The following is a 138,851-nucleotide window of genomic DNA, read 5'->3' as shown; positions in this document are numbered from 1 at the left end:
ATTTTAAAGTTGCTGTACACAGGGACCCTAACATTTTTAAGGGTTGAACAAAATGTCTGAGACAGCTAATTTGGACTCAAAAAATACATCTATTAAGTTTCAAAAATTTGCATCATATTTTACTCTTGGAAACATTCAGATTTTTGCGTAATGAGTGTCTTTTGTAGAGTGCTATATGGATTATAACCTCCTCCCTTGACTCATACCCCATACGTACACCAGCTGAGAATTCAAGCTGCTTGGAACTAGTTCTAGAGCCGTTTTGAAAGACTGGTGACTAATCTGTACAGTTCAACAATCTACCCTGTGTGCACAAAGGTGACTAAAAATATGACATTTTCCACAGTGTTCTGCATTTATGCTGAGCCTGAAAGCACCACAGACCAGCTGCGCATCACCTCTGAAACTCTCTCCCACAAAGAGTTTTGGAAAAGGTTTAGAGTGGATAATCTTTGCTGATTCTGTCCATTTCACACTAAGGATGGGACCCTTTTAAGAAGATTACACGTGACTAAAGAAACGGACTGTGCTTGGTGTAAATAGAATGTTAGACTACAAGTTCAAGTTGCTGTTGTCTTCTAGCCGCTAATGTTTTTGCTGCTATGTTTTGTTTTTGTTTGTTCAGATATGTTTTATGTGTTTGTTATTTATTGCCAACACCTTGTGCAATTAATCTAATCATTGGACAGTTACTTGGAATCTGGCATTGTGCACCTTTCATCATGAGGTATTGAAATGATTCTTGCCAACTTTTCCGGTCAGACCATTGGTCTCTCTATATATCTAGGACAAGTTTAAAGCACAAGACTGTATTGTAACGTTGTGGAGCTAATTTTTTGGCCACACCACTAATATCTTGCATATTTTTAGCTTTAACTGGCCAGTTGCAAAGTAGTGCCACTTTGGATCCTGTTAAGAAGGTCATCGTTCAGCCAATCACTGCGATGTGCAGCTATCTTCAAATCAAGGAAGGATTGTACTGAATAGGAACTTAAAGCTTAAACATAATACTCAGCAGGACTCAAAATTAATTTTCCACCATTTGAAATTTGCTTGCAATATACACATATGGGTTAGCTCAGCCAAGAAATTAGTCTGGCTAGGGCAATTTGCCAGAATATTGAATTGCTTTATAGTGGTTTTGGATCAAAAGTGTGAAATAATAAAAGTGGTTATACCGACTTTTATTCCTGCATGCAATTCATGCTGCATGCAGTTCACTCTCACGTGTGATGGACCACTATTGTAATCAAAAGGAATGTAAATGAATGTAAAACTTCACCTGGCAACCATGATTGGGTAAGCTCTGAGACTGTAGTACATCCAGCACACCTTTTTGGCTAATATTTCATCATTACCCAACTGTAATCGTGTTATCTCGGCATTCGTTTTCACATTTCTTATACGTATTAAAGTGTACACATTAGAGCTAAATTGAACAGTTTGGCAGGGCACGTGAGAATTATGTTTTCACTTTAAACAAATGTTTCAAAAGTCATATATTTGTTTGTTCAATCTCTACAAGACAGTAGACCTCCTTTGGACTAGAACCAACCTCTCCACACAATGTTATTGATACAGACAGCACGTGATGATGAGACCATTGACTATGCCAAAGTTCACGTCATTGTTTGTCATAGTAGAAATGTGGACATATTCACCCAATAATCCTTCGTATTTTCTGATTGCTGAAGACATTTCCTGCCTTGCACATTTCTTGAGATGAATGTTATGCTTTTATTATGCCATTATTGACCTTTGAGTGCAAATGATTATGTTATGTTTTCTGTATGCTCTTGGTGGTCCTTTCCTTTAATAGCAACATTGTGCTACTGCTGAATATCTCTTTGGATGATGGGTGGCTTAAAGGGACTGTACAGTAGTGGTTGAGGTGGGGATTCATGTTTTTAACATTCCTAAGTGAGATGATGAGAAACCTCTTATGAAATATGAAAGAGCATGTGATTTTAAGAAGGATTCAACGTTTATTTGATGAAAATTGGTTTTCATATGGCTGAGATATCCCCAAAAGTGATGATAATAAAAGGCGACATGCCCCACCTTTATCATGATTTCTTTGTTTCACCTTGTTTTTGGATATCTCAGACATTTCAAAACCGATTTTCATCAAATAAACTTTTGATACCCTTAGAATTGCATGCTCTTTGACATCTCATAGAGTGGTTTCTGAATATCTCGCAAAATGTTAAAAGCTAAATCCTCACCCCGACCAGAACTGTACACACCCTTTAAGGCTAAAGGTTATGAAAAGAGTTATATCTATAAACATGCTTTGGAAAACATGCCAATTATGAATCCATATCTTGAAGCCACATAGTATCACTGCACAATGCTGGTTGATCCAGTTTCTGTGCAACAGACTTTTCTCAGTGACAGGCAGTAAGACAGTAAGCCAATCTGTTACACCCACTGTAGGCTGTGTGACCACCCTGCTCAAAACCTGCAAAAACTTTATAGCCAAGATACATGTCCACTTTTCTAAATAGTTTAAAAGAGTAAGCTCTAAGCTTTCAAAGGATGCATATCTTGAAAAAAATTGGACCATCATAACCTGTTCAAAGTGGTTGAACTAAGAGAGAGCTTAGGAGGTGCAGTTTCATAGAAAAAGGAGAAAAGAGGATTTAAAGATTATAGTGACTCAGGTGTGCTGTACAGAAGTATCAAAGAGATTATATCCTATTTCTCAGTGAAAGCAGCACCTGTAAAAAACAAAAGAAAAACAAAAACCTGCTAATTATCTCAATTTTTGTTTTGTTTTGAGCTGCCAAATTTTGACAGCAGGTAGAAAAGTAAAATACTCTCCCTGGCAAGACAAACTTCAAAAATCAAATTGTTCAGCCAAATGACATATATTGCTTCTTTACAGAGAATCTTGAACTTAATTTTGATTTTTAGTGGGTTTTAAGCTGGGAGTTACATGGTTTGAGTAAAATTCAGCCCTAAGCACTGTCTCCAGCATATGAAAAAGCTGCGGGATAAAATGTTTCCAAACAGAGTAGAGATGTAAGTAGGTATTTGTAGATTGTGCATTTGGTTTCTCCAGGAAAATTATTAACAGTACAAGGGAGGAGTCGAGTCCAAATTTCCTGCAGTTTCTGTTGTTTTACTGTTGGAGATGTTTTAAGCTTCCAATATTGTGAAGCAGTCCTTATCATAACTCTTGATGGGACCGAAAACTCACAGTTTTGAGAGAAGATATCATGATACTTCACATTGATATGATACTCATATACTTTACACTCTAGAAACTAAACAAAGAGTATTAAAACTTGAGCCTGTGCCAGTAAGCACCAACCTGTTGTTGTGTCTCAGGAAGACATGTATCAGCAAGATCGGCAAGAGGCTCTTTGACAAAATTTTTGATAATTGCCGCAAACCGAAACTGATGAAGCACCAGGTAGATGTGTTTATTTCTTTAATAAGACATTTGGGAAGACCGCCAGGATAAAGCTTTTTGACATGATACTGGATGCAAACTAATAAAAACTGCATCTGATTGGGCATCCTTCCAAAGACCTGTATGGAGACTGGCCGACTCATTTTGACTTGAAAAGGTGAGTGCAGCTGCAAAAGTAAAACCTTTTGTCGCTCTCTCTCTGGTAGTTGCCTAGAACAGAAATTAGTCCTATCTTGCCCAATGCTTATGATGTTTTATTTTCCCCGCATATTATTCTACAGAAGAATCTGTGTTTGGTATAGTAGTTGTTGCATTCAATGTACACACTCATTTGAGAAGCCTTAAATGCAAAATTACTGGGGTTGAGGAAGATGGGTGAAATTTCTTCAACCAGTGATATTCACTTATCCTTGCATTGATACCAGTCATTTGTACACATGCTATATTTGATGGTCATGAGACTTGTGGCTTACTTCACAAAATGTGATGCTCACACAAAACTATGTAAATTCTATATGTTTTTGGCCCCATGAAAGTACACCGTCACTAGTGAAATGCTGATAGTCAGTGAAACTTTAAGAATGTGCACATTTCATCTTAATACTCAACCAAGCACAAATGTTAAATGGAAAACTCATCACTTTAAGAATAGTGCACTGGAGATGAGATTTGCAGACATTACACATATGCATGTCATTCCATTTTATCATTGTTGGACTTGTTGCTGATATAGTAGCAGTAATGATGGCTACTTGTATTGCCCACAGGTCAACCTCTTGACACTAATGACACTTTTAAGTACATTATAGTCATTCAGAGTCATATTTCCTGTTGCATAGATATTTTTAAAAGATGGTGTTGTCAAAATGTCATGCTCTTTGATATACCATTGTTGTGATTGCCATGTCCCATTGATCTACTTTGCAAAATCTCCAGAAAAAAAAACAACAACAACAATCTTCAATAACAAATGCATAGCTTCTGGTGCATTGCAACATAGAAGAATTTGAATGGATTCGTTAAGCCTCAATATGCATGTTGAAGATATTTATTAATAAACATCTGTAATTCTTTGAAATGTGTCATAACCTTCTAAATTTATATATTGAACGAATCACACTAACATTTATTTGTTCATATGAATGTAAAAAGTTACAGTAACAGCTCTTTTTATAAAACAGTTTTGTTGAAGAAAATGGGATGGATGTAATATGCATGTATTGATACATTTCATATAGATGCTGTGTACTTAAAATGGTGATTGTACAAATTATGCGTATTTTGTTTTACATACATTTTTGGGGTCTTATGCAGACCTGTGTCATGTATCCATGGATTTCTTCATGCATTTTGTGTGGGGAGAGGGTGTGAAGATGCAGAACTATGCAAAAGTAGAAACTCCCTGTAGCAACTTAGATTGCGTGAGTGCGATATTGTGCATGAATGTGCGTGACAGTGATATGTTCCGTGTGCCTTTTTCATGCGGTTTTGGCTGTTTACCCAGTCTATTTATTCCTATCCAAGTCACTTTTTTTTTCTTTTTTTGGTTGGTTGGCTTGGTGTGTTTGTTTGTTTGTTTGTTTTTTATTGTATGCAAGTTAATTGGTATACATTCTTACAAGTAGCTTCATGGTGCAAGCAATGTGCATAGGGCATTGTCTATGTTACTTTTCCAGGGAAAATAATGTGAATTACAATGCATTGAATGTTGTAAGAAGGAAATAGATATGGTAGATGCTTTGGTAGATATTTGTGCTAATTTATCCAGCACTGACATGGTTTCCATATTTGTCATCACAGTGAGGTTTTCATAAGCTTGTTGTCATGATAATGTGTTTGTCAACTTAGTGAATATTGCATTTTTGTTACCTCTTTTGTTTTCATGATTATCATTAAATACTATTCTTTTTGGAGAGCTTCTCGTGTGTTGAGGATGCGGTGTGAATAAAACTGTTTCTTCCAATAACACTTTGTAATTTTGCACTGTGAATGAAAGAAATTAAAAGACAGAATACAAGAAATTGTTTACAAAAGTTAACAGTTTAGCAGTGAAATGTAATTAGAACCATACTAGCAAGAATAGTTTACAACCTGTCAAATGGTTGTGCCTCTTCATTTTCTATGTTGATATAAATCATGTCATACCTAGTACGTAGATGGTACATGTACTGCTTGATGCAATAGTGTATTACTTTCTTTTGGAGCAGAAATTCTACTGACACAGAAACTTGTGTTTGCACTATAGGGATATGCTATTATCATTCTGCGAGGGTTTCTGACTTGATTAATGACCTTTGCTGGATTGTAAGTAGAGTCATTTAGACCATATTTGTTTCAATAAGATTGGAAATCAGTTACAGTTTAGGTACAAATTATAGAGTGAATGAATTCTAATATATAATGTCATGTCTTCTGACCAATGAATAAAACAGACCCATGTGTATTCTTCAAGCTGAACAGTCTACAGTACACTCAGTTTCAATTCACGTTTGAAGGAGTTCACACCATAGGATTTATGATGAGGTAACCAAAGTGCTTTTGATGAGTTATTTCTAGATTAAACTTGGAAGAATATGCTGCAAAAAAATATTCTGTATAAATAATAATTAACCTAAAGATGACATTTATATTCAATATAGGGGTGTGTATCAAAGACTATATTCTATGCAGGTTTTTTTTTTTTTTCTTATGGATGGTATGATTTCTTTTTTCCTTGTATACCAGCATTCAGTGTATCTGCAAAATCACATAACACTTGTTGGGACGGTGGGTACTTCCATGTAATATCAACATTGCATTCTTGTTTTTGTTCATGCAAATGACTGTATTTATCATAATAACCATTTCCCCTTTTCTCCATCCCCATAACAAAAGAAAAAGTTAATTAATCTATACACTTGCATGTTAATGTCTTCTTCATTCCCGAGATTGTGAAAATGCACCCAGATTTTTTGTTTCAATCAGAATTCAGGCAAGACTTTTCAAAGTTAGTCTCATGCTGCTGTAGAGCAAATTCTTTCAAGGTGTGCACAATTACTATGTGCCTGACAGCCAGTGGTTTCAATGAAAAACTTTTAGAAATTGCTGTACATAGGAATGCATTCCAAGCATTTGAAGCTTTTTCTTTCTTTCTTTCTTTCTTTTTTTGTGTTCAGAGATAAGTGTAATATCGTTTTCTGTAATGGACCTCATGTATTTATGACTTCAGATATGTATTTATTTGAGAATAAAGTGATATACAGTAGTGGTGTGATATCCGCAATGCAATCTGCTTTAGAAATTTGCTAATAACTGGGCATGAAAATGAGCACATGCAGAAAAGTCAGAAATGTTTGATACTGATAATTCTCCTTTCTTTTATGTGTCTTTGCCAAGTGATGTTCCAAAGGCTAACAATCTGTAATGACTTACAGTTATGACACGATCACAAGATTGTTGTGAGGGCAGTATGTCAAGTTGATGTCTGTAACACATTGGAATGACATAACAGAGATGCCAAATTTCCCTGATTTGGCAGGACGCTTCCTGAAAATTGGTTATGTCTTTTCATGGCCTGACAAGATCTTCAAAAAATCCCTCTGATTTTGGAATTATTTTGCCCAATTTTAAGATATAGCTGCAAAGCAATTAACTTCTTGATTACCTCTTTGGAATTTTTCCAATTCAATATGGGGTTGTTTGCAGCTCTTACCTGATACGATGATAAAATTATAAAACTGATTTGATCCTAGACTCATAAACTCTTTTGTGAAAGTTGACAGACTTGCAGACAAGATCATGTGCTGTATTATATTGCAATTGATTATTTGAGTACTGTGGCATAAATTACAATCCACTCTGTCACTCGTCAACAGCTAAGAAGAGGCAATTTCCTCGATGAGTTCCTCATTTTCCAGAAGGTTAGACCTGAATTCAAGTGATATCAGTAATGCCAAAGTTTTTTGTTCCAATCTGATATTTATTTGACCAAAAAGCTCTCCCCCCCCCCCCCCCCCAATATCTAAAGTGATCTTAGTTCAGTGGTAAATCATGCGCGTCAAGTTGCTCTTTCGGCTTTTGGTCAGTGTCTGATTCTGACATTCCACGAGCAAGTTTGTGATCAATGAAATGTGTTCACCAAGGTTTAGCCACCACTTGGTGCAGGAACACAACATGGTTGCCATGGCAGCTCAGAGCAGTTGTGAATTATGTTTTCAGCTTCATATAGCTGGAGTCAAATATGGGACGCTGATGTTTTTTAGGTTATTACAGAATCATTAGCAAAACACAGAATTTATGTGACTAGACCAGACAAACTACTTGTGGACAAATTTTGCCCACTGTTTTTAAAGATAGCATCAGCAAATGCATTGTAAATACAAGTGAACTATCTATTTCCAGTTTTACAGTGTAACACTAATTGGGCTGGTATTGCCTTCCAGAAGGGGTGGTTCTCTACAAGTAATAACCCATTCCAAGCACTATCACAGCTGCTACTATGTATTGTGTAAAATATATCGGATATGTCCATAAAATCTAAAAAAGAAAAACAAATGTCCCAAAAGATGTTTAAGTTTGGTTTCAGTACAGTATACCTTTTGTGCAATAGGGCCGAAGTAATTATCATATTTAAACCCGATCAGTTTTTTGTTTACTTTTTGTATGAAAAAAAAAGAAAAGTGGCATATGAGGCTCTGATCCAGAGTGGATTTCATATCAACATTGTTCTGAAGAAAATCAGACATGATTGTGCAAACTTATTCAGAATATTGCATATGCATTACTCTTGGAATTTACATACAGTTATTTCTTGCACAAGTGAAACAAGAAACATTGTAGAAATCATTGTTGCTGAAGTCTTTGAAGATGACTGTGTTACTGAATAACAGGTTTTTTTTTCATAACAATATAAGTAAGATTGTAGATATTTAGAGAGTAGATATGTATGAGGAATCATGTTCAGGTTGTAATTGCTTTCATTTAAGGAACAGTTTAGTACATATGAGTATGTGTTAGGCCTTTGTCATGTATTTGTCACAATCATGTTCTAATTCTTTTTGCATTATACGTGCAATTTCATGAGAAACAACTCGTTCAGATGTAATAAACAAATCCATGCATTCATTTGAAAATAAGTGTATATTAAAGGAAATAGCCACTAACCACTCTGGTTTTCAAAAATCTTTGTAATAAAGTCATTTCTGATCTAAACATTTACTTTGGTAAAGATTGTATTATTGTCGTCCTTGGCAGAAACGGTTTCACTTTATGGGTGCATTTTGTATGTTGTTTGTGTGTTGCATTTGATATATATACAATATATATATAATTGTATGTATATGTGTATATATATATATATATATATATATATATACATATATATAATAGACAGTGTATTAATGTTTTTATGTGTTTATATACAGATGACGTTTGTCTTCCTTCAGACTATTTGTCGTATGGGTCATGACAGCAGCATCGTCTGTAAACCGCAGCAAGTCTCTTCAGAACTTGTCATACTCTTGTTTTGGCTGTGAGGCAAGCAAGGTTGAACAGCCTGCAGTCTGATGTGGTGTTTAAGAGAGATCTCCTCTGCTGCTGAGTCAAATGCATTCATCAAAAGGGTTCCATGACGTCTGCTCCTGCGACAATTGCTCCCATGAAATATCTGCACACTATTTAAAGCCAAACAGATTCTAACGACACACATAGCCCTAACTCTAATCCTGATTCTAACATTAAACTAAACCTAAAACCCTATCACAACCCTAACCCTAAGTCCTTGGTGAAAATAAGGCCGAAGCATTTGTCGCAGGAGCTGTGTCACCCATCAAAAGTAACTTAGAAAGACAAAGGACATCCAAATTAAATAGTTAAATCAAGGACGCAGCCTTGTTTGACGCCGCTGCGTATGTTGAATAGGGTGCTGTCGTGGAACTTCACTGTTCCTTTCTTGCTTCCATGGAAGTACTTTATGAAGCTCTGCAGCTTTGCGGGCATCCTATCTTTATGGAAGGGTCTGGAATCTGGAATAGGCTTCTCTGGTGGTAACCAAATCGATTGAACAGGAATAGATTGATTTAAGCGAGGTGCAGGGGGACGTTCTGCGCTATGCATTTCTCCTGAAACAGGCGAAGGGTAAATCATAACTACCGTTGATCTTTGGTACCCAACCTAGAGGAAGCCACATTTAGACTCGGGATTGCTGCACCCAGATCAACAAGTTTCTGTAGGCCAACTGGGACGTAACATGCATATAGACTTTGCCAACTATATTAGGAGAGAGATACCGTGTAGTTTTTGCAGTCGCTTCGCTGGTTATTTTTCTCATAGAGAGTAATGATCTGGATATCCCTCATGTCTTCTTGAACGATACGTTTTTGTTTGTTTGTTTGTTTGCTAGCACTGACAGAAAACTTCGCGCAATAGATTGGAGCTAAAGGGCAGACATGCAGTAGGCCTATTTGATCAGGATGGGGGGGGGGGGGGGGGGTGGAGAGAGGAGGGAGGCAGACTCGATCGTTTTTATCCGCCTTTCTTCCAGACTGCAAAACCGGACCATCATTCAGGTCATGCTTGCTCTCGAACAACACGTCATGATTCGGATGAAGGGCTGCGCACAAACCCCATGTGTGTGGTTGTTCAGTCACTGATGTTTTTGTTACCAAAGAAGGGCAATCTGAAGCAGCATAAAAAAATACAGACTATCGGACGTACTGGTCACTTCTGCGCAGACATGTCCATGAACTGATTTGAACTCCAGACAGGCGATTTGCGTAAACTTTGATACTCAAAAAGAGTTTCTTTGGGCACTCGTCCAGACACAGTCCGAACCAGCAGAGAGAAGCTCAGAATGAGACAAAGGGAAAAAAAGAAGAGCAGAGAAATTGATAAGGAAAACAGCTTTAATAAGGAAAGAGAGCAAGATGTAACGCTAGAAATGTACAACGAAGAAGTACACTTCCAGTACAGATACGTAAAGAGCAGAATGATAATGTAAAGTGACGAATACGTAAGTAAAAATGAAGAGATGTAAGAAACAAAAAAAAAAAGAAATAGAAAAATGACCGAGACAAAGACAAAAAGAAAAGAGAAGAAGATGTACAGATGAACTACAACTCGTAAGGAAGGACACAATTAAATACTCGAAATAGGAGCGTCAACGAAATTCATAAGGACATGTTTTAAAAAGAAAGACAGAGACTCAAATTTGAAGAGAACTCATTGGCAGAATTTAGAAATGAAAAAATAGTACTAATAAAGGGGAAAAGATTATTGTAAACAACCCCATGGAAAAGAGAAGTAGAGGGATTTCAAGAACGAATGAGCAGTATTTAAGCTGGATGTTGGAGCCAAGGTATAATGAGGGAATCTTCCAATTCTGTCATTGCTGGAGTGTGGTATGATAAAGAATGATGTACCAACTATACTCGAAACTGCATCATGATGTAAACAAAAAGAAAGCGAAGAAACCTTGATTGAAGCATTCATCAAAGATTGCATAATTTTTTTGTTTTTCTTAGAATTTGATATAATTCTGAAAAGGGGGTTAAATAGTACCAAACATAATATATGATGGATATGCTAGACGCCACTTACAAAACGAATCGTTCTAGGATGTATACTTGTGACAATTCTGGCAATGTTGTCTTACAGTATACTGTATAGGGCAAGGTGAAGTTGGACAGTTGCGCAGGTACTCTGCGTATAGCATGGTTGTACAGTTTATTGAGTAGATACAATGATCCCAATGAACAATACGTAATATGGGAGTGTAACAGATGTTCATTACAACATTCATTGAACTTAACTCGAAATTGTCCCAGACAGCAATTTGTTAGATAAGTCTGCAAACTCTGGTGAAAAGAGAGATTCATCCCTAAGGTATGAACATTTACTTTCTGAGAAGAGAATTAAGTTTGTTCATTTCATTTGAAAATATTTAGCCTTGTGAAATATTATGAGGAAATCAAACAAATCATGACTGAGAATGAAATACAGATGTACATGTATTTGCCCTGAATGAAACTAGACTTGACTGTTCTATTTCAGACTGTACTTGCTACCGTCACGGACGACTGGCACTGCTCTATTGATAAAGGTGAATACGTTGGCGCCATCTTTGTTGATCTGCAAAAAGCTTTCGACATGGTTGACCACCTGATCCTTCTATCTAAACTTGAAAATATGGGGGTTATTGGCACAGAATTGGAGTGGTTCGAGAGTTATCTCTTGAACCGGAGAATAAAGACCTCAATCAATAATACCCTTTCGGATGAAAGATTATAAATCAGAGGAGTGCCACAAGGATCCTTGTTAGGACCGTTGTTATTTAGTATATTTATCAATCATATCAATTCGGGTTTTTTTTTTTTCTGACTGCAGGGCCCATTTATACGCCGATTACACGGTCATCTATTACTCACATGAAAACCCGAAAGTTGTGGAAAATGTTTTGCAAAAAGAGTTCATTTATGTATGGAAACATGGATGGCTGACAACAATTTAAAAATCTAGTTTGAGAAAACTCTTTGTATGTTATTTGGTACAAATAATATGTTTTTAAGAAAAACCAAGGGTATTTGAATGTTAGATATAGAGGTAAACAATTACTTCAGGTGAATAGTTTTAAATATCTGGGAATTATTGCAGATGATAAGTTACTGTGGGATAATCACATCGAACAACTATGTAACAAGTTAAGAAAATGATTAGTTATATGGGTCGTTTGAGACAATTTTGTTAATATTACTGAATTGATTTTGATTTATAATTCTGTTGTGTTACCTCATTTTGATTACGATGATGTAGTATGGCAATCTGCCAACGGTAACTCTCTTTCTCAACTTCGGAAGATGCAAAAAAGAACCGGGAGATTAATTTTGAAAGTTAACCCGTATTCCCATATTACTACCAGTGATGTTCCTTATAGCTTATGGTGGCATACAGTAACCAAAAGACAAAAAAAAAATCATCTGCTACTAGTATCATTCATGTATAAGATTATGAATGACATGGCCCCGAATATATGAAAGATATGTTTAAGTACAACACATCACCATACTCTCTCCGTAATCAAAACGATTCACAGTCACCACAGCCTAAAACTAATATGACAATATTGTAAGAGATCATTCTCATACAGAGCTGCAGCAGCGTATAATGACATACCTGATGATTTACGTCAACTTTCCTCTTTACCCGTTTTTAAGTTCAATTTAGACAGATTTAACCGAAATCCTTTCCACCTAATTGATTTTTTATATACTCCAAACCTATGAACAATATGTAATAATATGGCATATAATATTGTAGTCACAATGTAGTAATGTATGTACCGTTCTATTTGTGTTTGTGTTATACTTTATTCTATTATCAGTCCCTGATTGTGTGAATTTTTTGTGAACAGCAACAGGGCCCCATGGAAGACCAGGAGTGACCATCATTGTCACTACTGAAAATGGGCTGCCCTAAGTATGTTTTTCTTTTCTTGACCTTTATGTATGAAATATGTTGATTTTATAGTACGGAAATAAAACAAACAAACAAACAAGTGCGTTCTGATTGGTTAATCCATGCATCCATTTGATGGCTGTATGGCTGCATTTATTGTACACTGTACATATTTATGGCTTCAGCGGCCCGCCATAAGCTGAGTGAAAGAGTAAAGTCGACCTATAACTTATATTGAGAGACAAAAAGTCACTGGCTGGTATTCTGTATATGCATGAGTAATATGCAATGCTGAGATAATGTAAGAAAAAAAAGACGGACGTGAACGTGAAGCTCTGCACCTAGAATTGATTATTATTACAGACCTGCGCTTGAATGATCTATCCATTAGGTTAAAGTCCATGTAATGTAGCTGTGGTTCATTCACTGGTTCGATTGTATTGGAGGAGCTGTTATCAAGTTGTAGATTGATTTCTCCTACAGTTATTTTTCTGTTTTAGTCACAGGCCATTGCAAGCATCATGGCTTGGGCAAGACTCACTCCTTGCCAACGAGTATGCTTCAGGTGGACACCTCTTGGATCATTTTCCCCTCTTGTCGCTTTGCTTAGATCTAGACAGATTGTTTCAAACCGGGGCATGTTTCACCATTTGGCGGCGAAGAAAACTTGCGGAGTCAGCAAAAATGCTCGAGCCATTCTTCACACGGACAGCAGATTATACTCTGATTGGTCCCAGTCAAGGTACGCTGATCATAATAATGATATTATTTACATCATGCATCACGCCTTATCATGCGTTTATGATTTCACATCACATTACGCTTCGATACGTTTTCTTCGGTAGGGTTCCTATATAGCATTTTTTGTTCATGCATAGAGGTAATATCACCGCATAGTAAACTCTCAAATGAAGGCTTTGTATGAGTAAAAACATACAGGTATTGGCCTAGACTACATCCATAAAGGACTGCCATCCATTGATAAAGCGTGACTTAAATGTGGGTTTTGTTTTGTTTTGTTTTGTTTTGTTTTGTGTGTGGGTTTTTTTTTTTAACGCACAGTTGACATTTACCTGATTGCTAAGAAAGATACTAAAACCATTCTAATTCTAAAGCCCAATTGAATGGAAAAGTAGGAAATTATACGAATTATAAATAGCTGTCACTTATGGTCGAGGACGTAGTAAAAATACTTTCAGAGAAAAAAAAATACTCTGCCAAGGCCCTACATAGTTACATCAGAGACGGGAATATTACTGATAGAAAAAGAAATGATGTGAATTTGACATTCCTTGAGGTAGTAATAATTTCTGCATATTCCACGTGTAACAGTCATGTGATTCTTCATTAGGCATTTGGTGTTGACATGATGCATAATAGGACACTCGCCTTTAGAAAAGAAAATAATATGGGAACTTTGTTTACTTTTAGAGCATTCGGTCAAGCTACCAACGTCTTGTTTAAAAAAGGGGGGAAGACTTAGCATGGTCTATTTTTAGAGAGATTTCAGAGATGTACATGTAAACGACGTTCCTTTTGCGTTGTTTGCAACAGAGTGAAAACCTCAGATCAGTATACAGTTTATTGCTGTTTGCGCATATATATTACAGTATTCATCGCATAATCGGGACAGGTTGGGAGTAGCAAACATGGCCCCTTTAAAGCGGGGTGCCCAATTTCGCGATGAGCACTCACTATACACTAACGGCATATGACATGTACATGTAGTGCACACACACACACACACATGCATACTGACGTACTGTACATGTACATGAATACACAACCACGCTACCCCTCGGTGCGACCCTCTAGCTCTCCCTGCATTCTCGCAATGATGTAGAGTAATCGCAACCAGGTTCTTCTTCTGTCACCTCTCTTCGAACACAAAATATGTGGATTAAAAGCAAGCACTTTCTTAAACATTCGTAGAATTCTTGGACACGTAGGGCGTTCCATATAAATACATATCCACAACCATGGGAAATGATTACCCAGAACTGATGTGGGAACGTCAATGAAAAGTCCTTCAATCATTCAATCATCACGGCTTGATCACTGCACTGTACATATTGTGTTGTCAATATGTAGCGATCTAGCTTGCCATATATACACATGTACAGAAAAGCGAAGGCGGGCAACGAGCTGAAATGTACGTGTACTGGATAGACGGAGGTCAAAACACACCAGTCCGAAGCTTGCTTTGTAAGTTCAATGTAAACGACAACTGATAGGGAATCTTTTAAATATTGTTGTGGTATTTTGGTAGATTTTTTTGTGTAAGATATCAACAAAATCAAAGATCGCTTGAAGAAAAATTGTCCCGTTTATCAGAGGTCCCCGCCCGATTATCCAGTGAAAATAACGTGCATTGGAAATGTTTCTGGGAAGCATATGTCATTTAAGCGTGGTTCCCGTTTATCAGATGCCCGATTATGCGATGAATACTGTACTAGTAAACCATAGTATATAAACCTCCATGATCACGAGTTTCCCCGACTTTTGCAATATTATGATTATACCACGCTGTCCATATCAGGCTGTCTTTATCATTTCGCATGGTTGCATGCGCAATCATAGTCGGGGCTTGAGCACAGATCAAACTATTCGCCGGCTGCCCTTTTCAACACTCTCAGAGATTGGTGTAGTATGCCCCACAGGATCCACGGAGAGATTAAAGTCGTGTATCATCATACCCATTTTGTATCAGTCTTCATACTCCCATTCAAACTTTGAATGCTTGGCACAGAGCACACATTGGTAGTACGATACTTGTGTGTGTGTGTGTGTGTGTGTGTGTGTGTGTGTGTGTGTGTGTGTGTGTGCCTATATTCTATAAACTATGGGATAAACTAAGTTTATCAAAAAAAAAAAAAAATCACCAGAAAATTTCACCCATGGTATAAAACCTGTAAATATCGTTCACTTTATTCAGCCTATATGCAGAGCATTTATATAGGACAATATTGATACGATACGTCGCAGGACGGAACGTTCTTTTAGCGTGGGGCTGCGGGTTGAGAGTTGACCCCCTTCTCCCCCCCCCCCCCCCCATCCCCCGTGTGTCGAGTTGCACATGTTTATCAGCTTTTGTTATTGTTGTTGTTGTTGTTGTGTTTAAAAAAAAAGGAAATAGGACCCTATTGAAATAATTTATCCCAAACAGTACTGACATCAAATCCGATGGTAATTAATCTTAAACAAACCAAGCATTGCAACTGGTTGACAAATTGCCCTACATCGACGTAAATAAGCACTGAATTGATTAGTGTTTTAGTAGTAGCCATGATAAAAAAATCATGGGCGTGCGTACTCGAGCAGGATTCGAACCTTCGGACCTCCTGATCTCCGAACAGGCGTCATCTCCACTATAGACCACCGGGCTTTCGCCCGACAGCAAGTGTTGGTTCTAATCCTTATAACATGCAGCGGGTACTGCGTAATTATTCAAATTCATGAAATTCTTCCGTCACTATTTGCATTGTTATGAAATATAATGTCTCCACAAGGGAGCTCATAATATCAGCTATTCAATGAGAGGTGATGATCATTAGGTCAAGAGCTGACTACAGAACTACGTACAAACTTGATGTATACAATATAAACTATTATATCCTCTTACACATACAATGTACTAGTTATACATTGATGGATATTTTACAGATCCAAACATATACAAATTTTAGCTACCCATGGTGAATCTTCCCTTGCTGCCATAAAGCATTTCTCCGAAAATACAAGAAGAAATATTGATGGTATTGTAGCGTGTCAAAATTAATGTCGTAAACTTAAATGTACTCAACCCTGTAACTGAAGTCTATTTGAAGAAGGGAGATAACTTGATATAGGGAGAACTTAGGAAAGACGCAAATAAAGGTGAACTGATCAGGAAGAAGTCTGGTAGTGATCTGATTTTATTCTGATGCTACCTACCCTTACCGAAACTTCCAGTGAACATGATTTAAATATACAATATATACATACATTAAAGAATCTACAAGAATCAATATGAATACAGGGAATTGAGGACTCTAATAAAGTGGAGCATGCAGTCTCGTTCAGTAAATTTAACCAATAAAATAGGTAAAGGAGAACATGAGATGATATTGTTAGGGGTGAATTAACATATTAAAGAATGTGAGCTATCTGGGCTCAACTAAAGAATCGGTATGAGATGGAATGAGTGAACACACCTGAATAAAGAAAGGGTGAAAGTGACAAAACTGAACAAGAGGAAAGTATCTGGGGCAATGGTGATGGAGGTGACGACTGATATCACGAACTTAACTCAATGTAATTGTCCGACTGCCAGACAATATTCTGAAAAGAAATTTGTTGCAAATTAATACAATGTCTAGACAGATAACAAACGGAGAGCAGACAAACAAGATATACAGCAAAGTAAATGGCGACAAAACAAGAGTCTTACGGTATAACTGTGGTTGAACTTTGATACACTGCAGGTTACGAGAGTTGACATGCGAATTTAAGTCATAGGTACACGTAAGAACCACAGAACTCAGTGTGTAGAGTTCTGTGGTACGAACCCTGGATTCAAGAGGGCGCTGTTTATTGGCGTAATGATCGCCGCCGTCTTCATGACAAAGATTGATGATGTAAAGCTAATCAACTGTCGAGCAAAATACAGTCTGAGAGAATAGGTTCAAGTTTGCACCTTTATCAGTGTCACACTGCATGTGAACACCTTTACGGGTGCAACTTTGCATCTTTCAGACCAGTGTGTCACAATGGGATGGTGCAATATTCACCTGTCTGGTCTGATAGGTGAAAAGTTGCACCCATAAAGTTGCTCCGAGTGTTGTGACAATAATGGATAAAGGTGAAAAGTTGAACCTATATTCTTGGAATGTATAAAATGTATGTAAAGGCATGTTTCCACGTTAGCTAGGAAGCAATCTTTATCTTTGAATGACTTGAACCTATATTCTTAGAATGTACATAATGTATGTAGATGTATGTTTCCACGTTAACTAGCAAGCAATCTTAATATTTGAATGATTAGAATAGGGTCAGCGGAACCGGCCAGAAACAACGGCCGAATCAAGAGATCTATGCTTTGTCGAGGTTCTTTTTGCAAGTGACTTCTAATTCCGACTACAAAGAGGGAGGTGGTTGCACGTAGCGGAGTGAACAGTTACACTCTGCAAAATATTTCATGCAGATGGACTCATTCTTTGTACCAACTGACTTTGCCCCAGTCTGACCAGGGCTACAACGGACGATCTGAAAAGAAGATGGAACGACAAAGCAGAGACTGTGATTATTGGAGGTGGGGCTGTCGGGGCGTCCGTGGCGTACAACCTGGCCAAGGCTGGTATGAAGGACGTGGTGCTGCTGGAAAAGACAGAACTTACTGCGGGAGCAACCTGGCACGCTGTAAGTTCGCCATACATTAAGATAGTATCATTGGTTAACTCATGTCATCTTACTCTTTCCATATCTAGGAATATCAAAAAGTTGTAACAATACAAACCATTAACAGTCTCAAGTGGGAAAATCAACGACCATCGCCTGTATATACGTATTCAATTCAATTCATTTTCTTACTATATTTTGAGAATTACAAATACTTTTGAGTATACATTGCTTGAGTGCGAGATGAAAATTAGAGGTAATTAACGGATTGGAAGCATGGTGTGTACGTAGTTTTTAAACAAACGGTTTGCATTTTCCATGTTCTAAGAAAACGAAAAATTATCAAACAAACAAACTGAGGTGTCCACCGAAAAGCAATGCTTGCATACTGTGGACAACTCATGCAATTGACGTGGAAACTAAACGTGTCTCGGAATATCCGGTGATTCAGTGCAGCGGTAAAGCTGTACTGAAAAATATTTAGTAACATAATATTCCATTATTTGGGGATGATGCTATCTGACTTTGTTATGACTTGAATGGGATTACCCAATACATCTGTGTATTACAATTAATCATTGTAATAAAGATATAATATTAAGGTATGAAATAATAAAAACAACGATGATGATGATAATAATAATAATAATAATAATAATAATAATAATGATAATAATAATAATAATAATAATAATAATGAGAGAGAGAGAGAGGAAATTCATTTGTACATTTTCATATACAACTTGTACCATTATGTATGAACTTAATGCATGTGAGAGGTAGGCGTTTAACGTGTTAAAAGGCCATTTTCATTTTAGTCATTTTACTACTCCCCCCCCCCCCCCCCTCTCTCTCTCTCTTTCTGTTCTTCCCACCTTACCCACTTGCCTTAATGTTCTCTCTTTCCGTCTACTATCTAACTGCATTACAGCCCGGCATGGTCAGTCTATACCACCCGGGGATTAACGTCAAGAAAATCCATTACAACAGCATGAAGATTTATGATCAGCTGGAGGAAGAGACAGGACAGGTATACATACCACACCAAACGTTTTGACTGTAATAATTGTCAATTTGATATACAGTCCGACCTCTCCTAACCGGCCTCCCTTTATCCGGATCTCTCTATTATCCGGATGCGATATCGGCGTTCTTGTTTTTGGGTTTTTTTTTTTTTTCTTCTTTTTGTTTTTTTTTCAAGCTAATAATTAGGGGGGAAGGGGGAATTTCAAATTCAACCAAAATTCCTACACAAACTCACATGAATTACATTATTATTTCCAACATGATTAAATTTCATCTAAATGACATGAATTCAGACATTCACTACCCCCAAATCACGGCAAGAACATGGACAGACATAATTTCATTGAATCAGGGTACGGTACAGGCGATCGTTCTTCGGCAGCTGCGTGTGTCTCTTATATCTGGCTAAATCCCTCCATCCGGATGAGCATCGGTCCGGACATGTCCGGATAGGAGAGGTCGGACTATAGCTGAGATTGTGTTGGTGTTTATGCAAACCAAGAGTATGTTATGAAAGTTATTGGAAAGCATGACGCTGTTGTTTCGAAGAATTCCTCCTCTTTTTTTTCTGAGTTTGATCAAGAGGGCGTTTATGCAGGGCTCCACAGCAACTTTTTTAATAACACAATAATATTGCATATTATCGATAATGTTAGGCAGATCTACAGCTGCGAGCATTAGTAATAACGTGTATGTCAAACGAAACTTCTTGTTTCTATGTTGCATGAAACAGAAGGCAGTTGCTTGTGTGTGTGCATGTTGTGTGTGTATTTGTGTGTACTAGATAAGTAAAATTTTTGAGCACTTTTGACAGACAATATGATAACCTCATTATATTTTACTCGCATCTACTGCAAGAATCAGGTCGGAAGATCACGACTGAATCTGGTGGATGTGGTTCAGTTCAGTTCCGAAATATAACTCGCGTGCTCTAAAACGTTTGTGCATACATTACATGCTCCTCCTGACCCATAAGTGCTGTTCGACGTCATCAGTGGTACGATGGGGACTCTCATTATCTGTTTTTTTTTAATCATTATTACTGTTATTATTATTATTATAATTGTTATCATTCTTGTCTCCATCTTCACAAGATATCTCTTGGAGATCAATATCACGTCAAGTTCCATCCTGGAACCTTAGACTTCTAGTACTTTTCTCGGGATAATAATGATAATAATAATGATAATAATAATAATAATAATAATAATAATAATAATAATAATAATGATAATAATAATAATAATAATAATAATAATATATAATAATAATAATAATTATTATTATTATTATTATTATTATTATTATTATTATTATTATTATTATTATTATTATTATTGTTATTATTATCATTATTATTATTATTATTATCATTATCATCATTCCTTGTAGGCCATCGGGTTCCACAAGCCAGGCAGCATCCGTCTTCTGCAGACGCCGACCCGGATGGATGAGGCGCGGTACCAGCTGGGGAGACAGCGATGGAACGATGCCTACATGGCGATCTTGACCCCAGAAGAGGTCCTAGACTTGTGTCCCATCGTCAATATTGACAGAGTAAGTAGAAACCTGTATATCTGGCTGTATGACATTACAATTGTATTCTTTTGGAAATAGAAACTGTGGTAACTTGAGGAAAATGAGTGGCCCACGATTATAACTGCAATTGTAATGCTTCATTAGTTCTCTAGAAAAGTAACATTATATCCAGTGCCTGGAGTTTGTTTCACTTCACAGTTGTGAATAAAGTAATAAACTGTAAAACTATGCTATAGGACAATGCTTGTTTGCCTCGAAATAAAATGAAATGAAACGTTTCAGTAATTATTTCATTTTGGATCAAAATCTTTACTCCATGTGGTTGGTTGAAAGAGCTTCACGTGATAGATATTTTCAGCTACGTCAGAATGCTGGCATATTTGACATTCCATAAATGCTGTTTGTAATGATATGACGTCAGTTCTGTGACGACATTTTGCAAATAGTATACTACATGCAAAATGATGTCATAAAGCAATTTCGTCACTGCGCAGTGCTTCGTATCATCGCTCTGTGAAATGCAAAAATTTCTAACAAAACTATTGTGACGTCACAAAGCAATTCTGACATCTCGCGCTGGTTCGTACCGTCACTCTGTGAAGTGTAACTTTTAGAACAAAACAACTCTATTCTTTATTGTAGCATCACGAATCAGTTCCGACATCGTGCCCTGCTTCTTAGGGTCAGCGTAGGATCCTTTCACAACATCGCATCCACCACACAACTTCTCGCCTCACACTTTTCATTTTCCCCTTCTCTTGTTTAAATTTTGATCCAAAATATAAAACAAAATAAGACTTTGCCTAATTTCGAGTTTCTGTTTAAAACTATAGGCCTCAGTGCCTCCAAAAGTGTACTATTCACTCAGGAGCGCAGCGCCTGAATGACAATGTTTTCTTTTTCATTAACTAATATAAATTTAGAACAAATATTTCAGCTTTGTGTAAAAGTACACAAATTACTTTTGCCTTGAGAGTTTCTGGTTTAAAAGTATGGGCAGAGGTGCCTGCATGCACCGAGCCCTATAGTTTAACCAGAAACTGGAAATTAGGCAAAGTACATTTGTGGGTTTTTTTTATATTCTGAAAGAAAAGAAGGGGGAAATTATGAGGCGAGAAGTCGTGTGGGGATGCGGCGTTGTCGAGTGATCCTATGTTACACTGACCGACATTTCTTAGGGTGACGATACGAAGCAGTGCTCAAGGTCAGAATTGCTTTGTGATGTCACAATTGTTTTGTCGGAAACAGTCACAGTTCACAGAGTGACGGTACGAAGCATTGCGCGATGTCAAAATTGCTTTGTGACATCATATTGCAAATAGTATACTATTTGCAAAGTGTCGTCATAAGAGTGACTTCATTTTGCAAGTTGTACGACATGGAGTGTCAAACATACCAACATGCTGACAAAACTGAAAATACCTAAAATCAAGTGAAGCTCTTTCAGCAAATGACTAAAGGATGTTTTTCAATCAAAAATATACATCAAATATCATCAAGATGTCACTACTAACTGGGCTGAGTGTGAGTGTTGCTAACTTCAACCCCCTTATACTACTGATTTCTACAGACTTGCATATATCATGATACATTTTACTAGTTTTTACGAGCTAACACATCAAAGTAAGCCTGCACTTGCCGCGTCACGAAAATTGACACACGATGCATTCAGGGAGAGATCCTATTCGCGGCGGATTCGAATGATAACTGTTACCTTTAATATTTTACTCTAAAAGTCATAGTAATCGATTCTGATGTCTGTGTGATTTTCTTTTTCATCAGAACAAAGGTAATAGATACCTAAAATCATGAACTGTTACTGATAACAGTACTGTTTAAAATCGCCACCCTCCTCTAAATGACAGCGAGGGATAGATGTTGCAGTAAAGTCAACCTCCGCGCTAAACCGTTTGCTATATCGTGTATATAATTATGAAGAGTTTGTTTGCAAAAACCGATAAGTCCATATTTGCCAAATGGAGATATTTGCGATTACAGGTCGAGAAAAATAAAGAGAATAATAAGAAAATTTTTGCTTCTTTTGACCATAACTTCAAAAATGTACCTTTATATGTAGTGACCAATATATCATTTAAAAGGTATTATTTTGTACTTTATGACAGAGACCGTACTTCAAAATCTTCAAAAATGGACTTATCGGTTTTTGCGAACAAACTCTTCATATGTAGTTTTTCTTACGTTTACAATAATTATAATTTATTTCTATCAATGCGACTTATACATTCCATGGAATACCCAGCCTTTTAAGACTCAATCTAGACCCATTGAGTATGCCTATTTCTTCAACTTTTATCCGGTGAACCGGTGAGATAGGCAAACTTATGGAAGGTACTTTGAAAAAAAAAAAAACATTTCTTTGTTTTTTTATTAAGTCTTGAAAGGCTGGGTATTCCATGGAATGTAAGTCGCTTTGATATAAATAGTAATTATTGTAAACGTAAGTAAAACGGGTCTAGGGCAATTACCCCCCTGGGCAATTACCCCGGACCCTTCCCGTGGCCCTAATCCTAATCCTAATCCTGAACCTAATCCTAACCCTAACCCTAATCGTTACTCTAACCTTACCACTTAGCAGTATTAAGCCGGAGGGGGGGGGGGGGGGGAGGGGGTAATTGCCCTGATACGATACTGAATACATAATCTGACAGTGGCTTTCTTCAGGTCCTCGGAGGGCTTCACACCATCAATGATGGTCATCTTGACCCGTACTCAATGACGCAAGCCCTGGCCATGGGAGCGCGGAGGTACGGTGCCAAGATCTACACACAGGCCGAGGTTACTGGCCTGGATGCAAGAGAAGACGGGACATGGGACGTAGCGACCAGAGAGGGGACAATTCGAGCTCAGAGAGTGGTCAATGTTTCAGGTATTGAGAAGAAAAATAGCATTCTGTGATTGTACCCACTTAGATGTTTTGTTGCTGGCTCAAGATCAGGTACAGTTTTAGTCCTAATGAATGAAAAAAACTATTCTTTATCATGATATTTTTTTTTTTGTTAAATAGCCTATGAATCGATTTCAGATGATATGTTCCTGTATGTTATTATTATGTCTCAAGTGACCCACGTCTTACAAGCTCTGCTTTTCAGTGGGCAACTTTTTTTTTTTGAATTCTAATATCTATTTTTTCAATCTTTCAAGTGTACTTTGATATTTTGATTATTAATTGAAATTGCATGTATAGGTTATCATACTTCATGATACTTTTATTGTGTATTTTCTAAAAAATGATAAAATAATGATTGTACAATGTGTACGTTGATTTTTGTAAAGATTTTTTGTGAACGATTGGAAGTAAATCTGAAGTGAACTGTACTGAAAATGAAGTACATATTGGCAAAATTGAAGTTCGTTATATACTCTAGAAAAACACGCGGATTCAGTGAATGCAAAAACGTAAGAACACATCGTAAAAGTTAAAGGAAGAGACGATTCAATCAAAACATTGCGATATGATCCGCAGTCGGTGATGTCATAGCAGTATAACGCTATATTTTGTGTGCGTATCTTGTATAGGATTGTGGGCTAAAGAGGTGTCTCAAATGGTGGGCGTGGACCTCCCCATGATTTCGGTGAACCACCAGTACTTGGTTTCCTCCCCCATGCCCGAGGTTGCAGCCTTAAAGAGTGAGTTTCCGGTCATCAGGGATCTGGAGTCATCGGGCTACTGTCGCATGGAAGGCAACGGTGTCGTCTTCGGTGTTTATGAAAGCCAGGAGAAGATGAAGCTCATATACGACTGGGCTGTTCATGGTGTTCCAAAAGGTATCGGCCATTCAAGAATCTCCTGTTCTTAAAGATACATAACAACGTTTGTATATGAACAGCGAAAATAGTTATAATGATATGATAACAACTACAACAACGGTGATGATAATAATTGCTGTTTAAAAAAAAAACATAATTATCTTCATTTTAACAAAAACTGAATATTGCTAACAACCGCGAAAGTTTTGATGATTAGGTTTGCCTTAATAATGCTTAAGGAGCCTTTACCCAATCTCCCACACACCCACACACAAAATAGTTATAAATAAACATCTTTTACCAACGCGTCATGTCATAAAGATTATACCTACGTTCATTACAATTAAGATCAGTGTATCTGATTCCTACAGATTTGTTTTCATACCTAAGAATTCTGATAACTCTTTGTCCATGAAATCGTAATTGTTTTCATTTCTCTTAAGACAGACCTGGATTACATTTATATTGCACGAGTATTGTCATGTGACGTAAGGCATGACTTCACAATGATCGAGGAACTATCGTGGCTCAGTGGTTAAACCCACGAACTCTCAATCGTGAGGTCTGTGGGTCAAGTCCCGGAGTCAACTTCCAAGTAGAGTTGGGCCTACACCACAAGACATTTTATTTACTCATTGTATAGGTCTTATAGGAGAGAACAGTCTAGTATGAGTATCTAATATCTTTTATAATGGCCATGATGTAAAATCAATTTAAACCTTTAAACTATTGAACAAAAATTAAACCCCAAATTTTGGGCTTTTCATTTCTCCGCCTTCCAGGCTTCGGCCGTGAGCTCTTCGAGAACGACTTCGACCGCGTCCAGGAGCATTTGGAGCTCCTGATGAAGACATTTCCCCTACTGGCCTCGGCTGAGATCCAGAGTGCTGTTTCCGGCCCGCTCACGATGTCGCCAGATGGCCTGCCCCTCGTGGGGCCGTCATTAGGTCTTAGGAATTACTGGAGTGCGACACCCTTTGGGTAAGGAGGACAAGGGAACAGAGCTAGAGGGTGGTAACTTATCGTGCTAATTTCTTTGCTATGTTTATTTTTTTTTCATTCGTCGAAATGTCGGAATTCCGTCAGCGACAGAGATAATGGAGGAAGAGCAACCCGCGCATTACACACACACACACACACACACACACACGCACAAACGAACTATATGGGCGAATAGATTTACATTTACATTTACATAATAACAGTGAGTCACTTTATAAGTTATTCCCTTGGAACCTTGAATTACAGGCAAAAATGATCTATTTCTTGATTTTAATCCTGGACCCAAGGACGTGCATCTTCCGTTGTTATGGTAGATGTGTGATAACTTTGATAATATCCATACAATAGCTTCAGAGTGAAGAAAGAAAAGGTATATGTAAGCCTATGATAATAGAAGGAATGTGAAAGTTGTGACATTTCACGCACAATATAAATTAGAGCCATGAACATGGTACTTTTGTGACGATTTCCCGTTTTGAACAGTCACAACGTTCTTGCTCTAACTGTTCACTCGTCTTTTTGTCTTTGATTCACAAGTGTGCATGAATTCTTCTGAATCTTTGGAAGGTATGGCATAACTCATGCTGGTGGTATCGGCCACTATCTTAAGGACTGGATCAAAAATGGGGAGCCGCCCTTTGACTTGATAGAAACCGACAGCGATCGCTACGGCAAGTGGTGTACCCTAGATTACCAGCGCGTCAAAATCCCGGAGACGTATGGCATGAACAACGCGGTGTTATATCCGAAGGAGGAGCGTTTTGGTGGTCGACCAACGGCCCGGATTTCTGGTGCCCACAAGCTGATGAAAGAGAGGGGAGCGCAGTATGGTTTTTGTGCAGGTAATTTCCAAAAAGGCACACCACAGATAAAAAGGTCCTTTCTCATTCATCACCTGTTTGATTACTTTGTATCAAGTGAAAAAGCTTCATCGTCTGGTGATGACCATATCGTGGGTGGGTAGAATAAGAGCTTAACTTTACTCACAAGATAAAATAACAGACGTTCTTGTTCATTTACGAATGTAGATATGCATTTTGTGTAGTATGCATCACTTCAAAAACTGCACTCTTGTAACAAGGAGGCCTTTGGACTCCTTGTTAGGTCTAAGGAGCAGGAGTCCTACTGAAAGGATGATTAAGTTTCCAATTCAAAGGCGACGGGCATTCGCGCTTCTTCTTGTTTTTTTTTTCTTCTTTTCTTGTCCGTCTCCACCTCATATTCATCCTTTTGTTCCTTTTACTCCTTTTGCTTCTCCTCTTCATATTCCTCCACCTCTTCTTCATCATTATCCTCCTCGTCTTCCCTCTCCTTTCCTGCATCCTCCTTCTCCAGGATGGGAGCAACCACAGTGGTTTGCTCTTGAGGGAGATGATGCCAGCTACAGACCCAGCTTCTACCGGACAAACTGGCATGATCCCGTTGGCAGAGAGTACGAAACTGTTACGAAGAGAGCAGGCATTATCGACTTGACTCCGTACGCCAAATTTGAGGTTAGGGGTCGAGATGCGCACAAACTCTTGGATCTGATCATGGCCAACGACGTTCCAACAAAAGTGAGTTCGAGGTGTTGTTCACATGTTGTGGATAACATGCCGACCTCTCATCATCCAATTTACTGCATGTATTTACTGCACGTAATGCATGTATTCTAAACTCATACTATGTGACTCAATTCTATTCAATTCAAATTCAAATTCACTTTCGATAACGCATGTTATCGATGCAGATTGAAAGAAACAAAGAAAAATCAGTGTTTTAGGACAAAAATATATGCATATATACTAATGGAATTAATTGTTCAAAATAACTGTGTTAATGCATATATCCATGTCGAACTTCTCAATACATATTTCTTGCGAAGAAACATGGCGAATTATCGGTGCACTGGAGGACTTAAAGAATTATTGTTTTGTTGAAATGTGCTCTTTAGGTATATATTTTTGGTTCAGTTGTTTGCTTTTATCTAATTGTTCATTATTTTAGTTGCTATTTTTGAAAGATAAGAGAATGAGCGATGGGAGGTTGTGACACAATCTTTATTATTATTTTTTTGTACATATGATTCCGATGCGTTAGATTTTGCCGTCATCCATTTAATATACTGAATGTAATAATACATAATAATTTCGATTTTTCTTGAGTGAATAATATACTTTCTCACGTTCATGCACAGGTTGGAGACTGTTCCACGGGTCACATGTTGACCCCAAATGGGAGGGTGTATGGAGAAATTACAGTTATGAAGGTGGCGGAGGCTGACTTTTTCTGCATTACTGGAGCAGTATCAGAACTACACGACCTCAGGTACTACCCTTCTTCCCTCCGAAAAGGGAAAGAATGTCAACCTTCTCATTCAAATTTGGTTTTCTCAAAACATCCGCCAAAGTCAGTTTCATTTGTTATCTACTGTAAGGTTGGTATATTATGTTAACCCTTTGTGTGCTATAACGGTGCTGATTGACACAGGAAACCCCATAATATTGTACACATTTTCCAAAGTCCATGGCACTGAAAGGGTTGATTAATAAAAGAAACAATTTTCCTGAGACAACAGTTCGGAAATCAGCTTGATATGACCCGATGAATGAATATAAAATCTGCGTTGTAACACACATTGTAAATATTAAGATCCCTGGCCAGCACGTTCTGATCCAGTTTGGTGAGATAAGAAGGTACACAATTCGTGCAGCCTTTCATTTATTTTCTTGAAACAGATGAAAACTATACAGGCCAATTTACGCCGTACTTTGAAGATTGTAGACATCTAGATCCATGATTTTAGAAACTTTTATGTTGTAAGCGAAGTGGAGATCTGAAGCGGGACAGCTGTGTTTGACCAGGGAGGTGTGTCTTCCCACCTCCCTGGTTAGACACTATTATGAAACATGTGAAATGATGCTGGCAAATGAACATTTTACCAAAATTTGGACAAGGTGGACAAACAAGATATGACGATATCAAGTTTGTCTATATATTATGGTTACTCTAAAGGCAATATCAGTCAGAAATTGGCAAAACAAGTGATAATGTGATTGTGGAACAATTTCTCGTGTTCTCCCATGGGAAAATATTTTATGAGACTATGACAACCGTTATCAAACGATGAAACGGCTGTATGCATTTTCAAACGAAAGGTACAATTTTCATCACAATGCAATAAAAAATGCCAACAACGACAACAACAACTGACAAATCGCTGACATCGCATGCTAACATTTCAAGACTTAGGAGTGCTGGAGAGCAATCTGCAACCCACCAATGGGGTATGCGGCAGATTATGCTGAAAGAAATATAATCATACAAATGTTCTGACACTATGTTTTGGGAGTGTTTAGGTCCCTAACCGAGCATTTCAAACTCTTGAATGAAGTATTTTGTATATTCCCTTCTCCGCCAGTCATCATTTAGCATATAAATATGATTATCATGATCCATTTTAATAACTTTTCGTCTAATGAAGATAGTAACCTATTTGTAATTATAGCTTACTCTGAATACTTTAGAATGGATTTCGTTTCCTAAATTTAGACAAATTTAGAGAATATAGATATACAGGAAATCAATGCTCATAAACAATCTCCCATGTTGGACGAAAATGAAAATGTATGTAAGATAATAATGTTTTACATAATACATTTTGAAAACTGACACTCTTTTTTGAGAATGAAAATGAAATGAATAAACCAATTAATCAAACAAATGAATAAATAAATAAACGAAAAATTGCATATAACCAATATATATATATATATATATATATATATATATATATATATATATGTATATAAACATGTATAATGATTATATATTATGCTGGACGTTCCATAAATGTCAACGTAAATGCGAGCACACTTCATACGTTTTTCACTGCCATGGTTACAGCAGTTATCTCAGCTGGTTCAAGAAAAATAAATGAAAACTGTCCCTATCTCAGATCTGGTTAGAGCACTGTGTGCCTGACAAAGATTTTCTTTTCAAAAAGAATCTAACATTAACTAGTCAGCTCAACTTTCTGTTTGTGAAAATTGGTCAGGTAAAGCTGAGAAACGCATTCGACATGAGACAAAAAAATGGAGGTTATTACATGGAGTGTTTCAGAAAATGGCCAAAAGATGAGGCATCTAGGCCCAACATACGAGTTTCTATCTCCCGAAGAAACCCATAAGAGTATGACGTGTTTTTTTATGTTGTTGTTGCTGTTGTTTTTATGTCCCTATTAGGTGGATGGACCAGAAGGCATGGGAAAACCAACTTGACGTTCAGTTCGTTAATTTGACTGACGAGCTGGGGTGCCTTGGTATCGCCGGGCCTAGCTCCCGGGACATCCTTGCCTCCATTACGGAGACAGACGTAAGCGAGGAGGCATTCCCGTTCATGACAGTCCAGAATGTCACAGTCGGCGGAGTCAAAACGAGAGCTTTGAGGGCGTCCTATACAGGTGACTTAAATTACACACATTCAGACTCTCTTTCAGCCAATGTTTGTTTGTGTGTGTGTGTTTTTTTTTCTGTCTGTCTGTGTATTTGTGTGCGTCATATCGTTTTCATAAAGTTGACAAGCATGGTATGGGACGTGTGAGGAACTTGAAAATGTACTCATTAGATGTATTTGCAATATGAATATACACTCGAAAGATAGTACCTTCCAAATATGGTGATAGAGATTTACGAATGATTGTACCACTATATTGTCAGCTGTTCCAGTTGGCCCAAATCTTTGATCGAAGTTCATGGAGAGCGCTATCATAAAAATACTGAAAGCTACATGATAAATGATCATGTAAGAGAAAGAGAGGATCATTATCTTACCCGCAGTTTAGATGTACAACTTCACAAGTACTATGTAGTAATGATGTTGACACATTGTGCACTTTTGTAACGTGATATAGGGAAAAAATGTCAACTTAACCCAAAATTCTATTGGTGAAACAACCATCAAGTATCGCATGCATAATAAAATTGCATTCTGAATTCGTAAAAATCTGGCCGTTTGTTCTTTGTCGTACTTAGACATCAATCGTGTCAATATGGAACATAATGACAATGCCCTGCAACTATCAAGAGATTTTCAATCTCTTAATGGAAGAAGAAGGCAATTCATTGTCCCAAAAGTCGTGTTAAACTCACCATACTTTCGAGAATGGTTGTCTCCACCTGTAGACAAAATATTTACATTGGTTCCTTGAGAAGATTCGAGATCCCAATCTCTGGTAGATCCATTACATGAAGAACGGACTAATTAGGTACGAAACGACGCCTATACCAATTACAATCATGAATAAATTGTATTGTATGTAATGAGGCAGTTGGTGCCTATATTATTTTAGAGTAGGCGCCTATACACCGGATGTATGTAAGGGGAATGAGGGGATCTGTGCAAATGTTAGCCCTATATTATTTTTTTTGTATGATACTATCTTTGCATGGTATTTGAGCAGTGCTTTTACTTTCTTTTGGTAATATTATATAATATACGCACTTTCCAGTTTGGATAAGCATGAGGAAGTATATTGTGGGGTATGATACTTAATAAACGGAATCATTCCCAGCAATACCACTGAACTATTTTTTCCATCAGTTACGTTAATGTATAGGCCTATTGATTTATACCGGTACTTCACTTCTCTCTGTCTGCATAGTGATATTCTCACTTCTGACTAACTTATTTGCAGGTCAGTTATATTCATGGTATGCCTAGCAATGCCTACAGACTTGAGCTACTGTATATTTTCAGTACATCATCATGTACGTACCTACTTAACTTGTGATTTTGCTCTTTTTATATTTTCTATTTCTTCTATGCATCATAAGATATCCTATAGTGATTATCATATTTTATGTTATTGATCAGTGTATAGCAAAGCAATGCCTGCAATTTAGCCTCTATCAGTAAAGATCCTATGCACTGTAATAATCGATTGTTTGTACATATTTGATGAACATGTATTATGTTTTGAAATTTATGACATTTATGAAATTTATCAATAATGTTAATACTTCACTATGTCTGCACTCTGCTACACAAAGAGTAGGTCTACAGAGGGTTGTTCTATGGCTCGGCTAGCTATATATACGACACTCATGCATTCTTATCATACTTAATTTGAGTCAGGATCACAATGTGCTGGTCTTTAAACATAAAGCCTGTCTGTGACGAAAGGGAATCAGTGGGAACGGAAGGAGCCATCGCACAGAGAGGTAACCCAATTCGCGAGATCTGTACTTTGATCGCGAAGCTGGCAATCTCTTTAAAGTTGAAGCAGATCTTTTTTACACGTGAACGAAATGACCTCAGCGCTTCCTTCTCCTTCCAATCTCAAACTTCCGGGCGTTTTTTGTTGTCGTTCTTGTTGTAGCTTATTGTTTCTGGTGATAGGATTATTATTCATTTGACTCATTCTTCTTCGTTTTGGTTTTTATGCTACTTAGAAGGGACTGAAACATGTTCGAAAAATAGCCACAGTGAAGGCAATTTAAATGGTCACATTATGATTTAAAATGTCAAAATATAATCTGATGTCTGAATACGCAAGTCTGTTCTTCTTTCTGCCTATTACAGGCGAGCTTGGGTGGGAGCTCTACCACTCCCGCTCCGAAACGGGGGCGCTCTACAAGGCTCTTCTGGGAGCGGGAGAGAAGTACGGCGTTGGGGATTTCGGAACGTTCGCCTTGAATGTGCTCAGAATGGAGAAGGGTTTTCGTGCTTGGGGGTCAGAGGTCAGGAGAGTGCCAATACATTTTGTCAGTTCATAATGTCAAGAGTTAAAAGTTAGCTCAAGGCTAATCACTCCTGGTCCCTGTTTCATAAAGCTGTTTGTAAATTAGTTACGCACGACTTTACGAACGACTTAAATATGGCAAGCCAAGTGAGTTTCCTGATCATTGTAAATTTCAACAGCTAAAAGTTGAAATTTGCAGATGATAATGATTATTCTTACATGTTTTTAGTTGAAAATATGGTTTTTTTTGTGTGTGTGTGGATGAATGTGGATGAAATATTGACTTACAGTCATACTTTGTTAAAACGTGAAAAAAAATGGGCACACATATTGGCACTTCATATTCCAGTCGTTTGTAAAGTCATGCATAACGTTATGAACAGCTTTATGAAACAGGGCCCCGATTCATCAGTGACCATATCCGACATATCCAGCTATATTTTCTTTATGAATTTTTACTGGCGGAAAACTTAAGTGACACAAGTTTAAAAGTTGTAAATATTCTGTTCTACTGTGTCAACGGGATCCGGAGAATTTCCCTTACATCTTTCCACAAAAATGTACATAAGTCAATCGTTGGTCTAATTTCTTTAGAGAGTGAATGAAAATCCACGATACGATGGTGATTACTTAAACCTGGATTCAGGTATTCACCATTATTTTGATTTGCTTGGTTGGTTAAGATTCATGTCGAGAGGGGATGTACAGAGCAATATACTGAAATATAACAAGAAAAGCGATACATGGCATGATTTCTTTCACGAATTTTCATATACATGTATGAAATTCTATAGATGATCTAACCCAGACATGCAATCTATCTAAGCTGGATGCTATGGTACGTTTTTAAATCCTGCTGGGCGTATATACGTTTGGCAGTAAAATATCTTCAGTTGCACACAAACTCTGTTTATGCTTGAATAGATGACGACTGATCACAACCCCATAGAGGCTGGTCTGTCCAGTTACATCAAACTGGAAAAGCCTTTCATAGGGAGAGACGCAGTTGAGAAGATAATCCAACGAGGTCCTGAGAGGCACTGTGTGCTCCTCAAGGTGGATGCCGATGGCATGGACACCACTGGCTACGAGAGTGTGTGGCACGAAGGGAAGGTGAGGCAAATGGCGCAGGTGTCTGTTTTACTCTTTTTGTTCCAGTGAGTCAAATGTGCTCAAATTTTCCACAGAAACCTACGAAGAGGTAAATAATGTGGCATGCATAATCCACAGAATATACAGGTGTACCTTCGTTAAGAACCGACAACGCGTGTAGTCCTTTAACAGTACGGCGAGAACAACAAATTTTATTTTGTTTGATATTACGCTCTCAGGTAGGCCTACAATCTCAGCATCAAAGCGCGCGCATGATCAGATCATTGTGTTGTCAATGAAAGTCGTGACACTTGATGATTCTTTTAATTGTGTAAGGACTGTTCGTCATTATTGTCACACATGAACAAACGACCGTAATTGATGTTTTAACTGAAAGCGAATATGTAGCATGTCGCATGAAGGGCTTCTACACTTGTTATTCTCACGTGTTTTTTGGTTGTTTCTGTTCGTTTTTCATGATTCATACTATCACGTTTTTCATGGTTTAATTCATGGATTCATATCAGAATGGGGTAACAGTATGCTTCAAAGGACATTTCAAAAATAGTAATTATGAATGCAAATACAATCGTGATTTAAGATATAATTAGAATTTCAAAGTTGGGAATTTTGAATAATGGTTGTGCTACGACTGCAGTTTTTTTTTTTCATAACATATTAAATTGAATAAAAGACAACGTTCGTAATGTAGAAGCTTGGTTTTCTTCCCAGGCAACAAAAGTTTTTCCCTGTAAACCAGAAAGCTTTGAATATTTGAAGTGATGATAGTGCCCAAGACAGATAAATTAATTGCAGGGTGGGGCAGGGGAATGATTAAATCAATAAATCTTAATGAGGGATATGGAAACGGGTCTAAAGTCGTAGCAAAAGTATGATCACGGTAAATAGAATTAAACGGTAACGAGTGGATATTTTACTTTCACACTAAAAACATTAAAAGTACAGGTGTAACACCTACAGCTGGTATGTCATTGACAAAAAGCAAAGATGATACATTATATTACAGGACTCGACATTAGGGGTGGCCCAGTGGCCCAGGCAAAAAAAAAAAAAAAAAAAAAAAAATTAATGTCGGGCCACCAAACTTCCATAAAGGCTATAATTTTGTGGCCCGATCGGGCACCTCATATTAAAAAATTGATTTATAATGTTGCGTTGCATATCGAAGCCACCATAGTTCTTCTTTGGGCCACCAAAATTTAGAATCCAAAGATCTTTAGTGGTCCAATTGGGCCACCAAAAGAAAAAAAAAAAAACTGTCGATTGAGCGCTGCATATGGGCAGAGTATACAAATTTAAAATCCGCAGTCATGAGGAAAGAGAATCGTAACTCTTCGCTCTTTTATTTACACACCTGTTTATAGGTGGTGGGACACACCACATCCGGTTGCTTCAGCTACCAACTATCCCGACCCATCGCCTTTGCCTATCTCCCTCTGGGTCTACAAGAGGTTGGGTCAAAGGTGACAGTTGAGATTCTTGGCAATCGATGGCCGGCGGAAGTCATCCCTGACCCCCTGATGCGCGTCTTAGCAGATTCCGGGTGAAAACCGGGTGAAGACAGGTGGTGACGCACTTCGGAATGTTAGAACTTGATCAAATGAAAGATGACTACAATACGAAAACACACATGGAGAAAGTGACTTACTTGAACTGGCCCACACAAGGACAACATTTGAAGATTGTGTTAGAGGGCAAAAGCAGAATTTTTTTCTTCTCGATGTTTACACCCACGAATATAATAACTGTTCTTTGTTTCAATATCGTTTTGACCAAAAAAAAAAAAAAAACCCAAACAAACAGATGAAAGATACAATTCATATAATTTGCAATATTTTCAAGACGAAAGGTCTTACCTCAGGTAATAGTGCTATGCTAGAAGGGGATTCGACTAATGAAATACATAATTTTGTACAATGAAAACTATATACATTATATATATATATATATATATATGTATATATATATATATATATCACATATTGTAGATCGTCAAAAATAAAAATATCGGAAATGATTTTCTAGCACTGCGGACAGGAAATATGGAAGTAAAATTCGATGTCACTAGATTTTTCTGAATTTTGTCACAGTGCGTAAGTCCACAAAGTGTAAATGTTTAATATGTTTGTAAGCACATCTCTCGCAAGAAGCATGATTTATGTTTTGTATACTATACTTGCCTTATTTTTTTCAACCACATCAAGCAAATTTAATAATGTAAAGAGAGTGCTTTTACTTACTCGGTGTCAGTTACTACTTTATATTTAAATTCACTCCAAGTTCAATCTATCAATGATCAAGGTATGATCGAGCTTAAATGGAGCTTGGAAAGTTTTGCCGAGGTTAAACAAAAATTGATAAAATACTGAAGTTAATATTTTAGTGATTCTGGGTATGGCGAGTGTACAGATTAAATTTTGTATCGTTACAGTCTAGAATGCTTTATTGGTAGGTTGTCCAGTAATCGACCATATTATCATTTTTTGAGGAGTTATTTGGTAAAATGTTGAAACAGCCTTGCAAACATTTATACACAAAACAAGAATGTCAACTCTCAATGTGCTCCCACACAGAGGCTCTATGCATGGATGAAACACGGTCGCCATTACTGAGATATACAGGTAGACCCCGATTACTGCCCAGATGCCCAATTTACGACACTTCGATAGCCAATGCATTGACAGAATTATTTATCTGTCTTGCATTTATGACGAGGACATGAAAGTGCAACGGGACGTAAGTGTAATTCAAAACTTTACAGTTTCCTTCGTGATACCAATTGATATGAGTAAAAATTCAATATCATTTTGAAGCATGATGTTTCAATAATTGTTTTTTTTTTTTTTTTCATGATATGATTTAAGAACGCGCTCTACCAGTACCTGCCTACCATAGGAACCAACTGGTGTTTGCAAGCCATACTTGTAGTTATATTTTTAGTGCCCATCAAAATTGTTTCACAACTTCTCTCGTTACGGGCTCAAAAGCTTTCGTTCCGTCATTCGGGTGAAGATAAAATCTTGTGTTATTTACATGTCAGCGTATTGTTGCATCTAATGATAAAATTTTGTGCAGAACGGTGTTGTTGTTGATGTTGTTTTTGATCAACCCATAATTCTTTCCTGATCAGTATTTTAATCGTTTTCTTCCCTTCAATTGTCTTCATTGTTGACAGACCCTTCCCACCTTCTTTTTGTTAAATAGTATCTACATTTTTTTTTTATCACTATTGTCCAGTCTTCTATAACATTCTAGCTCCCTGCATACATTGTATCTTAATGATAAATGTTATACTAATTATGGCATTCACATTCATATTCACCATCTGCCTCATATATGGCACCGATGTTGGAATCTTGCTGAAAATCATCTACATGTATATCAATAACTGTTTTTATCCGTTCTAGGCAGTCACCATTTTCTTTCTCCTTCCTATATATTAACTTAGAAGAACATGTTATCATGGTTATGATGTGTGCTGTCATATGTCTGGACTTTCTAAAAGTCAGTTGTTGATTAACAAGTTGTTCATCCAGGTACAGTAATAAAATTTGTATTTACTTTTAAATCACTCTCCTGATCAGTCATACAATTGTTCCAAACATACTGTAGGCATCTATACTTGAGTGATCATTTGTGAATGTTTGAACATTGTGAGTTGGTGTAGGAATATATACACTGCACATGTACATAAAATAATTTGCCATTTTAAAGGGGAAATCCAGTCCAAATACAAGGTAATTTAATTGAAAAAAGAGAGTAAAATCTATGAGTTCAAGGATAAAAATTTGACTTAAATCGGATGAAAAATAAGGAAGTTATGACATTTTGAGGGTTTGCTAATTTCTGCAAAACAGTTCTTGAACAGTGGATATGAATATACAAAGGAGTGAGCAATTTTCCATTTATCATATACAAAAAAAAAAAAAAAAATGATGAAAATTCAATGCTTCTGTCATTTAAGTCTGAAACATAATATCATTCCTGGTTGAATAACTTCGGAATAGTGATTAGTTAGATATACATTGTACTAGGATTTGAGCCTCAGGCATAATTGCGTTTGAATAAAAAAAAAACCCAGGAAATTTCAAAATTTTATGTACAAAATATATGGCAAGCTGTGAGGGGATGACATGCTCATTTTGCTATTTGCATATTCATACTGACTATTCAAGAACTGTTTCCTGAAAAATTAGCGAAACTTAAAAATGTCATAACTTCCTTTATAATTTTCACCCGATTTTGATCAAAATTTTACTGTTTAACTCATATCTAATTCCTTCTTATCAGACTAACTTTTATTTGGACTGGATTTTCCCCTTTAACACCTTGTTGCACTCTTCCAATACTAGTATACCACCTGGCCTACCAGCATCTCTATATGGGTTCCTCCATGAGCATCCATATGGGATTATTGCATCAAATACACATCACATGGACACACAAAGTCACTAGATATAATAATAACTGAAGAAATCATATGCAAACATTTCTTTTCAAGCCATAGGAGAGAAGCAAAATTTAAATTATCTCATCTTGATAATAATAAAAAAACACTGAATATGTGTCCATGTACCGGTATTTATCCCACTAATACTATTATACACTATGCGAATCAACCTCTTCCATGACTGCAATTTATGCACAGATTCACTATATGTGTGATAATGAATAAATGAACAAACGCCAAGAACAAATAAACAAGTTCAGGAACGTAATAAAATTTAATGCATGTCTATATGCCTTTTGGTATTATAACTGCACTTGTATTATGCAATAGGCAGTTTAATCAAAATAATAATGCTACAGAATTACTGTTGTGTTTTGCTATTCATTCCGACTACAAAGCTTTCACGCATCTCGACAAACATAGTAACAAAGAATTCTCGCAAACTGGATTCATACCACAAAACCATTTATTTGGTATGAACTGTTAAACAGCATGTCACAAGCTTCTAAAGGAGGTAGGGTGACATACTTTGAGCATAAATGAACAAGCCTATTGGTTTGACTTATTCATTTTGGGGGAAGACAAAGGAAATGAGGCTGTTGACATCCAACGACACTCCATGAGAGATAAGATAGAGATACTAAGTCAGCTCCTTCCATTCTTTGGCGAGCCAACGAAATATCATGCCTACAAGCTTTGCCTAAAGACAGAGAATTGACAGAGCTGCCAACATTCACACATCCATCCAAATCAGGGCAGTTCCAAACATGATTACTGAGATACTTGTATTACAGTATAAGTGTATTTGAATAGAAGATAATTCCAAAATCTGGAAGTTCTGTTTTTTTGATGATTTTCTAGTTAGGACATAATCATGAGATATTCAGAATCTTACATTTAAATTCGGAGAGACTTGAAAGCTCTGCTTGAGGCACTGTAATATTATGTGCTGACTATCAGCTACAAAGTCCAAGACAGAGAGCATGGAATGTTTTGATCTTTATTTGCATAATAAAATGTCTTAGCTTCCTAGCTTGCTACCGTGTAGTTAGGTTGCATGAAGAAACAAATTGGGCCGGTCCTATTAAGAAAATGTAATACACATGGTACAGTGTATGACCAGGAGTTGGATAATGCATTACGTCCATCAACTGAACAACCACCCAGCATCTCATGCAGCATATCCTTGGCCAACTGCTTATACCCAAAACATAGTTCCCAGAAAGGCTCAAAATTCATCTTCCATCATTTGGAATTTGCTTGCATTATACATGCATCCAAAGTGTTTACCAAGACACTAAACTTGGTTGATAGATTCGCCAGGATGATGAGTTGTTTCGGACTGTTTTGAGATTAAATGTGTAGAATAATTTCAATCCTACATGTAGTTTACAACTTTTAGTCCAGAAGAGCTCTCCCCATTTAGAATTGTGGGGATCAGGTAGAATGTTACGTGATGACCGATCATGTCCAAACAATCATATTTATCAACAACCTCCATGCGATTCAGTCTAGTGCAAAGATTGGTGAATACTCCTATTGCCCGATTTGTCAATTATTGATAATGAATTATAAAAACAAATACGTAGCAACCACGATCAGGTATGTTCTGAGACTGTAGTACTGTTGGCCAACTTTTTTGGCTAATTCTTCACATTTTTTAAATTCCCAAACTGAAATTGTGTTATCACAACATTATTTCACACATTCCTTATGCATATGGGAAGCAACATTTTACAACAAAACATCATCATTCCTGCAGGCACATGAGATCTGTGTTTTAACAACACTTTAATGAACATTTTTTCCCCTTTTGGGGGGATGAAGGGATTTAAAAGCATGATAAGTTGTCACTGTGGATGAGATGGACTGATAGCAACATGAAACTACACCCTTTGGGAAATAATTATAGACATAAAAAATACTCCTGAAAAAGTAAAGATGCTTTGCAGCCATTTGGCTTCCTGACTGCTCATAGAGAAAGGCAGAATTTGTCCAAGTCCTTGGCATACTGCAGCATAGATCAAATGTGTTCACTTCTGTCAATATACAATTTGGCAATAAATCAATACTAGTTATTGCAGAATAGCATCTTGTAAAGATAAAATGCACTGCTGCCACAAAACAAAGAAATTCAGGGAATTAAAAAAAAAAATGAAGGCTACATATACAAATCTTTGTTACAACACAGTGGCGGATCCAGAGGGGGGCACAAGAGGCGCACGCCCCCCTTTATTTATCATTAAAAACAAAAGAAATAAAAAGAAAAAGAATGAAATGAAACCGGGAAGTGGCACTAGAAATATTAGTTGCGCCCCCCCCCCCCTTACAAAATTCCTGGATCCGCCCCTGCAACATTAACCCACTAGAGACTAGCCCCAAGTATACACTGGTGTACTTGGGCAGATGTCTATGGGAATGCATGTTAAAGCAAATCAGCGTCCTCAGTGAGTTAATGTGACAGAGCAAAAAAAGTATTCACAATAACATTTCATTTCATTTCCTTTATCCATTTTCAACAAGGAATATAAGTGTACAAAACCTATCATGCTTAAAAAAAAAAAAAAAAGAAGCAATATACATATTCTCAATATTTCAAAATATAGTATAATCACACAATAGGTTGTGAAGCCAAGATGCATGATAGTTGCTAGGTTAAAAAAAAAAGAAAAATCAAACATTTTCCTGAAGATTTTTTTTGCACTGACATATTCAGATTTCTATGCTATGTGCAAAGACATCTTAAGATGTGAGTTTACTACAGATGCAGCAAAAGTGGTTATGATCCAAACACAGAAAATCAAGTTAAAAATAACTAGACTAACTAATATGATAAAACATGTACAAACATTTGATGTTTGAAATGTTATTTTGGGCAAGTTTAAAGTCCCTTGAATTCACCTTGAGGCACATTGCCTCCCTCAATAGTTTTTAGACCCAGCTATGGATCATTTTGTGTGTTCTCACCAATGCAGGTCACCCTCTATAAAATGTCTGACACTTACAACAAATTTACCTTAAATATGAGGCAGTAGAGACAGGCACACACCAAAGTTTGTGGCGATGATGATTAATTGATGTAAGGTCCTCTCATTTGTCTAGTAGTAGATAAGTAGATAATGATGTCTATTCAAATCGAAGAATTGAAAATAAACTCATTTCAAGTGAAGTTTCCACAATTACCAATTCGCTTCCATGGGAAAATGGAGATCCTGTAGAAGGAACAGCCCTTTATGTATAATTTCTAAGTTGGGGAGACTCAGAAATCTCTAAGGGCTTGTACGAACCATCGACTCAGAGCTCTATACCCATATAAACTCAAGCTAACATCCATTCGATACCAAGGGCATGATAATTCTAGACAAGGAATCCAGATGGTTTGAGCATGGTATCAAAGAGGTCATCTGGGAATGAGTGGAGGGACCCACACTCAACCAAAAAGGAGGCCTCCTCTACAACTTGTTACACACAGGAGACCGGGCCCCTTGCAGGATTCCAAGTTGCCTTTCAAGCACTGGACCTTTGCAAAGACTCTGCGCAATCTTACTCACTATAAGGGATGTTCCTTCAACAGAATCTTAACTTGTTCGAGGATGCCAACTGATTACTGGCAAAATGCCACTTCTTGGGAGTTTATTTCCAGTTCTTCGATTAAAATATACACAATGCTGCACACTGGCACTGGTCCGACAGTCCCTGGCCAGTAAAAATCACTGTCGGATGAGTAAATTTTTTACGAATAGACCAATAAAAAATGCAAAAAACTGGGTACCTAGTACCTAGGTCGGACCAGTAGAAAAAATGGGTTACTGTAAAAGAAGGAATGTTCGTATACATTTAAATTTCGCAAATTTCGCGAGTACCAAGATTTGCGAAACTTAAATGCACGCAATAGTTCTTGTCTAGTGTGTATATGCATTAAATGTCAGAGGCAACTCGCAAAAATTTCATGCCGTGATAAGGGCATTTAGCTCCAATTCCTGAAAATTTCATGCCGCAAAAATATTGTGTTTGACAGAAGTGTGGAGCCCTGATATACATCATCACAAATAATGATATTACACGAGTTCACACAATGTACCATCATGCTAGCTACTACAGAGTCTCAAATGCAGCAAATCACATGTAAGCAATACATCCTCCATTTTCCTTGTCATAAAGAGCACCAAACTTCAGCAAAAGAAAAGAAGAAACACCCCCAGAGTTTATCATATACACCTTGTAGAAGACGACCACAAAAGATGGTATAGTGTGAGCCAGCCAGCAAAAAGCAAAAGCAATATGACATCAGATGCATGTATCACATATGTGACACGACTTGAAAGTGAAACGGTTAACCCCAACACAACAGCCTTTAAAAAACATAGGTATTTGATAGAGAATCAATACTACATACACTACTTTTATCTGATGTGTCTCATTCATCACTGATCCCTCCAATTCATCCCAGCTTTACTCTCCGTACTTTCACTGATTTGACGAAGTCCAAAGCATCGCAGGACAAATCTTACCAGCCTCCCTTTTTTGCTCTTACTCTACGGCAGCCAGGAATGTTGAAGATGATATTCAGCAAAGGGAAGAAAAAAATCTCTCCGAAAAGTAACTTTGAGTCATTCAATTCGAATCAAAGTGCACTGAATTACTGTCCAAACACATGATTACTTGAATGCCACCTTCCTGTTCACTCTATGTTTCAGATTGTCAGTACTGTACATTATTTCATGTGTCTCATCTTATAAGGCAACAAATACTCCAGAAGAAATACAACATATTTCATAATCATTCAGTTCTGCAATCAAGTTATATGTAGCTCACATTGAGTTGATTGTAAGGTAAAAACACAGAAGTTGAAAGAAACGTCCATAAATCATCCCCTGGCCTCGAGCACTCCTGTTTTCCTGCGAGCAGGCTCAGTCAACACGAGAGGTTCTTTCATGACTGTTGCTGGCCACTTCTTGCCCAGCAATTCCACCTCAACCTTTGACCCTGCTTCCTGTAGATGCATGGGGAGGTAGGCATATGCAATGGGTTGGTCCAAGTGGTAGCTGAAGCAGCCGGATGTGGTGTTCCCTATGACCTGGTGAGAAAATAAAATGATCTTGGTTGCTTTGGCACATCACTGCAGTGTCAGGCCAGCGACCAGAAACTTTCCGTTGATCCCAATATCAAGGCAATACTTTAGCCACCATTTTGAATCAACTTTGCAGCCTGCATTTCACTAGATCTTTAGCAGCAATGTAATAAGATTTACAGTATCTGCAATGTTATGTGAATTGCCAAAGGGCTGGTCCAGATTGGTTTCTAGAGGCTGCAAATCATCCTACAACACTTCTTTGCTATCTGTCTCTGCAATCCAAGTATATGTTGTCATCTATTGATGCATTTTGGTCTGTACAGAACAAAATCACTAAATACTTCATGACACTACGCATCATAAATTGTTAACATTTTTTTTTTCACTATTTTTTTTCCCGGCTCCCTTGTAAGCCCCACCTCTAATAAAAATCCTCCAGATCATCTTTATTCATATTCCAGCTGTGACATCATCCTCCTGTAACACTTGAGCTGAACAACAGAAACTGATATGTGCCTTACCATTCATTGCTACATCAAAAAATTGTCAGAAACACTATCATAAAAGAGAACATGATGCTGTTGTGAATGCAGGTAGCACTAGCATAAAAATGCAAATTTTGGAGATATTACATTGTGTACAGAAATATGCTACTTAGCCAAATCATAAAAAGTGAAGTGCACTGATCTTGGCCCAGTTTACAGTATGTCCAAAAAAAAAAAAAATACAATCGGATTTTTGCATTGATAACTTCCAATATGATTAAACTGTCTATATACTATTTCAGGGTCTAACATCTTTAGTTTGCAGAAAACCCCATTCAATTTCGTTAAGTGGTCACAGAGTAATGTAAATCATTGTGAAGCATGTCGTGGATGTGATTCTTCCAAGTTTAGCACTTGGATGCTCTTGGAACTTCATATTAATGTGTGAACACAACGGACAGAACTTGGAGGGAAGGGATTCCTGACATGCTCTACAAAAATGCTTATTCCTCTTTGACCACTGAAGCAAATTGGATGGGGTTTTCTGCAAGACGTGGGTTGTAAGTTATAGTTTCATAACCTGAAATTGTATTTGAATTGATTCACTATTTTTAAAGTTATCATTGCAGAGGGTCCCTTTGTAATTATTTGGGGGGGGGGGACATACGGTAGAATAATGAAAGAAGAATGAATAAATAAAATAGATCAATAAAAGAATTAATTAGTGCAAAATCTTCCTCTCTTTTCATATCATTTGTGATTTTAGGTTGGAAGATGATAATATAAAAGAATCTACTGAAACCTCACCTTCCCATCTTGCCAAATGGTTTCGTTTCCTTCCGGGTCAACGTCCTCGGCATCAACCTTCAAAAGTGTGACCTTTCTACTTAGACCCTCCTTCTTGATCTTGCGAACCGCATCTTTCCCAATAAAGTTGGCTTCTTTCTTCATCTTGACGAATGGGGAAAGGCCTGCCTCAATTGGGTTGTTGTCAACCAACATCTGGGGAAGGAGGGTGTACAAATATCTTGCCGTTTAATAAGGTACATACAGTAAACCTCGCAGGAGTCGAAGCTCTCGGGACTGTCAAAAATGCGTCGACTTAAGTGAACTTCGACTCTCGCGAGAGTCGATTTTTTTTCGACTCACAGTTTATATGTACATGTATTATAGTACATTTGCATGCATGTTTGTGTGTGTGTGTGCGTGCGTGTGTGTGTTTGCATTCAAATTTGTCTGTTCTTGAAGATAATGTTCTTATTTTGTTCTAAATTGAACATGGAATTTGTATCAATACTAGTAGTTAAACGTAGTTCTGAGAATGTCTGCGCTAATGTGGCAATGTGCATGCTAATGTGGCAATGTGCATGTGCTATGTCTATGGTGCAACATAGGTAGCCATCTCTGTCAACCTACCCTGAGACAAACACTCTCCCAGGCCCATCCCACCTCCATTGAACAAAACTATACAGCCAGCCGGGCACGCACAAACAAGCTCCGCCCACTTGGCCTGTCACTAAAATATTAAAGCAGCGATTGGTTGACCAAGTATGGATGTGCTGTGTGTATGGATAAAGTATGGATCGATGTGCTGTGTGTATACATGTATACATGTGTATGTATTCGACATGCGTGCGGAGCGGTACGGCGAGCGTGCATGCTTACCTGCAGCAGGTCAGGGGACGGGGTTCTGCGACATGCCGATTTTTTTGTTCTCGAAAATGTAATGAGAATGCCAGACAAATCTTCTTCAGCTCAAGTGATGTAAATTACGTGTGTTTTGTACAAAAGGGACTGAAGGTTTTACTTCGACACAGCCGAAATTCGACTCTCGTACTTCGGCTTATCCAAATATTTCTTAGAGAAAATACATAGGGAAAAATCAGGACTTTTTATTTTGCTTCGAGTTAAGTGATTTTCGACTCACTCGACGTCGACTAATCCGAGGTTTACTGTACTGTATATCAAACTCACTGCCTCACCACATTGAACAGAAAGACATTAACTCTCTATGTGCCACGTTCGCACGCTTTACACAGTCAACGGCATGCCAACTTCGCAGATTCTGCTCAAATGCTCACACCCATCCAAAGCAAATCATAAATTCTAGGTTTCTATCACTGTTTTGTTGGCAAATGTCATGCCTTTCATACAATAATGTAGCTGCTGGATATTTTGCAAGGAAAGCAATCAGAAATTTGCCGTACAATTTTACAAACAAAGCAAAGCTTGGCATTTTCTACCCTAGACATTGCTCATTGCATGTCTGGGGTGACAAATGTCTATACAAATTACACAGACTTCAAAAAAGAAAAAGAAAAACAGAATTTTGTCCCGAAGTATGACTGTTTTGCTATCTTAGAATAATGTGGCACACAGGGGTTTTACACCATGATATATAACGAGTTATTTGTATGTTGAAGCCAGCAATTCTTTCATCAAGTCCCCAAAAACCTGAAACAAGATTTCTTTGTTTCCTGGCTTCTCCAAACCATAAGGTCTGAATTCATGAAGGTGGTGCAAATGAAAACAAAAACCATGGAGCGCCAAGTGTCGCATGGAATATTTTGTTACGAAATCAGTCATTTCGTCGATGAAATGATTATTTTGTAAAGAAATGACAAAATTTTGTAACTACGCGTAAATGAATATTTCGTCTACGAAATGATAATTTCGTTAACGAAACGGTCATTTTGTTGATGAAATAACCAATTTCGTAGCGAAATATGCTGTGCGACACTTGGCGCTTCATGGTTTTTGTCCATGGTTTAAAACCATGGTTTCATTTGTACCACCTCCGTGAATTCGGGCCTAAGAGGACTGTTATTGTGCACACTTGGGACATCCTTCAATAGACTGTCATGATTGCTAGTGTGGAAGGTGGAATGTTTTTGTATGTTCTTGTCTGGCCTGTTCCTGTCTGTTCTCAGTGACTTTGGTCTTCATTTAACTACCTCAGCAATAAATTTCCAAGAAAGCTTCAAAATTGAGACTTTGATCCAGAATTTTGTAAAAGGTCCATCCCAAAGATGGGGTGTATCCCCTCTCTCATGACCCATTTCTGCCAGTTTGTTTAAAAGGTGGGTTAACTCCACACAGCAATCCTTCAAACCCAACTGCTGAAACAAATTGACAACTATAGGTGGGGCGGTAAAGAAAGTCATCCCTTACAATTCTTCTATAAATCTAGGGTTTGGGTTTGTTTATTCCTTGTTTTTACACTTTTTGCTATACACAACAGCCAATATGTCACAATATGTTACAAACTAAAAAAGCTACGTGTACATCACTTCGGTGATCCCTCGCATTTATTCCCAAGTTGAATTATCCTTCGGGTTTATGCCAGGTTCAAGTGTGTGCGTGTGTGTCACACACAAACACACTGCTATAGCTTCTGACCACCCGAGCATTGAGAATTAAGGGTTTCTGGGACGAACACTGTACTAGGGCTTTCTATAGCTCGGTCGGTAGAGCACCGGTATAGCAATCCGGAGGTCTCGGGTTCAAATCCCAATGGAATCCCATTGACTTTGCTCACTTTTCCACAAGTAAAAACACATGTAAAATACGAGCAAAATTCAGGGACAGGATACTTGAGACTGGAATGTTGTGATGAAAGATAATGGATACACCTTTACTCTTCTCTTTACTTAAAAGAGCTCTCTTCAAAACATGAACATGGTCATTGTGTAGATGTTGAATGGGTGCTAGCTTTTAATAAAAACAGAACTTTGAAGTCCTTTTCTTTTCTGTCTGACTATTACTTGAAAGTACATTTTGTGTTTTCAATACTTTGATGTGTTTCCAAATGCTGCTTTGAATGTGCAATTCAATTTTACCTCGAACTGGTGATATTTGTGACAAGCTCACTTGGAAAAACCAGCTCCTTTGCTTTGAATTTGACTACAGTTCGACCTCGATTATCCGGCCTCCTTTTAACCGGAAATCTCTATTATCCTGACGCGTTCACGCAGTGAAGGACTTTTCTTTTTCCATCCAAAAATTGAGAAAGAAAAAAGTGACTTTCATGGATCTATTTCACTAATTTCATAAGATGTGCATGATAGGTTTCTAAATATCCAATGAGGTAAAACATGTATGATTTTCACATAAAGATATACTTTATTTTTGTGAAGAAGGGACTACAATTTTGCGCAGGCTAGCATAGATTACACCACCGTTGCCGGGAACGCTACCTGCCTAGCTGCCAGTGCACTGGGACGGCAGCTACATATGTATAAACATTAACATTGTGGCTCCCATATCCGGCCAATTTGCTTATCCGGATGAGCGCCGGTCCCGACATGGCCGGATAATCGAGGTCGAACTGTACCTTGTTTTTCTTATCATAACTACTGAATATCATATTATTCATATCAGTTCATATCATTGTACATTCAAAGGTCAAAGGTCCTCACACGACACTGCACACACAGGACCTATTCCGTGAGTTCTGTCCAAAGCTCTCTACTGCAGCAGCACTGTAACTTGTGTTTTTCGTGCACCAAGACCCTAACCTAACAAACCTCCATTTACCTCTGCACCCCAGGCACGGAAGCCCTTCTCAATCCGCAGTACATTCATGACATATGTCCCAAAGTCACCGATGCCGTATTCCTCTCCTGCAGTTAGCAGGGCCTTGTACAAGTCTGCCGTGTCTGAGCGGGCATGGTAGATTTCCCAGCCAAGCTCACCTAAGATTAAGTAACAACGAAATATACTGAATAAACAAAATGTGTCTCCCTGGATGCTTTAAAGATGGCATTGTCCATTTTCGAGGAAATTCATGATAAACATTTAAAATTTCCAAGCTTCAGTTACAAATTCCAATTTTAGATCTATCAAGACTTCAGTAAACCAACAGGGAAGCTAGACAGCATGAAATCTTTGGCTTGTTCTAACAAGGCAGGCAGATGCATAACTAGTCTGTTTTAGACAAAGACCAATGATTTCAAACAACTCCAATTCCCCAAATATCAACCAATAAAAATTAATCCACCAGAGATTCTCAAAGCGGACAAACACACTCCATAATATGCAAAAATGTACATTACAAGCAAAGCTTTGTCTAAGCAAATCATGCTGTGTTGAGCACCTGATTTTTCTCTCACAGTATTATCATGGTGATAGAGGTAGTTCCCATGTGTTAAAAAGTTTGAAAATTAATTTGCAGCCTCTGATTTTACTTCATTTTAACAGGATAGCAAAGGTAGACCTGAGACAAAAATAAACTTCTAATGACTGCAAAAGTTTGCAAGAATCCTTTTGAAAATATCCCATTATTCCTAATGCATTTCGTGGCATTTGGGTAGCTCGAGTCACATATGACAACTGGTCACCATTTGACCGATACTCAACCAAAACAGCATGCCCACCTGTATATGTGATTCTCAGTGCCATGCACTTGACACCACCGATCACTATATTCTTGGCCGTCATGAACTTGAACCCTTCCTCGCTCACGTCTGCATCGGTCAGGGAAGCCAGAATGTCACGGGACGATGGACCGGCCAGACCTAGGCAGCCTTGCTCCTCAGTCACATTCACGAAGCTGACGTCCAGGTCATTTTCATATGCCTTCTGCTCCATCCATCTATCACAACAACAGAGTAAAACAGCAATACTAGGCCCTTGAAGGATAGGTACACTTGGTCACCTTTGGCGTGACTTACTTCAATATTGCCAGGGATGCAAGGTCTTCCATTTATGGATGACACTCTCCTTGTCTTTTAGATGCAAATGTTTTCATGGAGTTATTTCCTTTTCTTTCATGTTTGCATATGTAGTGTTAATACTTTGTATGGTAAATTTGAGACCCAATGGAAGAAGTTGTATTATGTAGAAAAAAGGCTGACAGGGCAATCCTCCATTTCTTCATACTGTATATTTCTTTGATACTGTACAATATCTTAGTCGAATAAAGAAATAGAAACAACATCTCAAGAGGGCGTAACCGGGCAATTACCCCCAGAGGGCAATTACCCCAAGGGCTAAATACTGGTTAATGGTAAGGTTAGAGTAAAGATTAGGGTTAGGTTTAGAGTTAGGAGTTTGGGTTAGGGATAGGATTAGGTCCAGGATTAGGATTAGGGCCAGGGGAAGGGTCTGGGGTAATTGCCCAGGGGGTAATTGCCCTAGACCCCAAGAGGGACATGTAGTAAGTTGCCTAGAGATGTGGGCACAGGTAGGATGTGAACCGTTGATCTCTCATTACCAAGCCCAGAGTTCATACCACAGAACTCCAACAATGCCACCTCTTCCGAGACTGTATACAATGCACATAATTATGTGAGATATGCACATCTCTGTCATCCATGCTTCTCCAAACAACTTCCATCTTCCATTGACCAGCCATGACATTACTCACCTCAGGTCATGTATCTCAGAGCCAGAGCCTGTGATGCAGAAGAATTGGTTCTCGCCAGTCTTCGTGACCGTGATCTCTGCATAAACTTTGCCCCTTGGGGTCAACATGTGACCTACAACACAGCCACCAATCTGAAGAGACAAAGGGATATTGAACATTAGAACTTGGGGTAGCAAAGCAAGATACAACAACAAACAAAAAATGGAAATGAAAACTCACATTAAAAAGTTTAAAGTCACTCAAACCAGTATAAATATATGCCATTGTAACAGCCAGTCCACACAAAATGTCAGTTTATAAGAATATCTGTATGTCATGTTATGAATTTTAAAAGCTACACTTAACTGCACAAGTAAGATTCCTTTCTTTTCCTGGATGAATGATAAGGAATGCATCTCAGCAATCATCTCCTGCATTTTGCAGAAAACACCATCTCCACTCTGTATACATCACTTCTTGTATGTTCACATTCCCTACAAATGTCTTACTGCTGAAGGGAGTCTGTTGGCTAGGACAAGGTCTAGGAGTTTAGTCGCATCTGCGCCACTGATCTCAAACTTGGCAAAGGGAGTTAGGTCGATGACCCCAGCTCGATCCATGACGGTCTCGTACTCTCGCCGAACGGGCCCATGCCAGTTGGTTCGGCGGAAGCTGGGCCGATAGCCAGCTTCATCCCCCTCCAGGGCAAACCAGTGAGGTTGCTCCCAACCTGGTAAGACGAGATGACCTTGAATAATCACTCCTATCTGACATCAAAATGTCGAGACAAACCTCCCCACAAAACTTAATAGCACCCATGTTTGTCACATCACTCGTCAAAATATTTCTCCCCATCTGACTGGGCAAACTATCAATGCCTGACATATACCATGATAATCAAGAATACCAGGTACCAGGTACAGAAAAAGAGGAATGAATATGTGGCATGCTCTGTCAAAATGAGTCAGAAGTCAGGGAAAACAAAAATTTTGCTGTGTCCAGAAGCAGATTTTTGAGACAACAAAAATGAAAATCAAAGTCTTTGAACAAGGAAACCTGCAAAACCTCACATATTGTGAGAATTAGTAGATAGTCAAGTTGATTGTTGCACAATTTGTTATCACAATTTTACAGAAACTATAGTTTCTGTCTCGCCCATATGGGCTTCATATAGCCTCTTATAGGCCTATTCAAGGGGAAATTGGCAATTCCAGTTGAACAATCTGTTGTACTAGATCAGTTCACTCCATCATATGAAACAGCTAGCTCTCTAGACCCTTACAAACAGACCTATACAAAATACTGCTCAGATCATCAGATTTATACAATTTTGAAGTTGCTCACCAGACTGCATGCCAGCCTTTCATTCTCCAATTAGTAGGGTTAAAGGTCAAGAGCTATGACTCATTAGCATATTGTAATAGAAATGAATGCAGTGTCTAAAGCTGCCAGAATAGGAGCAAAGCAAAACACAAAAGCTATGGTTTGAAAAGAAAAATACTCGTGCCTAAAAAAAAATAATTGACATAGAAAGCTATGATTTCAGGGACTTCAACTCATTTCTTCACACTGAATTTTCAGCACTGGCAGATAAAACATAAGGGAACAAGAATCTGTCATGATGAAAAATTTGAACCTTGAAGTGCTTTCCCATCACTTTTGGCCCATTCCATGAAAACTCTGAATGCTATGTAAGATTCACTTTGATGAAGTGGTAGTTATAACATGCCATCCAGCTGCCTGAATGCCAATCAGGTTTTAAGAAGAGACAAACGAGAGGAATACACTCTCAATCCACAAAGTAGAGGACGTACCAGCATGGAAACCAAACTGGGCCCCTCGTTCCTTCATCAGCCCGTAGGCACCAGACATGCGCGATGTCGGCCGTCCAGCGAAGCGCTCTTCTTTGGGGAAGGCTACAGCATTGTTCATACCATACGACTCGGAGACTTTCACACGCTGGTAATCCAGTGTGCACCACTTGCCATACCGGTCCGGATCGGCCTCTATGAGGTCATAGGGGGGCTCCCCATCCATAATCCAATCCTTAAGGTACCTCCCTACTCCTCCAGAATGTATGATACCATATCTGAGGAGGAGAAATGATCGAGACCATACAGCATAATGGAATGTTACAAGGAGAGCATGGAAATTTGAAAGGAATCACTACTGGATTTCTATCGTCCACTGTTTAGAAAAAAAAAAATTGTTGGTTCTGTTTTCATGACATGGAATATTCTGCACTACAAGGGAAGAAAAAAGCAATACAAATCCCGACTGAATACAATAATAACGCCTAAAGAGTCTAAAGAGGTACAATGTCTTCAAGTACTTTAATTCTGGAGCAATATCCAATAACATGACTTTTACTATATCTAACCTATGACTGCCATGATTTCTCAATCTTCCTTTTCTAATTGGACTGTTCTAGTTGAATTTCTTAAATACCTCATTGATTTAGAGGTATTGTAATTCCCTACAGGGTTATTACTGGGCACCCAGTTCCTGCGATCAATGAGTATATATACTTTCATGAGGCAAGGTGTGTACCTGAAGCCACTATGAGACCAGATCTGGCTGAACTTTGCATCCTTGTCTATTAGTATGGCATGACCACCGACCACTGACCACATGGCAGCGGACTGCCGAGCCTAATGCAAATTATGGTTGCATAACCTGGCAAGCTTTGTTGCAAAGTGAATGAAGTATCACAATTTCTACTGTCAAAAATGATAAAACATACGAGAAGGGGGCTGCCATCCAGAAGTTCTTTAGGCCGCGAGAGGGTCCAATCAGAGATGCAATGTCTGGGGTGTACGGGATGGGGCCGGACACTACACTCTGGATGTTGCCCCTGGCGAAGCAGGGGAACATCTCCATGGCAGCTTCCACGTGCTCCTGCAACCGGTCCAAGTCGCTCTCGAACAGCTCCTTGCCAAAGCCTGCCATCATTGTCGGAGAGAGGGAAATGTGAGAGGAAGAGAGGGAAGGGGGAGAAAATAATAAAGAGCATATGAGTCATCTTGTTTCACGAAGGTATAAGCCTACGGTACTTGTTCCACCCTTGAGCATACAGTTAACCCGTTCCATACTGAATTCTGAAATGCCCACAGACTTATACCCAGGCCAACAGGTTCCCATATGGAATGGGTTAAGCATATGCCATGCTGTGTTTCTCTTTATGATATCAAGTGCCTAATCTGGTTTGAAGTCATGCTCAGCATTCCTCGTCATTGAAAGGCAGTCCATCGTCACTGGCTTTCTTTCATCTGGTAAGATTTCAATTAATTTCTTCCCAAGTCATTAACCAAACATCATGTATTAAAAGGTATTGTAGAGCTATAGTGAAATGCAGTTTTCAATTCAATTTGAATTCAGATTTACTTTATTTCCATCAAACAAGGTTTTGAAATACATATAATACAAAATACATATTTGACAAATTATATTGTTAAACAATTTGTAAGATGTACAAGTCATAAAGTTTGGGTGTAGATTGGGGGTGGGGGCGAGATTGAAAATCCTCAGATCAGTGTTTTTGCTTTTATTTGTTTAATTTTTCCACCTGAGAAGATGGCTAGCTGCGATAGCTGGTCTTCCGTGTGGTCCAGTTGGATGTACAAGGCAGCACCACGTCACCGGTTTTAAAGGGATCGTATAGTTTTGGTTGAGACCTAGTTTCAGGTTTCTAACATTTTTTGGTGAGATAATGAGAAACCTCTTATGAAATATGGAAGAGCATGTAATTCTATGAGGAATTCAATGTTTATTTGAAGAAAATTGGTTTTGAAACGGCTGAGATATCCAAAAAGAGCGATTCTAATAAAGTGTGGGACCCACACTTTATTACGATCGCTTTGTTTTACTTTGTTTTTCGATGTTTCAGTCATTCCAAACCCGATTTTCATCAAATAAATTTTGAATTCCTCTTAAAATGGTATGCCCTGTACTATATCATAAGTGTCTTCTTGGTATCTCACAAAAAGTTAAAAGCCCAATTTTCATCTCCATCAATACTGTACTATCCCTTTAATAGGCACCCTGCTCTTTATGAGCAGTTTATGATGAATACCAAATGAAGCAAGGGACTTTTACATGCATGAGTTTTGACTCTTTCACACACATAACCTCAATTTTATGTCCTATCTAAGAGACAAAGTGTTTTGCCTCTTAGTAGAGGGAACATATTATGATTACACACAACACTGTTCAGTTAGACTCTGGAATTGAACCAGGTCCTTTTGATCTGAAGCAAATGCAATACCAACTGAGCTATTAAAAATCATCACACATTTTGCACTTATAAATGCAAGATCAGAAGCCCTGCCTGTGTTACGTTCAAAAGAAAAACAAAATGATCCAATCATTAACTGCAGGAAGAAAATGTACACCACTAAAACACCACAAAGTTGTGTTCAAAAGAAAAATGGACATCACGACTGACTGAAGAATTCTCCACAGCGACGGTTTGATTTTGCTGCAACATGCATTCATTATAAACTTTACAATAAATTCCTCGTAAAAATGTAGGCTCTTTGACATTTCATAAAGTGGTTTCTAAGTATTTTGCATAAAGTTAAAAGCTGATTTTTTTCATCTTAACCAATACTATACAATCCCTTAAAACTCAAGTCAACGCTGAAATTGGCCTCTAACACTCACAGGTTGTGACACAAACTGGTAATAATGATATTACCAAGGAGTTACAATAGTTCCATGATGACACTTGTCTTGTTACACTTTTTAAACGAAAGGGCAAAGCCCTTTGTTGCAGAACAATTAAGTGAAAATGACCATATAAGTGTTTGTATATCTGCATTGACCTGGGTCCAGTCAAGACCATTCCCAAGATTGTGACCGTCAGAAAGACTGGACTGCCATCCTGCCGAGTTTGATAAGAGAAGGTATTTACGTGTCTCACCTTTTCCTGTCTGCGGAACAGGAATTAGATAGTCTAGATAACGGGAGTGTCCCAAGAAAATACCAATTCCTACTTGCAATGTTTTAATTTTTGTGTTTTTTTAGGCTGACTTAACTGATCTACTTACTTTTGTCTACACTCATTTAGGATGAAACATCTTCCTCTGAGCATGTGAACATACAGTGTATCTTTTAGAGGAAACCACAACCCACATATAAATGTGGATTGAAAAAAAAAAGTAATTCTGGTAGAACACATCAGTGAAAGTTTGAGAAAAAGTGAGTGAATGATTCAAAAGTTATAAATTTAAAGACCTTTGGTGCTGTCATTGCTAGAAGCTAGATAAGAAGACTACTAATAAACCCTTCATGACACCATTCTGGACAACAATATAAAGAAAATATAAGGAGAATTCCACAAAATTTCATTTTCATAAAAAGTACACATTCCATTACCTTGTTACCAAGTGATGTGTTAGGGTAATTATCCCCCTTGCCTGCTTTCTGAAAGAGGCAAGTCAAATGTTCTTTCATAATGCTAGAAAAGTGAAAATATGTTGAATTTTCTTTATATTTTCTTTATCAGGCCATATTAGCATGTGTGTATATGCGTGGAAATGAGTTGCTTACATTGGAAGAGATCTGCATTCTCCAGTGCTTTTTTTCTAAAGTCCAAATGATAAAGACTCATTCAAAAAATTCAGAAAAATCCCTAGATCCAGACAGTGATCCAGTTCACTGCTGAATTTCAATCATTTGTTCCCAGTGTCTTTAACAACTTATCCTGAAAATTTTATCAAAGTCTGGGCAGGACTTTTTGAGTTACTAGTATATTGCAAACAGACAAGACAAACCAATGCCAACAAAAAACATAACCTCCTTGGTGAATTTAATCATCAGCTGAGTGTGCAGAGCATGTGACACATTCAAGCAATGTGGAGGTAATGTTAAAACCAGCTGTACAAATCTGATCAGTTACAGAAAGAAAGCACTATTTGAGTAGTGCATAGAATGTTACATGCACCAGGAAGTTGTTAGAGAAGGAATAGAAACAAGAGTCTCTACTTTGTACCCATGCTCCATGCAGCTGAGAATTTATGCACTCTATACTGGGTGTCCCAAAAAAAGCGGAACAGTGGATTTTCAGTACCTTGCATTTTAAAAGGGATATATTTTTTGACATCATTAGAAAGAGCATCTTCCGCAGAAGACAATGATACCAAAATCATTAAATTTGGTTCAGTACTTTTTATTCTACGTCAATTTCTGTAAATGCAGTTATTTTCAAATTTCGCCGGATTATGAGATAATTTGGGTGCGACAAGCGTTCCATACAGTGAATTGTGTAAGCTCGTTGATCCATGTCAACAAAAGATTCAGCTTTCACATTGGGCGCGCACACACACACTGTTTTTTTCCTGGTCCACGCCCATTGTGAGAGCTGTACCGTTTTTTGACATGGATCACCGAGCTTACACAATATTCACTGTATGGATTGCGTGTCGCGCTCAAATCATTTTCTCATAAGTCGCAAAAATCTGGCGAAATTTGAAAATGACTGTATTTACAGAAATTGGCGTAGATTAAAAAGTGCTGAACCAAATTTAGTGATTCTGGTATCATTGTCTTCTGCGGAAGATGCTCTTTCTAATGATTTTTTGGGACACCTGGTATAGCAGGTGTTAATAGATTGCTCTGACAAAGCATACCTTTCCTCATTCCCAACAAACCAAGTTAATCTGCAATTTGATGTCCCTTTTAACATTCTTGGGAGGAATTATTCAAAGTGTAGAAAACAGGACATATGAACAAAAAATCATTAAAAATTGTACACTGTAGTTATGTAACTGTAAAATGCTAAACATGCAGAAACAGGCATCAGTCAATCAAAGAATCCCAAAGATTTTACATTCAGGTACTTAACTTGGCCAAAAAAAAAACAACAACAACAAAAAACCCAAAACAAACAAACAAACAAATATGTATACATATTATATATGAAATATACACACACAAATGTTAACTTCATATCAGATACTAATATTCCTCTTTACAGCCTTTGAGTATAGATAACAAAAGGATTTGAAGAAAAACTGAAAGGATTTATTCCGTAACATATTTTACCAGAAAGTTTGATGCAGAATTTCTACAATTCCTCAGATATATAGCTTAAGATTGTTAAAATCAACAACTTCTTCTTTGGTCTCCATGTCGAAAATCTATGGAAAAGCAGCTTGCAGCACGGAACATCACAGCTAGTGGAATACTCGTGGAATGCTAGTCAAGAACTTTTGCATAAATTTGCACAAATTGGGAAGAGATTCTACTCCTTCTCTATCATGTCCCTGCATGTGTTGTCTTGGATTATTCATATATGAATCTCATAACAATATGAGAAAAATTACAAAGTGGAAAACAGGGATACTAAGTTTCTCAACTCGGATACCTCCCATAGTGCTTTTTTTTTCATTTTAGAATTAGAAATTGCACAATATGGCACACACTTACAATACAATTATACTTGCATAATTCTCATCAATTTGTTATGGAGGATGGTCTTGCAAGACATTGTTTTGAACATTTTTTGCCCAAATTTGGGTCCAGGGTGAATGAATCTAGACAAATTGTGTGACTGACATGACTGAGTAGATCGCGAATTTTTACAGACCTCTTTGGATTATTTTTGTAGAAAGTAAAATAGCTGTACAATACAGCCATGTAGGTATTCTCTAAACCCGCTTCTCAACCAATGGGCCGCGAAACTCTCTCAGGTGGGCCAAAATGTCACCACTAAAAAAACAAAATAAAGAGTGTGTTGTCTATCTAATTGCCTCGAAAAAACTTACAGGAGCCAAAGTGGACATCAGGTTAAACTAAAATTATCACTGAAGGTGATTAATACCCCCACCCCTGGTGTTGCTTTATAGTATGTGATGTCATGAGGGCAATGACGTTAATACCAAGTTTGTGCATTTGTCGAATTGGAAACAGAATAATTTTAGTTTACTGTACAATTACAGAGTTGACACTGAGTATAAAACTTACAGCAAATGGAAACATGCTTTCCCCGAGCATCACTACACTTAAAGACTATCATACACACCAAATTTGACCTTCATAGCTTGAATGGTTTATTTTGAGACAAAAATGAGTGGTTACCATGGCAACACATTTTCCTTAAACTAACACAATGGTGTCTTGCAAAACTACACTTCTAGATCATGATACATAAATTTGACTTTAATTGCTTGAATGATGGAAAAGTTATTCGATCTGCAAGGTTTTGGTAAAATTGTGGTTACCATGGCAATGGTTTTTGTGACAAACAAAAATTGTATTCCACATCTATACCTCAGGGCCATAATGCCTACCAAATTTGATTTCAATTGCTTGAAAACTGTGGAAGAAGTTCACTCCACAGAATTAAAAAAAAACAAACAAACATGCAGTTACCATAGCAACGCATTGTCTGATACAAATACAAAGGACATTTTGCAAAACTACACTTAAAGAGCATCATACACACCAAATTTCACCTTCATAGATTAAATGGTTCAATTTGATACAAAAATGAGTGGTTACCATGGCCACACAGTTTTCTTATATTAACACATTGGTGCCTTGCATAACTACACCTCCTGATCATCATACATACTAAATTTGACCTTAATTGCTTGAATGATGTGGAAGTTATTCAATCCACAAGGTTTTGGTAAAATTATGGTTATCATGGCAAGGCTTCCTCCGACAAACACAAAAATTATGTGTGCCACATCTATGCCTCAAGGCCATAATGCCTACCACATTTGATTTCAATTGCTTCAAAACTGTGGAAGTTGTTCACTCCACAAGATTTCGAAGGAAACATGCGGTTACCATGGCAACATTTCGTCAAGTACAAACACAAAGAGTGTCTTGCATAACTACACCTATAAATCATCATAGATACCAATTTTGAAATTGATTGCTTAAATATTATGGAAGTTATTCAATCCACAAGGTTTTAGTAGAATTATGGTTACTATGGCAACCATTTTCCGACAAACACCAAAAAACACATCTTGCACATCTATACCTCAATATTATCATTTACCCTAAGTTTCATTTAAATTGCTTCAAAACTGTAGGAGGAGTTCGCGATGCAAGATTTTGCAACAGACCACCCGACCGACCGACCGCCCGCCCGACCAACATCGCGGTGATTCCTATATACCCCCTTCACACTATGTGTGGCAGGGGTATAAAAAGGTTGAGAACCACTGATTGTGTCTAGTCAACAAAAAGAATAAGGGAAACAAAATTCACTTTACCTAGTTCAGCATAAGCAGGCATCTCATCCAATGATTATTATTGATCTACCTGCCGCTTTTAAAAAATTTGTATTCTTTCTTCCTTCTGGGAGAACATGATTGCAGGGCAAGTGAGCGTGAGATGGGTTGGTGGGGAGTGAGACTTGATAGGGTGAAGAGTGCACTTGGGTAGAATTGAGCCTAAAATAGTGTATGCATGACAAGAGCACACAACCATTTTATCACATAAAATTAAAAAGTACTAATATTATTTTTCTGTGCATGAATTGGCAGTTTGCATGGTTACTAGTGCACAACCATGAAAAAAAAAAAGAAGAAAGAATGTCATGTGGCACCATTTTACCTGATCACAATGATGCCAAAAATAGCATTATTTGCTGTACAGATTGGTAAATCATTCCAACGGTGTAGCCAGGATTTGATCTTAGGGGGGGGGGGAGGGTGTGGGAGGGGGGTTTCCCCCCTCCCACGGTAAGAACTTTTTGCATTTTGATGTTGTAAATGGTGCAATTTGATGCATGTTTTTGCTTGTTTTATCGACTTGAAATAGTCCCACTTGTTTAAGGTAGCAGTATACATTTATTTTGATATAGATTATTATTGAACAATTTTCCTATTAATGGTATGATTTAGATACACTTCTTGTATTAATTCTTTTCACTGAATATCATGAACATGACTGAACCCGAGCGAGCGGAGCGAGCGAGGGGGAGGGGAGGGCGTGGGAGGGGGTGTCCCCCTCCCACGGTGAGATCTTTTTGCATTTTGATGTTGCAAATGGTGCAAATTGATGCATGTTTTTGCATGTTTTAACGAGTTGAAACAGTCCCACTTGTTGCAGGTTGGAGTATATTCTAATGTAGATTATTATTGCACAATTTGCCAATAATATATATAAAATGGTATCATTAAAATAAACTTTTTGTATTCAGTCTTACTCTTAATATCATGAACGCAACTGAGCCCGAGTGAGCGGAGCGAGCGTGGGGGAAGGGGAGGGTGTGGGAGGAGGGTGTCCCCCCTCCCACGGTGAGAACTTTTTGCATTTTGATGTTGCAAATGGTGCAATTTGATGCATGTTTTTGCGTGTTTTTGCGTGTTTTATCGACTTGAAACAGTCCCATTTGCTTAAGGTAGCAATATATTTTCATGTCGATTATTATTGAACATTATGGCTATAAAATGGTAAATTTAAATAAACGTCTTGTATTAATTCTTACACTGAATATCATGAATGCTGTCTGTTCAGCAATCAAACAGAAAAAGCATGCACATGAGGGGCATTAAAATTTTCCCTCCCAGACGAAAGTGATTTTGCATTTTCAGACCCTAAATTCAGCGATCTGGTGCAAATTTTTGGTGCAATACTTTTTCATCGAAGTGTTAAAATCACTGAATTTAGCTCTTATTCCGAATGTGCATCATCTGTGTGTATATGTACAAAGTCTAGTGAGGAAGAGCTTAGGGGAAGGGGGATTTCCCCCTCCCGCTCGGCAGAGCTTTTGCGTTTTAAGAATTGAAATAAAGCGATCTAGAGCACACTTTTTGTGGAAAATTCGGAAATTGTCATTCCCAAAAATGTACTAGGTCTAAAGTGTACTAGGTCTAATGTACTAGGTCCAAACTAGGTCTAAACTAGGTCTAAACTAATGTACTAAGTCTAAATGTACTAGGTCTAAACAAGGAGGTACTAGGCGAGCTTGGTCTAAACAAGCAATGGAATGGTAGCAAGATACCTCTCCCATAATCAAGGGAGCCTTTTTTTTTCAGTTTTAAGCTTTTAGAACTAAAATTCAACAATCTGGTGTACACTTTTGTTGGAATATCTGGAAATTTTTCAATCAGAAGAGAAGTGTAGCAAGTCTGTGGAAGGAGATTCTATATAATTTTCTGATTGCAGTTAAACGTTTTGGTGCACACATTTTGTGTCATATTTGGAAAACTGTTCATGTTCAAAGTGTAGCCACAGTCTACATGCATGGGGGGGGGGGGAGGGGCAGGCGAGCAGGAAGAAGGCGTGGGCGAGTGTTATCTCCACCCTTCCCGTACGATGGAGCTTTTGCCTTTTTTAAGGTTGAAATTGAGATATCTCGCATACGCATATTTGATGGAGTATATGGGAAATCATACAAAAAAATGATGGGGGGGGGGGCTTAGGGAGGAAAGGGTCGATAAAGAGGGGAAATTCCCCTTTGTAGATAAGGGAACATTGAGTTTTCGGAATATAAGTGATAAGTCATGTGCACTCAGAATTTTTCATAATTTTTTTGTAAATCTAAAAAGTGTACTAAGGTTAGGGAAAGAGGCACAGAGGGGGAGGGTCTGGGAGGGGGTATCCCCCTCCCAAGCTCGAGACATTTTGCATATTTTGAACTGAAATTCAACGATCTGGTGCACACTTTGAGTGAAATATTCAAAAAATTATGATCTTATTTGATGAAAGGTTGAAAAGGAGATCTGCTTCATGTGCATGCATACAGTATACACACATTTTTTTTTTTTCCGCCTCGCAAATCCCCAGTCCAAATCTTAGGGGGGGCGACCGCCCCCATCGCCCCCCCCTGGCTATGCCAGTGAATCATTCAGATGTCCAATCTAATCTTCTTGACAAAGCACAATAGGTTGTAAATAGCCAAATTTTGGAAAACCTAATCGTTCAAAGAACACAATGAATGGGAGGATCAAGTCTGGTAAACACCTCCTTCATGCTGTCAATATTGATGCTCCTCATTTTCTCAGTCCACTGGTAGGCTTTAATTGTTTCCCGCCAAACTTGTCCTATGTACATATCCCGTCACCTCCCACAGTTTTCACACGAGTCTAAAACGCCACATGGCTGGATGAAATTGTACACTGGTTCAGCCATATCAAGGGGCGGATCCAGGATATTCTGTAAAGGGGGGGCGCAACTAATATTTATGGTCCCACTTCCGGGTTTCATTATATTTTTTTCTTTTCATTTCTTTTGTTTTTGATGAAAATTAAAGAGGGGGCGTGTGCCGGTTGCCCCCCCCCCCCCCAAGTTATGATACAAATGTATTGCCATTGATGCAATGACATTCAAGCGACATGATGGAAGGAGTATGTGCAATTTTTGGGTTAAATAGTTAAAATGACAAAGGTGCCTGTGAACAACTGACTTTTATCACCCTGAAGGCAAGGGGGAGGGGAGGGGAAGAAAATTAATGCATACACATCACATTCACATGAAAATAAACAAACATGATATCAATTTAAAAAGGCAAAAACAGATCTGGAATGTACTGTCACAGCAACACCCTAATACGATGCCTGTAAAAAATATAATTGTCAATTCACCCCTCTTCCATTCATCATTCCACTCCAACCCCTCTCCCCCTCCCCCCCTCCCCCCCCTCCCCCCCCCCACACACACACACACACTCCTACCCCATTACCCCGCCTTCCCACGATGAAATGCTCCTCAGGATGACCCCCACCCCCACAATACTCGGTCCGCTCAACAGAGTCAATATTGAGAAGTGCAGTGCACATCATTGTTAATCCACTTAGACACCTTGGTATTCAACTGCATTTCTATAATCTAAGGATCACACTGCCCAGAACTGGTTTGAAGCGGATTTCATTCACTTGAACGAAAACAACGTGAAACCTTGCACACGTGGATCATTGATAACATTTTCCTGATGCATTCTATTTGAACTCTTGCCCTTAGGAGTCACAGATAAGGCACCTTACTGATGATAACAAAGCCTAAGAATTCACAAGCTTGCATTTTATTAGTCATATATACTCAATGTCTGCATAAGTCATTCAAAAAACACCAAAAACAACGAAACAAGCAAATGAATGCAGAACGTGTCAACGATGCTCATGACGTTGGTTCATTTATCTGGCTTTTAATCATCACTTTCACCTTCAGTAACTTTACCACATGGCATCATGCCCAATTGTAATCAGGTTTACAGTTTGCATGTCCCTTTTGCAACCCTAAAAATTAGATGCCTTCCATAAGTTGGTATACCATAGAGGTAGGCAATGCAGACCTTTCCCCAGAATAACTAATAATAATTTCATATTTGTAATAATTAAATTGGAAACTTCTCTATGATGGAAGGGGAATGAATACTATAGATTTCCAACTGCATTTATTCTGAGTCCAAAAAATCCCAGCCATGTTTCTCGATACAAAATGGGAGTGTATTCTAGAGTGACATGGGGTTAGTTTCTATTTCTATTGATACTCTGGTGAGGTGTCTTTGTTTAAGATTTCATATGTGATGTTGGGAGGCATTAAGCCCATTCACACAGCAAATTTGATAGTCATGATTATGTAGGTCACAATTTCTGGTACAGAAGGAGTAGACTCTCTTCGAAATTTGTGCAAATTCATGCATACATATGTAAGATCACATGGCAATATTGAATGTTTCAGCATTCCACTGGCTTTGACCTTCTATGCTCCGAGCCACTCTTCCATAGTCTGGATTATACAGACCAATGAAGAAGTTCTTCATTTTAACCAATTCATCCTGTATTTCAGAGGAAATGTTTGAATCCTGTATGGAACTTTTTGGTAATATGGTATGGAACAAATTCTTCCAAATTTTCTTCAAATTGTTGTTTTTTTTATCAATGCCCTAGGACTTAGAAAAGGAATGTAAGTGTCGCATGAAAAGTTATCATTTAACCATCGTGTGTACATTTTTTTTTTTTGCCACAATTTTTAACACTTGAATGATATTAATCGTTTGGATGAAACAATGCCCGTATGCATACTTCTTCATTTGTAAGCAACATTTGACACTTAAAGAAGTACAATTTTTCACTGATTTGATTTGCATCCTGCTCTCTGCACTCTAAAATAATTGCTGCCAAAAATATTGAAATCTGGGGACATCAAACTGCTACTCATGTGGTTTGTTGTGATTGAGAAATAATACATGGTTAAAAAGTGCATTCTTTGACCCCGTTTACAGTGCGGGGCTGGGCCGTGGCTTGGCCGTGGCCAAGTCCGTCTTCATTTCAGTGTAAACGCGCAAAAGGCCAAATGCGGGGCCGCGCATTGGCCGCGCATTGGCCGCGCATTTGGCCGCGCATTTGGCCATGCTCTGGAGGTGGTCTCGGCCGGGGCCGGCCCGACATCAAAAACTAGTATAGTTTTTGTGGTTTTAGGTGGTTTTGTCCTGCAAAGGATTTTTCCTTCGGCAAAGGCGTCGTCACCGTCGCGGATTCCAGTTGGCAAAGGGTCTGGAAACCAGACTATACCAAATAGCGTTTGTTTACTAGCAGAGCGCCACTACGACAAAATATTGAAAGGTTTGAATTAAAATCCTGGCCGAGCCCGGCACTGTAAACGGACAAAATTGTGGGGCTCGGCCCCGCAATTGAGGCCGGGCTCGGCCGCGGCTCGGCCCAGCCCTGCACTGTAAACGGGGTCTTTGACAAAGCAATTCACCAACACCTGCAATAGAGTGCCTAACTTCACTGCAGAAGGGACCATGGGTAAAAAGGAGGGATTCTTGTTTCTTCTCCTTCTAAAAGCTATACATAACACACACCTCCCTGATCCTGACACACAATAGCCCAATATAAAATCATGTTATGTGCTTTTCAAGGAAACCAAAGCCCATGTGTAATGTTGATTGAATGAAAGCAGCAATATTAGTAGCACTTCAGTGAAAGTTGGAGGATAATTGATTCACAAGTTTTGGTGCCGCCATCTCTGCACAAGGGGACTACTTAACTTCATGATATCGTTTTAGACAACAATAAAAATCAGATATAAGGAGAATTCCACAAAATTTACTTTTCATGACAGTACACATTCCATCAACATGTAACTGACATGTATGTTAAGAGTATAATTCCCCCCTAAGGTAGGTCAAGAGCATCTTCATTATACAAGAAAAGTGATATTATGTTGAATTTTCTTGATATACTTTCTATATTGTTGTCCATAAGAACGTCATGAAGGGTAGTAGTCTCGTTATCCAGTAATGACAGCACCGATCTGCATTAGAAATTCACAACTTTTGAATCAATTATCCCATTTTCCTCAAACTTTTGTGTTCTACTAATACTGCTGCTTTCATTCAATCAACATTTACATTTGGGCTTAGCTTTCCTTTGATTAATTTGTGAGCAATACATGGACTATGTAAATGCTGGCATAGGGAGGACCTGGTCAAAAAAATTAGATCACACGACACTAGCTACCCTGAAAATACTGTATGTGCCATATATTTCGCTAGTCTGAATTTTCGCGAACTGGGAATTCCCGACGATTTCGCGAGTGCTTAAATTCGCGATCGTGGAGTCCTGTACTGAACGGAGAAGTGTACACGCGTACACTCACATTCACATCTGGATCAGAGTCAGTATTTTCGCGTGTCTTTAATTTCACGAATAGCAACTGACTCACGAAATTCGCGAAAATAAAAACCTCATAAAATATTCAGTGTATACAGTAAAGCAGCCTTGTGTAATAAAAAATATTTAACAAGAGCGCTGCAAGGTTACAAATGAACTAGCTGTATCGTATTAGGAAATAATAAGATATGTGTAATCATACTCTGCCCTACTGCATGTCTCAGCCCCGGTGACAGTGGTTCTAAGCTTCACACTGACTTCCCAACCACCCCCCCCCCCCACCCCCCGCTTTTTTCTTTTCTTTTCTTTTTTTTTTTGGGGGGGGGGGGGGAGCTACATGTATCAGGAACTGGAGAGTAAAGACTACCGGTAACAGAAACCAGGCCCAACCACTCCACGTTTCCTTCCATTTTGCTGAATCAGCACATTAATGGGGAGGCTTGTTTAAAACTGCTGACTCGTCAAATAATAAGACCTGGGGCACTGACAAGCAACAAATCATATTTACCAATCACTTTGAACCAGCTCGCACGCCTTGTAGTGTTCTGTATATCACTTGTATAAAGATTACACAAACAAAGGGTTCATGCTATATATATACACTCCTGGTCAATGTCTGGAGTCTCAACAACCCATGATATCCATGATAACGATACTTCACCTCCTATTAGTTTCTCAGCTGAAATCAAAAAGAGATATTTTATCAACACATTGATTTACATACAGTAGGTGTTTGGCAGAAAAAGTCAACCTCAAAGTCTAATTTTCTGCATGAAGTACGTCACTGTTCACTAATTTTCTGCATGAAGTATGTCACTGTTCACTGTTTGCACAATCTAAAGCGGCCTGTGCGCTAAATAGTTATGCCTGCACAATGACAGATTGCTTTACAGCAGCGATGAAGTTATAAAAATGATATACAGAAAATCTGTTTGTTTAACTACCTTTATTCCACTCTGGTTGCAGCTGTAATGATCAGTGTTACACACCAGCATTGAGTGTTAAAGGAAGGAGCTACACTGCACATTTATGTCACCTTCACTAACAATGAATGACATGTTCACATCTTGCTGTCACCACACGCATGGTGTCATTTATGTTTATCACTGTGCATGTTTCACAACATGGTCATAATTTCACCCATTTCTCTGAAATGCTTGAGATGGAAAACTAGAATTATCACTGAAGGTGATTAATACCCTCGCCCCTAGTGTTGCTTTATAGTATGCGATGTCATGAGGGCAATGATGTTAATACCAAGTTTGTGCACTTGTCGAATTGGAAACAGAATAATTTTAGTTTACTGTACAATTACAGAGTTGACACTGAGTATAAAACTTACAGCAAATGTAACATGCTTTCCCCCAGCATCACTACACTTAAAGACTATCATACACACCAAATTTGGCCTTCATAGCTTGAATGGTTTATTTTGATAAAAAGTGAGTGGTTACCATGGCAACGCATTTTCCTCAAACTTAACACATTGGTGTCTTGCAAAACTACACTTCTAGATCATGATACATACTAAATTTGACTTTAATTGCTTGAATGATGGAAAAGTTATTCGATCTGCAAGGTTTTGGTAAAATTGTGGTTACCATGGCAATGGTTTGTGTGACAAACACAAAAATTATGTGTTCCACATCTATACCTCAGGGCCATAATGCCCACCAAATTTGGTTTCAATTGCTTGAAAACTGTGGAAGAAGTTCAGTCCACAGGATTTAAAAAAAAAATGCCGTTACCATGGTAACGCATTGTCCGATACAAATACAAAGGACATTTTGCAAATCTACACTTAAAGAGCATCATACACACCAAATTTTACCTTCATAGATTAAATGGTTCAATTTGATACAAAAATGAGTGGTTACCATGGCAACACATTTTTCTTATATTAACACATTGGTGTCTTGCATAACTACACCTCCTGATCATCATACTAAATTTGACCTTAATTGCTTGAATGATGTGGAAGTTATTCAATCCACAAGGTTTTGGTAAAATTATGGTTACCATGGCAACGCTTTGTCCGACAAACACAAAAATTATGTGTTCCACATCTATGCCTCAAGGCCATAATGCCTACCAAATTTGATTTCAATTGCTTCAAAACTGTGGAAGTTGTTCACTCCACAAAATTTTGAAGAAAACATGCGGTTACCATGGCAACGCTTTGTCAAGTACAAACACAAAGTGACTTGCATAACTACACCTATAGATCATCATAGATACCAATTTTGAAATCGATTGCTTAAATACTATGGATAAGTTATTCAATCCACAAGGTTTTGGTAAAATTATGGTTACCATGGCAACGCATTGTCCGACAAACACAAAAAACATGTCTTGGACATCTATACCTCAATATCATCATTTACCCTAAGTTTTATTTAAATTGCTTCAAAACTGTAGGAGGAGTTCGCGACGCATGATTTTGCAACAGCCCGCCCGAACGACCAACATCACGGTGATTTCTATATACCCCCTTCACACTACGTGTGGCGGGCGTTTAAAAATGCACACAATATAAAATGATTACAAAAAAAAAAAATAATCAGAGCTTTAACATTATCTTGTTATACCCTATCAATGACTAAACTATTGTTGAAAGCCATCCCTTAAAGATAAAAGGGTTGTGTGTTTGTTTTTGTGTTCTTTCACAGGAAGTACCAGTGACTTGTTTTGCAGTGAATATGAAAGGCAACGACCTTTTTCTTTCCTAACACATGTAGTCATTTTTCGGAAGTCATGTGCTGCAGATAAAACTGATGTACCTCTAACTCTATGCATTGCTGGCAGAAACACATTAAGTTACTTTATTAGTCATGCTCAGCATGAATTAAAGTCCATTCTGTTTTCACCTAGTAAATACTACTTCCATCAATTCCCGTAGCAGATCAAGAGACGAAAGGTGAAGATTTCCTTGAAAACGCAAAAACTCAAGGGAATGGCAATAAAACCATACAAGGAAAAGAACAGCATTTTGACACTGATGTTCAACAAGCTGGGATGCCTCCACCTTCTTGTGCAGTCACTATATTCTGCCAGAAGTAGCAAGGCTCTTCATATTCATTTTACTGAAGATCACTAATTTTTGACCGTAGCAATTGACCGCAAAAACTTTAATCCTCTTTATGCATAGAATTTTCAAATGCAATTTAAATCAATCAACCAAATAATGCTATTTATCATTGCACTTTCATTGCAAAAACTGTAACCCGCAAAACAACATAGCACAGATCCATTTACATGCCGAACTTTGAAATACCTCATATCTGTCACCCTGCCAAATTCTGTGAATAACTATTCATAATTTTTTTTTCCTTCCTACCAAATTACACTATCACGAACATGCCTTGCTGAAGTTAAAGGCTGATGGTGATGTCCTTGGTCAAATAACCTTTGACGCTTTTCCATTGTCATGTCAACCACTGGCTTTGTCCGTCAATACTTCCCAACACATCACATCATTGAAAATTCTTCGCTGAAGTTATGGTGAGAAAATGACATTTTTGTCCATATTTTCGCGACTTCTGACATTCAGGAATTTATCCATAATTCCTCAGGCAGGTGTCTATATGTTACAGCAGAATCAGCTCATGCTCAATGGGTTAACATTTCATATTTTAATTATGCCAAACTATTCGGACAGCAAACTATCAAAAGGATGTATGCTTCATCCAAGCCTTCAAGCAGCAGTCACACTGTACATTGACCCAGCCCTGATCTTTACACCAAATTTATTACCAAGGAAGGAAATGTTTATTCATCCAGGGTCCCTCACTGCCTTAATGCTCCATTTACTTTGCTCTTCTTCCATTGTGTTGTGCTAATGCAGCACCCTGCCGCTTGAATATTTGTATTGTGCGGAACCAAAGTCACCGAGCATAGCTGTTATATGCTCCTGAAAAGAATGACCCTTGATGAGCTTGTCCTTTATTAAAGGCAGGCCCGAACAGATAAGGGAGATTAAACAAAGTACAGTGAGCTGTTACACATGTAGACAAAGACTGCTCCAGTTTGGTAACAGTACAGTTAAGTGGAAATTAGAATGATAAGAAAACTTTGAGTACACACACACCCTACCTTTGGTTAAAGAGTAATAACACCCAGATATATATGGGTATTGAGTGAATGCAGCAATATTAGGAGAACATTTCAGTAATGTTTGAAGGAAATCAGACAATCTGTTCAAACATTATGAATTTTTAAAATTTTTGGTGCTGCCATTGCCGGGATAGAAAACCACAACAGCTTGTGAGTCATTGAAGGGCAATGATTTAAAGAACTATATAAAAAATTCAACATGTTTTCATTTTCTAGCATTAAGAAAAAGCACATGACTTCCCTTTTTCAGAAAGGATGAGTAATAATATTACCCTGAACATATGTGACCCGCTACAACAAAAAGGTCCTAAAGTCGCGCACGGTCGAAGCTGTGAAAATCGAGTTTGAAGTCAGAGCATCATAATTGGTCAAAACTTGTGATTTTCTGATTTTGACATATTATTGGAGTCTGACATGTCTTCTATCATCTGTCGAAATTTTGAAGCAAAATGATGAAAGGAAAGACCAAAAAATAGCGTTTTTCTGGGCCATGTTTTTGGCGTTTCAACCAAGCAGAAACCGGTTCGAAAATTTGGATTGAGCACCACAGATACGCTCCGCCCCTAACAACGACCGGAGTGATCTCATTGGTCAGTTTGCTGCTTGCCGCTAACCGAAGCGTGAAGCTCGCACACTGCCAAGTCGACTGGTGCGTGCGGGCGGGGTGCGCTATGCCGAGCCACTTCTCCTGGCATCCTGGTCACTGATTGGTCGGTGAGGAGATCGCCGACGCTGTGCTTGAATGAGCATTTCGCGGGTTGCTAGGGTTTACCTTCTATTGTCCGGAGGTGAAAACTGACTTGCGTGTCCCTTGATCGCGATTGCGTTGCAAGGAAAACTTTTAGGGCGCTTTTCTCGAAACAGTGATTTCCCATACGTCTCGACATGCTCTCTTTTAAACATCGATATCTCCGCAGCCGATTATTGTCATAAGATGTGTTATATATCAATTTAAAGCAGAAAGATCAGGGAATTTTGTCATACAATTTTCAAATAATCGACCTCACCCGACTTTAGGATCATTTTGTTGTAGCGGGTCACATATGTCAGTATGAATGGAAAAGTCATAGTAATGTGCACTTTTCCATGTAAAACACACCAAATCCAACCTGAGAAACTTTGATACTAGTACTAGAGAATTTAATGAATTGTTACATGCTTCCTTGTGCCATAATATTAAAGACAGTAGAGTAACACTATATACAGAGACATTCTGGAAATATTTCCTCAGGCTTAACCACCTGCCCCTGCCCCTAACTTTTGGATATTGCACACAGTTTCCTCTATGTGCATGAAATTTTGTAATTGATTGCATTTACATGTGAGAAAGGATGGTGTGAAAATTTTGTTGCTGTTGTTGTTGTTGTTGTTGTTGTTGCAATGTATTTCCTTAATTTCTAATTCATCTATTTTGTTACATGTAATCTCCTGGATACATATTTTGAGATATCTTAATATATTTCTGTTCTTTTTTTAATGATCTGATGGTGGAAATGGCTTGGAAATTTGTGTTCCACGACAAATGAAATTAGAGGTATGCTTAACCCGTTGAGGACGCATTTCCCATAGACATCTGCCCGAGTATACTCGGGACTCGTCCTCAACGGGTTAATTTTGTTTTATAAACCAATTTGCAAAATGGCTTAACCCTATCTTAACTGGGCTATTTGAAACCAAGTTTTTACGGGGGGGTCAATTTGAACCCCTCCCTTCAGATCTCAGCCGCCGATTGCGCGATCGCCGCAAAATTTTGCCTGAAGATAGAGCTGGATGTCAACTACAAGATTACATGGTCATACAATGTAAAAATATTGGCTTTTTATTTTTAGTGAATTAATCAGGCAAGTTTACGCATGAAATCATATTTTCACCTATAACTCCATTAAAAAGACTGAAGGATTGCTAAATTTTTGTGTCAGAGTTCCTCAAGACACATCCAACAATTTTCATGCAAAAAAAAAATAGCACAATCAAAATTAGTTTCTTTTGTTTTTTGTTTTGTTACTTTCTTATGTATTTTACTGTTTTTTCGACCTTTTATTTTCTATTGTTTTTTTGCCAAAATTTATTGCAGGCACTTTTTCAAGCTTATCTACATTACAATTGATTAATTTCAATGGTTAAAAGTTGAAATAATCTAATCTATATCAATTTAACAAAAAAACACAATTCGCATTGGATTTGCACACGATTTAATGAATTTGAGCTGTTTTCGTGTTGACAGGCATATGCAAAACATTACATAACTTCAGAACGGTGTACCCGGACGTCATAAATTTGGTCTCAAAATATGCGAGAGACTTCAATGAAAAAACTCATGAAACGACGCGCAAAATCTTTGTGCATTGCGGAATCGTAGCGCAAAATGTCAAGGGGGGGTCAATTTGACCCCCCCCCCCCCCCCCCAGTCAGACTAGGGTTAAACATTGCTGAAAACAGTAATGGCCTTTCAACAACAAAAAAAAGTATAACTTTACCGATTGAAAAACACATAAGCAATTGCATTGCCACATCCACATTTGGATTTAGAAAGATAGGCTATTGTCATTTACCTCCTGTACATGGTGTAAAAGTGGACATTCTTGCACATTTCATGCGACACAATAGTGCAAAAACAAAGAAATTTAATTTTTTGGTTGCTGTCAATCAACAGTATCTTATGTTTTATTTCTGCAAAATTAAAAACACACAAAATTCAGTCAAGTATGAACAATTTCTCATGCCAAAATTTCCGATTTTACACTAGGTCCAAACCCCTGTAGATGTGGTTTCAAAATTTATCAGAAACCGAGGGAAAAGTGTAGAAAACTGTGAATGTAAGTAGCTTGCTTGTTGCAAGGCAGTGGAAGAAATTGCAGAAAGGTGGGGGGGGGGGGGGGAGAGAGAGAGCTGGGCGCCTAGATGCTTAAATGAGACAATGCCTGCTACTATCTATTATCAACTAACTTAATTCTCTCTTTCTTCATACTTTTAAGCCATGTTGACCTATACCATGTTGACATTGAGCTTAAGTAGAGCACCAACTCAGGAGCTGATAAATGGCCAGCCAGCAACTCGTATGAGACTGTTGTCATTACATATTATAGTCTTGTCCTGTCTTACTCCCTGTTACGATGCAAACCAGTTTATACAAAAACTTGACAAAGAAACATCGTATAAAGAATCACTGTATAACCAACCAACAGACTGTTCAAATGCTAATCACAACCACTCTGGAAAACATCATGTAGATGCGCCGTTTCTCACTGCGCATGTTATGGTCAGGACGTTGCTGCTAATAAGAGGTCTAGCGTCACCTTGCACGCACACTCACATTAAGCCTCACCTAGTTATACCATTCTATTGACGCCATACATTCAGATGCACATAATATACATGATGGAATGCTGATTCGTTACAAGTTCTTGTTCAAAACGATGCTCTTACCATTATTTTGTTAACACGTCACTTTGTTATATGTTGTTTTGTTAGTCAGCATTCAAACATATAAATTAATTGTATAGTTATACCGTTTTGGTCTAAATTTTTATGTCTGAACATCCTATTAATCAAAGGTTGAGTGCCTTTTGTGGTCACGTCCCGTATCATTCTCATCTTACACTTGTAATTAAATCTGATGAGGCCATCTCAATGTGAAGGTGAGTCAAGATGGCTAATCTCAACTGTAAATGCATCCTTACTATACATGCATGGGCAAAATTTGAGAAATGCTAAGAATGCTTGGCCCTGTTTCACTAAAATGGGAACTATATCCAGCCAAATAATGAACCCACAATTGGGACAGATTCAGATTAGGGCCCTGTTTCATAAAGCTATTTGCAACGATACGAATGACTTTACAAACAGCTGAAATATGAAGGGCCAATATGTGTGCCCATTTTTTGGATGACTGAATGTCAATATTTCATCTACATTAGGGCAAAAATACACTTTCAACTAAAAATGTGTGTTAACATGTAAGAATAATCATTATCATCTGAAAATTTCAACTTTAGCTATTGAAAAGAACAATGATTGGGAAGCCCACTTGGCTTGTCATATTTAAGTCGCTCATAAAGTCGTGCATAACTCTATGAACAGCTTTATGGAACAGGGTCCAGATCTAGCTGGGAAGGAAATGCAGATATCCAAGATGTATTCTAGAATGTGGCAAGATGGGCACAAGATATTGTTCCAAATTGGTTTCAAATTGTGAAAGAGTTCTTTGCTTCCAGGGACTGACTGATCCCAGAATTGTCCCTAAGATCAGCTGACTTCAACCTGGGACTGATTTTAGAGCTTATAGTAGTGAAACAGGTCCCTGGGCTCATCCCAAGGCAAACGTGCCACAAAATCTGAGCAAAGCACGGCTCTCCAAAGAACGGGGCACTAACCTGGAGGGACGCCGTTGACTGCCCAGTCATCTTGCCTGACCATCTTGTGTGCCTTCTCGTAGGGTCCACACAGCAACCCGTCACGCTCCATGCGCATGTAGTACGACCCCTCCAAGTCACGCATGACAGGAATCTCCTGCTTCAGGGCGGCCACCTCTGGGATGGTGGACGTCACCATGTATTGATGGTGGACCGAAATCACTGGTATTTCAAGGCCTACCATCTGAGCAACCTCCTTGGCCCAAAATCCTTAGGAAAAAGATGCAACATGATAAAGAGTATGAGCATTCGCAACAGATTTGTTGAAAAATAGACAATCAATATGGTATTAAATGTGAAAGAGTAGACCAAAGATCACACGGACTGCTAAAGAAAAGAAGAAAAAGACAGAAAAGAGAAATCTACTGGAAGTCACACAGAGGAGGCATACCAGTAGTTTGCACAAGGAAGGTGCTTGGACAGCACCAAAGACATTACAATAAGAACTCACCGTGTCGAGACAAAAGCTTTATATCGGGGAGGCTAGAAATGTTGCTATGGTGACTTGTATACCTCCATCATATATTGCATTATTCTCCCAATAGGTCTTGAGTAGTGACCTACATCTTGCCAATGTACGACTACGGTGTCACATTAAACAGAAGAAGAAGAAGAAGAAGAAGAAGAAGAAAAAGAAGAAGAAGAAGAAGAAGAAGAAGGAGAAGAAGAAGAAGAAGAAGAAGCTGTTTGTTTTCACTCCAGCCATATTAATAATGACATATACCTAGGAACCAGACCATGAGAATGATAGGCCTACACAAGATTTTAGAGGCTACATACACTAACATTCCGAATGAGGGGGATACTGCATTAGCTGTTATCTTCCCGTACAGATATTTTCACAAATTAGAAGGTCACACTAAAGACATTTTCGTGAGATGTTGTTTTTTTTTGCGAATTGACACCAACGCTATCTTGCATGCATTGTTACTCTAGTGTATGGCGACATTTTCGTGTGTTGTTAAATTCGCGATACAACTGTGATTGGCGAAATTCGCAAAAAATAACCACTTATACAGTATTTTAAATTAACCTGCAGCATTGACAACCCTCTGCGCATGTATGGTTCCTTGTTTGGTGGTCACATTCCACGTCCCATCAGCACGCTGCTCCAACCCCGTCACATCTGCAGGCATGTAGATGTCTGCTCCATACTTGCGGGCTCCGATGGCAAATGCTTGGGTCAGAGAGTATGGGTCGATGTGACCCTCGTCAATTGTATGGAGTCCTCCAAGTACCTAGAGATGGGAAGAAGAAGGCAATAAAAGATGGCTAGTGAATGTTGCTGCAGCTCTGCTATATATGCAAAGGGCTGATGAATAACTTTTGAAGTATGGAATGCTACATTGACACAGGCACAACATGCAATATTCTGTAATTCCAGCCATTCTGTGAGATGAAAAATAATTGTCAACCAAAACTTCACCCACCCAAATCCAATATAAGGCTCTTTGATGGAGGGATCTTTATATACCTGTAAAAGGAGAATGCATGCTAATACATGCAAACATGATGCGGAGCAGGAAAATTGCCCTTAACCCGTTGAGGACGGACTGAATTTGCTACAACATGCATTTCCCATAGACATTTGCCCGAGTAAACTCGAAACTCGTCCTCAACAGGTTAAACATCAATCGAATGCCACTTTTGTCTAAAAAGATATCAGTTGGAAATGGGACTTACAGCCCTTTTCATGGGCAACACAATGAATGAATTAAGTGAACAACATGAATCACATCAATCACATGAAGGGAAAAAAGACCCTATCAAAGATCATTGATGGCAATGTAGATATGTCTTTGCTAAAACAAGGTCTGGAGCTAGAGAGACTAAGGGTTCTGCTGCATAAAGGACCTGAATAAAAATTTGGGTTAGAGTCAAATATTGACACACATTTTATGGTTGGTCAACTTCTCCAAACCAAACATAAAACCTACCCACAAATATAACCCTTACCCTAATCCTAATCTTCACATCAAACTAAATCTAAAACCTCATACAACCCTAACCCTATAAGTCCTTTGAGAAAATAAGACCGGACCAATTGAGTATGCATGCAGAAGGTAGGGCCAACCATACTTGATGGTCGAGACAGACATCGGGCAGATCTGGGGGAGGAAAAGGAAATTCCTGCAGCCTCCTAGTTAACCTAGCTAGTATGATTATCAGCCTGCACCAAGTCCCCAGGCCAGCCAGAACTAGGGAACTGATAATGGTGAACATCAGCCACAGCCAAGTGGGGAAATGGTGCAGCTAGGTCCTTCATATGCCAGTGTAGTTAAAAATGCAGCCAAGAAGCAGCTTGAATCAACATCAAGGAGCATACAAAGGAATATAACCTCAACTCGCAAACACGGGGTGTAACACAACCTATCCACACGCAAGCTTATTTGCAGCAAATCCATGAGAACCAGAAGCAATATGGCATATACCCAAGTGTTACTAGCAATAGATATCACATGTGAAAAAAAAACAACCAAACAACAAACAAACATGCCTGCTCCTCTTTTTTCAGGAGTGAGTTTAGTGCCGAAACAGGAATAGAGAAATTACACGTATACCAGTATATAATATAATATAATCATATAAATGTGTGTGTGTGTGTGTGTAGGCCCTTAAAATGTACAATTGATCAAACCAATAAAGTAACATTACACAATTTTTTTTTTTTTAAATGAGAAAGGGAGATGCTGTGGGATCATCGTATATGACCCCACTTACAGAATGATCAAACTTAGATAGAATCAGGTGGAAAGTTACAAATTCAGAAGTTTTTTTTTTTAATTCTTCAGCAACAACAAGAACAACAAAATTATGCACTAACAGCAAAAATGAATTAAATTTGTTCTTCCACCTCCTAAAACACTTACTATGAATGATAATACCACACCAATCCACAGAAAATCAGGTTTGGGAAAATGATGGGTTATGGTTCAAAAGAGGCAGCTGCCACTCACTTTGTCAATGTTGATGATGGGGCATTTCTCCAGGACTTCTTCTGGAGTGAGCAGTGCCATGTAGGCTTGGTTCCAGTGCTGTCTGGTCAGCTGGTACTGTGCCTCATCCATTCGTGTAGGTGTCTCGAGAATGCGGATGCTGCCGGGAGTGTGGAATCCAACTGCCTGCTCTCACCACATTCAAAACACAACAAGAGGAGGAAAATTATACAAATTATGTGAAATAAATCTCTTACAATAACCTGCAACTATTCATAAGGTAGTTGTACATACACTCAGCGAAAAAAAAAGAAAGAAAATAAATACTTTTCCCAGGTCATATTTTTCATAGAAGATTTTGATAAAAATCATCGTGTCATATACCATATGAAAGTTTACTGTATACGCCGAATATTTCGCAATGTTTTTATTTTCGCAAATTTCGCGAGTCAGGTGCTATTTGCGAAATTAAAGACACACGAAAATATTGACTCTGATCCCGATGTGGATGTGACGTACGTGTGTACATTTCTCCGTTCAGTACAGGACTCCACGATCGCCAATTTAACCACTCGCAAAATCGTCGAGAATTCTCGATTCGCGAAAATTTGGACTCGCGAAATATATGGCGTATACAGTACTTAATTGGCTATCAACCTGGTAGGTTTATACAAAGAGAAACTTTATGCATGAGTGAACACAACTGCTTTTGTTCTTTTCTTAATTTGGAATAACATTTTAAATTTTTTTTTGTTTTGTTACTATTGCTTCTTCTCTTATGTCTTTTGAATATGGATTTGACAAAAGATTCTTAATTTTCCTCCATTACTTTTTGCCTTTCTTTATCTTTGGAGGCCTGCAGAGACATTATAGAGATCATCTGTATGTTGATTTTTAAAAATTAATTTGCATTTCATATTGCGTTGAATTTGTCTTTTGTTCTCATTGTTAAATAAAAGAGCGCATACGCATGAAAAGACTGGCGGAGGTATGTTTTCAGTTCTGTGTGTTTGTGTGTCTGTTTGTCTGTTTATCCATTTGTCTGTTTGATACAAGATACACAAATGGATGAAAAAAATTTTCACAAAATTTGCAGGGTGTATTAACAATGAGGTAAGAAACTAGAAATATCACTTAAGGTGATTAATACCCCCGCCCAGTGACGACAGTCTTACCCAAGGAATGATCTTTCCTTGATCTTCTGCCATTTAAATGCCGTTACCATGGCAACGCAGCTTCCGACACGTCCGAAAAATATGTCTTGCACATCTTCCCACCAAGACTATTGTGTGCGCCACATTTCATAAGCTTTTGTCAAAAACTGAGGAAGTAGTTCAATCCACAAGATCTTTCCTTGATCTTCCGCCATTAATATGCCGTTACCATGGCAACGCAGCTTCCGACACGTCCAAAAAATATGTCTTGCACATCTTCCCACCAAGACCAAAGTGTGTGCCACATTTCATGAGCTTCAGTCGAATACAGAGGAAGTAGTTCAATCCGCAAGATCTTTCCTTGATCTTCTGCCATTTATATGCCGTTACCATGGCAACGCAGCTTCCGACACGTCCGAAAAATATGACTTCCACATCTTCCCACCAAGATCAAGGTGTGTGCCACATTTCATAAGCTTTGGTCAAAAAATTGAGGAAGTAGTTAAATCCGCAAGATCTTTCCTTGATCTTCTGCCATTAATATGCCGTTACCATGGCAACGTACTTTCGGGTACTGTCAAAAAATGCGTCTTGCACATCTACAACCAAAGGCACACATCTGTACCAAGTTTCATGGAAATTGGGCAAAAACTGAGGAAGTAGTTTGCAACACAAAATTTTCCATCATTTTGGCTCATAATATGTGAGCTGTTACCATGGCAACATACTTTTTGTTACTGTCAAGAAATGTGTCATGCTGACCTATATCCTAAGACAAACATTCAATATGAATTCCATGAGAATTGGAAGAACACTGATGAAGCAGTTTTGCCATTAAGCATTTTGCCCTATATTTTACCAATAACATGCCGTTACCATGGCAACGCACTTTTTGCCACTGCGGAAATATGTGTCTTGCACATTAACATATTCAGATGAACATCTGTACCTAATTTCATAAAAATTGATCAAAAAATGTGGGAGGAGTTCGCGACGCAAGATTTGTACCCATTTTTGCCCATAATATGCCGTTACCATGGCAACGTACTTTTGGGTACTGTCAAAAAATACGTCTTGCACATCTACAACCCAAGGCACACATCTGTGCCAAGTTTTATGGGAATCGGTTGAAAACTGAGGAAGTAGTTTGCGACGCAAGATTTGCAACGGACCGACCGCCCGACCGACCGCCCGACCGACCGCCCGACCGACCGCCCGACCGACCGCCCGACCGCCCGCCCGACCGCCCGCCCGACCAACCGCCCGACCGACCGCCCGACCGCCCGACCATCCGCTGATTCCTATATACCCCCTTCAAACTTCGTTTGGCGGGGGTATAAAAAAGATTGAAGTTTGGGGTCATGAGGTTAAAAGTCATAAAGGGTCATACAGGACATAAGATAAGCTTAATCTCCCAACAACTCAAAGATGATCAGATTTTTACCAAACTTAGAGTGTGTTTATAATGAAGCAAGGAAGAGACAACTTAATTTGGGGTCATGGGGTCAAAGGTGAAAGGGGTCATAAATGCTATAAAATAAGCTTAGGGGCCTAACCTACCAATAACTCAAGAACAGATATGCCTTCACTGGATATTCACCAAACTTGTAGGGTGTGTTCAGAAGGAGGTAAGAAAGAATTACATTTTGGGGGCTCGTGAGGTCAAAGGTCAAAGGGGTCATAAAGGACATAGATTGTACAAGACATAGAACAAACTTAATCTCTCCATAACTCAAGAACAGATGGTTGGATATTCATCAAACTCGCATACTGTGTTCATATTAAAGAAAAAAATAATTGTATGTGGGTCTTGAGGTCAAGGGTCAAAGGGGTCACACAGGACATAAAACAAGCTTAATCTCCTCAGAACTCAACAATGGATGAACAGATTTTAACCAAATGTATTGTGTAACGATCCCTACATCTCTATGTTTGTGTTGTTGATACTGCCTAAAAAATGCTTATATTTTAATCATGATAGCTTGGCGGAGGTCTGCTCTCTCAGAGTGCTCTTCTAGTTGCTAATTTCATTGTTGCTTTGTCACATCTGTGCATGCAGGCACTCATGCATGTGCACATATGCATAATGCATGTAGTGCACTGTATATACACCATACATTTGGCAAGTCTACATTTTCGCGAATTGGGATTTCCCGACCATTTCACGAGTGGTTTAATTCGCGATCGTGGGGTACTGTACTGAATGGAAAAATATGTGTGCATCACATTCATATCGGGATCAGAGTCATTATTTTCACATCTTTAATTTCATGAATAGCAAAATTCACGGAAATAAAAACCTCAGAAAATATTCGGCATATACAGTCCATGTTTGTGAGGGAGTGTCTGTGTGCGCATTTCTTCATTTTCCAAGGAATTCAAAATTTTGGTTTTGTATTATGCTCCAGTTTAACTTACAATAACAATAACAATACATATTCATATGCAAGGCAGAAAGCTGGCCCATTTTCGCACCATCTGACAAAAACAAATTCATGCAAATTGAATGGTCCATTACACTAACAAGGCATAAACAATACCCCTTCCTCTCACCTGTCCTGTTTCTTCTTCCAGCTGGCTAAATAACTGGAGACTGTCATAATGAAGTTTCTTGATGTTGATGACACCATTAAATGCTGTGGTGAGTCCAGCCTGTGAATAAAACAATAAATACAAAACAAAAGGCATTATAGTATCTGAAGTAACCTTTGGAGATGGACCACTCATTGAATCAGTGTCAAATTGTCTCTTCTTTGCCATTAAGCTTTACGGTCAAACATTTCATCTTAATAAAACCCTTGTGAACTCTGACCCATCAAATATCTAATAAATCTGACAATTTTTCACATTATGAAATTCTTCTGTTGAGGTATGTTTTTATTGCAACTAATCAACAAATTGCCCTACATCCACATAAACAAGCACTGAACTGATCAGTGCTTTTGTAGCAGCAATTACAAAAGAAATCATGGGCATACATACTCAGACAGGATTCGAACCTACGACCTCCTGATCTCTGGACAGGCATCTTATCCACTAAACCACCAAGATTCTGCCCAACAGCTAGTGCTGACCAGTTTAAATCTGTGTAGTGTACAGCGGGTAGGTCCCTACTGTGGAATTATTCAAATTATTGATTTCTTTCTTTCAGTTGTTCTTACTGCGACTGATTAACAAATTGCCCTACATCGACGAAAGGATTGACAATAATGTGTAATTTGAATAATTACGCAGTACCTGCTGCTAACTACAATGATTTCAACCAGCACTAGCTGTCGGGCAGAAGCTCAGTTGGTCTAGTGGATAAGATGTCTCTCCAGAGATCAGGAGGTCATAGGTTCAAATTCTGTCCAAGTACCTTATATGCCAATGATTTTGTTTGTCATGGCTGCTATGAAAACAGTGCTTATTTATGTCAATGTAGGGCAATTTGTTGATCAGTTTCAAATTTGACAATTGTCTGTTCCCATTATCATTGCATGTACTGCAGTGTGCTGAAAGTCTATGTTCAGATCTCCGCAACAAGTTCAACATATATAACGTAGGGCTGTAAAAAAAAAACAAACAAACAGACAGACAAAGCTCTACATAATTTCAATGCCTTTTGCCCTTCAAGAGGGTGTCAACAGCGCTACATTTTCTGACTGTCCATTTGTCCATCAGTCTGCCCCAAATCTCTATGACACAATGAATGAAAAAATGACAAGATTTTCTTTACACTTGAGATGAAGATGCATGGATTAGAGTCTGGGTAAATTCCTCCAGTTCAGGGAACAAAAGTCATCGATCTGAGGTTAAATACGTCAATAAACCAGCTTTCAATTCAGCTAAGATTGTCTAGTAAGTGATAGTTTGGTAGGAAAGATACACAATAGGTTTTATTCATTTATCCTTTTTATTATTTAATTATTTATTTTTTTTTTCATTAAGTAATTTATTTTTTTTTTAGCCGTCACCACAAACTGTCAACGGAGGCATTATGTTTTTGAATTGTCTGTCCATTATAATAATTTTGTGGACACTGTAGCTTAAAAACCGTTAGGTATCCTAATGAAACTTGGCAAATGTATGTTTGAGTGGACGAAGTTTTTTTTTTAAACTTAGTGTCTTCCTCCACAATCTGATAAAGATTCTCTAGGACAAGTTTTGGGCCACGGGGTCAAAGGTCAAAGGTCAAGTGAAAATGTTTTCCCCATATTTCCAAAATGGCTCAATGAAATTTCATGAAACTTATTACATATGCATGTACTGCCTGTCAGTGTTTCTCTTTGGACTTCTAGGGTCATGGGGTCAAATGTCACGGTCAAATGTCAAGGTTGATAATATCAAGATTTCACTATTTCCCCATGCCATGCGGATGCCTGAAGGTATTTCCTTGAAGCTTAGTGCATACATATTACCAGATAAAGATTCTCTTGGAAAGTTTTGGGCCATTGAGTCAAACTTCAAAGGTCAAAAGTTGAATTAAAAAGCCAAAATTCTACTATGTAAGGCTATCACCATTGTCAAGTTCCAGCAAATAATTGTCAAACTGTTTTGTCTGCTCTCTCCACTTACTTATTTCATTACTGGACATTTCCTGCTGAAGTAATAACTGCTCATGGGCATGGCCTTGCACTGGTAAGAGTACAGTGACCTTTGACCTTGCCACTTTCAATTCATGACAGGGTGCTACATAAGCACTTGCCCGATTGCCCAGGGCAAGTAAAAATCAAAGTCGGGCAAGTGTTTTGGAACAATGAGAAAGAATGCTTGCCGAAATTGGGCAAGCAAAATGTTTTGAAGCCACCATTACTTCCCAACACATACAAATTGTACATGAAGAAGTCTCAATGCGATCCAACACCAATACTCTACTGAACCAAGTTTGTTACTTCGCACTACAATGTATGTGCTGTTTATTCAAATGATTGTGTTTTATTTAGCCCTTGACTTTTGAAGTGATTTTCTCTATCATTTTCTTATATATTTCAACTTTCTTTTCGGGCACGTAAAATTCATGTTTGGGCAAGTGTTTTGAGGGAATTAGTGAAATTTTGAGGACGTGACCTTGACCTTTGATCCCTGACCTTTGACCCATGACCCCTACATTCCCTAGTATAATCCCTGCCAGTCAGAACATGCATATGTACCGAGTTCCATGAAGATACCTTGAACCATTTGCGAGATACGGAGAAAAAAGTGAAATTTTAACATTTTCACCTGACCTTTGACTTTTGACCTTGAACCCCATGACCTGAAACTATCTCTGGAGAATCTTTATTTGGTAGTTCATGTATATACTAAGTTTCAAGAAAATGCCTTCAGGCATTGCATGGATATGGAGGAAATAGTGAAATTTTGAGCATTTGACCTTGCCTTTTGACCTTTGACCTCTTGCCAATTTCACTCAAAAACTACTTAATCAATTGCCTCATCATACATCATCCTTGGACAAAGTTTGGTAAAATTTGTTTCATCCAGTCTTGAGTTATTGCTTAAATGGATAAATTTTAGGAATTTACCTTGATCTTTGACCTTTGACCTCTGGCCGATTTCACGCAAAAATAATCAAGTAATTGCCCCATCATAAGTCATTCTTGGACAAAGTTTGGTGAAATTTGCTTAATCCAGTCTTGAGTTATCGCGTAAAAGTTTACAATTTCATGATTTGACCTTGACCTTTGACCTCTGGCCAATTTCACACAAAAAATAATCAAGTAATTGCCCCATCATACCTTATACTTGGACCAACTTTGGTAAAACTCCACTCAATATACTTAAACGGACGGACGGACAACCCGAAAACATAATGCCTCCTTGTTCAGGCGGAGTCATAAAAATTCATCATTCAAGAATGTTTATGGCTTTTTTCTGATATCAGGATTTAACAATTTGTGGGGTGGATGGATGGACAACCCCAAAAGGTAATGTCTCTGGCAACCTTTAGTGCTGAGGCACAAAAAGTTACATCATTATGACATAGCTGCATGACTATACTAGAAATGACTCTATGGCGACTGGTATGCCTGGTTGCATGCATGGTTCTCCTACTAGGTCCATAGTACAATGTCTTGACAATGTGTGATGACAGTTTCACATAATTAACAAAATATTAAAATGACAGGTTTGTCACAAATGTGTTGCATGTTCACTTTCCTTGAACTAGGTTGAATTGGATAAATGGCTATATTGTCTAAGAGTGCTGGTATTTGGAGATTTGAGGATTTTTACTTGACTTTTGACCCTTTATAAGTTGAAAGAAGAAGTGAAATTTAGCCCTTTCACTTGACCTTTGACCTTTTGGAAAGAAACTTCCAAGAGAATCTCTATTGGGTAATACATGCATACACTAAGTTTCAAGAAAAATCTTGCAGGCATTGCATACGTAGATAAGAGGGATATGGTAAAATTTTGAATAGTTGACCCTGACATTTGACCCCCTGATCTTTGACCCATGACCCCTAAATTCCCTAGCTAATCACTGCTGTCAGTACATACATATATACTAAGTTCCATGAAGATACCTCGAACCATTTGTGAGATATGGAGAAAAAAGTGAAATTTTAACATTTTCACTTGACCTTTGACCTCACGACCCGAAACTCTCTCTGGAGAATCTTTATTTGGTAATTCATGTATACACTAATTTCTAAGAAAATACTTTCATGCCCTGCATAGATATGGGGGAAGTAGTGAAATTTTGAGCATTTGACCTTGACCTTTGATCTTGAGCATGTGCGCCCAAAAGTTGATAGGCACAACTTCACCCACTCATACATATACATACCGAGTTTCATTAGGATACCTCTAACAGTTTTTTAGTTACGCTGTCCATAAAATTGATTACAGACGGAAGGACAGACGGACGGACAACCCGAAAACATAATGTCTCCAGTGACACTTTGTGGCGGAGGCATAAAAATAGATAACAATACTAGAAATGTCGCTATGGCGACTGATGCCTCCGCCATAATGCATGATTCTCCCAATAGGTGTATGGTACAATGTCTTCACAATGTGTTATGACAGTTTCACAAAACTAACAAAATATTGAAATGACAGGTTTGTCAGAAATATCTTGAATGTTCACTTTCCTTGAACTAGATTTGCTATAATTGTCTAAGAGTGCAGGTACCTGTATTTGGGGAATTGAGAATTTTTACTTGACTTCTGACCTACCCTTTTATAAGTTTATGCATTGAGTAATTTTCAAGGTATGAAGAAAGAGTGTAATTACAGTATAATATATATATATTTGCATTTAAACCTGACCTTTGACCTTTGACCTTCTGGCTGGAAATTTCTCAGAGAATCTCCATTAGGGAATACATGTATATATCAAGTTTTAGTTTTAAAAATAATAATGTAAGCATTGCATATACTAGTATATATGAGGGAAATAGTAAAATTTTGAGGAGTTGACCTTGACCTTTGACCCCCTGATTAGTGACCCATGACCCCTACATTCCCTAGAAAATCCCTGCCAGTCAGTACATGTGTATGTACCAAGTTCCATGAAGATACATTGAACCATTTGCAAGAAAAGTGAAATTGTAACATATTCACCTAACCTTTGACCTTTTGACCTTTGACCTTATGACATGAAACTCTCTCTGGAGAATCTTTATGCAGTAGTACATGTCTACACTAAGTTTCAAGATAATACCTTCGGGCATTGCATGGATATGGGGGAAATAGCAACGTTTTTAGCATTTGACCTTGACCTTATGACCTTTGACCTCTTGCCAATGTCACTAAAATCTTCTCAACTAATTGCCCCATCATACATCATCCTTGGACCAAGTTTGGTGAAAGCTGCTTCATCCAGTTTTGAGTTATCACGTAAACAGATAAATTTTAGGATTTGACCTTGATCTTTGACCTTTGACCTCTGTCCAATTTCACTCAAAAACTAATCAAGTAATTGTCCCATCATACATCATCCTCAGACAAATTTTTGTGAAATTTGCTGAATCCAGTCTTGAGTTATCGCGTAAACAGATACAATTCAATGATTTGACCTTGACCTTTGACCTTTGACCTTTGCGGATTTCACCCAAAATCTAATCAATTAATTGCCCCATCATACTTTATACTTGGACCAAGTTTGGTAAAATTCCAGTCAATATTACTCAAGTTATCGCGTAAACGAATGCGGACGGACGTACGTACAGACGTACGGACGTACGGACGGACGGACGGACAACTCGAAAACATAATGCCTCCGGCACCACTTCGTGGCGGAGGCATAGAAATGATGAAAACATTGAATGAATGCTTGAACAATGAACTTTGTCCTAGCTGTACCTTGAGCAGAATAACAGGAGGATAATGTTTGAGAAAAGCGCAATTAACTTTGTCACCTTCGGAGGATACACAGATAAGGAAAGACTTATGACCCCTGTCACACATAAAAAATTCTTGTATGATCATACATTATGATATTCTACAATGATCAATATGAGGGCACTGAGACATGGAGAGGCCTTGTAAGAATACACAGTAATCTTATGAAGCAATACCCACACCATCATTTCCATATATAACACATTTTTATGTGAGGTTTTAAATGTAATTTGCATTCAGGCTGGCAGAATGATTTGTAGTGGCATATGATATATAATGCCCATACACCATACATTATGTGAGGTTTTAAATATACTTCGCATTCAGGCTGGTAGAATAATTCATAGTGGTATATGATATATAATGTCCATAAGAACTTTGGAGGGTGACATCGCTCATTTGACTGCAGCAGCTACTTCTGACTTTTAAAAAATGCATGGTATATTCAATGTCAGTCATAATATCACTTCAGAATATTTTCTTTTTTCAGCAAAAAGTTTCCTCACAAAATATTTTCTTCTACTGTCATTCAAAGACCCCATTCTGGACCCCATTTCATAAAAAGTTGACATAATAAAATGTAGTAACTCTTCGTACAATCGTAAATGTCATGGAAACAACAAGAATCTTGCTTCCTCATTGGCTGTTGCTATGAGAAGTTGCCATTTTAGTGAGAGTGGCTATAATAACATCTTTCATGAAATGTGGCCCTATAGTCTCTCTGAGCCTATGTCTCCTTCCATCATTACAAACCGGACATTATGAATACAGGCAGTGTGTGTCTACCACTAACAGGGAAATGATAGGCCTAACTTTAACACTCAAATCCTTGTTCAATGTAACTTTGTAATAATGTAACTTTGTAACAATGTAAGAATGTTTATCATCAATGATGATAAACAACTACACAACACAAAGTGAATGCTTCATAAAATCATGGATCAAATATTATCATGATTATAACACCAGCCTTTGTGAAATATGAAAATTATGATTTAGTTTGCAACAATTTATAAAGAATCACAAAACACCCACAGCTTCCTAATTTTTCATCCAATGGCCTTACTCTTTCCATCAAGGTAACCTTGAACTCATGGTGTGGTTCCCCTCTAGCCAAATATTAATACTACTGTAAATGCACAAATTTTCTTGGTGCATTAATTTTCTCACATTTCGCACTCCTCTTGGCTAACACAAATTCTAAAACCCACGAAAATATCTTCACAATTTTCTCTGCACATTTTAAATGGGTTGACAATCGTGCAGCACGAATTCAACAACCCACGAATATGTTTTTGAGCCGCTCAGCGTGAAAAATTAATCGCGCGAAAATATGAACGTTTACAGTATGCATTAAATGTATTCATTTGTAGAACCGACTCACAGCGTGCCAAGTTGATCCTGCAGTGAGTTCTGTCTTTTCCAGCAGCACCACGTCCTTCATACCAGCCTTGGCCAGGCTGTAGGCAATGGCTGTACCTACAGCCCCTCCTCCAATAATCAAGGTTTCTGCTTTGTCTTTCCATCTCTTGTTCAAGCTACCTGACGTGGCTCTGTGGATCATAAGATATTTAAAAAAAACATTTTGTGCGATACAATTTGTGATACAGATTTTCCTCTGCTTGATCAGCAGTGCTATTAAACTGCATCATCCACACTGAAAACTCTGAGAGGGGATTCATCATTCTTGGCATGGAATAGTCGAGACAATTAATGAATATGAATAAACAGAAAATTATGGCACTCATCATTCTGATGAAGACTAAAACTGACCAATGCACAATTGGCTGGATGACTGAGCAACGATGTATACGTCCATCATTATCTACAAGAGCATTCAGAAAACACCGAGTAATGCCTCGATCTCCTTTCATCTCTTTGTTTTCGCACTCTCTCTCTCGAACTTCGGTACAGGACCAGGACAGAAATCACATTAGTTGCATGCACAAGATGTTTCTAATGCAGGTATGTGTCGTAAGTTAAAGTTAAAAGCTAAACTTCAAAGATTACTCACGTCATGGGAACCAACTATTGTATGTCTGATAACACAAGGTACATCTACCATAAAACACCCAGATGGATTTATGTACATTCACCAATGTATAAGATTTACTTACAGTATTCCTAGTTTTGCAGTTAGTTGCTTTGTTCATTGTTTGTTGGATTCTCTTTCTTTGTTTGTTTGTTTTTTACATTCTCCTCGCATCATGTGTTCCCAAAGGGCGTGGGGGGGGGGGGGGAGGGGGGGGAGGGGGGGGCGAATACATGTTCGTGGTGCCCATTTGTATAAATTTATAAACTGACATTACCCTGGTGATAATGCCTGCCAAATTTAATAAACAATTTTGACCATGTCTTTTCAAGAAGATGAAAATGTGAAAATATAGGCCCCAAAGTCCACCTCATCCCCTCACCCCCCCCCCCCCCCCCACAATGGCCACCCCTGGATTGAACGATTTCATCCTATCCCCTTTATTGAGATGCTTCCAGCTAAGTTTGGTGAAAATCCATCATGGGGTTTGCAAGAAGCAGCTGAAAATGTAAACTAAAAGTTTATGCACAACGCAAGACAATGGCGCACAACATACGACACACAATGACAATTACACACACATGGGACGACGCACACCTGACAATTAATGAACACAATCATACTAGCTCACTGGCTCAGTTGTATCAGTGTATCACATGAATGTTTTTAGAGGTCTCAAAACTTCTACAGTTTTGATACACTTGTCCAAAAAATAATATTCACATACACTGTATGCAAGCAAAGTACACTGCAATTGGCCAAATTATGACCAATCATGTGAAACTGATACGTTTCCTCTTTTAAAGTAGAAGATACTTTAAAGGAACTGTACAGTACTGGCTGAGGTAGGGATTCATGTTTTGAACATTCCTAAGTGAGATAATGAAAAGCCTCTTATGAAATATGAAAGAGCATGTAATTTTAAGAAGGATTTAACGTTTATTTGATGAAAATTGGTTTTAAAATGGCTGAGATATCAAAAAAAGTGCTAATAATAAAAGGCGACATGCCCCAACTTTATTAGGATCTCTTTGTTTCACCTTGTTTTTAGATATCTCAGCCATTTCAAAACCGATTTTCATCGAATAAACTTTTGATACCCCTTAGAACTGCATGCTCTTTGACATCTCATAGAGTGGTTTCTGAATATCTCGCAAAATGTTAAAAGCTAAATCTACACCTCGACCAGAACTGTACACACTCTTTAAACCTGGGGTGCACTCCCTTGTACACTGGTAAACTGGGCTTCATGTTTGCAGCTGGTCGCATGCAGTGAAAGGTACATCAACTTTTGTTTACATTGCAACTGATTGACAAATTGCCCTACGTCAACGTAAATAAGCACTGAATTGATCAGTGTGTTTTTTTTTTGTTTTGTTTTTTTATAGTAGTAGCCATGATAAAAAATCATGGGCAGAGCAGGATTCGAACCTATGACCTCCTGATCACCGGACAGGCGTCATCTCCACTAGTGACGCCTGTCCGGTGATCAGGAGGTCGTAGGTTCGAATCCTGCTCGAGAATGTACAATGTACGCCCATGATCATGGCTACTACTAAAAAAAAAAAAAAAAAAAAAAAAAAAAAAAAAAAAAAAAAAAACACTGATCAATTCAGTGCTTATTTACGTCGATGTAGGGCAATTTGTCAATCAGTTGCAATGAAAACATCTCGACGGAAGAAATTCATGAATTTGAATAACAAAGCAGTACCCGCTGCATGCTATAAGGATTAGAGCCAACGCTCTCGGGCGCAAGCTCGGTGGTCTAGTGGAGATGACGCCTGTCCAGTGATCAGAAGGTCGTAGGTTCGAATCCTGCTCGAGTATGTACGCCCATGATTTTTTATCATGGCTACTACTAAAAAAAAAAAAAAAAACACTGATCAATTCAGTGCGTATTTACGTCGATGTAGGGTAATTTGTTAATCAGTTGCAATGAAAACATCTCGACGGAAGAAATTCATGAATTTGAATAACTTTTGTTTAGTGTTGCAATTACAAACCTCTCTATGCTATTGCCTTCATGGCTGCAAATCATTTATCAAACCTTTTTTTTTTTTCAATGATCCATAAACACTCATACACACTCATTAAATAGGACTAACGTTACATGTATTTTATAATTTTGTAGTATCATGTGGTTGTACTATTTTGTAGACCATCCGCCCACAGATAAAACCCTCTTTTTCCCCATCGTGTATAATAGGGCCCTATGTCCTACTCGCATGAAAGTATGCAGATACAGACACCTTAGACTGTCATTATTAAGTTAAGTGTTTGTGCTGGACGCTTTCTACGACTTGTGATTGTTGCAATTACGCAAATTTAAGATTGATAGGGCCTACAACTAACGTTAGAATTCATGGTGGTGGCAAGGATGAGAGGTAATCGACTTCAAGAAGTGCACGTGCATCTAATGTCTCTACCTCCTAAAATAGTACGTAGGCCTATAGTCTAACGTTAGAAGGTACATCATCCCATCATCGTACCTCCGTGGTCGAGACATCGCAAGTCCCGAAGGACTCCTGTATAAGAGAACAGTCACATTATCACGATTATCGCACGAGTGGTTTAATAGTACAGCTGTAATACCGTACTTTTCGAACATGACGAAGAGGCTTTTATGATATAATATTTCGCATTCAACAGACGTCCTACTCACGATGTCTTTGTATCGTTACAATGTCTGTTGCTTCCCGAGAACGACCTAGCGCAGTTTACCGCTGCCAGCCCCCGGCATGGACCTCGTCGGAGGGTTAGAGTTAGACCAACAGTCCTGTGAATGCCATACTCTATCATGCGAAACGCCATTTTCTGCTTCGCTTAGCTACTCGACGTAATCGTATCGGTATTGAGAAACACAGTCAGTTCTGCTTGCTTGTTTACATGTGGCAGAGATGAAAATTGAGGGGTCACTGACGACACAGGTAGAGATAGCTGCTCACTCCGAATGTTACAACACAACCACAGACCGTCGTCTGCTATATGACGTCTGCATATGAAAGAACAGTATGAACACAAACACACAGCACACGGACTGGATAGATATAGCCTTTGGGACAAGGCCTCGCGCGCTGTTTGCCTCTCAACAGTGTCTGAAAATAGACTAACGCAGTGTGCGTGACAGCAGCCTGCGGCCCCTCCGACCACAGAACTCTTACACAAAAGTTCACCTCCCTGCTCCGACCGTGTTCGTTGCTGTATCGCAATTAGTCTCGATTCAGACACACAGGGGATGTAAGCCCAGACCGCATTGGCTAAAGGCTAGGATAGATACCGATACAGGGAGGTGGGAAGAGGTCGTCTAGCTTCGTTTGCTTTGCAATTCGCTTGACTTGCCCCGCACTATGCAGTGGCCTAGTTTCCGGAGAATTCCTGGTCGGTTGACATCAAAGAGGTTTCTATAAGAACCTCTTTTGTTGACATTCGGTTGCCCGAATTTTGCGTCCTACACACGTACGTACGTGTGAAGTATACAAAATGTGCAAGCTGCTGGCGCATCGGCTGCTCAAGACGTGAATTCTCTAATTTTTATACTACATGTAGGACCCTACTACCAGTATCATCAACAAAGCGATTTCCTCTACCACATGATGGCGGCCAGTGTGAAAGGTCTTTGAAGCCCCGCCCCTCGTAGTTCTGACACTTCCAGACACGAGAGAATCTTCAGTCTATTGAAGGAGAGAGACACTGAAAACACATCCCTGGCATAATAATCTGTGTGGGTAGGTAGGCTGCCCCGGGCACTCGCAAAGGTTACGTTTATGAAAGTGCAGACCTGTGTACAGTGTGGTTAACATGACAGCATGGTCAAGTGCATGTTCATGTGCAAAAACACGAGACATTATGAGAGAACACTGTGTAAACTATTTCAAGAGTTAGAGCAGAACGGTGGGCAACTCTCTTGATCAACTTTTTATATTATAAGCCTAATTAGCAGAGTATCCAGTTCAACATGAGGCTATTGTGTAATATCCTTATTGCTATGCACAGGCTAGGGAGCCTGGAAACGTGAATGAATATCACAGTGGTTTTCTAAAGAAAAGAATTAGCATTATTTAGCAATTTTGGCAAATAGTTTCAATGCATAACAATATTGTGAAATTATATTTCGCAAGACAGGTCGAGGATGTAAAGCAAGGGGAAAGGGCCTGTATGAACATTTTTTTTTTCTAGCCCCATTTCGCCGTTGCCCGTGCACTACTACTAGTACTTTATGCATGAGAAGAGAACGTGTATTGCCTGCTGTCCAGCACGACCTCTATGTGTCCGTCCTTTATTGAGTGCTTCCGTCCTGAAAAGTTCGATATATTATATACAATAGCAAACCCGAAGCACGAATCAAACCATAGACGTGCTGAATTGATACAATGTAATCTATATGCTGAGCTTTACTCTTCAAGAAAAAAAAGTAAAGAAAAAGAATGGGCACTGTTGTCTTGGTTTTCAATAGCCTGAGGGTCCCCTCACACAATCATGTGATAGCACCGAACCATTAATTTAGGAATCTATCTTCAGTCTTTATGATGTTTGGCTCTTATTATAGTCTTGTCATAGTTTTGATTGAAAGTAAGATTTAGGCGAAAATCAAGAATTTAGGCCCATTCAAAGTGTAAACGGACAGTTTCTATAGACATAAATCATCAACTCTAAACTTTGATCTGCTTCAATATGACTACCTTGTAAAAGACCAACGACAGTGGCCATAAAATAGTAATTGTGTAACATGTGCGTATGTGTGTGTGTATGTGCGTGTGCGTGTGCGCTTGTGGAGGTGGTGGTACTAGTGGTGGGGGTTCTCGTTCTCTACCCGCGGTTGAGTTCTCGTAGTTGGTTGGGTCCCTCCCCACCACCCACCCCAGAAAGATATCCTGGGCCGAACTCTTATCTCATGGGTTTTCTCAGGGAGGTGCCTGGTTTTCTTGTCTTTTCTGTGTGTGTGTGTGTGTGTGTGTGTGTGTGTGTGTGTGTGTGTGTGTGTGTGTGTGGATGTGTGTGTGTGTGTGTGTGTATGTGTGTGTGCGTGTGTGTGTGTTTGTGTGTGTGTGTGTGTGTGTGTGTGTGTGTGTGTGTTAGATTCCGCGGCCCCAGGACGGGAGAGGTTTACTACAACCAGGGAGGTGGAAGTCTTCCACCTCCCTGCTACAACAGGCAAAATTGGTCTGTATTGTTGTAGACTATGGGGCACAGATTTATGGCAGTGCGGTGGGCGGGGAGCGGATCGCTTCCCACGGGGTTAAGCCAATCAGATAACCAGAATAGGTGAGCCCCCGTTCAGTCAACGGAGTGCACAATATGGTGTATGGAACGCCATACGTTGCAAAAGTCGGTAACGTCTGATACATACAGAGGTTTTAAAACTGCGCTAGTGCAGTGTTGTGAGGTTTTTACTCTGCGCTAGCAGCAGAAAAACTGCTAATCTGAGGCGTACTAGGGCAAAAGGGAGCTTTAGATTTTCGCGACGGGGACGTTCAGAGGAAAAAAAAATATGTTCTACGCATACGCAAAAACGCGCATCAAGTCGATCTATAGGTAGCCTTTTGTCAAGGCCCTCTCGCTGTAATGGGCGAGCGAAGCGAGCCCAGCCGAGCGCGCCAGCGCGAGGGCCTTTTGAGATCTGCTTCACACATTATTATTCATGACACGTGAACCCTTCTGAATACTCATTTTAATGGCTTCCGGTCAACCAATGGAATGGCGCGCTCCCCGCATCCTCAGCCTTGGTGGTCATGCCTGTTCGCATGCATCACTGACCACCCGAGGAGGTCTGCCACGGAACTCTACACACTCTGTGTGTAGAGTTCTGTGAGGTCTGCGGCAGCGGCGTGCATTCGCTCCATTCAAATCGGGTTCGAGCAGACAGACACGCTGATTGGACCCCGACTTTTGCTCCCGAAATCGGGGAGCAAAAGTCGGTAATTCAAAGGGCTAACAAAAGGATGCGAAGCAGATCTCAAAAGGCCCTCGCGCAACCCCACTCAGCTGGGCTCTCTTCACCATACAGCGAGAGGGCCTTGACAAAAGGCTAATCTATAGGGTAAAGCTCGCGTCGTCTGGTTTTCACTACGCGTTCTGGGCTATTTTTACGTCCGCTCAATTCACGACGTAGAGAGCTACTTCATGCACCGATCATAATGGAGCCGCCATTTTATTTTTTGTAGGATGCTTCTCAGCGTAATCTAAAGCTACTTTTTAACACAAGAGAGGAAAAGGAAAAGGAAGAGGAAAAGGGAAGAGGAAAACGTCCAGCTCACACTTCTCAAACGTTCGCGCCGCAAATCTAAAGCTCCCTAATTACCCCCGCTGAATACTAGTGATAATGTTAGAGTAGAGTTATGGTTAGGGTTAGGTTTAAGGATAGAGTTTGGGTTACGGTTAGGATCGGGTTCAGGATTAGGATTAGGATTCAGGTCAGGGAAATGGCCTAGGGTAATTGTCCCAGAGGTAATTGCCCTAGACCAGATCAGAGGATAACGTGGGGATCCATCGGTGACCAGATTTCATTCACTGAGCACTGAGGTACATTAAAAACCGTGTATATAACACAAGTCAGCATCAGAATATTCTGCATCAAGCCTATCCACAGTCATTGATAACGGTCGGCTCCATGATCCATCAGTTGAGATTTTTGAGAAAATCTTCTGTTGTGTGCTGCACTTCCTGACATAAGAGATCAGTGCTAAAACTGTATACATTCATTACGGGGATTTTCGAATAGAGCCGAGCAGGGCCTTAAAATGTTTGATTTGGTTAAATACCAGCTATAGAGATCGTCTGGTAAATGAATAGTATTCCTATGACTTATACACAGCCGAATTCGAAGGGAAGCTTTAACTTTTCTCACTTGTAATGTGTCCTTCGTCAATTTCAAGGCGGGACATTTTTAAAGCTTGATTTATTATTTGCCCTTTAGGTTTTACTGTTATTTTAATTATAGCAATTGCCCTTTCACTGGAAGATGAGACTATCATAGAAAGGAACTGATCTGATTCTAAGATATCAGATCAATCCTTCTCAAGTTTGTTTGTTTGTTTGTTTGTTTGTTTTTTCAATGTAGGCTTAAACCTCCGAACCTATATCGCTTCCAAGTTCTGCACTATATAGATCTATATTAACTATAGATTTTGGATACAGGATGTGAAATCAGTAAATAACTGATAATTGTATTTCAAATACTTCAAATTGTACTTCAAGGAAAATGTATTCCCATAATCAACATCTCACATAACAGGACCGGCGGAACCGGGGAGGGCTGGGGGGGGGGGGGGGGGGGGGGGGGCTCGCCGGCCGTGTGCAATGTTGCTATGAACAATTGCAAATTTTGTGTGGGAGGGTCCAGACTAAAGTTCGCTCAGGCACATGAAAAGTCAGATATCCAAATGCAATTAAGTTGATTTATTCAAAAGAATGGACACTCAAAATCTTCATTACCTAATCAGAGTCACGTTCAAGCATGCCGATAGCGCACCACGAAGGTACTATGGTATATCGAGAAAAAAAAAGAACGGTACCACACCAATTTTCTTTTGCCCCTGTAGTCCCCGACCCTTATTTGAACCCCTCCTGTATTACTTTCATGACATTCAATCAAAAAGAATTAGATGAAATCGACTAAAGATTAACATCTTCCACGAATCCCTAACTTTGCACATCACGGGTTTTGTTTCAAGGATTTTTTTTTTTGAACTTCCGTTGTGTTTATCATGTAGTCAAGTCGTCATGAATCTTTTCCAGAATTAAACTGTGATGCATGCACTATACAATCCAAATCGGTAGTACAACGTACTTTATTTCGTGGGTTTTATGATTAACATATACATGGAACAAAGTCAAGAAAGCCGTACAAAAATCTATTGTATTATGTTGTCACATACAGCAGAAATTGCATTTTTTTTATACACGCTATACGATAACAATAGGAGTGTGGCATATATTATTTTGATGAAATTATGTGCACATGCAGTTATCCCTTTAGCAACTGAAAATTCCGTATGAATGGCCTATTGTTCCTTGGAAAGTACAGCAATATTACTCTCATTTGAAAACTTTCTAGATTATGCAAAATAGATCACTGCATGTTTATTTTGGTCGTTGATAAGTTATGTTTAATTGAAAGCCTATTGACCTTACCAAGAGACTTGTTTGTCACAGGCAATGAATTATTTAAAGACCAAAATGAACAATAAAGGCACTTTTAGTATAGCCTCGCGTCCTCCGATGAGTGTGCCCCCTGAAAAAGGCCTCCCTTTACCCTTTTATTTTTCATTTTCTTCTAAATCTTTCCAGCAACATAAGAATATTTTTCATTGCTCGAACAATGCGATCACTTTTAAGCCTTTAATGAATACATTTTAGACTAAAACCGAATGGCAAAGTAGTGGCTCAATGCATGCTGGCGCTGACTTAGCTTATGCACCCACTGGCGTACCCAGCGGCTCATCTGCAAATCTTATAGAGGTATAAATGGCCAATCCCATGATGATTAACGAGTTAACGCTTTAGTGACTTTATCATGAAAAATTCCAACAGTTTCGGCTCATCAATAATGGATTATTGTTATTGAAGCAGCCATAAACGTGTATGTATTGTTTGACTGAAAGCTGTAGTCTGGAGTCATAGGGCCTATTCAGACACTTTTTCTTTAGATTTGCTACAACAAAAAAAGAACAACTCGAAAGTTTGTTCGCAGTATACTAGATTATCAATGACAATGTAATTAACTCAGAACAATCCGCGTTCGAACTGACCTAATACGAGTATTAGGCCTGTATATCGCTTGGATTTCTTCTGTTACGTATAGTAGGCCTACTTCACAGTAAACAGCTAGCTATGGGGTGTGGCTTGTGTAAGTGCGCGTCTAGCGTGCGCAACGGTCCTTTTGGCCGGTTTCGGGCTTTTTCAGTAATGCCTATGGATTATGCATGTGGCTCATCCAGCGCTTTGTTTGGTACAAAATTTACATCAATGTTCTCGATTGTGCGATCTATCAATAAAATTTATAGTTTCACAGTGACTTCACAGGCTCATTACATATAGTTTCTTTTCTATAACAAAATGTTCAGTAAACAACTGTTCTATGACATTCCTGCTAACTCATGTTTCTGCACTTGTTCCATTCATAACCACTGACTTCAATTATTAATTGTAATGGATAACATATATCAGAAAAAAAAACCACACGTACTCTATGCATCACAACAAAATAAAAGATGATAAAATAATAATCAGCATGCAATAAAAGGAATCTCTCATCATTATAGGTGCCTATATACATCCACGACAATTTAGCTGTTATACAAAATATTTCAAGGGACAGTCCTCCACATAACGAAGTTATTTCATCTCTCAATTAATGAAAGTATTCAGCCGTAAGGAGCTATGATAGGCCTACAACCAGGTAGAGGAGAGCCTCCCTGATATACCATCACAACCACCTAAAACAAGGGTAATTTCTACTCAGTTCTAGCGTTTGTCCACTATTCACGTGCACTTTGTAGGGACAGGCCAGGGAGGTTACAGACTTCTCACCCCTCTGGACTGGCGAAGAACAAAACCACATGTTCCATCGCACAACCAGCATCCTCGTCCGGATATAATGCTGGAGGCGATAACAAACCCCCTGACCTGATTTGGTACTCTTCACCTTTTGACCTCAAGTTGGTCCTCAACGGCTTCGTTCTTTCCCACACGAGGCCCATTACAGTGTAGGCCTATTGACCTACGTGTCATAACCTCACAATCTTCCACTGATCTTGTAAAAAATGACAAAAATATGTTTCTGTCATCTGAAGTCTGAAACGTGGTGTTATTCCTGGTTGAATTACTTCGAGAATAGTGATCAGTTAGACATATCAGGATTTGAACCTCGTGCATGTTTGCATTTGAATGAAAAACTGGAAATTTCAAAATTTTATGTTCAAATTATGATGGCAAGTTGTGAGGGTATGACATGCTCACTTTGCCATTTGCATATATACTAGTATTGATAGACTGTTCAAGAACTTTTCATCAAAAATTAACGAAACTGTAAAATGTCAAAACTTCCTTATTTTTCTTCTGATTTTAGTCAAAGTTTTACCGTTGAACTCGTAGTATTTTACTCTTTCTAATCAGACTAACTTATATTTGGACTGGATTTCTCCTTTAAGGAGGTGTTCCTCTCTAGTTTTTCACGATGTATCACCTATCCGATAGTTGTACACTTGTCATGTGGCCTGACACGTTTCCTGTTTTTCCCGTAAAAGAGAGCATGCGGATCCAGTGTTTACCAAAACTGCAGTGATATTCACAACTGAGAACGATGTGAGTTACTGCGGTATAACCGTATATTTCGCTACTGAGAATGGTGCCAACGAATTCCAGAGGTGTTTGAATAGATACCTTTTGCGGTGATTATGGTGAATGCACTTAGATATCATCATGACGTAGCTACAAGAGGCAGGACTGTGTGGTTACATGGTATAATATCGTATACGATAAGATAGTGTTGCATTGATTACCAAGGTAATTTGTTGGCATCATTAATGGGTGAAATAACGTTTGTACGATTGTAATAGACTTCCGCGGCAAATTGGTTCTAAAGTATAGATAATATCCCGTTTTCTTGCCGAAAAGTACACCTCTCCGAGGTAGACACTGCGCAAGCTCATATCGCTTGTGGGATTTACACGACAGGTTGTGTGTCAGTTCACCTGGAGAAAAAACAAAGCAAAACTATGCAAAACAAATTAAAAACAACAACAACAATAACAAAGCTGTACGATCGGTTGTAATACTATGACCATTCGCCGCCCGACTTATATTTTTTACCTGATGGGGTTTACCTACGATGCCTTTCATGCTAAGACGGCGTCACCCAAGAGAGTTCGAGGGAGATCTCGAATGAAATTTGCTTTACAAGCAATAATAAAGAGGTGTGCTTGATTTGCTAGTTGAAATTATGCATTCTTATGTACAGTTAATAGGAAAAGCACTTTGTAAATGCCGAATATATAACAACAACAATGATGATAACTCGTCGATGGTGATGATGATAGTGTTTATAATAACACAATTTCCATCGGAGTGCTGATTATAGTTTTTGAGGAGCGCAGCCCCGAAGAAAATTATGGTGTAAGCTGTCACCAAGGGATCAATAAATCTATATAGGGCCTATTATGAGGTTCGAAAAATGCATGGTTATTTGTGTTTCATATATCCCCAGACACATCTTTGAAAATATAAGATTAGGCCGGAGACGTTGTCACTCACAAAACTATACCTTCAGCTTTTGATTGTGTAAGCAGCACATCAGACAAGCATGCAGTTGATATACCACGCCCATGCAGTGGACGTGATTATAAGATACAGCGGTCCAACAGCGAGTCCAGTCAACTGCACTTTACACATGCATGATATCGATACTATAATTATATGACATCTATATATATGCCATGGATATGACGTCACGGCCATCGTCTTCAACATTTCAACGTTATGTTTGGTCACATGACTCTACGTAGACCAATCAGCGAACAAATTTCATTAGTGAAGGAATATGATACAAATAATATTTTGGATTTAAAAAAAAAAATCATCCTCTAGTCATTGGTTGAATGATCTTTACGTGATTACTGGTATTTTCAGCTATGTCAGTGTATTGGCATGTTTGACACTCCATGAAGTACTGTTTGTAAAATGATGTCACAAAGCTATCCTAAAATCGTCACTCTGTGAAATGCAGCAGTTTCTTCCAAAACAATTGTGAAGTTACATAACAGTTCTGAAACCGTGCGTTGCTTCTTTAGGGTCCTTTCAAAATCAACAACATCGCATCCATCACACGACTTCTCGCCTCTCTTCCCCCCCACATTTCCCCCTTCTTTCGTTGATTCATATGATAATATATATATAATATGTATATATATACCTTGCCTAATTCCGACTTTCTGATTGTTAGAAACTCTCGCAGGTAAAGTGTATTTATATACTATTTCGTGATATGATTCATACCCAAATCTCGCATGCGTATTTTGTACTAAGATGGATCTTGCACCAGAAATACCACGGTATTTCCATCACGGTATTTCGCAATGTATTTCATTGTGCAGTTCTTGATATGAATTTGCATACACATTCAGACGTATGTCTCACGTCTCCAGGATTATTTCTCACGCTCACACGCCTGACGTTGGTGGCTTTTCATCACGCCTCACATACCCCCCCCCCCCCCAGAATTTTTAAAAGTTAAACTAGAAATGTCGCTATGGCGACTGGTATGCCTCCGTCATAATGCATGGTTCTCCCAGTAGGTCTATAGTACATCTTGACAGTGTGTGATTAGTAAAATATCAAAATGAGAGGTTTGTCACAAATGTGTTGAATGTTCACATTCCTTGAACTAGATTTAATTTGATGAATGACTACATTGTCTATGAGTGCAGTTATTTGGAAATTTGAGAATTTTTACTTGACTTTTGACCATTGTATAAGTTTATGCACTGAACAATTTTCACGGTGTGGAGAAGATTATGCAATTTCGGTATTAAATAGTAAAATAATGGCATCTTAACTCGACCTTTGACCCTCGACCTTTGACCCTAGGAGAATCCCTGTCGGTAGAACATGCATGTACTGTTTCATGATGATACCTTGAGTCATAAGCACTTTCGAGATATGGAGGAAGAAGTTGAAATTTAGCACTTTCTCATGACCTTAACCTTTGACTTTTTGGCAAGAAACTTCCCAGAGAGTCTCTGCTGGGTAATACATGTATATTTCAAGTTTCAACAAAAATGCTATAGGCATTGCAGAAATATGAGGGAAAACAGTGAAATTTTCAGGACCTTGACCTCTGACCCGACCTTTGATCCATGACCCCCAAATTCCCTAGATAATCACTGCCAGTCAGTACATGCATATTCTATATATATATATATATATATATATACTAAGTTTCATGAAGATATAGTCCTACCTCGAACCATTTGCGAGATATGGAGAAAAAAATTATATTTTACCATTTCACTTGACCTTTGACCGTTGACCTCATGACCTGAAACTCTCTCTGGAGAATCTTCATTTAGTAGTACATGTATACACTAAATTTCAAGAAAATACCTTCGGGTATTGCATAGATATGGGGGAAATAGTGAAAATTTGAGCATTTGACCTTAACCTTTTGACCTTTGACATTGAGCGTGTGCGCCCAAGAGTTGATAGGTACAACTTCGTTCACTCAAGTCATGCCAAGTTTCATTAGGATACCTCAAATGACTTTTTTAGTTATACGCTGTCCACAAAATTTATTACGGCCACGGACAGAAGGACGGACGGAAAGACGGACAACCCGAAAACATAATGCCTCCGGCACCACTTTGTGGCGGAGGCATTAAGAGCCCAAATAATATTATTCAAGATGGCAACTTACCATGATAGATCTGCACATGGTGGTGGAAAGAGACCACGTCTCTTGGTCGTTACACCGCGACTTTTGAAGTATTTCGTTTGATATAGTTTACTGACAAATGTAATGAAAAGGGTATTTGTGTTATAATTGATCTTTATTATCCATAAAAGATACAACGCTTTGATGGTTGAATTATGACAGTTTTAGATCACATTGTGTAGGCCTATATGTGTTACGCGTGATCGTTTTAGTACATCTACCATTCCATTATGATAGAGGGTAAAGGTTTTTCATTTGTGGCGACACACAGAATTCTCATGTTAAGCAGAAAGAATGTAAGAAGAAGCGGAAATTGACACTAGAAAATATATCATTACTCAACGATGATTTAATCACGGAAACATGGAATGATGTATTAATTTCTGCAGACCCAAACATTGCTTATGACACCTTCTGGAATATATTCATTTCTTATTTTAACAAACATATCCCCACAATTGAAAAGAAAAACAATAAAAAATCAAAAATCCGTGGATAACAAAGGGAATTTTTCGCTCCATTAAGAAAAGAAATGTTTTATATGAAAATAGTTTACGGCATCCTGATAATGATAATGTTAATCGATATAAATTATACAGAAATAAACTTACACAGATTATCAGGCTTTCCCGCAGAATGTATCATACGGAAGCTTTTGAAAATGCTACTGGAGATAATAATGTCAGCCACTTGGAAAGTTATTAATGACGTCATTGGTAAGCAAAAGAAGGTGTCAACATCTCAAATTACGAATAATGGACAAACGTTTTGTGATCTTAAAGATGTAGCATGCTGTTTTAATGAGTATTTTGTTAGGTCCTAGTCAAGCTTGATCATACACAGACAGATTTCTCGCTGTACTTGGGCACGTCAAACGATAATTCATTATTCTTCAAACCATCAGATTTTAATGAGATCCTTGATATTGTGCATTCTATAAAATCTAGTCATACATGTGGTCATGATGAAATGAGCACGTCTTTTTTAAAACAGATTGTTGGGAGTATATTGACACCTTTTGTACATATTTGTAATTTGTCGTTGTCAACTGGTGTATTTCCGAACGCATGTAAAATTGCAAAAGTTATTCCAATATACAAAAAAGATGACTCTTCTTTTGTTTCGAATTACCGACCTATCTCTATTCTTCCTAGTCTTTCTAAAGTCATAGAAAGACTTGTTTATAACAGACTGTATGATTTTTTGTTACAAAATGATATACTGAACCAAGACCAATATGGTTTCAAGAAATTTCACTCTACTGATATGGCACTAGCCCAGTTGTATGAGAGTGTCGACTGCCCTAGCTGAACAAAAACATGTCATTGGTGTGTTCATGGACCTAAGCAAGGCATTCGACACTCTTGACCACACTATCCTTTTACGCAAATTACATTGTTATGGAGTTCGTGGCATTCCACTGGAATGGTTTGAAGATTATTTATCAAATAGACAGCAATACGTATACTATGAATCGGTAAACTCTGAAGTTTTACCCATACATTGTGGCGTCCCACAAGGATCCATATTGGGACCACTACTATTTCTAGTGTATATAAATGATATTACAAATTCCTCTAAGTTACTGCAATATATACTGTTCGCCGATGACACCAACGTATTTTGTTCCAATTCTGATTCTCAGTCGCTTTTAAGAACTCTTAATACTGAATTGCCGAAATTATCTACAAGGTTTAAGAGCAATAAATTGTCGCTCAACTTAAAAAAGACAAATTTTATTTATTTTCATAATAAGAAGAATAAAAATGAAATGCGCCACTTGAATATAATGGTGGATGGTATATCATCGGAGCAAAAAGAAAGTGTCAAATTCCTTGGAATATATATCAGTGAAAATATGAAATGGAATGCTCATGTGCAGTACGTCTCAGATAAAGTGTCTCGTAACGTTGGTATACTCTGTAAGCTTAAGTATTATGTCCCAAAGTATATTTTATTTATGCTTTATAATTCGTTGATATTGTCGTCTATCTCATATTGTAACATTGTTTGGGCAACTGCGAGAAGTCACATTGACAGTATATTGCTTCTACAAAAGAAAGCTATACGTATATGTACCAATTCAGGCCATCGGGACCATTCGGATCCTTTATTCGTAGAATTAAAAACACTAAAGGTAAATGATATTAATTTTCTGCAAAATTCACTTTTTATGTTTCGTTTGTACAACGGTCAGTTGCCATCTTCTTTCCTCCCATTATTTCAGTTAAACAAGGATATACATTCTTATCCCACAAGGCAATCTGATAAATTTCATCTACAAAATCCTAAAACGGTGATGGCTCTGAAATCTATCAGACACACTGGACCTGATATTTGGAACTCTCTTCCTTCAGAAATTCGAATTTTAAAGTCTATGTATTGAGATTCTTTCAAGAAAGCTGTAAAGACAATGCTGCTTTCTGGATATCAGTGATCTTACAATGTCATTGCAATTGTATCGTATGTGAAATTCCCTTGTTGAATTATCGCCGTTCAGAAGTTATTGCGTAATGTTATGTAACCGACCATGACCTGTAAGTGTTCACCTGTACCGCGGTGAGAAAATACTTTGCTATGCTTTACTATTCAGTGATCCAGGTGATCTAACTTTGTGTATAGTGAAAGCAGACAGACCTCTCCTCTCTCCTTTCTCCTATCCTATCTCTATGCAAGTCATCCCTCCCCTTATTTTCCTATATGTTATGTATTTGTACGAGGGCTGCATGCAAATCAAGCAATGCTTAAGCTGTAGCCCTTCTGCGTTATTCATTGCATCACTTATGTTCTGTTGTACATTGTAAAGGCAATGAAGAAACTGTATTGCTGTACATTCTAAAGGTAATGAAGAAACTTACCTTGTTAGCACTTAATGTTTATGTATATCCATTTATATGTATGGTACCAACAATGTATATGATATATGTGTATGTATCTGCATAAGCAATGATATAATGCAGGAACCAATAAATCAAATCAAATCAAATCAAATCAAATCAAATCAAATAAAGAGCTGGGAAATGTGTAATTAAATTGAACAGGAATGTTATTTCACTGTCTTGATGACTGACACCTCCCTGGTGAACATTAAAATTACAAAGTGCATGTGCCTAGTCACTGGAGAGATCGACACAATCAAGGTGCTGTGAATTTGTCAAAACAAAACAAAAACATACAACCCCTGATCAATATACCCGCAGAAATCATAATATAAAACAACTTTTGCCCAACTTTGTACGTATTATTTCTGGGAGTGTCAACTTTAACCACACATGGCGTGCCATAAGAGTCGCGTGTTTACTACGTTTATTTTGCACACGTTACTAGAAAAAAGGAGGAGCTTGTTGTTTACGCGGTTTGCATTACATGCTTCTGTTCAGCGGTTGTCGGTCGCCGTACCATTTATGTTGTTCTTTTCTAACTAGCTAGGTAGAGCTTTCATCCATTGTGATCCAGGCAACTCGCGCGCGGAATCTTGCTATCTTTGTGAGCTAGAGTGCCACGCCATTCTCCATCACCTGTTTAATTATTGCTCCAACATCTTCTGTTGAGGTTGAGTAGACACAATCACCAGAATTGACAATGTCGGATGCCAAGAAACCCAGGACTGTAAGTGCTAATTTCTCGTTTACTTTATGCCTTATTTACTAGTATAATGTCTCTCCTCAACAAGTTCAGCGCTGCACCGGACTGCATCTGCTCTTTTAAGTTTTTGGCAAAGGCTTATCAGGGAGGTACCGAGGTGGTAGGAGGACTTACCCTGGTAGTTTTATGCTTCACTCCACACACTGACACTGTGTTAGTTAGAGTCGGAGAAAAGACAAAATGGCTTCAGTCGCCCTCTGAGCTGTGCCGGGTGGGGTCTAGATACCCGAGTTGTTTGGGGATAACCTTTTTGAATAAACTAAATTGGTCTAACGTGGTTAGATCTAGAACTAGTCTAGCTAGTTTATGATCAGAAAGGGCTCACATGAAAGAAACATCATTTTCCTTGTAATTATGATTATGACTCCCGAGTCCAAACATTGTTACACAGGTCTAACGTTAGACCTCAACTTAAAGTGAAAACAAAGTTCTGGTAAGGGCTTGAGAACCCGTCTGGCACCATTTCATGTTTGCTTGCAATATATTGAAAGAGTCTACAAAGAAACTTACCTGGCTGATGCGGTTTGCCGGAATGATGAGTCGTTTTGGAGCTATTTTGAGAAAAATAATAAAAGTCAGTAGACCGACTTTTATTCCAGAAGGCTCCAGACTAACTCGGTCTCAGGGAAAACTCGTCCCTATTTCAGACAATTTACACACAGTTCGTGATCGCCATGTTCATCAGTACTCTAACGTAATTAGATCTATATAGGCCTACTAGTAAACGGGTACCAAACGAGGCCTTACTGAGCAGACAGGAAAGTGCGTGCTAATCCTGTACAAAACAAATGGACAGCGCGCGGTCCTCAAGCCTACACTAGTATACGCACATCACCTCAGTTGCTGAGACGCGCGGTCTTTGAAGTTTTTGTTGTTGTTTATCAAGCGTCTTTGATTGTTTTTAGAGGTGCTTGAGAGGCGCACACTAATTTTGCATGCACGCCAAAGAGGTTTTTGATGAGCGTAACAACTCGGACCATTACTGTGAGTAGCCAGAACGCTACAATGTAGTTTATACAGGCCGCTCCCATATTATATGCATAGTACAACACTGTACAATCCAGAGGGACAACCAATACAACTCATCCCGCCGTCAAGCAAAGCGAGGCCGAGTTATCCCCGAGTCCGAGTCTAGCCTGATCCCGTTTGGGTATTAATTGAAGTTCTGAGACTGAACGTTTTTGGTTAATATTTCCCATTTTCGTCGTTACGCATCGAATATCTTGTTATTACAGCGTTATTCCACACATTTCCTAGGCATATGTTCACATTTTGGAGCAAAATTTGACAACTTTTGCAGGCGTACCAGAACTTTTTGGGGGCTTTAAAGGGACTGTGCAGTAGCCTACCTACTGGTTGAGGTGGGGATTCAGGTTTAGATTTTCTATAGCATTCCTAAGTGAGATAATAAATAAATGAGAAACCTCTAATGTCGTTATGAATATGAAAGAGCATGTGATTTTAAGAAGGATTCAACATTTATTTGATGAAAATTGGTTTTCAAATGGCTGAGATGTCCAAAAAAAGTGATAATAATGAAAGGCGACAGGCCATTTGGGCCCATACCTTTTCTTATCTCTTTGTTTCACCTTGTTTTTGAATATCTCGGCCATTTCAGAGCCGATTTTCATCAAATATTAAAACTTTTGATACCCCTTAGAATTGCATGCTCTTTGACATCTCGTAGAGTGGTTTCTGAATATCTTGCAAAACATTAGGCTAAATCCTCACCTCAACCAGAACTGTACACTCACCCTTTAAAGGGACTAGGTCTAGGTCTATACAGTACTGTTGAGGTGAGGATTCAGTTTTATAACATTTGTGTGTGTGTGAGAGATAATGAGAAACCTCCTATGAAATATGAAAGAGCATGTAATTTCAAGAAGGATTCAACATTTGTTTGATGAAAATTGGCCTTGAAATGGCCAAGATATCCAAAAAAGCGATCCTAATAAAATTGACAGGCCACGACTTTTATTATTACTTTTTTGTTCTTCCTTGTTTTTAGATATCTCAGTCATTTCCAAACCAATTTTCATCAAATAAACTTTTAATTCCCCTTAGAATTGTAAAGTTATGCTCTGTAACATTTCATCGAGTGGTTTTTATTAAATAAAGCTAACTGCGAACAGCCCGAACCCCGAACGCAAAGCGTTCCCTCCCACAGTGCACGGAGCGTGTACAAGGAGTGCCCGGGATTAGCCTACAGCCTACTCAGTAAAACTCAAAAAGTCATTATTTTTGGGCATAGCATCAAGTGACATAAATTGGGTTTTGTGGACTTGTATGTAACCTAAATAGATGGGTTCACTTGTCATCACCATGGACATGGAATCATGATTTTGAGAGGGGAGTGGGTCTGTTTATAGTTTTACTTTTACATAAGATTGTAAAAACGAAAGTCGGATGCATGCATTAGACATTTCCATTCGTATGGTATTGTCAACCTAAATCTGCATGGCATTTATTGGAATAGCAAGCAGTGTCAAGAATGGACCACTGGGCTATATATTTAGCCTTTGTCAACAGTGGATAAGGGCCCTCCCATTGTATTGTTTGTGGAGATTTCAAGAATTAAGAGGAAGCACAGGCAGAGCTAGAGATTGAGAGTGATGGGAGAAGAGTCAATCCAGGCACCAGGGAGAGCCAAGACCAAGCATGAAGGCCAAAGCTGAATGGAAAACTGCCCAATTTCTTAATGTACTGGGTATTCCTTTCATTTAATATCTATTTTGTTGATTTAATGAATAGCATATATATTCTATACCTATATAGTAGGAAAAATCTCAAATAAATCTGCAACAGAGCACTGACTGCAGAAGCTCATTCATATACATGGTGTACAGGATATGTGACTGCCCAGCTCAAAACAGTCAAAACCCACCAAAAAAAAAAAAAGAAGACACGCTGACCTTTTTTTTTTGCCTTTTTTTTTTTTTTTTTTTTGGTGTTTTTTACATAGAGGTACCAGTACGCTTTAAACTGAGCTAAAAAAGAAAAAAAGATATAGGTCCTGTAACTTGCTAAAATTGGAGTATTCAAAAAGTGACTGAAATCAGATAGTTCTGTTAATATTATTATTATTATTATTATTATTATTATTATTATTATTATTATTTTGACAGCAGGTAGAGAAAAGATTAACTCTTCAGGTATAGATAATTGTACAAATTTGAGTTACTTCTTAGTCAACTTTAAAGACATAACCAGGGCCCCATTTCATAATAGATGCTAGGATAGCAACTCTTGCTGGAGTGGCAACTTCCAATACCAACAACCAATCAGGAAGCTGGATTCTTGTTGTTGCCATGACAATTGACATACCAGCAAGAGTTGTTATCATATCAACTTTTTATGAAATGGGCCCCAGGTGTTTTGGTCATTTTCAAAGAATTCTGATCTACCAGTACTTTAGGTTTTAAGTGGAGTGGTCACACATGTTACAATGTAGGCCTAGATATGTGTTTTACACAAGTTATAAATGGCAGATAGGCAAATCAAGTAATTCATTGGTTGAAGTGATCAACTGATCATACTCCTCAGTGACTGACTTGTTCCATTGGAGTGGTTTAAACCTTTTTTCCCCAGTCAGGAATGATTATCAAATTAGAGATTTTGAAAGGCCCTATCAACAGCATAAAATCACTTTTAAATGCAGTACACTGTACCTGGTAGGCTGTTGTGAATGTTTCAGTAGGCCTGTACATACTTATGATGAAGGATGGTCACAGCCTTGGTCAGGTAACTTTTCTTAAATTGATCTTGCTTTATTTGTTTAAAGAGGTATATCCCTCTTCTTCACAAGATGCTCAACTTCCCAGAAAGTTTGTAAAGGACATACACTGTATCTATCGTACAAAATCAATGTATTTCAATGGATATTTTGTTTGAAAAAAAAGTGAAGTCTTTTACCAGTGTCAACATCTTATTGACTGTGAAATGATTTAGGTGCTTGCTGAAAACTCATTCAGCACATGTCTAAATCAAAATGCAGAAATTTCCAGGAAATGAAACAGTAAAAATTTCAGGATTCCTGAAGTTGCATCGAAAGTTGCCTGCATAAAAGAGGTCCTGCTTCATTGAAGCAAGACCTTTTTCATGCAGGAAATGTTTTTTTTTTTTATCAATGAGCTTCTTTGTTCTACCAGGTGGAACACTTTCCTGGTTTTATGCTTCGAAGTACAGCAAGACACCATTTTACAGGTGGGTATTTCCATGAAGTTGGGGCAGTGTCCATGTAGCATCGTGATATTTAAAAAATACATTTCAGCATAACTCAATATTGATTACGCTATACATTTATTGTTTGTAGGCTTTAAATTTGCATTGAGGCCACACATTTTCCTGGAAATTTTGTGCCATTCAGAGTCAATTTTGATGAAGTTAATATCAAACAATATGTTAATATTAAACAGTGTCCTGTAGCATTGTGACATGTCCATGTAGCATCGTGATATTTTAAAATTTGGTCCTAAGAGACAAATTATGGCAATTAGCTTGACCAAAATTTGATGCAATATGCATACATATTTACAAGATATGAATGAGATAGCTAAATATCTCAAATTTCCTGTACACAGTTTTGATTTTAAAAGAAAATTACAAAATGTATCACGATGCTATGCGGTGTCCTTTTTTGTGACATTTGGTGGACACCGCGTATCATAGTGACACGTGTAATTTTCTTGTAAAAGTAAAACTGTGGAAAGGAGAGTTAAGATATTTAGCTATCTGACTAATCTAGTAATTATGCATATTGTATCAAATTTTGGTCAAGCTAATTGCATTAATTTTTTTTTTAGGACCAGATTTTAACTATCACTATGCTACAGGACACTGTTACATTTCGTTTTAATAACTTCATCAAAATTGAGTCTGAATGGCACAAAATTTCCAGGAAAATGTATGGTCTCAATACAAATGTAAAGCCTAGAGAAACAATAATATATGTATAGCATAATTAGTACCAGTGGTATTGAGTTATGCTATTAAAATGTCACACTTGGTGCCCCAACTTCACAGAATTACCCATGTACAGCACCATGGTAACATGAGATATACCAGTATACCATTCAGTGTGAGTGGGTGTGGTGTTTGCCTGGACAGTCCCACAGATGAGCAGACAATTGAAGTAAAGCATGACCTGCGATCTGAAACGTCAAGCAGATTTGTGTGCACAGTCAGCTAGGCCTATAACCAGGGAGATGGGAAGAGAGTGGCTCCCACCTCCCTGTCTATACCGAATGTGAAGTTCATGTGCATTATCTCAACTTGACCTGCTGAAGCAACCTCCATAGGCCATTTGCTAATTGAAATTCCTCTTAATGTTCATGGAAAGATTGAGGCACGAGGCCACTTTCAGGTACATACATGTATAAACATCATATTGTACAGTATGTCAATATTACAGTAAATCAGTCAGATGTTGTGATCATGTTAGGATGCAGGATGGGATGCCTGTATAAAAGAAAGTGAAGAAATTCATAAAATATTTCAGATCTTTCAATGGAAACTGTGCAATGCAGTAATCAATAGACTAACATTTAGATGAGACATTTGAATTTGATACATGATGATTGCTTGATACAATACACCACATTTTTTTTTTTTTTGTACAGGTATTAGTTTTTCATGCATTACTTGTAGGGCAATTTCGTAAGTGGTTGGTTGCATGATTAAAAAAAGGAAATAACCCTTCAGAGAGGAGTTGGGGATATATCCTACCTTTGAGATGATACAAGGCATAACGTTCTATAGGAGGCAGTCTTTATTTTAAATTTTGCAAGTGGATTAAAATTAAGAAAATCGTAACTGTGCAAAATACTTGATATCGTGTACACAGCGATTGGCATTAATACAACCTGTATTGCACAAAGTGGCTTTATGCTGGGGAGGTTGGAGGAGACTGGTAGAAAGCGCTAATGTGTTGTCGGTGATCCCTGGTGATAGTGCAACTTGGCATGAAGCCAGAAGGCCAAGGCATTATTATATTTTTTTTGTCTGTTTTTTTTTTTTTTCTCTCTCCCTAATGGTTTGGGTTTGGTGGCTGGGTAAAACTGGTTCTGGCTGGATTGGTACATGTACGTGTATGCTTGAGATACTCGGGACTGATGAAAAGTTTGTTTGTACCATGTGTTAGTGTTTGGCAGAGCTCTGTTGAGCAAATTTCCTGTAATGAGAGCAGTAATAGTGTAATTGATAAAGGAGGAAATAAATCTTTGACCATAGAATAATCCTCAATATAGATATTGAGACCAAAAAAAAAAAAAGATAGGAAACTGAAAGTAAGAGAACATGCTCGTATTAAAATCTATGGTGCCACTGAGGAAATAGATAAGCTATGGTCATAGACTGGACTTTGGAGAGGTCAAGGAAGTACTACAGACCAGTACAATGGTACAAAGTTCATTTTCTTATCTTTTTGTGGGCTGTTGTGTATAGGGCTATACCCTACATGACATATTCTTAGACTGCGAAGCATGAGTCAGCACTTTTGAAAAGAAAAACCTTAGTCAAAGTCATCTACCTTTTTGTAGAAGTGTCTATGCTAGAAATGCATGCAGTACAGCAAAGTTGTCAAGAAGTTGATGTGAATATTATGAGAAGGCTGTGGCTATAATGTTTTATGTACTGTTGCATATTGCAACGCTGTCTGGTCCAAAAGGTCTTTGACCAGTAAAAATCACTGTTGGACCAGAAACTTTTGTAGGAATGGATCAGTGAAAAAAAGGAAAAACTGGGTACATCTTGGCCCGACAGAAAGGTTGGACCATAAAAAAAAAAAAAATGGGTTTATGTGCAGCCTTGCAGATTGGGACTTATTGATCAGTTAAATTGTCTCCATTGTGAAAATCAGCGAGTTTGAGGGAAAAATTTGGATGTTTGCAAGCCGCAGACTCACCAGGCTAGCAAAGATGACAAAGAGAGGTTCAAGCAGAGTTCAAAATCCAGAGATAAGTTTGTTTAAATTCTAGGAGGGATTTAGGAGGGAATGCTGTGTAAAGAAAGATCAGACTGCATGTTGAGCATTATCTAAATATTTGCTAGTAACAATTACTAGTAATTTATATCAAGCTACCAGCATAATTTCACCATTGGATTTAATGTAATGCTGAAGGACAACAGTGCCATGAATGATTGAGTTTGAGCTGGATCATCCCAGGCTGCACAGACAAATGAGTAAGGGTGTGCGAAACATTATTTTAATGTTTCCATCCTGAAGGATGCCGGAGGTACTGACTCTCGTGCTTTAGGGTTGTAGTCATCTCAGATATTGTTGCACTGTAATAAAAACTATTCTTTGGATTTCCTGGTACTTCGCCGAGGTCTAGAATGTACAACAAACTGTACAACATACACTAGATTATATTCAAGGCAAAAACTATCAAGATTAAGGGTCAAAGTCATTGAATTTTTGCCAAACATCATTTTTGACATATAATTCATACATCTTTTGATATGGTAATGACATTTGATCGGAAGGAAAGAAAGAGGAAGTAGAAATAATACAATTTGGATTGTTCACAAATGATAGTGGTGAAAGGTTGGAAGGTAGGTACCGTATATGAATTTGTACAAGAGAAACACACCTACACAAACAAACAATTCCAGTGAGTATGTTAGCCATGTACACACAAATACATTTACAGTAGTAATTTAGGATACAATTTTACTTGTACTGGGTGTAAGTAATTGACAGTTATTTGTTTGAAAGGTCACAATTCCACAAGATTAAAGATCAGGCCTGCAAGGTACATATAGGCCTACTTCTTTGGCCATTTCCAGCCATTATTTCAGTTAGGAATGTTAAGGCATGTTTTGTGCGAAGGGTAGCAATTTAACGAATAGGGTCTACAGTCATGTAGTCCATGATTTACTTGAACAAGATAGTGGTGATAAGCCACTGTATTCAGTGAAAAAAGGACACATTCCAGCAGAAACTTCAGTAAGGAATGCCTAGTTCTATTATGTATAATTCTATAGAAGGAAGCATAGAAACTGGTCCACCATGAATTGCCCTAAACCCCTGGGGTGAAGGTGAAGGTCAGTATCACCAACTGTAGTGAAAGATTTCTTTTTTTTTTTTTTTTTTTTAGGCCACATAATTTTCTCTGGGAAAATTCCAATAATGTTGTTTGGTGCTGGTATACCAGATGTAATATGCTCAAAAATGTATTCTTTGTGAAGAGAGGGTTAAGACTCAATCCTCTATCAGTAGTGGAGGTTAATGCGCTTCATCAAAATGTGAATGAAGGGTCATGTTCATGTGACAAACATGATGATTACATTTTGATGAAAGAGAAGGCTTTCCAAGAGTCAACTGCAGGCTGGAGTGGAATTGTCCAAGTACATGCCTGTCAAGGGTGGCAAAACTCTGGTGTTAGCAAGCATGATGGTCCTAATACCCTGGATTTGTGTTGCTTTTCAGGACCGACGGGGTCTGCTTGAGCGTCTGGATGGTGGGGAAGTTGTCGTTGGAGATGGAGGCTACGTCTTTGCACTGGAGAAGAGAGGCTACGTGAAGGCAGGACCATGGACCCCTGAAGCCACTGTGGAGTATCCAGAAGCAGGTCAGTTTCCCTTCCCACTGCTCCTGGCAAATGGATACCTAACAATAATAACATGGCAGACACAGTTAATTCATCCATATTTGCAGTATTATTTCAAGGATGTCATTTCAATCTCTAATGTCTGAAGACATAACTTCATTTATATATTAACTTCTAGCTGCCTCCGAGATTTGATGAGTCTCTGTGTGGAGTTCATACAGGGCACACCAGGTTGGCATTGGACTCGGTACTTTATCATTTTCACTAAACACGAGAAGACTAACAGATGATGAAATTCATAGCATTATATTGAGAAGCCTAAATGATGCATGATGTATGTGCACTTTTTTGCTATTTTAATTTTTTGGAAGGGAGTCAAGGGAAGCCATTTAAAAAGGGGGAGTTAATTTAGTATGAATGATATCTGTGGAGAAGCTGTGTCTACTGTCAGGTATTAGAAAGAGAGAAAAAAAAGAAAGAAAAAAAAAGTAACAGTCTAGTATTTGGTGTAAGTTTGAATACAGATCCTAATGTAGACACAAGAAATAACACCAGACCAAAATCCAAGTGTTCATTCCTTTTCTTGTGTTTATTGAGGAAATGATTCATAACATCAGAGCATAATCACAGCATTGGCACTCCAATAAGTGTAGGCATGCATCAGCGTATACACAAAGGATATAGATTAAAACAAAAAGAGATTGAAGTAGAAATTTGTCAAGATGACAAATTAGGCGATCCTTTTGAAGTGTGAAAGGACGTTGTTGATTGAGGGGTTAACATATCGAGCTGAAAAAAAAAAACATTGACTAAGGATTAATGATCTGCTAGTCATGTCAAGTAGGATGACCAAAAAACAACAGCAACAGCAACTAAATGCCATCAATTTAACACATAGAATGGGCAAATATTATGGTGGCATCATAAAAAAAAAAATGTCACTACGATGGATATTCATAAACTATAACAAAGTGAAATTGACATTTGACCCAAATTTGCAAAATGTAGAGCATCTGATTAAGATGTTATTTTATAAAATAATTAATCTGATATTGTTTGAATAAGTGCAAAATAGAGCAGTCTGCCAGGGAGGTATAAAATAGTATCCAATAGGAAAAGAATATTTGCCCTTTTACCCTCGATTCCATAGTCATTAGCTCTTCTGAGTTGCCAAAGTATTCATGTCAGGAGAAAAAGCTGGGAAGAGCAATGAGATCCTCTCTCTATCTAAATGTTCCCATTGCTTCACATACCCCCACTCCACCTTTACCTTACATTTTGAATTGACAACTCAACTATAGATGCATTTGAACTGACTTTTAGTTCTTTCAAAACAGTATGTAAAGGCACCTGATGTTACCCATGTTGGTTGGAAGTGTCATCATTTGACAAATGTGTCAATTTTTCTCTTGGAGCTATTAATGTTCTACTTTTCCATTGTCACTTTCACCCTTTTCACAGAGCTGAGCTGGGTTCAGGCCATGCTTTCTAATAGTTTTTTTTTTTGTTTTTTCATGCCTCCGCCACGAAGTGGTGCCGGAGGCAGCCGGAGGCATTATGTTTACGGGTTGTCTGTCCTTACGTCCGTCCGCCCGTAATGAATTTTGTGGACAGCGTAACTAAGAAACCTTTTGAGGTATCCTTATGGAACTTGGCATGTACAGTGTATGTCTATTAGGGGTTGAAGCTGTGCTTATCAACTTTTGGGTGCACATGCTCAAGGTCAAAGGTCAAAAGATCAAGATCAAATGCTCAAAATTTCACTAATTTCCCCCATATCTATGCAAAACCTGAAGATATTTTCTTGAAACTTAGTGTATACACATGTATTACCCAATTAAGATTCTCTGATGAAAGTTTGGGGTCGTAAGGTCAAAGGTCAAAAGGGCAAGTAAAAATGTTAGAATTTCACTTTTTTCTCCATATCTTGGAAATGGTTCAAGGTATCTTCATGGAACATAGTATATATGCATGTACTGACTGGCAGTGATTATCTAGGGAATTTTGGGTTCATGGGGTCAAAGGTCAAGGGTAACACTTCAAATTTGTACTATTTCCCTCATATTTATACTATGCGGGGAGGATTTTTTTTTTTTTTTTTTTAACTTGGTGTATTTATGCTTAACCCAATAGAGATTCTTTGGGAAGTTTTTTTTTTTTTTTTGAAAAAAGGTCAAAGGTCAAAAGGTCAGAAACTTAGTCCATATTTATGCATGTTCTGCCTGACAATAATTCTCTTATAAATTTTAGGGTCAAAGGTCAAGGGTCAAAGGCCAGATGGAAATGGTAGCAATTTACTATTCAATACAGAAATTGCACTTTTTCTCCGTACCTTGAAAATTACTCAATACATAAACTTATGAAAGGGTCAAAGTCAAGTAAAAGTCCTAAAATCCCCAAATACATGCTCTCTCAGTCATCCAATTAAACCTAGGTCAAGGAAGGTGAACAGTTAACACATTTGTGACAAACATGTCATTTTAATATTTTGCCAATTTTGTGAAAATGTAATCACACATTGTCGACATGTACTGTAGACCTATAGGAGAATCATGCATTATTTCGGAGGCATACCAGTCGCCATAGTGACATTTCTAGTTTTTGTTTTTTGTTTTTTTTTGTTTTTTTGTTTTTTTAATTCTGTCATAGAGTAAACATTGTACACATACATTACATCCATCAACATTTGTATCTAGTTGAACAGTTGTCTTAACTCCGACTTAAACCTCCCGAAAGTTATTCAAAGAAGATCAAATTAATGAAGAGAGGGAAATATGGTATATGATAGTTTTTTAATTTTTTGTGTTTTTTTATGGTCTTGTTTATTCACCAGGGTTAAATTCTAGGTCTACTTCAGTTCCTAGGGCATTATACTGCATGAGACAATATAATTAAGACTTTACAAGTTTGATATTGTATTGCAACATGGAGGCAATATTACCTGTCACATGCTATGAGTTAGAGAAACGTGATATTGTATATTCTAGTTCCTTTCACCTTTTTGATAGTTCTGTAATGTTTTGGGCCTTTCATAGATCAAACAAATTCATCACTATCAGTGATGAGTGGTCATTTAGATTTTATTTCCTCCATTATACATGTTACATTCATTAATGTTTTGTGTTTGTTTATATGTTTGTTTTTGCACTGTGTGTGTTGCTCAGGGTGCAAAGAATTAAACACATTACTTTCTTAACGGATAATTCGACATTTGCAGCTTTTCACGATTCTTTGTAACAGACCAGATATTTTAACATCTATAGCAGTAACCATGACATTGACATCCACTGTGTGAATGGCTATCAGTTTCATATAATGTATAATTTTGAGTGTATTTTGATGCACAAATCCTCTACATTTTTTTTTTTTTTTTGTGCATGTTCAAATGTTAATAACCAAATGTCAGTTTTGGTCTTGATCACAAACTGTCAATGTTGAAATTGTGTTCATCAGTTCAGTTTTGTGTTCATACTTGTGTACTAACATCTCAGAATGGTTTGACCCGTGTCAAAGCAGATTTGCCTTTGAGTGTATGCGTGTGCTGAAATGTCTTTAACCCAGTTTCATGAATGTTATTCAGGGAGAAGAAAATTGAGAAAGAAGACATTCGTGGAGGAAGAGAATGAAGACCAAGAAAGAAGAATCATCTTGAAGAAGATAAGCAAAATCAAAGATGGCAGAGAAGTGGAGGGAAGCAGATGATCTCTTGTGAAGGTAAAGAATGATGATATTTTGTCTGTTACGAGTGACACCAAACGATGGCAGAGTGAGGTAAAGTCTAGAATGTTAGCAGTAAGTATCAAGTAGCTTTTTGCACCTTTTGATCACTATCATTTCATTTCACCCAGAGACCTCTAGCATGATTAAGTGAACGGCGCTGTGCATGTTTGCTGCTATCATGTCAGTTATGACATTACTGCTCTCATGGGTCAGTTTCACTTTGCCCTTCCCTTGCAGTGAGGCAGCTCTCGATAGAATACCTGCGAGCTGGGGCAGATGTGATCCAGGCATTTACCTTCTATGCAAGTGATGACAAATTGGAGAATCGTGCCAACAAATCACTAGAGAAGCACACAGTAAGTACTCCAGCAGTGAGAAGGCTTTTTGGCCAAGGGAAATGAAGTGGATACACCACTGGTTGATAAAGCACACAGTTCAGATTTTTTTTCTTTAGTCCAAGATGTGCAGGGATTCCACTTTAAGTGTTATTATTACTATTATTTCTGTATCTCTAGGTATTCAAGTTTGTTGCACATTTGTATCGGTTGTGTCAGGGCAGAGACACATAGGTACAGGATACACTATGATCTACCCATAAACTCAACACGAGTCTTTTCTATTCAATATCCCAAATTCTTACAAACAACAATTACAACATGTCAATGTCAGGGAAAAATTGACTTCTCCAATTTGATTAGCAGTTTTGATCAATGGAAAAATATAGCAGTTGTGTACAGTCCTATTAAAAAAACCTGCTACGCACAAAAAAATTTGTATGGCAGTCATATAATAACCTGTTTATAGGACGGACTGATTTGCTACAACATGCATTTCCCATAGACACCTGCATGAGTAGACCCGGGACTCGTCCTCAACGAGTTGAAAAAAAAATGCATAGCAAATTGTGATGTGATACCAGGAAAATTATTCCCTGTATGTGAAACAAAATATAAGAAAGTACACCTGAAAGCAAAGCGAAAGAAAGAAAGAATGAGCATGTTCAAAACCTACCTTATAAGAAATATTTGTTCTAATCATTGTGTTGTTAGAAAAGAGAGTGCTTAATACTGCACTCAAATCAACCTTTCAGGAATGTTCTTGCAAAATCCACACCTTCTGTATGCCCTCATATCTGACCAAACATCAAATGTTACTTTAATCCTAAAATAACATAAGGCATGATGGCTGTGACCTTGTACATAGGTACAAACTAGACCTCCATACATGCTTACATACACATAACACACGGTGCAGTTCAGGTTCATTTGAGGGCATTTTCTGAGTAAGCCATTTGCATCCTAGATACACTATCATAGGAGTGTACTATAGATGAGTGACTATGGCAATATGAAAATGTGTTGTGTCAGACAAAGCCAACATAGAAAGCATTATTGAGAGTTTACATCTCTAGTTTGATTAAAAATTACAATAAACAAGAATACACACACACTTTGTATACAGATGGCAAACATGAATCTGGATGGAAAAGTGTGATAGTACAACTGTAGGACACCCATTTTGAACAGGAAAAACTAACTCTCAAAGAAACCACAAGGCTTTGAATACTATAGAGCCTAAATCATTTTCTGGCATCAATTACATGTACTACTTCGTGCAATTTTGTAACAACATATTCATCCAGAACGCCATAGTTATTTAAACAGTATTTGTGAGATCCATTGTGTATGTCACTACCATTGCACACAGAGCTTTACATGTATGGGTGTGAGTGTATGTGTGTATTTGGTGTTTTAATTGTATGAAAGCACAATGCATTATTCAAAATATTCATCATATCCTGCATTTTGATGGGATGTTTTTATTTTATTTTTGTTGTGGTGTGCAATATCAGTGCACATCTGAACAGTTGTCATCAAGAGCAAATGCTGCTTCTATATAGATAGGTTCAGCATTTTCTTGTTAGCTCACCTGAGCCAAAGGCTCAAGTGAGCTATTGCGATCGCCCTTCGTCCGTCGTGCGTCGTGCGTAAACTTTTTACATTTTCATCTTCTTCTTGAAAACCCCAGGACCGATTTTCATCAAACTTGGCAGGTAGCATCCCTAGGGGGTCAGGAACTCAATTTGTTAAAATGGGCACCATGCCCCACCCAGGGGGCCCCCAGGGGGGCCCAAACCCCCAAAATTAAGGAATCTGTAAAAATCTTCTTCTCTACAACCAGAAGTGATAGAGCTAAGTTAATACTATGAGTTAGTACATTGATGACTGTAGTTTCAAGTTTGTTCATGGCAGGATCAGGGGTGCCCCCCTTGGGACCCAGGGGAGGGGGTGGGGAGGGGTTCTAATGGGACCTAAATTGTACATTTTCATCTTCTTCTTGAGAACCCCATGACCCATTTTCACCAAACTTGGCAGTAGCATCCCTAGGGGGTTAGGAACTCAATTTGTTAAAATGGGCACCATGCCCCACCCAGGGGGCCCCCAGGGGGGCAAAAACCCCCTAAATTAAGGAATCTTTAAAAATGTTCTTCTCTAGAACCAGAAGTGATGGAGCTAATTTAATACTATGAGTTAGTACATAGATGACTAGTTTCAAGTTTGTTCATGGCAGAATCAGGGGTGCCCCCCTTGGGACCCAGGGGAGGGGGATGAGGAGGGGTCTTAATGGGGCCTAAATTGTACATTTTTATCTTCTTCTTTAGAACCCTGTGCCCCATTTTCACCAAACTTGGCAGGTAGCATCCCTCAGGGGTTAGGATCTCAATTTACTAAAATGGGCACCATGCCCCACCCAGGGGGCCCCCAGGGGGGCCCAAACCCCCAAAATGAAGGAATCTTTAAAAATCTTCTCTAGAATCAGAAGTTATAGAGCTAAGATAATACTATGAGTGAGTACATTAATGACTGTAGTTTTGAGTTTGTTCATAGGAGATCCAGGGGTGCCCCTCTTGGAGGCAGGGGTGGGGGGGGGGTGGTTGGGAAGATCCAAACGGGGGCCTGAATTGTACATTTTCATCTTCTTCCTGAAAACCTCGTGATGGATTTTCGTCAAACTTGGCAGGTAGCATCCCTAGGGGGTCAGGATCTAAATTTATCAAAATGGGCACCATGCCCCACCCAGAGGGCCCCAGGGGGCCCCAATCCCCAATAATTAAGGAATCTTTAAAAATTTTGGCCCTTTATTGTACATTTTCATCTTCTACTTTAGAATGCCTGGTCAAATTTTGGTAGAGCTGTGAATAATTTAGATTAGTGACTGCGTGAAAGGTGAACTTGCGATACTCAGGTGAGCGCTAGACCCGCGGGTCTCTTGTCTTTTATTCCACCATCTCTTTTCATGGGACAGTCTTTCAGATTCGTAGTATTGTGCCTCACAATGCATTTCACATGACATCTTGCCTATGTATTTAACAATGGTTTATGTTTAGTCATTGCTTTGTTATTTGTTTATATTTAGGGTGCTCTTATCAACCAGAGGGCCTGTGAAATTGCCCGTGAAGTTGCTGAACTGGGCAACGGCAATGGGCCAGGGCTAATGGCAGGAGGAGTCTGCCAGACTCCTGCCTATCTTTCTGGCGGCACTAAGGAGCAGGTACAGGCAATTTTCCGCAAGCAGGCCGAGGTGTTCATCAACAATGATGTCGACTTCATGATTGCCGAGGTCAGTGCAAGTTGGGACTGAGCTGGTCCAAACCTCCTCTCTTTTATAGGCAAGCCTTTTGACTTTTTAGCTCACCTGAGCCAAAGGCTCAAGTGAGCTATTGCAATCGCTCTTTGTCCGGCGTGCGTTGTCTGTCGTACGTTGTGTGTAAACGTTTTACACTTTCATCTTCTTCTTGAGAACCCCTTGACCGATTTTCACCAAACTTGGCAGGTAGCATCCCTAGGGGATAAGATATCAATTTGTTCAAGTGGGCACCATACTCCACCTGGAGGGCTCTCGAAGGGCCCAAACCCCAAAATTAAGGAATCTTAAATCTTCTTCTCTAGAACCAGAAGTGATAGAGCTAAGTTAATATTATGAGTTAGTACATTGATGACTGTAGTTTCAAGTTTGTTAATGGCGGAATCAGGGGTGGGGAGGGGTCCTAATGAGGCCCAAATTGTACATTTTTATCTTTTTCTTGAAAATGCCATTATGATTTTTTTTCTTTTTAAATGAAGGTAGCATCCCTAGGGGGAAAGAATCTCATTCCCATCAAATGGGCACCATGCCCCACCTGGGGGGCTCCAGGGGTCCCCCCCCCCCCCCCAATAAGGAATCTTTACAAATTTTCTCTAGAACCAGAAGTGATTGAGCTAAGTTAATACAATGAGGAGTCAGTATATTGATGACTTTTGTTTCAAGTTTGTTCATGGGAGAATCAGGGGTGCCCCCCCCCCCCCGGGACCAAAGAAGTGGGTTGGGATGAGGGGGGGGGGGGGGTCCAAATGCGGGCCTTAATTGTTATCTTCTTGCTGAAAACAACATAGGCTGCGTTTATCATCTTTCCCCTGTTTAAAAAGGCCGTTTCCAAAGCCCTTTAGAAATGGTTTCCCAAATAGTTGCGTTTATCAACTCATCGCGAACATGGAAACTGGCCTTGTTACTGCGCACCTGCATTGTGCATTTTGACCCGAGGAGAAGGGATTATATATGGAAACACATGGTTCGTAACCGCAGTGCAAAGCCGTTTCAAAAAGCTTTGCATTTATCTCGCTTCAAACAAGTTTGTGGAAACCTGTTTCGGAAACCTGTTTCGGAAACCTGTTTCGGAAAGCACAAATTTGTGGTTTTCAAAAAGGCTTTCCAAACCCCATAATCAAAACAGCTTGGCATTTAGCATCTCGTTTATTAAAACTCCCTGAAAGCCATTTGGAAAACCCGTTTCTGCCGAGAAAATGTGTTCCATAATGGATTTTCACCAAACTTGGCAAGTAGCATTCCTAGGGGGATAAGATCTCAAAGTATTTGAATGGGCACCATGCTTTCCTTGGGGGCCCCAGGGGTCCAAACCTCCTAAATTAATGAATATTCAGTAATGTTTTTCTCTAGAATCAAAAGTGATAGGGCTTTAAGTCTTTTTTTTTTTTCAAAACTGCATAATCCAACATTCTATAAAGTACAGTGTACTTGGCAGGTATTTTTAGCTCACCTGAGCCGAAGGCTCAAGTGAGCTATTGCGATCGCTCTTCATCCGGCGTCCGTCCAAGTACATGACTGTAGTTTCAAGTTTGTTCATGGCGGAATTAGGGGTGCCCCCCTTGGGACCCAGGGGAGGGGGGTGGGGAGGGGTCCTAATGGGGCCCAAATTGTACATTTTCATCTTTTTCTTGAAAATGCCATTGTGAATTTTCCCCAAAATTGGCAGGTAGCATCCCTAGGGGGAAAGAATCTCGTTCCCATCAAATGAGCACCATGCCCCACCTGGAGGGCCCCAGGGGGCCTAAATTTTGACCAAAATTGTAAATTTTCATATTTTTCTTGAAAACCCTATCACAAATTTTCACCAAACTTGGCAGGTAGCATCTTTTGGGGGTAGAATCTCAATTCCATCAAATGGGCACCATACCCCACCAGGGGGCCCCAGGGGTCTCATCCCCCCCCCCCCCCCCCCCCCCCTCCTGTAAGGAATCTTTACAAATATTCTCTGGAAACAGAAGTGATTGAGCTAACTTGATACAATGAGTCAGTATATTGATGACTGTTGTTTCAAGTTTGTTCATGGGGAAATCAGGGGTGCCCTCCCCCCCCCCCCCCCCTCCCTTGGGACCCAAGGAAGCGGGATGGGATGGGGGGGATCCAAATGCGGGCCTAAATTTTCATCTTCTTGCTGAAAACAACATAATGGATTTTCACCAAACTTGGCAAGTAGCATTCCCATTGGGATAAGATTTCAAAGTGTTTGAATGGGCACCATGCTTTCCTGGGGGTCCCAGGGGGTCCAAACCTCCTAAATTAATGAGTATTCAATATATTTTTCTCTAGTTCTAATCAAAAGTGATAGGGCTTTAAGTCTCTTTTCCCAAAGCTGCATAATCCAACATTCTAAGAAGTACAGTGTACTTGGTAGGTATTTTACCATTGTGATGGAATATGTAATGGACCCAATGCCCCCACTCTCAAAGCTACCCCCACCATAAGTTTCCAATGTTCTCAGGTAAGAGTCTGCAAGAATGCATGGAAGGTGAACATGCGATACTCAGGTGAGCGCATGACCCCCGGGTCTCTTGTTACCAGTGTGATGGAATATGTAAACGGACACCATGCTCCCAGCTCTCAAAACTACCCCCACCATAAGACCCCGTTTACAGTGCGAGGCTCGGCCCAGCCCCGTTTCAGTGTAAACGTGCAAAAGGCCAAATGCGGGGCCAAAATTGGCCGCGCATTTGGCCTTGCTCTGGAGGTGGTATCGGCCGCGGCCGAGCCCGGCCTTTTCCCAGTGTAAACGCAAATTGGGCCAAATGCGCGGCCAATTTTAGTCTGGCTTCCGAACCCTCTGCCCGTACTATTTCGCTATTCAGGATATTAACCCCCTCAACGTTGAAAGCTACTATAGCTTAAGGTGGTTTTGTCCTGCAAAGGATTTTTCCTTCAGCAAAGGCCTTTGCCCGAACGGCGACTTTGTCGCCACGGAATCCAGTTGGCAAAGGGTCTGAAAACCAGACTATACCAAATTGCGTTTGTTTACAAGCAGAGCGCCACTACGACAAAGTATTGAAAGGTTTGAATTAAAAGCGCACCGAGCCCGGCAGTGTAAACAGACAAAATTGAGGGGCTCGGCCCCGCAATTGAGGCTGGGCTCGGCCGCGGCTCGGCCCAGCCCCGCACTGTAAACGGGGTCTAAGTTTCCAGTGTTTTCAGGTAAGAGTCTGCAAGAATGCATGATGGAAGGTGAACTTGCGATACTCGGGTGAGCGCGAGACCCCCGGGTCTCTTGTTTCAGTTCAAAGTAACTTCTTGGAGTGGGATGCATTTACTTCATATGGTGCATATAGTGTTACAACAGTATGCTTACAGTGAATAAAATATGTGACCAACAGATCACTAGGCATTGTAATATTAATATAATATGGCAGTATATAGTTCTAGTGAGGGCAATTTATGTTGTATCCCCCAAGAGTAGCCAGTTCATATTATTATTATTACCCATTTCAGGCATCTTCAGCAGTAACGTACAATCATTACAATGTAAACTTTTACAACTTTCCTTTAATAACAGATTTCCACTCGGTGCCAGCTCGAGCTCTACACCACTGCAACTTTATAATGCATGCACACATGCACAGCTCATCTGCTGTAAAAGTGGATATTTACGCGCAAGTAATTTTTCGCGCTCGACTGGGTTAGATGACTTTTGCGTGTTTTTAGTTCCACAGAATCGGGACACGCATTAGCGGAAGGAACATATGGTACGATGTGCAAAAATATTTGCGTTTTATTTTGGTGCTGGTTTCTGGAAGCGCGAAATGCATGCAAATTTCCACACAGTGAAAATATTTCCACTTTTACAGTATGTGGCAGGCATAACAGCCAGCTCGCACAGTGGCACAGTCGTCCTCTATTTTTACATGTTAATGCATGGAAATTTGCCCTCCGTCGCGAAATTCTGGCATGCTGTGCGTGTTACAGCCATGCACGCACAGTCACACGTATGCCTGATCAGAAGGCAGATGCAGATGTTAATGTATGGGAATTTGCCCACAGCAAATTTTCATCATCGGGAGCTCAAGTGCTCGGATGCTATATTCTCCTCTTTTTTAATGCGCAAGTCCTGTAGGCATTTGTAAAAGAGGGGAATACAATTTCATAGAACCACAGCTCAAACGTCAGATGTGGGTAATAATAATGAATACTTGAAGGAAATATGGTGCTGGCTGGCACCATAATGGCAAGGTTTAATTATAAATTGGCTGCATGGTCGAGCATATTGTTGTGCCATGGAGCAGTATTACTAAACAGCATTTCCATTCGGAATAGTCGTTGTTACACTATTGATCAACAAGTCCACTTATGAGTAACTTCGCAGTTCAGAGCGAGTTCTTCAAAATTTCTAGCAGTAACATGCACTTTTGCCAGACACAATAATGATAATGATCAAACATGCAGTGCTACAGATGTACCAAGTAGCATTATGTTCTACCACCATGGAAACCTTCAAGAAATATTAACTATGATGAGTAAAAGGCTTTTTCCACCATGCGAAATTGTTGGCACAAGACAAAGGCGTGTCATGTATCTTAATAACAAAAAGCTGGGGAAATCATAAGGCCATTCATGCCATCTCATGCTCAAAACTATCCACATCTTGTATGAATGCATTAATCATAGTAGTCTTTAAATGCTTTCCACTCATTTATGTACTTTTCAGTACTTCGAACATGTTGAAGAGGCGGAATGGGCCATTGAGGAGTTGAAGAAGACGGGTAAACCAATCGTGTGTTCGCTGTGCATCGGACCCGAGGGTGACATGCACAATGTTAGTGCTGCCGATTGTGCTGTCCGCATGGCCAATGCAGGTAGGTAGGAAACCCTGGTAAATACTTCTGAAAAATATGCACATAATCTGCAACCTCACTTCTCAACCTTTTTAAAACCCAATGCCTATTTTGGCTCTGACATTTGTTTTTTTAAGGCCCAGAAAGATAAGGTATGAATCCTTTTTATGTTTGGCTGACATCACAGCCCACCAGTTGAGAAGTGGGGATCTAGAAGATGTGCTTTAAAGCCAAAACATAGATCTGGTAAGCCTGCAAAATTGTCAAATTTCGCCCCAAAATGTATATGTATGCCTAAGAAATGTGTGGAATAACGCTGTAATGGCAAGATATTCGTTGGGTAACGACGAAAATGTGAAATAATAACCCAAAATGTTCGCATCTCAGAACTTCCCCGATCAGGGTCAGACTAACTCGGACTCGGGGACAACTCGGCCTCGTTTTGACGGCGGGGCCGAGTTGTCCCTCTGGATTATACAGTGCTGTACTATGGGAATGCTTCTCGTTCTGGCTGGTCACAGTTATTGGCCGAGTTGAAACAACGCGCGCATCAAAGAACCTCTTTGGCGCGCATGCAAAATTAATGTGCACCTATCAAGCGTCTATGTAGAGAATATGGTGATCACGAACTGCGTATAAATTGTCAGAAATAGGGCTGAGTTGTCCCTGAGACCGAGTTAACCTGGATCCTTCTGGAATAAAAGTCGATATACCGACTTTTACTTTCGATCTCAAAATATTCCAGAACAACTCGTCATCTTGGCAAATCGCGTCAGCCAGGTAAGTTTCTTGGTAGACTCTTTCGATATATTACAAACAAATATGAAATTGTGCCAGACGGGTTCTCAAACCCTTACCAAAAATATGTTTTCACTTTAAATATGATACAAATGCAATAGTTGCCTAAGAATGAATGGGCCTTGAACTTTGTTACATATCAAAAATCTCTCACAAGGAATTATTTGCAGTATGGTTGATTGTTAGAGTTCCTGGGAAATTGACTGCATTTTCAAAATTTGATCTCTAGGTATGAAAATGTTAAAGTGCAAGGCCCATTTCATTCTGGGCCACTGTAACATTTGTGCCATCTGGGCACTGTCCTCATGAGATTGGCTTTATCTAAATGATTAAAGGGTGTTGCCAGATTTGTTCATAAGTAAGGACAAGAAGAGAAATTCTAAAAAACCACTCAGGGTTCTTGGGTTGTGATGTAATACTTTTGAGCATTAGGGCTTATCTATACCCGAGGTAATGTTCTTTATGAAGAAGCATCCATCTTAGAAGAACCTGTTCAGGAATTGTAACACCAAAAGCAGATGTACAAAAGATGTGACAAATTCATCTACATTTTGCAAGTTTTATATCAAAGTGGAGATTCTGCAGTAAATGCATTTTATTATGAACAGCCATGCAATTAAAAATGATCAGGTGTAAAAGCAAAACAAAAATATGGTTCATTGTTTCAAGGTTCTTTCTCACAAGTTATAGCCTCACTGTGGTGGCAGCACACTGTAATCTGAAATACAGGCGACTCCCATTGTATGCATAGGAATGTCCTCGGGACCAGCAGTTTCCTTTCGTTATATTGACATTTCGTTCTAGCTGAACAGTGAAGTATGTATGTAAAAGAAGAATAGATGATAATTTTTAGACCTGAGCATTCACTTTGTTGGAACAAGAATTTTGTCATTTTATGACCATGTTCATTATAACGGAGATGCACTGTACAGTAGGACAATATTTATGAAGTTTTCATCCTTTTGTTTCAATTTGATGAATGTTCACCATCTTGGAGAAAGTGTACTTTCACTGATTGAAAAACAACATGTCTATTTTTGTGTAGGAGCCGATGTGGTCGGCATCAACTGCCACTTCGACCCCTTTGTCTGCCTGAAGGCGATAGCACAGATGAAGGAGGGTTTGGAGAAGGCAGGCATACAGCGTCATCTCATGCTCCAGCCCCTAGCTTTCTCCACCCCAGACTGTGGCAAGCAGGGCTTCATCGACCTGCCAGAGTTTCCATTTGGTAAGTGAGCCATGCACTTTCATTGCACTGATGGCAAATGCGAAAGCTACACAAAAATGAAAACAAAGTCTCTCACATCTTCAAAATTACTGTCAAGATTAAAGGGGAAGTCCGAACAGCCGTTTCCCGTGTAAAGAACAATATTTCATGAACCTATTACCCTTTTCCCGATGAGAAAAGACCATCAGATACATTTACTATGATTTTTTGAAAAAATAAGGTAATTCTTTGTGTTCGAATCCGTCGCGAGCAGCCCTTCGTACTATCTGTCCCAGGATGCATTGCGCGTGACGTATCAGGCTCAGTTTCCTCAGCTGAGAGCACCGCGAGCGCAGCCCAGCCACGCATCGATCTCCCATTGCACTGCTGACTGCGGCGCAGTATCTGCATGCCTGCCAAGGGACATGCATGCCTACCACAGGAGTCCGTACACCGTTTAGGAGTCATGTTGCCAAGCGCTGTATTCCTTTATTCAAATCATCTTCGATATATATATTCAAAATCCATCAAAGATTAATATAAAATAGTCGCAATTTTATGACATTTTCATTTTATTGAAATATTATATGTATTGTAATATTGCCGCACTTATTTCTGTCCATCCCATCATTTACATGTACATTCATTGGCTACTGTATTGTTGCCATCACAGTGATCAGGCATACATTTACAGAAGTACGTCTGCTGCTGCCAAATGCTATCACAATCCGCGATCGTTTTTTTTTTTTTTTTTACTTCCGAGTGTGAACAATCTGAGTTCAGTCTGTCAATTTCAGAATTATTGCCTCTCTTGTTGTCTGAGCCTGTTGAGTATGTCTGATGGTGGTAAATTACGACCGTATAACTTTGAACTGCGGAAGAAACGTAAGCGCCAGTGCCGCCGCCGGTGGGGAGTATGACGAGGCTGAATCGAGTAGTATTTGTAAGTTTTGACGTCAAAGTTGTCAATTCTAATATTGGAGAGCCATCTGGCGCACCTTTCCCGCTCATTTTCTGGTTTCGGAATGGCAAAGAAACTCTTCTTCTGGCCAAACGCTTGACACATTGGCATTTTCGCGTGCGAAGTGAAGCAGTAACATACACATGTTGATCATGCCGTGTGCATCCGCGGATCCGCTGCATGGCGCTGGCTGGAACCACACAGTACGCTACCGCTTGCTCGACCCGTATCGCCGTTGCTCATGCAGGGCTCCCCGAGCCAACTGATGCTCCAAACACAGAGCAATGTGCGGCTAATACGTCATGCCGTCACGTGATCTTTCTAGCCGGCGTACAGAAATTGAACAATTACGATTCAAAATTAGTGACGCGAAAAAATAAATTATGACGAGTTGGGAGGGTATTTTTTAATGAAACTTAGTCATTTTGGTCTTCGATTTATGTAGATTGTGGTGAAATTTAATCGAAATTGTCCGGACTTCTCCTTTAAATAGATCCCGATTCAGACATCAAACACTTCATGGTGCATAAAGGTTTACTGTGCTTGATGTAAAGTGTTGTGTATGCTTTTGATGTAAATGTTGAATGAAAAAATGTGTAATTTTACTAAGTTTATTTTCACAAAACTTTTGTCATTCAGAGTCATTTTCCATCAACCTACACCTGTGCCCTTCATGAAGCTTGCATTTTGTAATATCAAATAAGCAAATGCAATACAAAACTGGGGGGTACAGATTTCCAGATGCTGTGGTTGCTGCAAGTATATATATTTTATGCAACATTACATTCTGCACTAGGTCCACTTTTATTTGTGTGCTGTCTGGACCAGTGTTGATAAATGAAGCATATATAGGTTCCAATTACATAAGCATAAGTAGCACCCCATAGTTGTTTTTATGAAAATGTATTAATGAAAAGTGTCATGTCCTACATTATATCTCTACCCCCCCCCCCCAAAAAAAAAAAAAAAAAGGTCTAGAGCCGCGAATTATGACACGATGGGAGTGCCATCGTTATGCTCGGGAGGCGTATGACCTGGGTGTCCGCTACATTGGGGGCTGCTGCGGCTTTGAAGCCTACCACATCCGTGCCGTCTGCGAGGAGCTGAGCAAGGAGCGTGGCTTCCTTCCAGCTGGATCTGAGAAACATGCTCTCTGGGGAGATGGTCTGCGCATGCACACAAAGCCATGGGTCAGGGCTCGGTGAGTTTAATGCGGAGTAAGATTCATGTCTAAGTTCACTGTGGTTGTCATCTCTGTTTCTATCAGTGCATTACAGTGATAACAAATGTTTGACAAGCACACTTACAGTGCGAGTTGATCCAAAAAATAGGTGGTGTCCTTGAGTGTAACAGTATTTACTAGAGGGGTGACTAAAGGAATATCAGTCTATCTGTGCAGAGACTAGGTTGTTATCACCATTTGTAAGATGTAGATGACTTCCCTTAAAATGACGTCCACAAGACCATCATCTTTCTTTCGTCATATCAAAATTTCGTTACAGTGAAACCCTGTTATAACGAGGTCCGTGGGACCGGCGATATTACCTCGTTATAACCGGTACCTCGTTATAACCATACGCATCAAAAAACAAAGAAAAACATAAGCACTACATCGGAATATACCCATCAATGAAACTCAAGAACATCCTTTGCGTTGTTATTACACTATTATGGATCATTATTATTGAGATAATAAAGGGAAATTATTTGTGAATTAGACATAGGGGTTGAAATGAGTTAATTCTTTATTGTAATTCTTGTTTGTTAATTTTTCCTAACGCCAGCGCAAATAGAGTAAAATACAGGCGTTGTTTACTGTAACTTGCGAGGTATTTTTACGCTGTTGGTGCCCAGCGGATATGCGATGATTTCATGAATCATTTCGGTTGTAATCTTGTACAATATATGATCATTGGGCTCGAAGGGATTAAGAATGCGTTTTTGATTTTCTTCCGAAAATCTCTTCGCGTTTTGTACATCCGTTCTTGAAAAATATGCGACAAGATTGAACGTGGAAGGTTACGTTGTGATCCTTTTTACGCACATCTGTACCTCATAGACCATTCTGAAAGAAAGAAAAATCTTCATTGTGAAATACAGTGCTAAAATTGTGATAATGAACAAACCCAGATCGATTCAAACTAATAAATGCGTTTGCTTCTTTTTCTAATTTAGGTTAACATGCGTTGTTCAACTATTTTTATGCTACTGTCCCCTGGCGAGATCGCGATAATTTCAGAGTAACATACATGCGTATTTTACGCTGTTGGAGCCTAGCGGGAATTCGATAATTTCATGAATCATTTCAGCTGTAATTTTATACAATGTATGATCTTTGCGTCCGAAGGAATTAAAATGCATTCTTTATTTTCTTTCGAATATCTCTTCGCGTTTTGTACATCCTTGAACTGTTAAATGCGTTGAACTGTTAAATAAGTAGGTTAATATGCGTTATATAACTATCTTTACGCTACTGTCACCTGACGAGATCGCGATGATTTCATTATTTCGGCTTTAATCATACACACTCATATTTAAATTATTATTTGTTAAATGATAATGAACTAATCCAGATTTATGCAAATTAATAAATGCATTTGTTTCTTTTTCTGAACACCGATTAAGTAGGTTAACATGCATTATTCAACTATTTTCACGCTACTGTCACGCAGCGGGATCGCGATGATTTCATTAATCATTTCGGCTTTAATCATCCACACTCATATTTGCTATTTTAAGGCAGCAAAAGAACTGGAAGTCGGAAAAATGGAAAGGATATAATGATGAGTTGCACACCCATTCCAATTGTCCATTTTTGGCCACAAGTGTCGCTACATGAAAAGTTTTTGAATGCGTTATCTTTTTTTTTTTTTTTCTCGTTGGCATGTGGTCTGCCCTAATATCACGCACGCGTATCTCGCGAAAAAGCAAATCGAATGATTATGTTTAATGATTTAGTAGGAACATCGGAAGGCATTCCTGTGTCTTATTGCGTGATTTAGAAGAGAACATGGAAGGAACGGTTCTCTGCAAAACGGAAAAAAGACGTGGATATCGTGAATTCGGTTTTCAGTGTTTCGTTTGTCGCGTGTTTGAAAGCGGCAATTTAGTCAAGAAATGGAATCTCGTTATATCCGATCAAATTGCTTATGTTTTTCTTTATAATGATGCACCAAAATTGTCCTCGTTATAACCGAACTCGTCATAACCGATTCGTTCTGCCATAGGTTTACACGCAAAGGAAAACGGGACCGACGCGATCACCTCGTTATAAGCAGTTCCTCTTTGTAACCGAACTCGTTATAACGGGGTTTCACTGTATAACCAAACAAGTAAACAATAAAAGCCAGAGAGTGGATGATGTTTCGGCCTGAATTTTTATTTTGCTGTTTCCCGAATTTTGTTATAACCATGTTTGTTATAACGGGAGTGCACTGTAGCATTATTCTCATTACAACGAAGTAAAAATTAAGCTCAAAAATTGTCATTTACATAATTATCTTTATGTACTTTACTGTTTGGCTATACAGTGCACTCCCGTTATAAAGAACATGGTTTTAACAAAATTCCGGTTACAATGAAGTAAAAATTCAGGCAGCAACATTATCCACTCTATGTATTTTTATTGTTTATTTGTTCGGTTATAATGAAATTGCAATATAACGAATGAAAACTGCTGGTCCCGAGGACTATGTTATAACAGGAGTCCACTGTAACAAATTTTTGATATAACAAAAGAAAACTGTTGGTCCTGAGGACTTTGTTATGATGGGAGTGGCCTGTATCTGTTGATACTATGTGCGCTCCCATTATAACTAACACAGAACAAAACTGTTAAATTACAAGATGAAAATTTGGGTTCCAAAGTAATGTCTATATAATTTTATATATCATTTGCCTATAATGGTGTTTCATTATAACAAAAGAAAAATGCTGGTCGCAGAGAGACTTGGTTATAATGGAAGTCGCCTGTACAGCATGCTATTGCAGGGAGCAGTGTTGTCCCTGCACAGTAATTCTTTGCAGTGCACAACTTAAGGAGAGGGAGCCTTAATATACAGGATCCAATGACATGTTGCCCATTCCTCCACTTTACAGAGCTAAACGCAGTTACTGGGAGAACCTGAAGCCTGCCAGTGGCCGGCCATATTGTCCATCTATGTCCAAGCCAGACAACTGGGGCCAGACTCGGGGAGACAAAAATCTGATCCAGAAGGCCGATGAGACTACTGATGATGAATTGAAGAACTTGATGAACAATAAGTAGTACCCCAACGCTATCAGAGTTACCCCTCCCCAAGAATGAATCTCTCAGGGGAAGTGCTTTGTACATTGTGCTTGTATTTTGGAAAATATGTGCAGCTTTTGCCTGTAATTAGAATTTTAAAAGTTACAGGCACTTTTATTTGATTTATTTTCCTTCCAGTTTTCTTTTATTAGGAATGTAAAGTGTATGTGAAGACAAAAGTCCTCTTTGTTTTAGAAGAAATTGTAAAATGAATTGGTATCAAACCAAATACGGGAACCAGTTTGGTGAAAGCATTTCAGTTTGTTGTGATGTACCTCCCATACTGAAAATGGTTCTTTAAAGTGATCCAGGTACACATTTCCTCAGTCGTTGACCTCAATTGGAACAATTTTTGTAATTTCCGTTTATAACTGCATATCACCAGCTAATGTGAGAGCAGAAGATGTAAGGAAAGTTGCTTTATATCCTCTTAAAGTAGAATGCTAAAGCATGCAAGCATTAATAGACTTTCAGATATTTTGCTGTTTCCACTTAGTTTTCAAGAGTATGTATCATTTCCATGCTTGAGATGATGTACACTGTATTTATTTTTTATGAATGAGTAAATGCAAGAATTTGTGTACATAAGTTGGATAATAGACTGGATGTTCATTAGCATCATTCTGAAAGGAAACTGCACACTCAGTGTAAAAACTTTAATTGTGCTGGTCCAAAGAGTAGGCCATCATGTGTTTTTAGCTCATTGGATTTCATTTGTCCCCTGTGTTGCAACTCTTCGCCACACATCTTAACCCATTGAGGACAAGTCCCGAGTATAATCAGGCAGGTGCCCATGGGAAATGTGTGTTTGTAGCAGTTCACATTAAATTAAGGGGGTACTTTTAATATTCAGTTAGGTATACATGTATCTCCATCATTGATGGTCTGGTCTTGTCTTTTTTTCTTTTTCAATCAAGAAATATGACCGGGGATAAGTAAGAGTGTCATAAAAACCCACTTAGAAAAGTGGAAGTATGCAGTTTTGTGGTTTGTGGATGATGTTGCTTCTACATTTGACACTAAAATGTATGCTAAGAAAACAACTCCTCACCGACAGCATTGCCTTATACTGTATAATAACCACAAATAGTCTTGCATGTGTATACTTATGGAGCACCCTACTGATGAGTATCTCGTATCAGGATGCGTAGTACAGGTCCAATAACTATCCTGTCACACATTGTTTTCATAACTCAGATTGATGGTAATGGGTGCATTTTAATTGTGTGGCATGACAGTGCACTACATATGAACCTAGTGATTATGAATCCCCTCTATTTGGACCACACTAAGTCATGGAATATCAATTACTACTTTGCAACTGATTGACAAGAATTTCATCAATGACTACCTTGTATTAAAATTTTGGGGTCCCACCCCCATAAAAAACAAAAACAATGTATGCTTTGTTGTGATTAATATTTTGTGATGAGAGGTAGATATTCTTTGCTAATTTCTGATGAGACAAATAGACACCTAGGATGATAGAACAAATTAAAGCACAATGTACATTGATTAAATATTGGGTTTAATTGGCAGAATCTCCGAAATAGAGGTATACATGTACAATATATTAACAAAATGGCAAACAACCTGCAAAGTGAAAATTCCTCATTACTTCCTAGCTAATTTTGATATGGATAACAAAACTATTTATGAGAATGGTATACAAGTTGCATATTACAACAAATTTATAATACTTTTCTTCAGCCAATATACAGTGTATACTGATAAGATGAGGTAAAACGGTCATAATCTCATTTTTTTTTTTCATTTGAGGTATCAATTTATTGTTTGAATCAGTGCCTATGTATTAATTTCCACAAACAAATCTATCTTAGTGGTAATTGGTGCTCAAAATTAAGTCATTTTTCATCACCAAATTGTTTCACTCCATCTCAATTCTGGAAGAAAACTACCCATTTCAATCAATGAAATGTAGAATGAATACAGTAGGCACGAACAACAGGTTGATACAAGTCAGAATCTTATCAAATCATGTAAGTGTGGTGGGCATGTTGTACAACAGTACTAAAACCACACATCATGTGAACACTTAGAAAAAAGTAAACAATATTACAACTGTATATCCTCAACTTCAAATGCATTCAAAATGAGCTATGGTATAATGGACAGACGCTCCAAATATACAGTGTGTCAAAAAGAAAAAGTGATCCAACTGTAGAGGGCTACTGTTTCATGATTGTTAATTATGGAGTGCTCAATGTTGGTTGTGGGGAAAGGGTAAAAAAAAAAAAAAAAAAAAAAAAACTCTTCCTTCCGTTGGTACCTAATTGTGCTAATAAATGTCATGCATAACTGAGCACATTAACTTCAAAGACAATGACAGGTTGTACTTTTTCCAGTGAAGAGGATGAAATCTGTCAATGAAAGTAGTCAAATAAACGGGCAAGACTGCAGGTTTACGTTTAGGGTTTCTTAACTGTTCTGGTCCATAACCTTCAACATGGCCACCTGATGGATAACCTGTTCCCTACCACAAAGGACAACCCACACAATTCACTTTCCTCTGTTTATATTCAAGGCATGGTCTGTCAGTGCAAACTGTGTGTTGCACCCTTGGGTGTTGTGCTGGAACAGAGAAAAATGGACTGTAGGGTGGTCTTTGTCACAGTCATCAGACAGGTAGCCATGTTGAAGTTTATGGACCGTAAAGGGCAAGATGAAACATAAACCTGTAGTCATGCTGGCTGGCCTGTTTATTTGACCATTTTCATAGACAGATCTTGTCCATTTCAGTAAGACATTTAATCTTCCTTCATGATAATGCTCATGCACACTTGAAAAAAGTGCAACCTATTATTGTCTCTGAAGTTAATGTGCTCAGTGATGCATAATATTTATCATTCCAATTATAGGTACCAATGGAAAGAAGGAAGAGTTATCCTTTCCTCCCAACTAACATTGGGCTCTCTATAGTTGACAATTATTAAACAGTAGCTCTCTAGATTGAATTACCTTCTTTTTTTATATACATTCAGGCCACAAAATTATCCACTCTTTGTTCTTTATTTGTTGGGATGTAATGAAATTTGGATATAACGAAAGAAAATTGTTGGTCCCGAGGACTTCATTACATGGGAGTCCACTGTTTATACATGTACATGTATAAGATATATGTATTTTTGGCGTATTAGTCCAGGCGCAGCGACCCAGAAAAACTGACTTCGTTCAACCCACCCCGCAGAAAAGGTTTGACTGCATGGGGTGGTCGGTTGAACCCTCTGGAACACCCCTAGGCAGTATGTGATATCAAATTGTGGTATCAATGAAATTTTACAGGCCATTTTAGTTGCGACATGACCATATTCTTTGAGGAAGCGTCTGCGCACAGTAAGACTAATACACGTACCACTAGCACTGCTACAGGCGCCAATGCCAGTGGTGCCTGTTATAGTCTTAGCGTACAAAGACTTTTTCCGCGACAAACATCGGTTTTTGCCTGCAAACTAACTTTTCACGCTAAGCTGGGGTCGGTGTAGTGTAGTTTCCAGACGTTTTTATTTCGTCTTTATTTCTCCAAGTTGAAGCAAGCCAAGTGAGAGTGCATACCCAGCGATTGTGACGCCCGAACCGATTTTTGTGGCAATCATTGAGCACGCACCCTCACTCGGCTTAGCGCAATACAGCGGGCTTCTGCACAATAGACAGGCTGTAACTCAGAGAAATAAAGGCGAAATAAAAACAGCTAGAAATTAAGACTAGGGTCGGTAACGCTTGTTGCTATTGGGGCACTGAAAATGACAAAATTATCACAGTTTTTGCATTTATTTCATGAAGGATTCATCGAAACGCCTTAAAACTATATATGTGCATGTTGCTAGAGATGTCAGCAATACAATGGGATACATTGTAAGGTATGAAATTGTGCATGGTTACCATGGTAACCGGATGCCTACAGCTGATTGGTAACTCCCAAAAATATCTGGAATTTAGACAGGTTTGTTTCTTTTGCCTTTCGTGCACATCATTCATTGTAGATGAGCTCTACACTGTAAAATTAGTCTGGATAAAAAGGGAAAAGACGCCCAAGATTTTTCCCTCATTCTCTCCTCAGCATTAATTCATTACTGCACGCTTTGAATAAAATTCACATATCATGATATTTCATTTCACTCTATATATATATATTTTTTTATTTATTTATTTTTTTTTTATAATAGCTAACGAACACAAAGGTACGCTTAATTCTTTGATGGCTAATCCATCGCACGTGTATATTCCTTCTTTAGAAAGGAATTTATCGGTATTCTTGAATAAACTTCCTTTAAGAACATAAACAATCAATTGCTTTCCTCTGCTCTTTTCCAGGATTGTTTTGAATAACCATCGCTCTGTAAATACTCGAAAGAGCTACTATAGAATATTGGCTTTGCTTTCTGTATTCATCTTATTTTTAAGGGAAATTTGTGTCCATACATTATTAAAAACTATATACATTTGCCTATGCTTTGAAGTCAAATTTGTGTTGAAAGTACGACAGATGCTACTTTTTCATGCATTTTACTATTTGAAAATGATATCTTTCTTTCAATGGCTGTTTATTATGCCTTTGCTTACAAATTTTGCTGTAACTTGAGAATGCTTCAAAATATTCTTCACATATACCTGATGTCGTACACTTTATGCAGAAGGACATGCTTATTGAGCTTTTTGAAATTATGGGCTTTAGTTTTTGAGTTACTGACAACTAAATTCTGATTGGATAATACTTGTTGCCATGGCAACAGGGAAAACTTTTTTAACGAAAATCAATAAAAAAAATTGTGTTTTTTTTATTGCATCTATAAGATAAAAAAAAAAAAACAATGTTTGCAGCAGCAGGAGGCATTTGGGGGTTACCAGTCACCTTTAGGCATCCGGTTACCATGGTAACCATGCACAATATTATAACTTACAATGAATCCCACTGTATGGATGACATCTCTAGCAACATGTACATATAAAGTTTTATGCAGTTTTGATGAATTCTTCATGAAATAAATGTAAAAACTGTGTGAGTTTGTCGTTTTCAGTGCCCCAAATAGCGACAAGCGTTTACCGACCCTAGTCTTAATTTCCAGCCGTTTTTTCGTCTTTATTTCTCTGAGTTGCAGCTTGTGTATTATGCAGAAGCCCGCTGTATATATTGCACTAAGTGGAATGAGAGCACACACCCAGTGATTGCGATTCGGTCGTCACAATCACCGGGTATGCGCTCTCACTCGGCTTGCTTGAACTCTTGAAATAAAGACGAAATAAAAACGGCTAGAAACTACAATACACCGAACCCAGCTTGGCGTGAAAAGTTAGTTTGCAGGCAAAACCCTTGTTTATCGAAGAAAAAGTATATGCGCGCTGAGACTACTACACGCAGCATTGGCACTGGCGCCTGTAGCAGTGCTAGTGGTGCGTGTAATAGTCTTGGCGTGTGCAGACTCTTTTACGTTTGTTCCAACAAATCATGATGAAAAGTGGCCAGTAAAATTCTACTGACACCACAATTTGGAACCACA

General features: G+C 38.6%; 4 protein-coding genes across 4 annotated transcripts in view; 2 read left to right on the top strand and 2 right to left on the bottom strand.

Annotated features, from left to right (window-relative positions):
* The first annotated feature begins 17,595 nt into the window (after window positions 1-17,595).
* On the top strand, window positions 17,596-35,079 carry LOC140231116 (dimethylglycine dehydrogenase, mitochondrial-like). The gene is made up of 14 exons (XM_072311268.1): window positions 17,596-17,603; window positions 18,067-18,244; window positions 19,155-19,253; window positions 20,642-20,806; window positions 23,471-23,675; window positions 24,326-24,574; window positions 25,339-25,537; window positions 26,126-26,400; window positions 26,894-27,114; window positions 27,735-27,865; window positions 29,782-29,999; window positions 32,120-32,277; window positions 33,204-33,392; window positions 34,757-35,079. The coding sequence occupies exons 1-14, from the start codon at window positions 17,596-17,598 to the stop codon at window positions 34,937-34,939; spliced, it is 2,478 nt and encodes an 825-aa protein (XP_072167369.1). The 3' UTR covers window positions 34,940-35,079.
* A 7,113-nt stretch (window positions 35,080-42,192) lies between these two features.
* On the bottom strand, window positions 42,193-91,267 carry LOC140230445 (dimethylglycine dehydrogenase, mitochondrial-like). The gene is made up of 14 exons (XM_072310600.1): window positions 90,966-91,267; window positions 87,656-87,824; window positions 80,497-80,595; window positions 76,811-76,975; window positions 74,887-75,091; window positions 73,815-74,063; window positions 52,491-52,689; window positions 51,562-51,836; window positions 50,257-50,477; window positions 49,769-49,899; window positions 48,777-48,994; window positions 47,938-48,095; window positions 44,209-44,403; window positions 42,193-42,919 (listed from the first exon to the last, which is right to left on the bottom strand). The coding sequence occupies exons 1-14, from the start codon at window positions 91,112-91,114 to the stop codon at window positions 42,710-42,712; spliced, it is 2,643 nt and encodes an 880-aa protein (XP_072166701.1). The 5' UTR covers window positions 91,115-91,267; the 3' UTR covers window positions 42,193-42,709.
* Window positions 91,268-105,164: 13,897 nt separating this feature from the next.
* On the top strand, window positions 105,165-134,728 carry LOC140231002 (betaine--homocysteine S-methyltransferase 1-like). The gene is made up of 8 exons (XM_072311152.1): window positions 105,165-105,338; window positions 113,803-113,944; window positions 117,881-117,999; window positions 121,061-121,264; window positions 125,955-126,102; window positions 127,925-128,107; window positions 130,020-130,248; window positions 133,146-134,728. Exons 1-8 carry the CDS (start codon window positions 105,312-105,314, stop codon window positions 133,312-133,314), a joined length of 1,221 nt encoding a protein of 406 aa, XP_072167253.1. The 5' UTR covers window positions 105,165-105,311; the 3' UTR covers window positions 133,315-134,728.
* Window positions 113,832-138,851, bottom strand: part of LOC140231003 (E3 ubiquitin-protein ligase CCNB1IP1-like) — a 36,254-nt gene continuing 11,234 nt past the window's right edge. Inside the window, exon 11 of the mRNA XM_072311153.1 lies at window positions 113,832-113,982. Within this exon, the coding sequence (XP_072167254.1) occupies window positions 113,946-113,982 (37 nt within the window). The 3' untranslated portion in view covers window positions 113,832-113,945. The remainder of the gene's footprint in view (window positions 113,983-138,851) is intronic.

The sequence above is a fragment of the Diadema setosum genome, chromosome 7 (assembly GCF_964275005.1).
Source record: "Diadema setosum chromosome 7, eeDiaSeto1, whole genome shotgun sequence".
Classification (NCBI taxonomy): Eukaryota; Metazoa; Echinodermata; class Echinoidea; order Diadematoida; family Diadematidae; genus Diadema; species Diadema setosum.
This window is presented reverse-complemented; position numbering and strand designations above follow the sequence as displayed.

Coding starts and splice junctions, on each gene's coding strand:
- LOC140231116 (XM_072311268.1), top strand. Junction 24,575..25,338: donor TGTTCATGGTGTTCCAAAAG/GTATCGGCCATT, acceptor TCCGCCTTCCAG/GCTTCGGCCGTGAGCTCTTC. Junction 26,401..26,893: donor GCAGTATGGTTTTTGTGCAG/GTAATTTCCAAA, acceptor CTCCTTCTCCAG/GATGGGAGCAACCACAGTGG.
- LOC140230445 (XM_072310600.1), bottom strand. CDS start 91,114: ATGGCGTTTCGCATGATAGAGTATGGCATTCACAGGACTGTTGGTCTA. Junction 80,596..87,655: donor CAGGATCAACTTGGCACGCT/GTGAGTCGGTTC, acceptor TTTTATTCACAG/GCTGGACTCACCACAGCATT. Junction 50,478..51,561: donor CCAGTTTGGTTTCCATGCTG/GTACGTCCTCTA, acceptor TCGTCTTACCAG/GTTGGGAGCAACCTCACTGG.
- LOC140231002 (XM_072311152.1), top strand. CDS start 105,312: ATGTCGGATGCCAAGAAACCCAGGACT. Junction 105,339..113,802: donor ATGCCAAGAAACCCAGGACT/GTAAGTGCTAAT, acceptor GTTGCTTTTCAG/GACCGACGGGGTCTGCTTGA. Junction 130,249..133,145: donor AAGCCATGGGTCAGGGCTCG/GTGAGTTTAATG, acceptor TCCACTTTACAG/AGCTAAACGCAGTTACTGGG.